The following is a 140,399-nucleotide window of genomic DNA, read 5'->3' on the forward strand; positions in this document are numbered from 1 at the left end:
AAATTACCATTGCCTTTGTATGTTTTTGTAATTACAGCGTACACAAACCCTTTGAACGGGAGAAATATAACCCTCAACCTGCGACACAATCTAGTGCCTTCAAAACATTGAACGTCACCTACTACCTTTTCCCTTTTACAATTTCAACGTCTCCTCTTCTCTAAAAGGCTTGTGATAGTTTCAAAAAGATTTTGCATGAATCTTCCTTTATACAGTTTTATATATTTCAGCGTTTAACACACGTGTCACTATTTTGTTCATCAAACATTTTTAATTTTTAAGTCTAAAATAATATACAATATTTCGAAAACATTCTAACGTTTTTACAAAAATATGAATTGATTGACAAAATAACAACCAATAACTGAATTAATAGTGAAGATAACTGTTAACCCATGACATGAATTACAACATATTGCTGTTCAGGCTAATCTTTCGATGTCCTGTTCTTGGTGGATTCAGACAGATGTGTGCCACATTCTGTCACTAGTCGTAAGCAGGCCACTGCTCAACAATATTCCCCATCTCCTCTCCCCTGGTTATGACTCGCATCGGTCACATACCTTGTGCTTTTTCTCCACTTCACAGGTAAACACAAATCAGGTCAAATTGTGTCTTAGTCTTTCCTGTTGAACAGAAATCGTATAAATGACATCTTCACTACACAATGTAGCCCACTGTAGCCGAGAGAGAGAGAGAGAGAGAGAGAGAGAGAGAGAGAGAGAGAGAGATTGTGTGTACCTTATTGGACTGCATCACCAACCAACTGCTGGGGAGACAAAGAGGAGCGAAACGGGCGGAGGCGGGTGGAGGGAGTAAAGCACCGGAGTGCGAGGTGAGGCGCAGCTCATTCAGTGGGATTTGTTGAGCTGCTGCGGAGCTCCTCGGATTTAACCAGCAGAGAAACCTTATTCCCGCACCCGAACTCTCCCCCGTCCCGTCCGTCTGGTCTGACAAAGCGCCTCTCGTCCTGGACCGCCGTGCGCCCCGCAGCTCCCCGCGGCTGAGCTCCTCTTCTGAAGCGGATACGAAAGGACCGAGACCGAACCAAAAAACTTTTCTACCGTGGTTTTCAACGAAGGTAAGACGATGTTCAGTCTCCAGCTCGCACACAGGGTGAATAAACACGCGGTGTTGGAGGTGATGAGCAGATGGATGGATGCCCCTGATCCTTATTTGCAGCTTCATCTCTTGTTTATTATAACAAGTCACATGTTATTAAATTTATTTAGATCATTTTGGAGGTACGTTTTGTAGGTAGACCAGCAATATAGCTGGTCTACCCTTCCACGTTATAACCATTGTGTGTGTGTGTGTTATTTTTTTGCATCCATAGATGCTCATAAGCTAAGCCATTGACGTGTGAGTGCCGATCGTCAACAAGCTCCTGCTGCACATGGTGCATCCACTCACATCTGTATTCTTTTCTCAAGCTCAAATGTGCATGCATTAAACTAAAGGGGAATTATTTCAATAAAGACACATGATCTAAGTAAACCATTACCCCCTGCTGTTCCACCACAGGGAACAATCCAAATGCGTCTCTGTGCGTTAGACAGCAGACGTGGGCAACGCTTTGATTATCAGTGCCGTACCCAAGGAACCCAAGGAATATGAAGTTGCTTTGAACTTTAATGTGCATTTGATTCTTAGAACACGGCACAGCTAATGCAAACACAACTGTGCCTCTGCTAATAGGATTTTATGAGAAAACAGTCCAAAAAGTTTAGAAAGTGTAATTGCTGCAATGCATTTTCTTAGTTTACTCCAACACAAGTAATATATAGATCCACATATTTATACACCCGCTTGATCTGAGAAAGGAGACCTGTGTGCAATGTGATTTGCTGTAGTTTATGTATTTTCTCCCGCATCCTCCGGGTTCCACAGAGAGATAATTATATCAAGCGTTTTATTTTTGTCCGGAGTGAGCAAACACTCCTCGATGAGGAGAAAAGGAACTTATTTTTACCTTCCCATCTCCACCCACCTTTTGAGCCAATCGTTGAAGCCCTTTCTTCTATCGTATTAAAACGCGAGCACTGCTACTTCGCCCTCGCACGCACGCGCTTTTTTTCCCCAACAGCACCAGCAATGTCGCAATGGAAACCAAGTGTCTTCCCATCCCCAGTTGAGCGTCTTGAGCGGTGTTAGGCTTGGCTTGTCACTCGCGAGCGTGCCTACGGGGGCGTGTGTTTGTGTCACTGCGCGTTGACTCGTCCATCTCCCTCGGTACCCAAGATTACTGTAAATGTCAGATTTTTTTTATTGATGGGTTTGGTCTTTCTAGTCGGCGGCGGTCGCTGGGGGGGGAGGAACTGTCCGTGACCATGCACCTCGGGCATTGTGTGGCAGGGCTGCGATCCGAAGAGGCCTCGGCCTTCTGTGTAATTGCTGGGAGAATCAGTAAAGGAAAGTGTCCATGCAGCTAACGCATTTTGTCCTTCTCCCAGAGGCCACTCTCCAAACTACTGTGCTTTGGCATTTGCTGCCTTACATGAATCAACACAACAGACATTCAAGGCTAACTCAAATGCTGTAAAGCCGGGTGAGTCATTTAATATATAAATGCATTTACTCCCTCTGGGAGGCGGTTTTTCTCTTTTTCTTTTTTTTTAATAAAGGGTATGGGTTTATACATGCTGTTAATGTCGCCATAACAACCATCAATCTAAGTCTGCTTGGACAAATTATGCAGATATTTAGCCGTTTCTCCCGGAGAAGAATGTCATTATAGGGGAATTTTTTTAGAGACTTTCGTGTCTTAGAGCGCTCCATTAATCCTTTCAACCTGCATGTGGCGGGGAAAAAAGAAAACACCCATTCCGTAAGTGTTTATGCTTTTCCGTATGTTTTCCGTACATCAAACCTGTTCTGTTTAATATTCATTTTTCCGTGTCATGTCGTTTTTGGAATAAATTAAAATATTTTTTGATAAAATCCTTTCATTAAGGAAACACCCGTTAAATTGTGACGGAAATCAAATCTATGTTAGTTGTCCGACGTCAATATTTAATTTAGTTTGTTATAGTAACAATTAATGCTACTGTTAACGCTAAAGTTATTTTCAAAAGTTAATGATTGAAAGTCCAGCATGCGATCATGAATGTGTTAACACCTCTGAGCATGAATGCATTCCCGTAGTCCTGCATGCATACACGCACGATGCCTCATAGAGAGGTACACTCCAACCCAAAGACAAAGCCCTATTCCTCAGAACGTCTCATGTTAGCCATCTGTGAAGAGGCTGCCTTAATTAGGCTGGACTGTGCTCTGGGCACACTGGATGTTTGAATGGACATGTGTGTTTGCGTTAAATGTAGGCTGTGAGCTGCAGATACAGGTGGGGTGGGGGGAGGTTCTGGAGATCTGCGAGCCAGGGTGAAATAATTTAGAAAGAAAATAAAAAGTAGCAGCACGAAGGATAAATTACGCCAGCTGATAGCTTCTTCATCGACTGTGCTTTACTGTGGGGATCAAATTGTACCAATCCTTCCTGACAGTTTTGTGGATTGATTAAAGGTACTTGGCTGTGCTTGAGACTCCTTTGGATGTATTTGTTCATAATACTCATCCGTCGCTGGCAGACCAGATGGGAAATGAGCCGTCCCCAGTCAGCATTGAAGAAATAAAAATTCCTGCCGATGCAGAGTAAGCTGAACAAATGATTTAATCATATATATGTTCATATAAAGTGAGTAATATGTGATCATATAGTCAGGTTTATAACGTTTTTATTTGTTTGAGATTAATGGCCAAAGGATGGAGTTATCCAGCTCACCCCAAACCCCCGCACAGACTTTTCTCAGCGCTGAGGACATAAAGGGGGTCACACAAGCAGCTCGAAGATGTAGCATATGTTACCTGTCTGTGGCTAGTAACATATACATCGTCTCCTCTCTCTCTCTCTCTCTCTCTGCTTAAAGGGGGTGAGAAAAGGGAGGCGGGGAACAAGCTGTTAAAAAGTGGAGGAAAGTATGGAAAAGGAATTGAGAAGAACGGTGGAACTGGGGGGGCAAAAAAGAGTGAGGAAGGGAAACAGGTGAAGTAGATATCAGAGTTTGTGTGTGGGGTTGTGGTGCCCCATTCATGGAGCTTCTCTCAGGTCTTGCGGGCAGCCTTTGGCATCTAGTGCTTGAGTAATCCTCCTGGGAACACACAAACACTGCCAAAGTGCCATCCAGCTCCTCTTTTCAGTCCTTCCCACTCTGACGCTCGTCTATCTGTGTCTCTCTCTTTCTATTCACGTTCTCAATACTTGGATTCCGTTCCTTAGCAGCTTCTTTCGTTTCATTTAATTCCTTCCTAATTGCTTTAATGTTTCATTTGTCCCTGCGCTTGATTTTCTCTGTGTTCTTCTTCCCTTCTCATCGCTTTTCAGGTGTTGAAACGTGATTCATCTCCTCCTCGTCACTTACTCCTGATGTGAATATTCCTAACATGTGGGGATTCATGCTCTTTTTCTCTTTTAGCCGTGCCTATAGAATCAGTGTTTGGGGTTCTCAGAGAGCACAACGGAGCGAGGCCTTTCCCATGGGTCGACCGAACAAAGAGCCTGGCTCCCCTTCGCTTCTGTGTGACTGCACAGGAACAGAAACAGAAGTATTCACCAGCGAGTCTTCTGCTGGGCGGCGAAACGATAGATCTCTGCTAGCCGCGGTCAAGGCTTTTCTGACTTTTTTTTGCTCTGAGACGGCAGAGAGATCGTCAAACTGACCGTGAAATCTGTGTTGATGCGTAGGAGATGAATCATAACCTCCCAACAGTGGAGCCATGTGGGTTTGTTGTTTGAATAAAGATAAAGTTTTAGTTTGAGTGAGTTTATTTTATTACAAAGACCTGTCTTGATGAGCTCATAGTGCACAACAGACATGACTACGTTACAAACAACAAACTATATCAAATAAGAGAGTCCAAACCCAAATATACATTTCTTTGCTTGCATCATGTCAAACGTCATGAACGGAGAAGCCCACATTTGTCCTGTTGCCGTACAAAGTTGAACAAATTTTCACCATAACTAAGATAAGACGGGTTGTTTTTTTGGTGAGTATCTCTCACAACTTGATCTGGTTAATAGAAACTGTTTCTTCTCCAAATAATAAAGAAATGATTCGGAATCTATAGATGTCCTCTCCTTTTCTCAAAAAGGACTGAACATAATTAATATCACATTAGCACACTTACATAGTGGCCAGGGCCCCCGGAGGGGGATTGAGTCATTGTTTACGGTGCTACAGTGAAGGCCTCCTCCCTCCCAACCGTTCAGCACTGCCACTGTCCTGCTCCTTAGGGGAAGAAAAGCGCATCCCATCGGCACCTGCTAATTCAGGAATTCAGGTCAGCAGGGGGAGTCACAAAATTGCTTTGATTGTGATTGGTAAGGGGCCAAACAAGTGGGGGGGGAGAGGGGGGGGTCTTGTTTTTTTTCTTGGCACTAAAGACCATGCCAGTGATGACAGTCAGGCCATTGTGCGGCAACAAAAGATTCATAATTAAAGCACATTAAGAGATCCATCAAAACAAATTAATCTGAACAGTTGCCACAAGATGCAATCTGGCAGTTTCACACTGGCTGTCAGATGGAGCTACCTTTGGTTTGTGCCATTGTTCTCTTCACGCTTCAGCACATGACATCTCTACAAGACAAAACAGCAGCGAGATAGTTCACTTTTACTTGAAATTAAGAGTCATGTGCAACTGAAAGTTATTAGATATATAGCTTTTGAAAAAAATGTGATTTGTAGTTGCTCAAGCCGCTTTTCTCCTCATATCCTTCCTTCCTAGACAAAGGCTTTTGTGACAGTTTTATAATGAGGATAATTGGAGGATCAACAAATGGGGAATAAAGACCTGAGGATTATTGGAGGACAAAAGGATTTGATGATGCTTGAAGTTTCCATATGGTGTAAAAGATGTACCTTGATGCCAAAAATCTGATCCGCGTGCCGTTAGCTCTGGTCCGATATGACCAGGGAAGCAGAATAAAAGAAAATGGAAAAGCAATGTCTTCACATCTCCCACTGACCCTCTCTCGTCTCAACCACCTTCCTCTTCCTTCACCCCTTTTTTACAATTCCACAAATCCTCAATTAAGTGGGTAATGGGCCTCTGAGGAAGGTTTGTGTGCTTCTTTGTTCAGCTTCCGCATTAATGTCCCTCTCGAGTATGTAAATAGCCTGAGCTGTGGGAGCGCAGAGCGGAGCTGCCACTTGTCCGCTCATCGCGAAGAGCTCCATCACTTTCCGACATTTTTGGAAGGCCAAACTGGGACACGCATGAGAACTTCGCCCCCCCCCCCCGCCCCGTAAACCCCTTTCCCCTCCCCTTCTCCCCCAAAACGGCCCTCATGTCCTCTTACCCCACAGAACCCCGACCAATCCCCGCCCCGTACGTGGGCCGCTCCCCACTGCTCGGCCTATCCCGTCCCGCCGAGGCCCGATGATAGACTCTACAGTTTAGTTCTGTTTACCTCACTCTCTGTGTCCAGTGGAACACAAAACAATCCCCTTCATTGCATGTTTGTCAGCCCCCTCTTCAGAAATAAAAGAGCGAGAGAGAGAGAGAGAGAGAGAGAGGGGAGGGGAGGCGAGAGGGTGGGGAGTTTACAAAAACAAAAACGGAGGAAACAATTAAATTACCCCTCCTCCTCCCAACGAACCGTACGGTAGCTGTGAACTAACTTGGGGCCTGTAAAGTGCCCCATTATTCTAGTCGGGTTGGCGTGTTCCAAGAGCGGCTTGCCTCAATGGCCGATGAACACAGACACAGAGAGGGTTTTGTTGTAGAATTTGGCTCACCTCGTTATGCACTGGTTAATTAGGAGCTGCTTCTCTCTATCCGTCTATCCGTCAGCACGCTAAAAACATCTTTAATGGTGTCTTTACAGATTCGTAAGCCATGTTTTATTATTGAAGCTTTCATCTGAAAGAGAGAGAACATCAGTTTTACGCGCGCTCTTACTTTGCACTGTACGTCACCCTCTTGTGTCCAGACAGACACCGACATCCATGGGAATCCCGTCTCGTTTTAGTAGTAGAGGATTACGGCGAACCAGGATTTGGGGGAATTACCGTTGTATGTCTGAAATCTTGACTAAAGGCGGTTTACCATCTTCGGAGCAGGATAAGATGAATGTGCTCTGGGGATTTGGCCGGGACTGGGATCAAACAGTGGAGCTGTGTTAAAAATGCTTCTCCTGGATGTTCTGATAATGATTCACTGTGACTATGGGCAGGCTTTAATAATTAGTTGGCGGAAAAAGCCTAAGCGGGTGCTTTCACTCTCAATGACATTCCTGTGCTGCGCTCGATTGAAGAAATATTTACAGTTTGTAATAGTATGCATGAATGGGGACGTAGTGAGCAACTTTCTAAATGTAACAACAGCCAGTAACAGGCAATGGTTAGCTTTTATCTTAAGGGATATGAGAAAATGACCCTTGATTCTTGTGCATGTGATATGTGGTTCTGAAAGAACAGTGTCACTGAAGTGGTACTGAAAGGAGAGCAAGCGTTAGAAGCCTGGTATCACACCCAAACTTATTCAGTCTTAGAAGAATGAAGTTATTGTTTCAAGACAAACCAAACGCATTTCTTTAATCCAAATGATTTCATGCATTATTGGAGGTTTTAAATAAAGTGTCGTTTCCTGCAATAAACAGGTGTCAAGTAACGAAGTACAAATACTTTTGGTATCTATACTTTACTGGAATATTTTATTTTTCAGACAACCTTTTACTTCTACTCTTTACATTTTCACGCAAATGTCTGTACTTTCTACTCCTTACATTTTAAAAACAGCCTCGTTACTTCCGGCTTATCGTAGTTCAAAAACACAAAGACAAAAAAACCCATCTAGATAAATGGTGCTATGCGGACAGAGTGTATTAGATTGGGTTTGGATGAGAAGTATAAACATTTAGCATCCAGACACACGATTGGTTTTCTCCGCGATGCGCCGGCAGATCGGAGCGACACCGGCTGGGAAAAGTGGTCGGTGGAACGTTGGTATTTAGCGCCATGAACCATCTTCTCGAGTAATTGTATTGTCTGGCACAACACAGCGACTTGCAAGTAGTGCAACGTATTAAATAAAGTGATGTGTGTCTTAATGCCGCTTTAGAAATGAACGCACGGGGATTCTGTATTTGCTCATGAAGCCTGAAAATACTGGTTATTTGGCCAATGTTTTGATAACCGACCGCTGCCAGTTCAGTGTTTCCCATCATTATAAACAGGGGGCGCCCCCCCCCCCCCCCATGACGTAGTAAACCTGGGGGAGACACTGCAGTTTACCTCATCAATGCGAACAACGTGTGTGTGACTCGTGTCACTGGAAAATGGGTTGTGGTTTTATCTGTTTAAGTTAATAAAATATACATTTGTTGTTGTTGTTGTTTCCACCATCCCAACGGCAGGTCACGTGATCTGCAGGCACCTTCTGAACACATTGTAACGGACTGACGTGTTGTGTGAGCGAGGTTACACATTAAGAGTTTGTCCGTAATGGAATTTCTTACATTACTTTTACTTTTATACTTCAAGTAGTTTTGAAACCAGTACTTTTTAGTACAGGCCATTTCCCAAAAGCTTTCAAAACTGCAGTTATTAAACCTCTCCTAAAAAAGCAGGGCCTAGATGCCTCTATTATCAACAACTACAGACCAATTTCAAATCTACCTTTCATAAGTAAAATAATTGAGAAAGTTGTCCTACAAAAACTTAATCACTTCCTGGCTTCAACTGGCTGCCACGACAATTTCCAGTCAGGATTTCGACCTCTTCATAGCACAGAGACGGCCCTTATTAAAGTTGTAAATGACATCCATCTTAACACAGACTCTGGCAAAACTTCAATATTAATGCTATTAGACCTCAATGCTGCATTTGATACTGTCGACCACTCAATACTTTTGGACAGGTTGGAAAACTGGGTGGGGCTCTCAGGCACAGTCTTAAGCTGGTTCAGGTCATATCTACAAGACAGGAACTATTTTGTTTCCATTGGTGACTTCGTATCAGAAACAACCGACGTGTGGAATCCCCCAAGGTTCGATCTTAGGGCCGACTTTATTCAACATCTACATGCTCCCACTAGGACAAATCATGCAAAGAAATAAAATTGACCACCATTGCTACGCTGATGACACCCAAATCTATGTAGCGCTATCACCAACGACTATCGAATAGATCTTCTGTGACAGTGCATTGAGCAAATCAAAGACTGGATGTGTCAAAATTTCCTACAACTAAATGAAGACAAAACTGAGATCATTGTATTTGGTGCAAAAAAGAAAGGTTTAAAGTAACCCAATACCTTCACTCTCTGTCCCTGAAAACACCAAATAAAGCCAGAAATCTGGGGGTTATTATGGATTCATATTTACACTTGGAGTGTCACATCAAATCAGTAACAAAATCGGCTACCACCTCAAAAATGTAGCACGACTTAGAGGGCTCATGTCAGCTCAATACTTAGAAACACTTGTACATGCCTTTATGACTAGTAGGCTAGACAATTGTAATGGTCTCCTTGCAGGTCTCCCAAAAAAACCTGTCAGGCAGCTCCAGCTTGTTCAGAACGCTGCTGCTAGAGTTCTAACAAAGACCAAAAAATGTGAGCACATTACACCAATTCTTAAATCCTTACATTGGCTCCCAGTATGTCAGAGAATTAATTTCAAAATCCTACTGCTCACATATAAATCACTACATGGTTTAGGGCCAAAGTATATCACTGATATGCTTCAACTACATAAGCCTTCAAGATCACTAAGATCTTCTGACACCAATCTGTTAGTGATTCCCAGAGTAAATACAAATCATGGGAAAGCATCATTTAGTTACTACGCAGCAAACAGCTGGAATAAACTTCCTGAAGATTTAAGACTTGCCCCAACTCTGACCACGTTTAAAACAAGACTGAAAGCTTTTATGTTCAGCTTCGCCTTCTGCTAAATTTGACCTACATTGCACTTTTAACCTCTGCCTTTAATTAAACAATTTAAATAAGATTTTAATTTATAATTTTATTTGCTGTTTTTAATTGTCTTTTATTTTCTGCATTTTATTTCACTTTATTTTTGTGAAGCACTTTGAGTCTGCCTTGTGTATGAAAAGCGCTATACAAATAAAATTGCCTTGCCTTGCCTTGTCTTCATACTTTTACTTAAGTAAAAAGCTTGAGTCGATACTTCAACTTCTATAGGAGTCTTTTTAAACCCTAGTATCTGTACTTCTACTTGAGTAATGAATGTGAATACTTTTGACACCTCTGGCAATAAAACAGTTGACCCACACTGGGTTTTCACACTCCACAGGTTCTGTTTGCATCCCGTGCGCTTCTGTGCCTAGAAAGAGCAGCAAGGCTTAAAATATGATGACATAGCAAATGAAGGCGCTCTTTTAGTAGACACAGCATGCTGACATGTTGTGTGCCCTGTTACACTTTGCTGCTCTTGTGATACGCTTCCCCATTGTATTCTGGCCATCTTTAATATGATGTATGTTGCTCACTGCAGATACACACACACACAAGCAGCGTTTTAATTAGTAAAAAACACACTGCATACTGGGAGCTTAAAGAAATAAGCAAAGAATAGAATAACAATGCCTGCAGTCTATGACTTCAGTTTTGAGGTCCTCAGCGTGCTTTGATACAGCCAGCAGCACCATATGGCGCACATCCCAAAAGCACAAGCATACTGTATGAAATGAGTTAAGTAACATATGTCTAGAGATGTCTGATGTCAGCATTTGATACAGTTTATGGCTGCGAGATCTACAATTTGCTATATTATATACTATACTCAGTAGTGTTGTCAAAGGTGAACTGTATACATGGTATAGCATAACCATGCATAACACTTTGAACATGATAGCTTGCCATCAGCTGCAAATATATATCACATTTAACGAGCCATGTGCTAGAAATCGTCATGCGTCTTAGCTGGTTGTTGTAATGAGTAGTGTGCATGTGTGTGTGCGTGTGTGTGTGTGCGTGTGTGTGTGTGTGTATGTGTGTGCAAGAATTCCCTTTCTGCCAGCACTGCGGGGTGGTGTGAGGAAAGCGAGGCACGGCCACGGCTGCAGGCTGGGCTCAGTCCCTGCAGAATGCAGTGTTTAATTAGGGAGAGCACATCCTTCCTCCTTAGCCCTCTCATTGGCAAATCCCGGGAGAGACTGTAACCCACCTCGAATACCACGGGACTGGACCGACTAAGATTCATGACCAAAGACAGTGTGTGTGTGTGTGTGTGTGTGTGTCCGTGTGTTTCCACAAGCTTGCGTTTACATGCATTGTACCGACACAAGAGCAAGTGAGAGAGAGAAGGGCTGGACACTGAGGTTTAAGTGCACGCATCGTTTGTGTATTTCTAAACTTGACAGTGTGGCAGGTGAGTGTAGTGATGTATGAAACGTGATTCGTGCACTAATCCCATTTCACGGGTCCAGCTGCCCAAGACAGATGTCAGTTATTTCTCCACAGCTTACCTGAACACACAGAAGCCCTTCATATTGGCTACTGAGAGGTCTTCCCTCTCATTCTACCATTGATTGGTCTGATCTGACCTCCGTCCAACCCTTTTCTCTTTGCCATGATTTTTCAGTTGGCTGTTCCGTTCTTTTGTCTCCATCCTTACCTTTGTCCGCCACGCCTTTCCTTCTACACCCTTCCCCCATACATTGTTACACGTCTATCTGTATCAGGCATTCCTACCATTTCCCCCCTCCCGCCCACCCCTCTGTCTACTATATTCCTCTCTCTCTCATTCCCCTCCACGCAGTGGAGCGGGTATACCATAGCCGTGGTTGTAGTAGGGGGGTGGGGTAGTCCTGCCTTACTGGCAGATTTAATGAGCTCCTGTGGGGATCGGACCCAAGCCGTCAAAAGCTGTGTGCTTGCAGTAAAGCCAGCTCTCTTAAACAGATGCGATAGCTTCGCTTCATGTGCAGGCGGGCATGCGACGCATGAGCAGCAATTGAAGAATGTAAACGAGTACATCCGGAATAGGTGTGCAGCCCTTCAGCGAATGGAGGGGGTTCCAAGTGGGTACAGCGGAAACATCTTCTTTTCCCCGCTGACCTTTCGTATGTGCAGATTTAGGTACACGTTGGGGGCTTGGATAGAGGGCAGTGACGCAATATATTTGTTCGCAGCAAAACAAAATGACAGTTAAGACTCTTTAAACACGATGGAAACACCGAGAATTACACAAGCCGGGACATTTAATATGAACGCCAGAGAGTTTGTGGGTCACACACAGACATTTCGGGATGAGCATTCGTTTGTGGGTGGATTGTATCAATCTGAAGCTCTTGGTGGATTTTATCCAGCTAAATGGGAATCAGACAATTCACCCCTATGATACCCACTCCCCATCATAATAGGCGGTAAGGACATAATTACAGTGGCGCTCTCTAATGACTGCCTCATTATGGACAGAGTTGTGCCAAACAAAGGGAAACCTGAGAGGGTGCTGATGGACAAGGCACACACAGTACTGTTCAAACAGGAGTTGCTGATAGTAAGGATTCCAAAGATACGATGAAAGCAGTTTTGCATGGTGATTCTTTGACAACACTGATAGTTAGGATAACTTTTGATATCTTCAGTGCTGGAATGCCACTAGTAGTGGTAAAGGCAGCTTCTCATGCAGGTCAGATCATCATGGCACTGAATTCCCGCCCTGCTGCCCTCTATATGTTGGGAAAACCAGACATGTCTAAACACAATCAAGGTAACCTGCTCCATTTAATGTTCAGTTTCTTTTCCCCAGTTTCCTTTGACTGTATTCTCACTCAATTGGAAGTAGACTATGAACTGGACGAGAAAGCCATGGCGCTCTTTTGGATTGAATCCACACAAGCTTAGAGGCAGCTTCCCAATAAGAAGTTTTTTTTTCTCCATGGTCCCTCTCTATTCACATGAGATTTTGTCTCTTAGCAAGAATCACTTTTCTTTTTTTGGTTATGCTGCTGAAACACGATGGGCTAAAACCGCCGATGGAATAAACCAGATTAGAGTCCGCACGTCTCTCTACCACTATCTATCACCGAATGAATGCTTTCCCAACAACCATCTAGGGATACATAATTGAGAGGCGCAGAGTGACAAAGCTTTTCTTTCTTCAGAAGGAGGAATTTATCTCCTACTTCCTATGCGCAGCACAACTTGAAGTGTTTGCTCGGAGCTTCCTTTTGGGGGGGTGCTTTTTCACAGCTCCTAGGCAGCCAGTATGTGTGAGCCCATTTCTTCCCACTGCATGGCAAGTGGCTTGGAGGCCCGGATGAAGGGGGAGGGAGGGCACGTATATTCAAAACCTGGCCCAGCTCCAGTTGTCTACCTCGCAGTATCTTTACCCTCCTGTCGTGAGAGTGGGCATCGGGGCATCAAGTAGTGGGAAGCTTACTTTGTATTTCCCTCTATTGTAAAGCATTGATGCCGACCACCTGAATCAGATGAAAAACACAGCCACTCAAACACAACTGCAAGCTTGTTGATTATTACGTAAGCAGATGTTATAAATGGTGGAGTGGCATTGTAGGGCAAATGCCGCTGACAGAAGTGCATTGGGTGTGAGCGATGGACACCAGAGAAGACCTTTTTTGGAAGTTTCTAAACGCATTAAAACGTTTATTACATCACATCTCCTTTGGTGTGGTAAATATATAATGTCTCTATTCATCTGCAAATCTTTCAACCTGAAACACATCGTTATACAGTGTGTGTGTTTGTGTGCGAGTTCCCGTTTCCCGTACATCCCCTTCTCTCGAAGCCGCGGCCTGTTGCTAGGACAACCCCTCGTGGTCCCTGCTGCATCCCAGTGGCCCTCAATGCCAGCACTCATGGAACCTCCTCACACTGGGAAGGCAGCATAAAATCGGGATAATCGTTGTCGATTATGGGGCACAATGGACTGAAGCTTCTGAAAGATTCATTCATCCTGGAAAAAGAGACTGTGGAGGGGGGAGAGGAGAAAGGGGCGCCTTGGTCCCTCCGCCGCTCTCCCACGGTGGGCACAGGCATGACATCAGTGGCCTGAAAGAACTGGCATTCTGGACATGTCCATTGCCCTCCCCTTCGCTTTACCCATGAACCCTCCTACCCGCAACCCCCCCCCCCCTCTCCCATTGCAGCCCCTCCCTTCTTTTCTCACCCCTGCCAGTTTGGATTCAGCGCTTGGCCGGGCAAGTTGGGGCCACTACCACTGTTTGCGTGTGAAACAAAGCCCCTCAGAAGGAGAGAGGAAGCAGAGAGCTTCACATGGTGCAAGCCAAGAGCAGGGACGGTTGCCTCAGCCGTCCCCTCTCAGGCCCCTCTCTTTTGGCTGAGAGGTGCTGGTGTGACCCCAGAACCCCCCCCTGCCTCCCCCTCACCCAGTGTCCCTCTTACCAGCCCTGCATAAACTCCCGTCTTCTCTGTGCTACTCTCTCCCTTCCGTCCCGAAAATACTCTCCCTTCGCCGAGCGCCCTTTCAACGAGTACGACATGTCAAGGCATTTGGGATGAGGGATTTCTCATGACACAACCTTTGCCGACAAGGATGGCATTTCGCTGGTTTTCGTTGTTCAGTTGGTGATTTGCTTAAAGAGGAAATAGCTTACCAACACACGATGAACACACAATACGATGAGGAACCCCATGCTGGTGGGAGACTAGAAGGAAATCAGCCTGACACTATCCTCGCATGAATCACGGTGGTCATTTTGTGCTTTGAAGTTCAGCACTTTCGGGGGTTGCAGTGGGTATGGCTTAGATTACTGTTTGAAGTTGTATTGGAAGCATGTGACGTTCACATACATCAAAAGAGTGACATAACATGTTGGAGCAAGAGCAGCAAACATTTACTCTCGCCTGCTGTCCATCAGGATGAACTCAAAGCTCCCAAACAGCAGCATTATGACATTAACCCTTTCATCGGCCATTCCTTTGTAGTTTATTCCCCTCTCATCCAAAGGGCTACTTACAAAGCACTACTGTACTGGTCCCCCATAGTGCCATTAGCACGCATCATGGTGATCATCTCTAGTCCTATGGAGCTGAATGGCTCTGGAAGCGCACTCTCCGGGGAGATTACAGGGTCCAGGGAATGGAGGGTCCTGGAGGGATTTGACTCTTAAGCTATTGGCTCCTCCCTCTACCTCTTATTTTAAATCATTTATTTCTAGGTTTGTCGGATGTGTGTGTGTGTGTGTGTGTGTGTGTGTGCCTCGGTGCGTAGCTGGCCCCGGGGATGGTGCTGAAATCAAGGGGTGGGGGCTGATGGGGCTTTTGAGGACTTCAGGAGGGGGCAATTCAGGTTGCTGTGGCTGTGACTGAGTCTGTCTTCTTGGCCGTGCTGACTCGTTGCTCTCCGGATGCTTTGGAAGAGCTTGTGGACAGCTGAGAGCGGCTAGCAGTGCTCCGGTTTCTTCAGCCACGGGCTTCAGCCGGGACGTTTACCTGCTGTCATCTGGAAACCTTTTTTTTGAATGGAGCAGTCGTGATCCTACGAAAGATTACTTAAGCTCATTCATGCTTAGATTTCAAAAGGGTTTGATCCCGGTCAATGTATACAGCACATACCTCAACTCCAACAGAAATTAAGTAAGTACAACGCACCTCATTTGCAGTTTAAGGCATAATCTACTCTTATTTTCTCACTTTAATGTTGTTTTGATTTAAATACAAGCAATTTGATATTTGTCTAAGTTAGTGGCAAACCTGATCTGCTCCTATAATTTTAGGAAGCAAGTCAGAATATACAGTATAGTATCAGTAATATAATATAGAAAGAACTCTTCTTGAAACTAAACAACTATTTATTATTTTCAGATTGTGTGTAAATCTGGGTCGAAACCAAGTGTTGATTGGTTAAGGCCATCTTTAATTCTTCATGGCTTCGCGCTCCTGGCTGAAATTAATCTTATTTAGCCCTGGGACAAGATTAACTGGTTTAGAAAATGATCCCTTCAGAGACTGCGCAGAAGAACACTGTTTGGATGTGTGTGTGTTTGTGTGAATTGGTCTTTTATATTATTTCTTTCTTAATTCACTGTTTCTAAAAGCAGCACCGCGGTGTAACTGGATTCTGAATATTCCTCAGTTTAAGATCCATGATTTATTCTTCATGGCAGAGTGACTCCGTCCAGTAAAATAATTCTTAATTTAAGACTTAAAACGCCCACTGACGTGAAATGGCCGTCTTCGATTATTATTTAGTGTACATTTGATTAATCCTGTATACTGAGTCACACAAGCCCACTCTCTCATCTGTTCTACACTTGGGGAGAGAGGAGCTAATGAGAGGATCGTGACAGAATAATATCTGTCCTCTGTGACGTACAACGTCTGCTTTCTATCCATCTTTCTGCTAAAAATAATGAAAGGGGAGAGAAATGGAGAGAATTCAATTAACAGCTCTCATCACTCTTAGGGAATCGAATTACATGGCAATGCCATTTTCTGGGGGTTTCGTTATATCTTTTATTCAGCTGTAATCTAAAGTTTGGCTATGGCTCGCCTGCTGTTTGCATGTAGTTCCTGTAATTCACACTTCGCTTATAAATGAATAAGAGGAGACAGAGGAGACAGAGGAGACGCCGGCGGAGTGTGTGCGTGTCTGTGTGGAATTATTAGTGACTACTCGCACACCAACACTGATACAATAAAGACATTGTGGTTGCAAGGAGATTTTCCAAATGCCTGTTGAGTTGAGCTCACTGACTTGCCTTTGATCAAATTACAGCTTAAGTGTTCTGACTTTTGGACAATGGGGGCGTTTATGAGGAGAAGACTTGATGCGGGTGAGGTGAAAGGCCAAAGACGCATTATTTCTTTGCAAATCATCAGAGAAGACATGCATGCTTATTGGAGATTATTAGGAACACAGACACATTTCTATTATCTCACACACATAAAAGAGCAACCCGATTTGATACATTATTCTAGCGACTTGTTCAGGGGATGATGAATGTAAAGCTCTTGTTGGGGTACTGAACACCTACCTAGCAAGCATATACCCACACCGCTGGATTTCCTTTTGTTAATAAACCCATTCAATCCTCAGCAGAGTTCTACCTGTAAAGAGAAAACACTTTTCATTCAAACTAACCATGAGCCCCCTTTTCCTTCTATTGTATTTGAAATGTTGTGTGCTTCTGAATTTACTGTCAAATAGTCGTAAATGATACAGTGAATGGAGAAGTGAGTTAATACGTTTTAATAGGCAATATGTGCTGATCTGCTGGAATTCATCAAACTTCCGTACCGTCAAGTAGGCATCTGGTTCACTTCTTCGTCACTGTCTTACACTCACAGGAGGTGCTTGTCTCTGCTTTTCTACATGGAACCCCTTTGTTTTATTAAAAATGCTTTGCCGATGACAATGACATGATGTATTATGTTTAGTTGTAAAGCCCACATCATTTAACTGTGCTTAATACTTACGTACTCAGGGTGCAATAATCTTAAGTGTTTGTTCTGTGTATGTACATATAACAGTATGATTTCAGAATGGTAAAAACTTGTGTCAACTTGCATAACGTGGGCTACACATGCCTTCATATTCTTGTCAAACCCTTTTATTTTGTAAAAATGCTAAACCTCTTTACATAAACCACTTTTAATGAACTGACTTCAGATGCTATGTGTCTGAAGTATCGCCCCCAAAGGAATGCAATTGTGCACACAGCAGCTTGTAGTCAGCTTCCATCTGTTGGATGCCAAAGCTATCATGAGCAATGTAGGATTGACAGCTTGGCGATACTCTTGAATCCTTAACATTTTTTATATAGTGCAAGTGTTTTAACCATATCAGAGATATATTTCTAGAGACATCATGCACACCCAAATGATCAAATTTATGTATTATTGGCCTGTCTCTAATTGTAAGATATACACAAAATAAACCATTAATGCATTGTTTTCCTCCCAGTGACCACAAATAAAATAAACAAACTTGATGTATGCTAATTAATAATGCTATTTATCCTCCGATGTGTTGAGCTTGATGCATTTGTTCTTTCTCTCTTCCACAGTGCCAACAGTATGCCTAAACAAGTTGAAGTGAGGATGCACGAGAGTCACCTGGAGCCCATCGAGGCCAGGCCTCAGTCCAAATGTGCCCAAATGTGCTCCAAGCTGTTCAAGAACCTCCTGCTCACGCTCACCGTCCTCGGTAAGTCACGACGCTGCTGGCGCATCAACGTTCTGTTAACTCGGAGCTCGATTGCACAGCTCGCTCGTAAGATGAGGTGGAGATGCCATCTGTGTTATAGTAAGATGACTGGGTGTCCTGACCTTCCCGAGCTCCGTGCCACCTGTTGCTCTCAAAAGCTCCCTGCAGCACTGGACACCCAACAACCTCTGGTGGTGCATGAGCATATAGTAATAATAGCATTTTGCTCCTGGGGCCACATGGGGGGTTTAATGAAAAGAGCACAACAGTAGTAATGCATTCTCGGTTTCTAACCATTGAATCAGATTTGGGTTTGACCTGCAAATATTATTTAAAGATTGCTGTGTTGTATAGCCATGTGGTCCCTTTACAATGGTATGCAGTATATCAATAACTAGCCAGTTACAACTGTGCATAAAAAAGTGCATACATATTTGTACTGTATATTTCATTTAGCATTGTGCTTGTCTGTCTGTCTGTATCCTGCTTGTACGGACGTGTCTTTGTGTGAGCATGTGTATTGTGAACATCTCACCCTGCTTGCTGCACTGTTGCAAAGCGAGTGAGCCAGCGTGATCATTGATCATCTGTCTCTTCTCAGATAAGAGCCTCTATGGGATTTTTAAATGGGCCAAAGAGAAGACAGGAAATCAAGTGCCATCCAAAACCCTCGGGTGCGCAGAACCCAAACGATGCTGTTGGACTGGAGGATAAATCGAAGCACAGACTATTATAATAAATAAAGCAGAGCTTTTCATTCCAGCGCGACTAATTAAACAATGTCTCGGGCCTGTGTGATGTTTGGCAGTGGTGTGGCAGTAGAGGAAGTAGCAGGGTAGGGTGGAGGGTGGGGGTCGGGCGGTAGTGGTGATGTGTTGCGATGGAAAAACACATGCCAACCGCTAAGCTACAGGGAGCTTGGAGCACACAGAGGTCATTTTTACCTCCGGGGGGGCAGAAAAACTGTGTGGGAGGAAACAAATAACTGTTTGTTGGGAGAAGCATGGGGCAAGGGGCAAAATAGGCTTTGTACGTTAGGGGCTGATCTTTAAAGTGACGGTGTTGTCATGTGAATGGAGGCCAGTTTAGGTCAGGCAGCCAAGAACCCACTGGAAGGCAAACATATGCCAATGAGGAATATTCTCAAATAACTCCTTTCCTCATCCTCCTTTTTATTCAATGCCCTTTACTTGCCCTGTCAAGTGAAACAAATCTTGAAAACCTTCTGGGTTCACGGAGATAATGAATGCTTCATCTTACATGCTGCCTCCACCCTACGGCTTCAAAGAGATCTGATCGTAATCCTCCACCAGCATTACTCTCTCTCAGCTCTCTCTCTGCTTCAAGCATGTAGCAGACTCTTGTACTGCACAACCGCATTTATAGTACAACACTACAGTTTAGATTCCATCAAATATTTTAGAACATAATATACCCATGAAAAACTACAAACAGATGTTTGTTTCTGAATCTGGTCTATTTTCCCATCATGCCCTCTTGCAGTTCCACTTACTCACACTCCTCCTTGCTCTTCAGGTGTGATATTGGGAGCAGTATCAGGGATGTTGCTTCGCGTCGCCTCCCCGATCGACCCGAATATTGTCATGGTGATTTCTTTTCCCGGAGACATCCTGATGAGGATGCTGAAGATGTTGATTCTGCCGCTGATCATCTCCAGTTTGATCACAGGTGCAGTATGACAATAATATTTGGTAATTTAGAATTCATTTTTGTAATACAAAAAAAAACACCTGATTCTGAAATCATAATTGACTGTAACTGTAATACATTATGCCATCCATCATGCACATGATTAAATACTATTTGGCCCCTAATGTTCTTTGCATGCAGGCTTCGAAGCCTTACTTCAGCATTTCCATTCAATAAATTAAAGTAACTACCAGTTGAACACTACCTTGCTTATTTTGCATGCAGGTCTGGCTGGTTTGGATGCCAAATCCAGTGGTCGCCTGGGAACCAGAGCTATGGTCTACTACATGAGCACAACTATTATTGCTGCGGTACTGGGAGTCATCCTGGTTTTGGTCATCCATCCCGGCAACCCCAAACTGAAGGAGAATCTGGGCGAGGGAGAGAAAAACGATGAAGTGTCCAGTTTAGACGCTTTCTTTGATCTGATCAGGAACCTGTTCCCAGAGAACTTGGTGCAGGCTTGTTTCCAACAGGTAATTGACAACAAGCTGATAAACACGATGCTGAAGTTTAACAGCAGTCAGTGAAGAGGCTGGATGCTTAGACAGTCTGTGATGTACGATCGTCAAGTGAGTGGCATACTTGATTAGGACTATAATTGGAAATAAGTTTACACAAAGAGTCTCCATGGATGTTCTCTTTATAGCTGAGAGATTATTAACCCTGGATTCTAGAAAAAGCAGAACAGAATTATTAACAGTTGAGTGGCCTCGTGTTGCGGGACACATCGTGTTTGAATCCAGTATTGTTCATCAAACTTAGTGATTCTTTCCTCATTGCACTCAGATCCAGACCGTCACGAAGAAGTTGGAGGTGATTATTGAGGAGGATATCAATGCAACCTCTGTAGAAGGCCTGGTTGCCAACATTACCAAGGAGCCTGAGTTCATCATCAAAAAATCCCTTCAGTTTAAAAGTGGCATGAATGTTCTGGGTATGTAAGACGCTTGCAGTATGTGTGCAAGAGAGATGCTTCTATCAGGCGGTAATTGGGCACAGCTGTGTTTTGAGTTTAAGGCCATTATTGGCATTCTAGCATGTCAACAATGCTAACATGCTGATGTTTAGCAGGTTTAACGTTTTGCATATTCACCATCTTAGTTTAACATGTTGGCTTGCTAACATTTGCTAGGTGACACCAAACATGTCGTGATCCAAATAAGCATGACACCAGTATTGCAAATGTCAAATGTCATGGCAATACATCAAATAGCTGTTGAGATATTTCACTCCAAAAATATTGTGTGAACATAACGGGAACAATCAAGGGGATTAGGATTCCTTCTCAGGGCACAATGAATGTCTCTTCTCATTCTCGTTGATGAGATGATTGGTGAAATGACCAATTGACCGATTTGTGACCCCTAGGGCCACGCTGCCAGCTTGACTAAAAGTCAATGCAATGTTCACAGTATTACATTTGCAGAATTTTGCATTGGCAAATATCTGGACCAATTACTTTGTTTGGCCATTCATGAAAAAAAAAAATCCTAATAATAATGCTCTCATGTGGTAATCATCTCATCCGCCCGTACTGGTATTCAAAGTTTGATACATTTATGATTTTCTGTCCCAGGTATGATTGGTTTCTTTATTGCATTTGGCATCTGCATGGGCAAGATGGGCGAGAAGGCCAGACTAATGCTTGAATTCTTCAACATCCTCAATGAGATTGTGATGAAACTTGTCATCTGTATCATGTGGTTAGTATCACTTAAGAATCTCATTTACTCATTTTGAAACTTTTGAGCCAGAAATAACTGTTATTGCCAAGTTATTTCTAAAGTCATTAAATTTTCAAAATAGCATTAGTATTATATTTAAAAATGATTATAAATTTATAATTTAAATAATAATAATATTATAAAATATTATAGCTATGTCAAAACCTTTTTCTTCTGTATTTAAAGTAAAAACTAACTTTCCTCTTGTTGTCAGGTACTCTCCCTTCGGTATTGCCTGTCTTATTTGTGGTAAGATCATCTCCATCAAGGACCTGGAGGTGGTGGGCAGGCAGCTGGGCATGTACATGGTCACTGTGGTAATTGGCCTCATCATCCACGGTGTGATCTTCCTTCCCAGTATCTACTTTGTTATTGTCAGGAAAAATCCTTTCACTTTCTTCCTGGGAATCTTCCAGGCCTGGATCACTGCCCTGGGGACTGCCTCCAGGTCAGCATCAGAATGAACCCATCGGTTGTTGTTTTGGAATATTTCTGCACTTGTCGCACAGCATAAACTACCTTAATCTGCTTCTTCCTTCCAGTGCTGGTACTCTGCCCGTCACCTTCCGTTGTCTGGAGGAGAACTTGGGTATTGACAAGAGAGTCACTCGTTTCGTCCTCCCAGTCGGTGCCACCATCAACATGGACGGAACTGCCCTGTATGAGGCGGTTGCAGCTATCTTCATTGCCCAAATGAACGGCATCCACCTTGACCCTGGTCAGATTGTCACTGTCAGGTCAGGAGGCACTTCATTTGTTTAATTGATGAATCATTAATTGTCGGTCCTTGCACTTTAAAGATATCATATTGTATCTGTTGAATCAGTATTTTGTCTATGTCTATGTCTAGAACAATTCCTGGAAGCAGGCTTAAATTTTGTAAAATACCATTTTCTCAGTCATAACAATAAGAATTGTAATTCCCATTATTTAAAAAGGGGTCAAATTGAGCCCTGAAACAGCAACATTTGACAAAAGAATGTATAGTTGAGAAATAAACCACCGGGAGAAAGTGGCAGCATGTGCCAGTGCCACTTCTCACGATACATACAGGAAGACTAATACCAATCTATACCAATCTTTTCCAAATGCTCCTCTGGCAATGAAGAATGAGTGGCGGATAGTCAACCTTCAGCTTGACATTCACATAATAACATCTAAAAAAACCTTGAATTAAACACCCCACTCATCACATTTAAACCTCACGTCATACGGGATGAAGGACCCTCCTCTGGTGCACTTCAGCTGCTCCTCTTATCTACGCGCATAATTGCTGTGTTCCCGTTGGCTGGGGTTTGTATGGAGATTGTCGGTCAGGTTTACGGGTTTGGGAAACCGGGCTGACTGCTGCTCTGCCGTGATTCCATCCAGTCTGACAGCCACCTTGGCCAGCGTCGGAGCTGCCAGTATTCCAAGTGCCGGCCTGGTGACAATGCTCTTGATCCTGACGGCAGTAGGCCTGCCGACCCAAGACATCAGTCTGCTGGTTGCTGTGGACTGGCTGCTGTGAGTTTGACAAAGACAAAAACACATGTTGTGGTTACATATTGGTTCTTTCCTTTGCTTCTACTAATGCATCAGCTAGAATATTCCCCCGTTTGATCAATTTGAGTTCCATCTGTCCTCAGCGATCGATTCAGGACCTCCGTAAATGTGGTGGGTGACTCGTACGGTGCAGGCATCGTGTACCACTTGTCCAAGGCTGAGCTCGACGAGCTGGATGCGCACGCGGCCAAATCCGACGACATCGAGATGATGTCGAAGACCCAGTCTTATTACGACGACATGAAGAACCACCACGAAAACAATTCCAACCAGTGCGTTTTAACCACTACTGCTACCACAAGTACTAGTGGCAATGCTAGTGCCACTGCTAACAATTCTGTCGTAGTAGATGAATGCAAGGTACAAATAATGCTTACGGACGTAGAGACTTGTATTTAACCCTATCTGTTGTTGCATGCTCACCCTGCATGTTTTCTTCACTCTGTTATATTATTTGCATTTCGTAAATAATAATCTTAATATACATGTGTAATGCGAGAGAAACAGATGCATGTGGATATCTTTCATTTTTTCTTCAATTGCAGCTTTTGTGTCAAATGAAAATCACAAAATATTAAGCGCTCAAACCAAAAGATTTCAGAAGAAGAAACTATGAAATGATTAAAGTTCAGCGCACAAAAATGAGGTGTAAATCGGCCTCTGCTTCGTCATCGGCCCAATCAAATAGCCGTAACCTGTCGGATGTTGGCTCTAACTCACAAGGCAGATCAAGATAATCCTCATTATGACCCTGAGAAATTATTTAGCAGCCCTCCATCTCTCAGAAGTTCACACTTCATCCTCCTCCAGACCAAAGTCTGGATGGAGTAAAGCTTTCCCTTTTCTGTGATAATTTTAGTTCTAATCATCCTTTAGTTCAGCTTAATTTGGTTGGTTCTGCATTATCTTAAAATTATTTCTAAAGGTTCACACTCCACTATAAAGAAAGCGTGACAGCTAGTTAGTAGTTCATATATTTGCTATATCTACACAAACACATACATACTCACTTCATTCACACCGTCAATGAGTCATTCTCAGCTGGGCTTTAACATTTTGACACCAGCTATTTCCGTCCATCGTTGAAAGCTGCGAAGCAGTTCCGCTAATGTTTAACATAATGCACTTTAAATCTTGTCTTTGAATTTGTTCCAGGCTTTTAGAATAACATATTGAAGTTCAGAGTGCTTGTTCCCTGACACACACACACACACACACACACACACACCTGCACACATGCACACCCAGACACACACAACCTGGCGGAAAAGGTCTACCGATGAGCATATTTATTTATTAAAGGATGATAGGTGTTGCCTAGCAACACTGGCAACCTCTCATACAAGTGATCCGTCCATAATAAAACGTTATGTCCTCCCATCTGAAGTCCTTTACACACATATATCACACAACGGCTTGCTCTTCTACCTAGCCACCATGACTATATTTCTGTTTTGTGTCTAACCCTCTTTTTAAAGATGCAAACTACTCTAGGGTGCTTGCAAAATAGCTAACGCATAACTATGCATTCATTGTGTTGTTAATGTACCTTGTTTTCATAGTGATCTGTCTATTTTGCATTCATTCATTGTGTTTATTTTTGTATTGCCTGTTGAGTTCTGTTAACAGTACGATAAAAATGCTCCACTCTTGATTACTAAAGGCATGATTATCAGAGGCAAAAAAGCTATGATACTCAAGAAGCAGTGTTTTAATGCCAAAGCACATTGGCAACAGCACCCAAAATGACGGAAAAGAATGTCCTAAATGCTGTCCTGACCTTAAAGTTATAGAATGTCAACAGTCATGTGTGTTACCTCAACTGATTGGCTGGACAAATGACACTTAAAAACCTGGACCTGATCTTTTTTGATGGTATAGCAAGCAATAAATGAGATGAATCATGCTTCATCAGCTCAGTAAGCCCGATTGACCAATCGGATTGCTTGGCTGAATCTTGAGTGGCAGTACTGAATCAGAAATGAGCCAAAGTTTTACTGCAAATGAACTGTATATTTTGTCTGTGCCTTGGATCAGCTGGTTAGATGTCCCTGCTAACTGCTTACAGGTAATCTCAGCCACTAACGGCTCTGCTGCGGAATGCACGCTTGTTGAGGAGGGACGATGGAAACATGAATAATGGCAGCGCAGAGATCCCCTGCTCCTGGGCTCCACAAGCTTTCCTATCTGGTGAAAAAAAAAAGAGTGAAGGAAAAAAAGTCACACGAACGGAACTACTAACTGTTTTTTATGTAGTTTGTTTTTATTAGTCCCTTTAAAAGTATTTGTAACTGTCTATGACTGATTTATAATACTAATTCACTTAATTCACGTATAACAGAGGTGTACTAGACCTGTTAGAGCACAATTATGTCCGTGTAGAAGATACTTGCACAACATACTTCAAGGATTGGGAAGGAAAAGATAAGAGAGGAAGGTTATATAGGCCAAGTCTAGGAATATATCCTAGTCTTACATTTATGAGAGATGTTTTAAGATAAGACAGGAAGTTTCATCATTAATTATGACAACAAACGTAATCTTTGGACTGAACTGGCTTGAATTTTCACCCATTGAAAGGTGCGCATGAGGCCACTGACTTTCCCTATTGACTCAGTCTCTGATACGAAAACCTCACTTTTGATTCTCTAACTGTCGGTCTGTCAGCTGACTTTCCAGAAAACAGATGAAAGGGTGGGAGGCACAGGCTGAGACACAACCTGTGACCGTGGAATTTCAAAGCACAAATCATACAGGTGTCGCCATTGTGTTGTATCTCCTTTTGTTTCTCTTTTTTTCTGCTGTAAAGGGGAGAGACATATTTGTCCTCATGTAACCTGTTGAGTGAGGTGTAAATATTGTGAGTGTGTGCGTGTGCGAAACAGGGAGAGATGGAGTTAAGAACATGATCAACTTGAGTATAGGGACCGAACGGGCAAAAAAAAAATCAATCAACAAGGCCATGAATAACTTGCAAAGCAGTGGATATTACCACAGTTCCTGTAGACGTCTCAAAGCTAAGAAAATCACTTCCCTAAAAATAAAACCTCATACCTTCTCTTCCACATGAAAAAGATGTTGTGATGCCAATGAAATTAAAAGGAAATTAGGCGCCAAAGGATTTGTTGTAAAAAAGAAAGAAAAACGACAACGATGAATTATTGACAAATGTGAATTATTTGTTGCACAGAAAAGAGATGACAGAGAGCACAAATGCAGAAAAGTAAAGCCAATGACGATCATTTTCAGTTAGTGGCACATTGTCGTTTCATGTCAACACTGATTGTATTCCGAGTCAAAACTTAGCAAATGTCTTTGTGAGAGACAACATACAGGAAGCACACATACATTTTCCAGCAATTGAATGATCCTCAACCTGCGTACTCTGTGAAAGCACAGTCACTACTACTGACAGAGACCGGGATATTTATAAGGCAGGAAAAGAAGCAAAACAAGAAGTAGTGCACTTTTGGCCGACAGACGGATTCATGGCTTGCACAAACAATGACGCTGATACAACACTTTCCAGGAGGCTTGCCAGCTTTTTGTTTGGCCGGACCCGACGAAAGCCAAACAACAATATCCTTTTATCCACCGGAGCTCAAGACTGTTTCCACAAACCCTAGATGCTGCAGCCGCGTGTCCATATGGGTTCAAAAGCATTTTTAGGACAATGGACGTTTCATTTACATTATACCAGAATGTTGCCAACTATCAGGTATCCAGTATAAACTCATCTCATAGAACACACAGAAACACAGCTGGACTCCTGGCTGTTAATCTTTTTTAGCCTGCAAGAGTGAGAGGTGAGATGTCTGTAATGTGGCCCGTGGATTGATTTGACTTCTTTAGCGATATTACGTCCTTCTTTCACGTCTTGTTTCTTCTCATTTGAGCTAAAAGACAACCTTGCCTTGTTCACGCAAAACAAACAACAAATGCCAATAGGAGTAACACTAACAAAACTGTTAGCACAGCACGATGTCCTTTAGTTTGTGAAAACACACTTTCAGATGATGTCTTTCAACTGTATTTTTCAAGTGTGCTTTGAGACAACAAAGAGTGCGCTTGGTGTTCTGCCGTAACGCGGCACAGACTTACGCTACACATGAAAAACAAGGATGCACACAGAAACACACACAGAGATATGCGCCTTTGTTTTTTAAATGCACACATATAAACAACACATGCAAACACTCCTCGACCTGGAAGGTGACCAGATTTCTAATTGTAATCTGCTGAGGAAAGCACTGATGCCCTGTCAGACCCGTCCGAGCCTGATCCTTCAACCTTGTGATCTTCAGGAAAAAATAAATAAAAACAGAGATAATAGTATCATCGATGGGGATCGAGTGTTGGAAGATTATTATGTTCAAACTCACGGTTTAGAAGCATGAATATAAAATAAAAAAATGATTATTTTTTGCACCACTATCTTAAAAGCATGATATTTTGAAGTGCCTCCTTGGACTTTGTGTATATATTGTAGGTAACAGATGTTTTTTGTTTGTTTGCGTTCTATCCTTTTGATTTCTTTTGACATGGTAAATAGGAATATAGCCGTGACATTTTTTATGTAATCCCATAGAAATAAATATATCATATATGTCCTGAGTAAAATTAGATTAGACAAAATGCATAGAGAGAAAATGGTGTAATAACTTGCTTGTTTTAGCTTGTTTTTCTGTTCTCTTGTAGTTGTTAAAGTACATGTTTTACTTACCTGTCACACACAAATATATATATATATATATTTTTTTTTAATCTAATGTAAGAGTTTGAATGCTTGTTCATGAAGATATAAGCAATGTGCATTAGTTTTCATTTTACATAAATAAATATATAATTGTTCTGTTCAGTGGCGAAATGACAGTGGTCCCGAAGTAAATGCTGTTTGAGAAGGAAACGAGAGCGAGAAAGAGAGAGACGGACAGAGAGCGAGGGGAAGTTCTTGGCTTAACTAAAAGGGGGCCACATGCGATATATTTTGGTCGGTAGTACTCTGATAAAGGTTGCTGTATGTAGGATACAGTGAGGAAAAGAAGCACAGCCCAGCGGTTGGTTCGAGTGAAAGATACAACAACATTTGATGCGGTCAGACGGCTGTCACAGTAGAGAGCAACACTCCTCAGGTAACTCATCTGAACCATTTTGTCTTTTCAACAAAGCAAACTGTCTTCAGTCTAATGGGCATCTGTGTTTACCTGGTGCTTGTGCATTTAAAGCTGCAACATTTACATTCTGCATTAACTTGTCTGACGCCACATCTTCACACACATTCGACGATGTGCCATCAACAGCATTGACATTTTTAGAAATCCCACCTGGTAAACTGCCTTTACTCCACTTTTTTTTTGCTGTCTACAGAAACTATATGCACTAACAAACACCTGGAACTGGGGTTAAATAGCACTGATGAAATGGGATTTGATTGACTACAGTATTTCAAACAAAGAGCTAGTTTATCTTCAATCTTTTCTACAGAAATGTGTCTTTTGGAAGAAACAGAGCTGCTAACCTGTTATACTCCTGCCAACATACTTACTTTTCTAGGCCTTTCCTCTTTGTAAAGCTGTTGCAATTTTGATGTCAAGGCAGAGCGTCTGTTGTGGGGGAGATACACTATCGACAAAAAATGACAAAAAAATACATGAATGCTTTCCTCGGTCTATGCTATACATAATAAACTGTTCCTACATATCAATAAGTGTCGTACCTTTGGTGTACATATACAAATATAACTAATAAATGTTGATTCATAACTAAAGGTTGGTCTTCTGTTTTTGATTTTCTTTTTTTATATCTTGTTTCATAACTGTCACACACACAGTTTTCTGCCTCTGTCATTTGCTCAAGCAATCGCGCATTTACTGATGCATTTCTTAAACATTCTTACATTAATGTGTCGTATTGTAATGTATGTAAAACATTTGCTATTTGACTATTATTAGGCATCTCCACTCCACCTTGTCTTCTATGCTTCATCCCAACAACCAGTGAAGATATAAGTAATTATAGAACATTTTAATGATGTAGAAATATAAGCTTAATACTTTAAAAATGCTTTGATTTCAACCACAAATCACCTAATGTCATTGTATGGTATGCCATGAAATAATTGAGAAAAAGTCATAGTGGAGTATACCAAAAATATCTTTATTATACATTATAAAATGTATTATGGTATAGGATAATTTAGCGTCATTAGAAATGTCACAATATATAGCCAATATTATCGTAAAGTATGCTACAATTAACATTATACAAAGTGAAATATTATTTCAACAAGTACATTTGTACATAAGTAAGTGAGTAAGTAAGCCATAGTACAAGTAAACCAATAAATTGACAGAGTAATGTAATTCTAATGTTAATCCAACCACAAATATCAAAAATGGTCAAAATATTTTATCATGTTATTTTAAATATGTTTATACACCTGAAGGTATCATGGTAGAGTTTGTCATGGAACCTTGACTTTGACCTCGGTTCCCGAGTCGTGCTCTCGATCCTCCGGTTACAATACTTCACAGTTGGAAGACAAGTTCAGAGAAGAGGCAGATCAGGCTGAGCTGCTGGACACAGATGTGGTGTGCAGCATCCTGCCATGGTTGAAGAATAGGTGAATTTAGCTCCTTCGGGTCGCTGGTTTCGTCGTCTGTTTCTTTGCAGCACCTGTACTTTAAACGCGTGAACTCGTTTTCACTGTCTAGAGATGTTTTAGACTTCTGATTCATTCTGGTAGGCTGTTGCCTCAAGACTCACTTTCCTAAGTTGTAATTCACAATTGAACTTTTTCCTCGGTGATCACCAGGAAAGTAGGCGATCGTACGACCTCAAGGTAAAGTCATTGAACCGTATAGTACATAAATTGATTTGACCACCAACCTGCTGACTCTGTATTTGATCATTGTTTTACATTCCACTTTGGTTTTCACCATCTTTTCTAGATCTGGGAACAGATGAGGTGGAGTGCAGGTATCATTTGACAAGAGATACGTCAAAGTATAGTATGACATACAAAGTCTTTGACTATGTTTAACACTTTTTAACAACACTGTTTTAAGGAATGAAATTTATATCTTATATCTGTCTTCATCTCAATCTTGATTAAACATATTCTCACAACACGACCTTGGTGCCATGGAAACCGTGCTCCTCATGTGGGAAAATGTACCCACTCTCATGTCATTCATTCACTCCCTTTTGTCTTAAACATTACAATTAGGGAGCGCACACAAAATCTTTTTGTTTGCACATTTATTTTTGGCAGTCCTATTATAAATCTTTTCAGCGACATCTTTTGTTAATTTGTGATAAAGCCTGCCTAGACAAGTACATTTGCTACTTCTCAAAAGGAATCATGAGAGCAAAAATGAAAAAAAAAAAGTAGTTATTTTTGCTATTGCTGTATGTAAGTCTGCGTGTCCATGCTGAACCAGAAATATTTAGCTGTCCCAAAGGGAATGATATTGATGAGACTTTGATGTGTCTCACCAATGAGGACAGTAAAAAAACTGCATTATTTTTGTTTACATGTGGGAAACGCACAACAACTGGCACATTGGGGCCTCGGCAAGCACACAAGCTTCTTTCGTCACACAATTCCTCACAGAGACAACATTGTCACACCCCTGTTCTCTGTGAAGAAACCTTTATATAGGTATGTGTTAAACTCACAGACATTGTCATAGGCCCCCTGTAGTTTGTCATCTAAAGCAGGGCGGCTATACCTCACTTAATTTTTCCTTAATCAATGTACACATTGTGTATATAGTATGTTTACGTCATATTTATAATGCTACCTTTCCTAACATTTGGGATTTCCGCATTATTCCCAACCCAATACAAATGTATACCATAGTAACTGACTTCAGTGGTGCATCAAGTGCACAGTTTTGGATGCTATACGTCAAGGTGATTGATAAAAAATCTAAACAAATAAATACATTTACAAAATGTACTTTGGAAGTACTGTCTTCTAATTAAATAACCCTCCACAATGACATTCTTTCATTTTAAAAGGGATGAAAAGCCCCTTTCTAGCAACCTACAAACAGCACTGGCAGCTATTGCTAAGGCATTTCCAAAAACATACAGTATACTTTATATACAGAAGCTAAGATAAAAGGGATTCAAAGCTGCACACATTAAGGCAATGACATCCCCAAACGTCTTGAAAATGTAAAACTCCAGTCCACAGGAAATGTCTAAAAACATACACACGGTTACAACAATAAGCAAACAAAACAAAGCGGCCATGTAAAACATGTAAAATAAGGTTGTTTTGCTCGAAATTATGATTTTTTTCTATGCCCAGTATCTCAAACATAATAACCCAGTTCTCATCATTGTCTTATCATCTGTCATTTAGGATAAAACAATTGTAAAGAAGACAATGATTTCATCATCATCAATGTTATTCCCAAATTAGAACCCCATTACCCCTCCCTTGAAAACCCAGCATGATCATCAACGAAGCATACAAGCTGACACGAAACACATTCACGCCCCTTTCGCCACATCAACGCACCGCCCTGCACCACGCCTGATGCCCTTTGACCGCCGTTCGGTCCTGGCTAAGCTGGCATTCCAGACTAACACAATGAAGCACACGTCGGGTTTAAAGACCCTGCAGAACCAGTACAACAAAACCTCGGTCAGACAATCTTTCTCTGGTGCCTGGCCACTAGAGGTGTTTCTCACCGCAGTGTGTTGTTTGGGGCCCCAAACCGTCCGATCTCCTGACCATCTCCTCCCTCTCACCCTGCCTATCCCCACTGACTCTCCTACTACTCGTTTCTCTCACGCCAGCTGTTCTTTCTCTGGCGACTCCTCCAGCGTGATGACGGTAAACTCCTCTGTGTTGCCGTTCTCCTGGATCTTCTCCTTGTTCACGAGGGTCACCATTTCCTGCTCTCTCTCCTGGGTGTGGGAGCCGGAGGCGGATGCCGCGGCCCCATTTCCCTCGCCACCGTTTTTGGATGTGATGTTCAGGATCTGCGTTTTGCTGGAAGAGAACATTCAGACACAGTTAGTTATTACAGTATATATACAGTATGATAATATACTATTAAATACTGTGCACAGGTGACAATGTTTCTGTCAAAACCATTTGACATGATAGCTCAATTAGTGCAGGGTGAAGAAAAATAAAAAACAGCAATCAAATTCATACCTCTTTCTCATGACAATGACTGCACACACGAGAAGAATAACGGCGACGGCCGCGATCACTGCAATGATAAGGAGCCAGTCTAGAAGGAGAAATAACAAGTCGTGAGTTGACAATATTGAAGCTCACTCAGTAAAAAGTTTACTTTTCGCAACATGATCACATTTGACTGCATCACTATAGGCTTCATCGGGGAATGTGGTTACTCACTCGCTGAACTGCCTCCCTGTTGATCCGGTACACCACTCGGAGCCAGGACACGTCCTTTGCCTTTAGGTGGTTGTTGTGGAACTGCATGTCAACAAAACAAATCAAAAGCATTCATAAAGCATTCCTAAACACAAAATATGGAATATTGTGCTTTTGGCTCAATCACAGAGTTGTATTTTCCGTTATATTGCTTTAAAACGAGAGTGCATATTCCTGTCTTTTTGATGGACTGACTGCAGCATCATGGGAGCTACGTTATGACTAAACAATTTGTTTTAAAGTGTATTTTTTGAAGAAATACATATGAAATACAATACAAAAATACATACTCTAGAGCATTTCATGTGTTCGTGAAATGTGCTGACCGATTAATTCTCGCAACATAAAGAAACACAATCAATGAAGCCTGTGTCATGAATCCACTCTACAGCTCAACCTAACACAAGGGGGCGTCATGTGTTCTTCAAGTGACTTCAGTCCACCTACAACCTGTTGCATCTGTTACCGGGATGTGCTCTTCTTCAGAAATGTTTACTGCAGAGCAGCACTAATTCTCTCGTTAGAGTTAATTGTGAACGTTACAAGCACCAAGAGATTTTTAATGCATCTGAACCCAATTTCTAATGCATCTGAACTCACGTGTTGTATTCCCCAAATACTTTGTTGAACTAATTTCGCTTTCATTTTTAAAAGTTATGTGTTGGTTCTGCTCGTGTTTTTCTTACCTATTGTTACGGTTTGTTTCGGTTGATCATTGTCAGTAGGAGTTTGTGTTTCAGCCGGCTCAGGACCCCGCGGAGGGGCTTCCTCCTCCTCAGAGGTGGTAGGCATCGCCCCGGAGCCAGTGGTCTGGTTGTACCACATAGTGAGTGTGAACCCGATACTGCTGTTGTCACTCCCTCCAGAGGGGTTTTCTTTCACTGCCGGGGTCTCCGAGGTCTCCGGGGTCTCTGTGTTTAGACCGACTGTGTACTTTTCATACACATCCACTGGTTCGGCTGCTGAGGTGATTTCTTCCTGGCTTCCTGGCCCTGTTATTGTTAGGTCCTCTGGCTGTGATGAGGGCTCAGCTGATTGGAGAATAAAGAGGTTCATGTATGTTTTTTTCGTCATACACTGTTGATATGTTTTCTATGAACATTAACCATTTCATACCCATGGCGGTGCCAATCTGGACATCTGCCTACAGTGGTAACGTTGTCCTCTAGGATTTCAACTCTTTAAAGTTGCATTTTTCAACTCTTTTTATAACAATATAATAATAATGTAAAGCACATTCACACAAAAGTGTGTGTTGAGTTGAGTTTATCATTGTATTATACTCAGATAATCCCCTGTACAATGTTACAGTATAATACTTATTATACCGTTAAAGCAAAATTACGGAGGAATGTCTCGTCAGACAGTACAATCAGAGAGCAATTAAAGAAAGTGCATTTTGCATTTTTTTCATTATGCATTCACAAATCCCCATCTATAATTCCGATATTGCTCCGTAGGACAACACACAACTTGAGAACCTGCAATGAGGCCTTGTTAATTGCTACGACAGCCATGGTCGTAGTTACTCGCTTTTCAAAAAAGAGGAAGAGGAACCACAGTGTTGTGAAAGCCCTGTTTTAATAAGCATCCTCACCCAGCTGCCTTCCTCTACTTCAGCCAAAGATGATTTAGGTGCATATCCGCCCTCAAGTAACATTTCTAGGAGATAAGAGGTTAGCTGCTGACTTAACCAGAGGGAAATCTGTTCCTGTGGAATTCCCAGGTGGATGCCAAATATAATGCATGCATACATGTTTTGATTTGACATCTTGTACAATAAACGGGGCGACACGTTGGTGTGGTCGTCAGCCCAGAACCTTTCTGGGGGGAGTTTGCATGTATTGTACTAACCTGGTTTTAGTACGAATTCTTTCGTACAGTTCTTCTCTGGCTCAGCTGGAAGATGGGGAACAGGAAGTGGATGTTACCAAAAAGGGTCAGTTTATTGTGAACGGCACATATTAATTGTAACTGTTTCCTGTGGACTTAGTCACCCTGTTCATCGAAGCAGTATGCATCATAGAGGTCTTGTTTTTGTTGTTGAATAAAGAAGCCCGTCTCGTTCTGTGCACAGTTTGCATGGTGTGAGTGTCTGAGTATGGCAATGGTCATATTGTTGGTCCAGCCGTTTCTGAAATAACAGAACAATAGTGTTTTTTATCATTATTAGAAAACATATTTGACACAGTTAGTGACCCATTTTGAGACATTCAATATTGATGAGACATTGTTATTTTTTATTGGCTTTAAAACTCTAGATGAAGCCTCATAATGGAAACTGAGTTCAGGAATCAGGAAACATTTATTACCAAAATATGCCAAACATACAAGGAATTTGTCTTGGTGGTTGGTGCGCGACAGTAGACAGACAAGACAGCACTGCAAAAGTAATAAAATAAAGTAAAATGAAATGCTAATGCAATGGGTTAGTAGAATAAGGCTATGGGTTAGTATAAAACAAGGGAAAAAAGTTAAAAATTTTAAATATTAAAAAAGTTAAAAAGAAAAATATATATAATAATAATAATATAAAGTGCACTAACGAACAAGTAACAAAGTGACGAGTGACGACAAAGTGATGAATTACAGTTAAAGTGTGAAGGGGAGTGACCGGTGGAGTGTTATAGTCAGGCAGTGGGGGACCGGGCTCTGTTGATGAGCCTGACTGCCGACGGGAAGAAACTGTTGGTGTGGCGCGAGGTCGTAGTCCTGATGGACCTCAGCCTCCTGCCAGATGGAAGGGGCACAAACAGGTTTTGTCCGGGGTGAGAGGGGTCGGCCACGATCTTTTTAGCTCGCTTCAGAGACCTGGAAGCGAACAAGTCCTGCAGGGACGGCAGATTGCAGCCGATCACCCTCTCTGCAGAGCGGATGACACGCTGCAGCCTGCCCTTGTCCTTGGCTGTGGCTGCAGCGTACCAGACGGTGATGGAGGAGCAGAGGATGGACTCCATGATGGCCGTGTAGAAGTGGATCATCATCGTCTTTGGCAGGTTGAATTTCTTCAGCTCAACAGGAAGAACAACCTCTGCTGAGCCTTCTTGGTGATGGGGCTGATGTTCAGCTCCCACTTGAGGTCCTGGGTGATGATGGAGCCCAGGAAACGGAAGAAATCCACAATAGTGACGGGGGAGTCACACAGGGTGATGGGGGAGGGTGGGGCTCTGTTCCGCCGGAAATCCACAACCATCTCCACTGTCTTTAGAGCGTTGAGCTCCAAGTTGTTCTGACTGCACCACGACACCAGATGGTCAGACTCCCACCTGTAGGCTGACTCATCCCCACCAGAGATCAGTCAAATGAGGGTGGTGTCATCCGCAAACCTCAGGAGCTTGACGGACTGGTGACTGGAGGTGCAGCTGTTGGTGTACAGGGAGAAGAGCAGAGGGGAAAGAACGCAGCCTTGGGGGGAACTGGTGCTGGTGGTCCGAGAGGCAGAGACATGTTTCCCCAGCTTCACGTGCTGCTTCCTGTCAGACAGGAAGTCTGTGATCCACTTGCAGGTGGAGTTAATTTAAAGTAGTTTATTATGTGTTTAATAAACATGTCTGTTTACGAGAAGGCTTTTCTAAGACTGAACTAAAGGTTTAAATGTTTAAGGGTGTGAGAGAGTTACGTTAATGGCAAGATCTTGAGAATATGGGGGTCCATAAATGCAACATCATCAATATCCTGTAATTCTTTAAGGTGTTACAGCACTTCACAACGTACTTAGTATTCAGCAAGCAGGCTTTCTTGTTTTTACAAGTTGACTCTTAAACAAAGGACTGTGGTTTCACCTGCATGTTTCCATCTTCTTATCATAGGCCTCCTTGACTTGTGCTTCACTCGCCAAGACGCTCTCCAGCTGGACGCACACATTTCGAGCCGCCTCAAAGTTCAGAGAGTGGCGGCTTGCTCCCTGGACCAGAAACACCCTGCCATAGCTGCAGCTGCGGGAATTCACTGCAGTGAAAGAGAAAGGAAAGGCAGCATGTTCAGTGTTGCAGAGTCCGTCATTTCTTGTGTTCTTGTGTTTACTGCAGCACTTGAAATGTTCCGTCCAAAGGATTCCAGCCTGTACCAGTGAACGCCAGACTGAGGACTACAGCCTTGGACGGATTCCAATATTTCATGATGAGATGAGAATTGTACTGGTCAGGCAAGAACAACTAAACACAATTAAAAAAGTTAATTTCTTATTCTCTAGAAAACACATTCACTCGTTTCAACACGAGCAGATGATCATTTGCATTGAAAAGGAGAGCGAGAGAGAGACCGACCACCTGGCAAGAGTCCCACAAGATGGAACGCACACCCCGTAATCTGTAAACATTTTCCTGTGACTCTGACTCGCGATCTTTACATTGTCCCCCCCTTTCCTGGAAAAAACTATTTAGTTCACAAGGATTCCTGTTGAAGTTAACTGAAAGCTATTTAACAGAGCAATTAATCTCCAATATGTACAAACCCCAAAAAAAGTCCTTTGATGTGTTATCAACCCTTGAGAAGGAAACGTATGTGCTGAAAACCGGCACTCAAGAAGATCTTGTGCTACAAGATGCTCAACAAATTCAGTTGGTGGTGCAGAAGAGGAACTTGTACTTTTGAATGCCTCACTATCTTTGGTGATCGTTCAAATGTGCTATTATGTTGACGGATGCACTGGATGTGAAACGCTAAATTACCCAGGAATGAAAAAAACTTGCACAAGAAAATACGCATGTGTTTGTGTAGCAGGTTATAGCAACAAAGCATAATGAATAAGTTAGTAGCGCTCCACTGTTTTCCAATCTGAAGTCTGTCTCACAGTTTGAGGAAAACAGAAAATAAAGATGACAAATGACTTGAAGAAATCATTCAGGGGCACTGAACTAAATTATAGTCAGAAATGTTCTTTCTCTTATAAAAAAAAAATAACGCCTCAGCAAAGAGGAAGGGACACTGTTAAACCACCAACTGATTCGTGGCTACATCCTGAATTGACTACCGCGTTGAAAATAAATTACTCATTAGTTTTAAAAGGTCAATGGAAACTGATCTGGTTTTCCCCTTCAGAGGCTACTTGGAAGTGAAGCTTTTAAAAAATCATTATTTTGTACTGCGGCTGTGTTTTTCCCCCTGAGGAGAAGAAAGCTGACTTCTAAACAGGCCCCTCAACTTTTTACACTTTACACTTGCTGTTATGAGTAAACAGGGCTCCAGCACCAACAGGAAGATAAGCGCTTTGCTTGTTAGTGGCTCTTTCAGTTTCTTCCCTCTCTCTGTTCTCCTGCACACACAAACGCACGCACACACAGAGACACAAACTGAGGCTGCCTCAACACATGCTGCCACATGCCACAGAGCCCCTGGAAGAAAAAGGGTCCGAAACAAGACAACAGCACTACTGGCCCTCCAAACCTGCCCGGAGGGATCAAAGGGAGTCCGGCTCACCATCAGTGAGCTGAAAAGGCGGCTGACATGAATCATAGGCGCGCATTAGTATGCAGAGGGAACTTTATAAATAAAGTTCATAAAGCCTGCTACGCCAAGGCACTGGCGAACCCAAAGGCTCCATTGTCACCTAAAGCAGGCTTGAAACCAAGGATACCGGATTTTCCGCTCTCGCTCCACGTTCTGTTTGTCTTTTCCGTGCCAGCAATAAAGTACAAATCCCCCCCCGCATGCAGATGCTCAAACACACACAGGCATCTTGCAGATGCCCCCTTGCACTTGAACGTTGGCTGATTATTTCCTCAGCAGAGCCCCGGCAAAAGGATGTGGCACGTCGAACACAATGTGGTCAGATAAATTGTCAGCCTTTTACTTGTCTTTCTCTACACGTCGCTGAAAATGTTCTCACTGACATGGCAGATAACATCACGCGGGGATTACATGCTAGGACAAATGGTGTTTTGTGAAGCTGAGATCCCACTACTACTGTAACATCATTTTAGCCGCGGTTCATCAGCATGTTTGGGGCGGGACCATAACTCCCACAATGCCCCACTGTCCTGCATTATCACACTTGAGTGGAGTCGCTCTGTCAGCAGGTATGTGGTTTTTTTTCTCCTCTAATGGTCACAACATAAGTCCAATGGGGCGGAGTGACGGGTGGCACAACAGTTACCAACCAACATCACCTTAAGGTCACAAGAAGGAGTCGCTATCTGATTTTTTTAAATTTTCAAATGTTTCATATCCTTTCACACCCTTTCTCTCCTTCCGCCACTGTCTGCACTTTGAAAGCAGTATCTTATTTCAATAGAACCGGCAGGTTCGCTTATATTCATTTGCTTCCTAGTGGCGTTGGTCATGAAGCTCGCCACTAAACTAAACATACGGTTTGAACGGATCCAAATAGATGATCCGTGATAAGAAACGCGACCCCCAACTTGCTTTTCAGATGGTCATGCTTGAAGATGCGAGCAGCAGCGAGTATGGAAGGAGTTCGGTGTAACTATGGAGAAGGACTTTCGGTCGGCACAAAAGTGCTTTTGGAAGACCATCCGGCACCTCAGGAGGGGGAAACGGGGAACCATCCAAGCTGTGTACAGTAAGGATGGGACCCTGTTGACTGAGACTGAGGAGGTTATCGGGCGGTGGAAGGAACACTTTGAGGAACTCCTGAACCCAACTACTACGCCCTCTTTGGTAGAGGCGGAGCTGGAGGCGGAGGAGGGATCATCGTCAATTAGCCTGGTGGAGGTCACTGAGGTAGTCAAACAACTCCGCAGTGGCAAAGCCCCGGGGATTGATGAGATCCGTCCAGAGATGCTAAAAGCAATGGGTGTTGGGGGGTTGTCTTGGATGACACGCCTCTTCAACATTGCGTGGAAGTCTGGGACAGTGCCAAAAGAGTGGCAGACCGGGGTGGTGGTACCACTCTTCAAAAAGGGGGACCAGAGAGTGTGTGCCTATTACAGGGGTATCACACTACTCAGCCTCCCGGGTAAAGTCTACTCTAAGGTGCTGGAAAGGAGGGTTCGGCCGATAGTCGAACCAAGGATTGAAGAGGAACAATGCGGTTTTCGTCCTGGTCGTGGAACAAGGGACCAGCTCTTCACTCTTTCCAGGATCATAGAGGGGGCTTGGGAGTATGCTCATCCAGACTACATGTGTTTTGTGGACTTGGAGAAGGCGTATGACCGGGTCCCCCGAGAGATACTGTGGGAGGTGCTGCGGGAGAACGGGGTAAGGGGGTCCTTGCTTGGGGCCATCCAATCCTTGTAGGCCCAAAGCGAGAGCTGTGTTCGGGTGCTCGGCAGTAAGTCAAAGGCGTTTCCGGTGGGGGTTGGCCTTCGCCAGGGCTGCGCCTTGTCACCAATCTTGTTTTTGGTTTTCATGGACAGGATATCGAGGCGTAGTCGGGGGGAGGAGGGTCTACAGTTCGGGGGGCTGCGGATCTCATCGCTGCTTTTTGCAGATGATGTGGTCCTGATGGCATCTTCCGTCTGTGACCTCCAACTCTCACTGGAGCGTTTTGCAGTCGAGTGTGAAGCGGTCGGGATGAGGATTAGCACCTCTAAATCTGAGGCCATGGTTCTCAGCAGGAAACCGATGGATTGCCTACTCCAGGTAGGGAATGTGTCCTTACCCCAAGTGAAGGAGTTCAAGTACCTCGGGGTCTTGTTCACGAGTGAGGGGAAGATGGAGTGTGAGTTTGGCCGGAGAATCGGAGCAGCGGGGGCGGTATTGCACTCGCTTTACCGCACCGTTGTGACGAAAAGAGAGCTGAGCCGGAAGGCAAAGCTCTCGATCTACCGGTCAATCTTCGTTCCTACCCTCACCTATGGTCATGAAGGATGGGTCATGACCGAAAAGAACTAGGTCACGGGTACAAGCGGCCGAAATGGGTTTCCTCAGGAGAGTGGCTGGCGTCTCCCTTAGGGATAGGGTGAGAAGCTCAGCCATTCGCGAGGAGCTCGGAGTAGAGCCGCTGCTCCTTTGCGTCGAAAGGAGCCAGTTGAGGTGGTTTGGGCATCTGGTGAGGATGCCCCCCTGGGCGCCTCCCTAGGGAGGTGTTTCAGGCACGGCCAGCTGGGAAGAGTCCCCGGGGAAGACCCAGGACTAGGTGGAGAGATTATATCTCTGCACTGGCCTGGGAACGCCTTGGGATCCCCCAATCAGAGCTGGTAGATGTGGCCCGGAAAAGGGAAGTTTGGGGTCCCCTGCTGGAGCTGTTGCCCCCGCGACCCGACCCCGGATAAGAGGTTGAAAATGGATGGATGGATGGATGGATGCTTGAAGATAAAGACGCCTTTAACCGGACGTAGTAAAACACCCTTTTGAAAAAATTTTGTTAGCACTATCATGTGTGAACATACTATTTTTGTTATAGTGAAGATCCAACATCTGTCAAAATTTCAGTTTCATTCTCAGTGAGTATAGGAATTGACATGATGGTTTTAAAAATGAATTAAAAGGATTAACAACATTCAGACTGATGGACAAAAACTGGAATTCAAGACCAGTTCAGTAAGTGTCAAAATAACTGGGTAATGAAATCTGAAATTAAAGCGGTTATATAAGACATCGGTGAAGGGCCATTCGGCTTCAGGGTGGTTTATTTGCCAAGAAGGGTACATTGCGAGAGAAGGCAAACACATGCCTGAGAGTTTCAGGTGGCAGGATATGGCGCTCAGACCTGCACAAGCACAAGCCCTCTTTGTCAGGGCCCGGTCCATGTGCACAGGTCCCCTGGCCGCCCCCTCACCTTGAAACATGACGCGTGCTCATGCAGGATTGGTCGCGACGCCAACGAGGCAAATACAGCCACATTTGTCCAGGTTTGCCTTAATGCATGCACATGAGTTTCTGCGTGTGCTTGTACGGTTGTGTGTGTGTGTGTGTGTGTGTGTGTCTGTGTGTGAATATTCAAAGACAGAGTGATTGACTGCATGAGGAAGCAGGGCTGTTATCAGCTCAAAAGACACGAGAGAGCACTAAGCGCACACGTCAGATAAAATTTTGGTAAAGTGTATAGAAGATACTGGCGCCAACAAACTAACATTTCTGAGTTAGATGGAGTTGTTTTTAAGCAATGCACTTTGAATATACAATATCTTCAAATGGGCTTTACAGGCTCTTTATTAAACTCAACACATGGAACGCACACCGTACTGGTGAAAAATGGCTCATAACATCATTAAGCAGATCTGTTGTAATCTTGAAAAGTTCTAAATACAGCATCTTATTTAAAGAAATCTGGCCAAGCAACCTTTGGCCGATTTTTTATTGGATTAAGTAATACATTTAAACCATCCTAAATTGTGTTTTAATCACACTCCTGACGCACTCATGATGAGGTCATACAGTTATGTATGAATTTCAATGGATAAAATGAATTTTAATCAACCACTGTGAAACCGTCTACATTCAAATTCAATTTCTTTCTGCAAAACTTGAATCACGGCTGCTCAAAGCTACTGTAAGTGAGCAGACAGGTGACATCATAAATAACTCATCTTGGTTACATGCCAGCCACGAGTCCATGAGCCTCTTCTCTTAATTCTGCGATTTGGACAAAGGTTCGAGGTTCGAGGTAAAATGTCTGCAGCAGGACGGCCACCGCCGGGCCCCTCTAGCACAAACACCAACTACTCTCAACATTTTCATTTGGACACCACACACACACACACACAAGTACACAAACAAAAACAAAAGCTTTTAGCTCCACTGGAAGAAGTGGAAGCTTCCCCATTCTCCCCCTCTCCTCATCCCACACACTGTGCACCGACAGGATGTTTGGGCGGTCTCTTATTTGCCTTTATATACTGGTCAAATATACAGCTGGATGCTGATTGTTCTTTGGCGCAGTGCCACGGGGAGTCTTTGTGAACACCTCCTCCTCCACAGCCGCCTCCTCAGGGAAGGAGCCAGACGATCCTCGACCTGTTAGATTCACCACCAGTTTACTCTCCATAGATATATTGCTTTGAGCAACAAATCCAATCCAAACCTTTCGCAGAAAACGCACGAGTGAGACACAAAGAGAACCGAGGGAGACTTAGGGATGGGGGGTGGGGATCTGGAGCAATTGCTGAACATCCTTTGTGTCAGACGATGAGGCATTTAAGCGTGGCGGCAGATTTCAGCAAAGAATAGGAACAAAAAAAAATTGAAAAGCCCCCATTTCTGCTTTTACTTAAAAAGATTGTGAAAAATAAACATTAATCAACCAAAATCCTGACGGTTTCCCCGGCATGTGTGTGAGCGACCCGGAGCGCCTGTCTCCTTTGTGTCAGTCAGGATTCTCAGACTGCCAGACGTAAGCCCGTCTGTGCCGCCGCAGCACCGAGCTCTCTAGCCGGCGTCCACTCATCTGCTCAGCGGCAGAGCACAGTCTCTGTCTCTGTCAATGTCTCCTCTCCACACGATCGTTCCCTCATCCTCCATCCACAAGGACGAAGATGGAGTAACACACAAAGAAGTACCAGCCGGCCAGCAGGGCAAAATTTAAACACAATAAAAAAAAATGATATACATATATATCTCAATTTAAATATCCTTAAACAAAGAGCCATCCATTGAGGAAAAAGCACAGTCCCCTCACCTGGAAGATCTTCCGACCCGGAGGAGGCCAATAATCCAAAGGTGACCCCCAAGACAAGCGTCCACATCCTGGTCAAAGGGTCTGTTGGTGGCCGGGTGAGTCACTGGTTAGTGAAGGTGTGCAACAATTCTCCTGTGGTCCTGTCTTCCTTCTGCTAGCGGTGACGGGTGGTGGTTGTGGTGTGTGTTTTTTTTGTGTGTGTGTGTGTGTGTGTGTGTGTGTGAGAGACTAGACAGACTAGTGGCACACGCGCAGAAGGGCAAGAGCGGCTCATGTGAGCACACACACTTCTGTCTCTTCCGCACTCGCCCCACCTCCCCTCCCTGTTCCCGCCTCAGCCCCGCCAGCTCGCTCTCTTCCTGTCCCCTACATTTATTAATGGCTGAGAAGAAGTTGATCTCCCTCTCTCTCTCTCTCTGGCTGCTTATCCTCCCCGCCCTCTCCTCCTCTTTTTATCTCCCTGACTGTTTCTGAGAGCCCATCTGGTCTTTTGTTCACTTCTCACTCCGTTTTCAATTTTTTTTTTCTTCTTGTCACTGCTCCCTTCGCGCTCTCGCCATCTTTGTCCCGCGTGTCAGTGGGATCCCGTCCCCACGACTGAAAGACGTCACGTGCGTTTCATAGAGAAAAACCTGTTCGTCTGAGGTTTCTTAGAACAATCTGTCTAACATTCGTTTGACAATCCACTGCCGGTGAGGGGCTGGAGTTGTTCAGGTCTTTGAACACGTCTCCCCCCGATGACATCACAGAGCACCAGTCAAACGTTTGGACACAACTGACCGGTACTGCATCTGTACACAGAATATGCGACTCCTTGTCCTTCATTTTTTGACTTCCATGACAACCATCCATCCCCAATTATTACACAGAGCAACCTTATGGCACTTAAGTCACATCATTTACAGCTCAATAGCCTATATGAGGAAAAATACAGCTGTTTGGCATAATGGGACAAACAGAATATCCAAAATTTACAGAGATGGCCGATACTCCAAGATTTCTTTAGGTGAGTTACAAAAAAGGAGACTCTACATCATGCTACCAGCTGCGTGAGGCCGAACGTAGGCAATATCGCGCTTTATGCTAAATGCTAATTCCAAGATTCAAACAAGCTCAAAACATTTTCATTTTCAGCTTGTGTGTGTTAGAAAATTGCCATCTCGGCTTGTTGAAATCACAAAGCTATGATTTCAAACACAGATAGACACATGTTCCTTTCTGATGACAGGCGTAACCCACGCAGACTGATCAACACTTTCTACCACAAAGATATAAGTCATTTCCTCTTTTAGCTGTTGCCATGGTGAAACTTGTTTATAGTTCATCTAAACACAATAAAGAAACAAGCAGGCTTACAACATAAGAAAGCTAATGTAAGGTACGTATATCTGAATTAAAAGGGTTTTAAAAGGGTTGAAGTGAAATCCTGACACATAGAATGATGAAAAATAGAGCAATCAAGACAGAGACAGAAACAGAGTGTGACACAGAGAGCGTGAAGTAACAAATGATTACCCGGGCTGACATCATTTCCATCTCAGAACAATGTCCGTCCTAGTTTCTGTCTCTAGAGAGACAACTTTGAATCACACTGCAAAGATGAACCGCTCTTGAGTGAATATCTAACATGTTCTGTAATAGATAAATGTCGTTACAGAAAGAAGATCATGAACACTGTCCAGTCTGATCTAGACTGAATCAATAAGAAAAAGCAGAACGGCCCACACTTAAGCGCGTAGGAAGGCCCCTTTCAATCAGTCTTATTTAAACAGATTCTGTGTCATCCCTGACAGTCTGTAGAGGTGAAATACACTTCACATTCACCTCATCGTGTTTGAGGGTTTGTACAAAGATGACTAAGCTGAGTCTCATTTAAGTGGGGTGTGGCTTTGAAAGAAGTAAAAACTACAAAAAAAAATCCAACAACAACAACCAGTTAACCAAGGTTCCAGGCACAAAAAAGACAGTTACACATCTGCAAACTGGGCACGACTGAAGCCTAAATTAAGCATCTGACTGCTGCTTAGTCAGCCGATACAAATCCAGCAATGGAAAAAAAACTCCATGATATTTATTAAGTGAGGGCTGACACACGGTCTCACCAGACGCTCCTACGGTTGGGAATCCTTGTGGTGAAGGCCGACTAATAGCCCCTCCTCTGCATTCCTGTTACCTAACGTGTCCTTTTTCCCAAACATCCCAACCACGGCAGTCACTTGCGACCAGAAAAAAACGCCAGATTCCCATATACGTACAAAGCATTTACTTTCCAAACATCCAGTTAAACATGAGGGTTTTCACAGATGTTGAGACATAATGAGAATAAGTACATGGTGCTCAGTTCTCTTTCTATTTCAATCTGATCTTTTGAAAGAAAAAAAAGAAACATGCAATGGCTTGGTACATATTAGTCATGTGTTTCTTACAACTTCCCATTTCTACTTTCTGTAAACGGTACCGAAGGCAAGTCTGCTGCACGCGTATGTAGGGCTCTCTGGGGGGGGAGGGGTGGGGTGTCAGGAGTGTGTCCTGGTCATGTATCACACCCCAGCTGTGTCTGAGGCTGAGTGAGCTGCAGGAGCATAACAGGAGATTCGCTGGGCCGCTTCAAAAGGCCGAACTTTGCACAACAACAACAAAGAAAAAGGCCCTGCTTGCGTTTGGGTGCTGGGACGGCAGCGCCGGCGTGTTTGCACAGTGAGTATTGGAGAGGACCGTACAGCCATCCGGAATGTCTTGCGCCGTTGCCCAGCCGGGTTCGCTCCTCTCGCTCAACACCAGGTCGACCTGTTTGTGGGAACCACACTTCTGGTTTACTTACATGTGGTTCCTTTAATACCACTTAAAAGGGGACGCCCTAAGTTAAGTGGAAAAAGGGGCCTTACTAAGAAACAACAATAAGGGCTAAATGTAATATTACTCAAGAAGGAGGATGTGAAAGTATGTGGTGGTCATTCTACAGCAGCCGTTGGTCCCTAGTGACGAATGAATAGAGAAGTGCTGGTAGTGGAGGAAAATGGGGAGACTAGAGGAAATCCTGTCAACAATGGTTGAACAAACTTGAGCGTGAGATAATGTGGACGAGAGCAAGCCTCTCATCAACCCTGATGATCATTCACAAAGCCTGTTCACAGAGGGAAATATGTGTGTGTGCGTCAGCCAATTCCATCATTTCAGAATAAAAGCCTCAATGAGCTGTACCTTAACCATTATGTTTAATTTCTGTATTTACAGCAATTTTTGGAAATATTCATTATTACTCATTTCGGTATTCCCAGTCATTTTATTTTTTCTTCATTTCTGTATTGTCTATACTTTCTGTCTGTGTTAGCTATTTTTTTAAATTCATTTCAGCTTTTAGAATTTCTGCAATTTCAGCATTTATTACTTTTTTCTGTTTTAAGCTTTCAGCATTCCAACACTGACCTACACACCAGCGCTATCTTCAAGACCCTGCACACAGTTAATCAAAACCTCTGTGGGACCTAATCTGATTCCTTCTGTTTGGTGGCTCTCTTATCCAGCTGTTACAAGATTGGGGGAAGATTGGTGGGAAACCGTAGGAGGAGTGAATGTCAGACAGCAGCAAGTAAGCCGATGAAATGCTACCATCTGTTTTGGGGGAAGATATGGGAAGAGAATTTCATAGGTGCTTTACTAAACAACCCGAATAGAACAGATTATTAGATTATTTCACCATAAAAAAAGTACCCTGGGAATTTTCGAACAGAAAATAAGGATATGGCATCAACAGCAAGAATAGTCCACTTCATCCCAAATATTAGGCCTTAGGGAACTACATACGAATGACACAAGGAGGCTTTGTTCCAACACAATCCTCTCATGACACTAGGCGGAATGATAGCACAAGACCACGAGACGACTAATCACCATTTCTACAGACAAATTACACGTGGTCATCAGCTAGCTGCAGGCAATGTATGACTGTTTTCCTGTTAGCTCGTTGTTGGGGTAACAGCCAGGCATCTTTTGAGTGTGATAAAAAATAGAACCTCACACAGTGCACCCTGCACTTATTTCTTATGTGCTCACATATGTGCTTGTGGGGCAGCTTACAGTTTCAATTTCTGCTTTTCACCTGATCTCAAGTTGATCTGTGAAGTTATTTTGTCTCTTTCCAGCAGCTGGTTGTGAAGTTGTGAACACAAATAAATACTCACTAGAATTCTGCGGATTATGAGCATGGCTGACCAAGTAGTAACACATGTATTTTCAAAGAAGAGATAAATGGAAGATAGCGGTTAGCCTTTAGGCTGAGCGGAGACGTTTGAGTGTATTGTGCGACAGAACTAAAAGAAAAACCCGCCTGTGCACATGAATGACTCTTCTCCACATTGTTATGTGGTGATTACACCACTCTCATGAGCTTTCTTTGTGCTGGTGTGTTCAAAAACCCTTTAAGCTTGGACAAACAACTTTGTGATTTGTTGAGTCATAATAAAGTGGTTTAAGTAAAGTGGTTCAACTCGTGTTAGGTCACTAATATGTAGAGAATATCATCCTTTGAATAATAAGCCGGAGAAAAGCCATTAACTCAGAGGTGTTTTAAGAGCAAGGTCTTGCCTGCTCAAACTGCTCAAACGCCGCTTCATTGAAATTGTGTAATCTCTTTAGACTCTAATGACACACACATACATTTTAATGACGCTCATTGACATTTCATGGTTGAAAAATGTGTTTTATTGGCATATAAGGAAAACAAAACTGACATGATTCCATTTATTTTGTATACACATGGATTTAAGAGATTAGTTGTCAGGGATGACACAGGATCTGTTTAAATAAGTTAACGTGTATTAACAGTTGAGGAGCTGAACAACAGTAAATGGTTTACCTGGTTGACCCTTGTTGGAAACAGCACCGCTACTGATCTTCAGTGATAAATAGCTTCTTTTTTACAGTGCCACTGCCACATGTATTAATAGTGACATAGACTAGATACACTGGGACTGGAAATTATAAATGGAAGTGAAATAGTCACTTCATATGGGGTGTGAACGCCACTATTAAATGATGTGAGACGCATTCTGCCACAAAACTTCCACTCGTCTTCCTCTCGAGCACAAGCCCAGTTTAACTGCTCCATCACAAATGGTGATTATCCATCAGAGGCAAGCCACAAAAACAAGTTCATACTATGCGCCAGTCTACTTGTGTAAGCCTTAATCGAAAAACGCAAATGGGAATCCACTTTGTAAGAGCTCTCTGCTTGCAAAAGGACGATAGAGGCAGAGACATGTAGGCGTTTGTACCTCGTTTAGCTTCTCACGCGAGCACCATGCGTTGCGGGTGTTCTAGGTTGCCGCGGAATTTAGCGAGAAACCGCGAGGCCAATTCGTCATCCACCAGCCGTCCGTCACTGGACAGCGTGACCGTCATCAGCTGCTGGGTGCTCAACGTCTGGTCGTCCTCGCAAAGCCGCAGTTCAGACCGGGAGGTCCCAATGGCCAGGATGCAGGCCTGGGGAGGGTTGATCACGGCGCTGAAGCCACTGATGCCGAACACCCCCATGTTTGAAATACTGCCCAGTAGAGAAAAGGAGAAAGGCGTGAGAAAAAGGGGCGGGGCCAAAGAGGAAGCAATGCACATGTTAACAGCACCAATCAAAAAAATCAGAAACCCCTTTAATGTCTAAATGACACCATTAGGTCTGATGAGTTGAAAATCCCCCCACCCCCCTCCCCCTTTCAATGGGTCACAATTGATGGTACTGTAACTGATGCTATTTGTCACCCTGAGACCACATTCAGTTGAAGCCCAAATGAAATGTAGAATATGCATAATATATTATTAGAAACTGTATCAATCATACTAGGGGAAATTTATGATGGCTATCGCACCTGCTGATCTACAACGGAAATTGTGAGATATCAATAAAAAGCGCCTCTGTTTGCATAAAACAAAATGTCAGCTTATTGTGTGTGTGTACATAGTTATATATATATTACACACACACACACACACACAATACAATAACAATTTTCTTTCCTTAACCCTCTTCTTTCACTAAGATACTGTTTGTTTTGGGGTTACCCGAATGAGCCTCCCTGGTACTCCTCAGGTAGCAGTTTCCCATCTCGAGCCTTCTGGGCGAGTGCCTATTGAAACCTTACACATCAGTCACAACACTTTGGGCTTTGGGTCAGAGAATAAAATGATATGCAAGATACATATACTGATAAATTAAAGCACTCGGCATGACATAGAAGAGAATCCATGTGCCCATTGGGAACAACTAAGGCTACCGTTGTGTCCATGTGAATAAAGACAACTACACTCAAAGGTTTGTCTAGATGCCAAAGGAAAAGTCAGGGGGATCACAAGTTAATTAAAATTCTTCCTCTGGAGACCATGAATGTATGTGCAGTATTATGCAGTATCGAATTGTTGTTGAGATACACAAACACACTGTTTTGCTCGCACTTTCAGTTATGCAATCAGTGTGCTTCAGTGTTTGTCCAGACAAACGGCCCTTGGGATGAAGCAATCACACCTCTTGCAAGATCAGTTTTGCATGGATGTATGCAACACAGCAAATGGTGGAATCTGATTAACTCGCTGATCAAAACATAACTACTCATCCCATCCCGTGATCAGCTACCTTTGTTTCAGATAGAATTTGTTTTACAACCAGATTGGGCTGCGGTCAAGTCTCAACTCCCTTATAGATTTCCAACAGCAACACTGTGTATTCGTGTGAAGTGCTTTTAATGAAGACAAAACTACACCACACTGTTGAAAGACGGCTTTGGGAGGTAAACTCTCGCCCCGAGGTGGCTCACAACATCATATGATAAAACGGTTTCTAATATTTCGTTCCACCTTAACATTGGCCGAGATCTCCTGGACTCCTTTGTCAACAGCATCCTTGATGATGGGGGTTATGAGGCCTTTGTTCGTTGCCACTGCAACTGAAATGTGGATTGAAACAAGTGCACGGGGTCCATCGCCAGACCAGGTCACATTAACTTCTGGCATCTCCTAGGATAGAAAGTCAGAGGTCAGCGCAGGTTTTGACAGATGATTACAATAACAATTAAGACCTTTCTGCTTTGGTTCACTGTGCTGGTCACTAAGGTCGTGATGACAGTAAATAAACAAAACACTCTGTTATAGTAAATCCAAGATCATCATCGATTTGGTGGGGAACGTATCAACTCCCTATTTAGGCCAGCAAATTAATGATAATAATATCTGAATGAGCTTGATCTTAATTCATCTGCTGCGTTAGAGCCTCAATAACAAAAACACATTTGTTGAATTTTTCTGAACACCAAAAAGTTTTATCTGCTTACAGAAAACACATCCAAGTGCACACCAGTTAATTAGAAACATTTACTGTAAATACCTGCTTATTACAGCAGCGATTCATACACAAATTACTTTCACTGTGTCATTTGTGGCCGGATGTGTTAATGCTTCTGGCCACAAATTCACTAAAGCAGACACAGTATTTTATTATATAACTAAATTACGAATAACTAAATTATTAAGACTGCATATTTTGTCCAACAAAATGATCATGAATCTCTGAAGTAAACATTTAGTCTCGTCTTACGATGGTTTGGCTACGAGTTGATTCACCATCTGAATCATTTAGCAATGAGCACAACAAAGGGACCTTTGTAAAGAAAAAATATGAATTTGGCACCAAAGGTTGAAATCAATTGATGTACGACCTTCAGACTGTTGCGTGTGCCCAGACTGTGTTAGGCTCCAAAAGACGAGATGCTTACGGATATAAAAGTTGAAATAACCTTGCGCACTGTAAATATACGTCATGGCAGGAAATTACATTAAGATTGATAGGTTAACTATACTTACTTTAAGTGTAACAGCAGCTGCTTTGATAATAAAATCATTAACTGACACCTTGATCTGTTCTGTAAAGACAAAGACAAAAAAAGAGTTTGTGAGCCAAAGCAACATAACGTCATATACTTTGCACAGGACCTGTGAAATGTGACACTATTCTGTGTGCACATTCGTTACTGCACATTTTAGCTCACAGAAAAGAAGCAGATCGGAGACAATGAACCCGTCCCGATGACTCAGTCGGTGGCATCTGCTGCGCTTGCTGCTCCGTGCGGGACACCGGTGAGCAGGGGGGGGAGGTGGGAGGGTGAGGAGGGGCTCGGCCTGGCATCAGTGCCAACTTGTGCTGGAGTCCATTAGCGGAGTACCAGACAGTTCTGAATGCAGCGAGCGGGATGATTAACAAGCAAACCGTGAAAATCGCTCTGCTCCCGAACAATGAGGGTCCGCAAAAACAGCCGTGGAGCGAATCCCTAAGTACACACACCACCTAGCTAATAGCTGTGGAATGGCCCGACCCGCTTCCTCCAGCACAGAGACGGGACACACAGAGATTTGCCGTTTGTTTGAAAGCTCAGCATAGCTGAGCTAAATAAAACGGATTACGTGAGAGTTTAAAAATAGGGAATTGACTGATAACTCAGAAAACATTCCAAAGTAAGCACAGATTACATTCCAGGGGTCCAGTTATGGATAAATACAGTACCAGTCAAAAGTTTGGACAAACTTTCTCATTGAATCGAATGAGACAATGTGTCCAAACTTTTGACTGGTACTGTATGTTTTGGGCTGAACGTAGTTAAACGTTGAAGAGTGACTGTAGAGGCAAGTTTCCCTCTCTCTGGTTGTGGTGTAAACCTCACTTCACCTCAGAATACACACACACCCTGGTAGCTGTTGCCCAAGCAGCTGCAGCTTAGCTCAACAGCAGTTTCTAGGGAAGTCTTTGAGGTTGAGAAAGCGGCAACCACATGGGCAGGATACTACTCACTGCTGCTAGGGTTTGATTCATTCTCCAAATACTCCACACAGTGCCGAGCTTACTGATACTGTATGGATGAACCAAGTGCTCTCCCACCCATTTACATTTCATTTTGCCACTGCAAAACACAAGATGCACCAAACACAGAAGAAGAAGAAGCAATTGGAAACAGTGATTACTGTGAAAGAGTATCACACTCTTTAAAGCAGAAAGGAACAACTATATCAATGCAAACAGCTTCCGTTCTTACCCAGTTATTTTTTTAGTGGGCGAGGAGGATTAGTGCGAACCAGATGACAACATGTACCAGAGATTTTTTTACATGCAAAAGAGCGAGTTCATTTGTCATGGGAGCGGTCATGCGAAAACCCTGAAATCGACACGGCTGCAGGGCAATAGACTAATATGAGCATGAACAGAACATTGCTAATGCGTACAACCCCCCACCCCCCTCTCAGTTGTGGCATTTCACCTTGGGCCAAGTCTTTGCGGAGGTGCATGACGGCGGCCATGTCACATTCCACTGAGGCATACGCATGGGGGATGGTGGTCTTCGATTGTGTCAGTCTTTGAGCAATCACACGGCGAACATTCAAGGCTGGGATCTCTGTGAAAGTGCCCTACAGAGGATACATGGAGGGGAAGGGGTGGGCGGGGATTAATTGAACAGGTTGTTTCGGGAAAGAAACGGGGGAATGAAAGGGGACAAGAGTGATTGTCAGACATTTATCAGTTGCAATCAATCAAAAAAAGGGGATGGGATGTCACTGAAAAGCTTGTTGGGATTTAACGGCTGGAAAGGTGTCGGTGACAGAGAGGGACGGACAGACGGAAGTGCTCACCGGTGCTTCTGGTTTCCCTGGTACGGAGAGAGGAGGTATGTTGGGTCTGCTGCCCTAGGGCGGAGGCGTAGACGCCGGGGAGGGGACTGGCCTCGGGGCGGCCGCGGCTCGAGTCGGTTTTAGGACAGGAGATTTCTTCAGGAGGTTCAACGCATCTCTGGTAAAGTAAAAACAAAAACACATGTGTAAAGACCCATTAACCTGTTTATTTTACATGCAACATAACCCTAACCCGGCCTTTTCCAAAATATGTTTCCTACTAAAATAGTGTTTTTGTGTCAATATTATTTGTCGGGAGAATAACTTACAAACAGACAGACCCCATAATGATGGGCGAGGCAGGACTGGGTGTCAGTTGCAGCTGAGGACATTGTTATTCCAAACCGTGGCTTTATTATCTTTACCGCAGTGAACATCACTACTCTTTCAACAGCATCTTTACCGAGGGACGGCTGTCCGATTAAAAGACACATTTTACAGCTCACATGAGGGGGGATTTTACACTTTGATATCATCCCAAAGGCTTTTAAAATGATTTCTACCTTACGGTTGAAATTTTTTTTTTTAATTATAATAATGAACTAGCCTGTTTAATGTGATATTGAGCATTTTATTCTTGGACAGCACCATTTTACACATACAGCATATTTCTAGTAAGTCTATTCAAAGCGGTTTACTACATATAGTAGAGGAAGTGAGATTTTGACGTCGACAGGGAAAACAGAAAAATAAAAAAAGGGAAGGAATCAAAACATACTGAACGATCTGCCCTGGATATTCTTACCTCCTTCATTTTGTTCTTAGCAGCAAAAGAGGAGGGAGGGGCAGGTATGAGGTGCACAAGCTAGAAGCGCTCTGGTTCCAGTTCTGTGCCCTGGGGTCCACCTACCCGCACACATCCAGTCCTTTGTCTGGACCACCTGCGTCTGACCTCAGGAACCGTCTGGGCCCCACAACTGCGTCCCTTGCTCGGCTGCATCTTATGATTTCCTCTGGCCCCCCAACTCCTCCCTCCCTCCCTCTCTCTCACTGATTTGTTTGCAGAAGGACTGAGGCAACATGGAAATACCCCAGCTAACCGGAATTCTTTTTTCAATCATGTTTCTTTTTTTTAAGTAGTGGGAGGTAATCAAAGCGCAGCATAAAAGGCCAACGAAGGGCATTGACTTAAACGTGTATGTCTGTATAAAAATTGCATACATTTATATATATACATATACATACACACATATATGGTAGTGTTTTGCCTGTGTTGTAGGTTGGAAATGCTACACGTTAGTTATTATTAACCCCCCCCCCCACCCCCCCCTTTTTTCCTTGTTAATAAATGATGCACTCTTTAAGACGTTATATTAAGATATTATATGATCACGTCAGTAGAGGGCGCTGTGGTGCTGCTGTGGAGACATTGGAGAGAACGTAGCTACAGGCTCCGCTCATGCGCAGCTCAGAATAAAACTAGCTCTGGCTTGAGCATGACGCTAACGTGTGTCCTCTCTCCATATTAATCCACAGGCTACACAGTGCTTCCTAGGCTGTGTAACCTTTGCTGCCGGTCCAGATTACCCCTAGGTCTGGTGCCGGTAACAATTGGGGGCTCGTCCGGGATCAACTAGCGTCCTTACCAGGTGAAGTGGGTGCTAAAACAACGTGAACCGGTGACAAAAGCTTCAGGGAAGGCTGCAATATCGTGCGTCATCCAGAGAGCAGAGTCCACCGTGGTAGCGTTAAAAATGGCCACTGTCACCCTGCGACGGACGCTGGTCTTCCAGCTTCAGAAGAGACTGTCCGACTTGAGTGTAAGTCAACTCCTGAGAGTTGCGAGTTCAATTGATGATGGTGGTACAATTGGCAACATTGAGGATCTGAGCGAACCAGAACTGTATGACCTGATTGTCGACTACATCAGAAGTAAGAAACTGTCAGTCCTAGAGGATGGAGTGATGTCCCAACTTCTCCTCCTCAAAGACATGCTGAGTGACCTGCTAGCTGTGGTGGAAATTTGTGGATTTAGCCCATGTGAGAAATCAAAAGTATCTTGAGCTTTCTTGTGATTAAGTATTTATTACTAACTAGAATATAGAAAAAAGATAAAGAATACAGAAATCATCAGCACAAGTCGTAAGCACAGAAAGAAGTCAAATGACTACAATTCAGCTGAAAAGGGACAGATGTTCCTTCCCCCAAAAGGAGCAGGAAGATCTGACAAAGTTGAAGAGGAGAACAGGAGCTTAAATACACTTCAGGGAGGTTTGTGCTGCCTCAGGACAGGACAGCCCACCCCTCAAAGAGGAGTGTTGGAAAAGTACCAGATGATGTAGGGGTGACCCTGTGACCCTCCCTTTATGGACCCAGACAATCAACAACATCTAAAAGGTCAGTCAGGGCACGTATGTTTTCATCTGTGTCTTATCTCACCCTGGACTGCCTTAAGTCACCGGCTCACATCAAAGGTAACATTCCTGAGAGCCTCACCCCACGCAGGCTCAACAATTTTCCCCCAACACTAGCCACAGACACTGAAGGGGTAGAAGCTAACCAGGCTGCGACATTCGAGAGAGGAGATATAGCAGTCGACCAGCCGGGAGGCCACACTCCACCTCATCCGGACTACAACCATCCAGGCAGACGTCCAACTTCACCAACCACAGACATTCCCACACAACCAGCCGGGAGCTCCACCACTCCAGCATCGACCAAGTCATTCACAGCAGGTGTTCAGGGTGCTCACCATGGGAGGGTGAGTCTGTCTTCCAGTATGGGAGAACAGGTACTGAGGTTTAATGATGTGGCTGCTTTGCTCCCACGCAGAGAGTTTAAGTTACATGGTGGACAAATCTCTGATGTTGGTTCTGACATGTCATACAGCAGTCTTTGTAAACAGATAGATGAAGGTTTACGAGAAGGTTTTACTGAGTCAGAAGTAACTCGCATTGTGATTAAGATCATACAACCTGGTTCATTCAGAGAGATGCTAACTAACAAAGATGACTTAACTGTTAATGAGCTAAAGCGCTTTCTCCGTGCACACATCAGGGATAAAAATACGACTGAGCTTTTTCAAGAGTTAAGTAATGCTAAACAACAAGACAAAGAGAGCCCACAGCAGTTTTTGTACAAAACCATGGGTTTAAAGCAGCGAGTTTTATTTGAGTCTCAACAGCCTGGTGCGGAGTTCAGCTATGACAAAAGGCTAGTTCAAGGTACATTTCTCCACACACTTTACCAAGGGTTAAATGAAAAAAACAACCATGTTCGACATGATTTAAAACCCTTCCTCAAAGACCTCCAGGTAACTGATGATTTTCTCTTAGATCAAATCACGAAGTCGACTAGTGAGGAAGCAGAAAGACTAAAACGCCTTGGCACTGTAGCTAAAACCCGACCAGTGACGATAAGCACAGTTCAGCTTGACGAGGGTGACTCAAGTAAGCAAGCTAAAGTCGACATCGAGTTACAGGCTAATCGTGCTGCTATTACAGAACTGACCGCACAAGTGTCATCACTGACCCAACATCTGGCCCAGATGGGTAAACCTACTGACAGTTCGACACCAAAGGACACCTGCCCATCAGCAGTCCGATCTCCGGCACCAACAAGAGAGACTAGGGGCCGATGCAATGACTGTGTACAACAGGGAAAAATTAGCTGCCCTCACTGCTTCGTTTGTGGACAAGCAGGACATCGCGCCATAGGGTGTCTGAAAAAAATGTCGGGAAACGGGCTGAGGTCACTGGAGCGGGGCAGCCAGTGATCATGACAGCTGAAGAGGCCTCAACACCAGTCAGGTCTGTAAAAGCAGACACACAGCATCAACCACCACCAAGGAAGTGTATAGCACAGCTCATAGGAAAGCGATGCATGGTTTCATGTGCTATAAACGGAGTTCCTCTACAAATGCTGCTCGACTCAGGGGCTCAAGTGACTATGGTAGGGAGAGCATGGATGAAAAAAACACTTCCCAATGTCCAAATCCAGCCACTCCAATCCCTCCTTTTTGACCAGCCCTTGGAGATTTTGGCAGCTAATGGTACAGATGTTCCTTTTGAGGGATGGGCCAAATGGGTCAAAATTCTGGACATGTCACTATACAAGTACCAGTATTGATCAGCAAGAATGTTCTTAACTCTCCTCTGTTAGGCAGTAACGTTATAGCTGAGATGATCAAAACAAACCAGGAACAAAGAGGGGAGGCTGATATTTATGCTTTACTTAAAGAAGTTTTAAGTGTCAGTGACAGTGCAGTGGAGGCCCTGGTTGCTACTCTCCAGCTTTCAACCCCTGAGGAAACTGCTTCCGAGCTTGAGTGTAGTGTGAGGACAGGAAGGAGAGGAGTAACAATTCCTGCAGGGGAGATTTGTGAGGTGAGGTGTAGAGTTAGAGAGTGGCCAAGGGGCGGGACAATGCTGTTTCAACCCAACCTAGTGAGTAACTGTCCTGAAGGGTTGGAGCTGTTTCCGGCTTTAGTAGAGGTTCCAAGTGGGTAAACAAAAATAGTCAAAATTCCTATTCAGAACCCCACTAAGCACGATATCTATCTCACAAAGAGAACGGTTCTGGGCACGTTGGAGGAAGCGATGGAAGTAAAACCAATTAACTGTTTTCCAGCTGGGTCAGAGCCACTATCCCATCCCACTGCGAACGCATACTCCGCTCAGCTAAACACAAATCAGCAGAGAGAAACAAGTGATAGACATGAGATGAAAGGCATGTCAGAGCAGAGCTGGCACCCCCCTGTTGACGTGTCACACCTGAAAGAGGAAGAACAAAAGATAGTCAGAGACATGTTGTACGAAGAGTCCGATGTATTTGCCAGGGAGGATTCTGACATTGGGTGCATCCCAACCTTGCAGCTGCAAATCCTCCTAAAGGACAAAACACCAGTCCACACGTCCTACAATTCGGTTCCCAAGCCCTTGTACAAAGAGGTAAAGGAATATGTCCAGAACCTGCTTGACCACGGGTGGATCAGGAAATCCACCTCACCCTACTCGTCTCCAGTGGTCTGTGTCAGAAAAAAAGACAAGAGCCTACGCTTGTGTGTTGACTTTCGAGGCTTGAACCGAAAAACTGTCCCTGACCGTCACCCTCTTCCACGTATCCAAGATCTGCTGGATAATCTCGGGGTATACTCATGGTTCTCCATACTCGATCAAGGAGGTGCGTACCACCAGGGTTTTGTCGATGAGAGTTCCAGACACCTGACTGCCTTTAGCACGCCATGGGGTCTCTACGAGTGGATTCGACTACCATTTGGCCTGACCAATGCTCCAGCAGCATTTCAAAGATGCATGGAGGGAGTTCTTGATGGTCTAAGGGATGAGTGCTGCTCTCCATATTTAGATGACGTGCTCTGCTTCTCCAAGACTTTCCAGGAACATGTCGACTACCTGAGGAAGGTCTTTGGCTGCCTTCGAGAAAACGGTATCAAGTTACGGCCAAAAAAATTTGAGCTTTTTAAAAGTCAGGTCAGATATCTAGGGCGCTTAGTGACCAGCAAAGGCATCCAGATAGACCCTCAAGACCTTGAGGCCATTCAGCACCTCAAGGATAGAAAGCCAAAGAACGTAGGAGAGGTCAGGGTTCTCTTAGGGTTTCTAGGTTATTATAGAACCTTCATACAGGACTTTTCTCGGATAGCCAGGCCTCTGTTTCAGCTAATTGGAAGTCCTAGAGACGTTAACCACAAAACCAACCCAGCTAAATCCCACAAGACCAAGGCAAGGGACGCAAATAGTGGTCAGCTTTCATCTAAAGTACCTGTCCAATGGACACCACAACACAGTGCGGTGGTGGCTCACCTTGTTGACATGCTATGCAGTCCTCCCGTCCTGGCCTACCCAGACTTTGATTTGCCATTTGTCCTTCACACAGACGCATCGAATGAAGGTCTGGGGGCAGTTCTCTATCAACAGCAGGGAAACGAACTCCGTGTTGTCGCTTATGGTTCGAAGACACTCTCACCAGCTGAGAAGAACTATCATCTCCATTCTGGGAAGCTGGAGTTCCTGGCCTTAAAGTGGGCAGTCTGTGATAAATTTAGAGATTACCTCTATTATGCGCCCACTTTCAGCGTGTACACGGATAATAACCCCCTTACTTATGTTCTGAGTACGGCCAAGTTGAATGCAGTTGGACATCGTTGGGTGGGTGAGTTAGCAGACTTCCATTTCACCATCAGATATCGGCCAGGCAAGTCAAATGCAGACGCTGACACCCTGTCACGATATTCAGTACCACTTCGCAACCATCTAAAAGAGTACACAGAAACAATGCCGCCAGATGTTGTCTCTGCCATCTGGCAGGGGGACAACGCTATGAGGGACGGTGATGTGCCATGCGTGGCTGCACTACAGCTGCATCATGATGCTGAAGACGCACTTTGTGAAGGCATTCCGGTTATCACTCCAGAAAGTGTTAGAGCGGCTCAGAAGGAGGATGCTCCCATCTGTGAGGTGATAAACCTAAAAAAAAGAGGATGGAATCCTAATGATAAAGACAAAAGACAAATGGGACGAGAGACACGCAGAATCATACATGAATGGAACAGACTCACACTGGATAAAGGAATACTGTACAGGCAGACAGGACAGCGGAAACAGTTGGTCCTGCCCAGCAAACTGAAGTTGACTGTACTAAAACACTTGCATGATGATATGGGGCATGTTGGCGCAGACAAAGTGATCCACCTGGTGAGAGAGAGGTTTTTTTGGCCCTTCATGCAACGGGAAATTGAAGACTACGTAATTCGTCAGTGCCAGTGTGTTAAACAAAAAAAGCCAAATATTCCAGAGAGAGCACGGGTACAATAACAACCAGTGCCCCTTTTGAACTCATCTCCATTGACTATCTCCATCTTGAACGGAGTAAAGGTGGCTATGAGTACATTTTAGTTCTGATAGATCACTTCACTCGCTTCGCTCAAGCCTACCCAACGAAGAACAAGTCAGGCAGAACAGCAGCTGAGAAAATCTTCTATGACTTTATTCCACGCTTCGGATACCCTGAAAAGTTGCATCACGATCAGGGCCGGGAGTTCGAGAATGGTCTTTTCCAGAGACTGCAGCAGCTTGCAGGAATCGCCCACTCTCGAACCACCCCCTATCACCCGCAGGGCAATCCAGTTGAGCGTCTGAACAGGACACTTCTACAGATGCTCCGCACTCTGCAAGAGGAAAAAAAAGCTGAGTGGAAGGATCACTTACCCCACATAGTACACGCGTATAACTGCACGAGACATGAGGGAACAGGCTATTCACCGTTCTTTCTCCTGTATGGAAGAGCGCCACGGTTGCCTGTTGACTTACTCTTTGACCTGAAACCTCAACAGGAACCAACGTCCAAACAAGAGTATGCGCAGAAATGGGCTTCTCGCATGCACGAGGCATACAAAATTGCCTCAGATAACAGTGGGAAGTGCTCTGCAAAGGGGAAGAAATCCTATGATCGACATGTGAAAGGCAGGGTATTGCAGCCTGGAGACCGGGTGCTCGTCAGAAACTTGTCAGAGAGGGGTGGGCCGGGTAAACTTCGTGCTTATTGGGAGAAGAGAATTCATTGCGTGATCGAAAAGATTGGAGATGGACCTGTGTACAGAGTTCAGCCAGAAAAGGGAGATCAAACCTTACGTGTCCTGCACCGTAACCTGCTGCTTCCAGTAAATGATTTGCCCTTGGAGCAGGATGAGCAGAGACAGCCTGCACTCAAGAAAAACCAAAAACAGAGGGACAATCAGATAAAGAACAGTGACACAACAGTGGATCAGGAGTCTGAACATTCCGAGGATGAAGAACAATACACGTATTGTCTCAGGACCATACCAGTGTATGAAAGGATGGGGGTCAGACCCCCAAGGCCTCCGAGTGAACTCAGTGCTGTAGCCCAAGAGTTCCAGCCAAGGGGACAAGCAACAGAGACCACTTAAATATGGCAGCCAACTGAACGTGAGCCAGTTGCGGAGCCAGATTCAGTTCAGCTGCCGGGACCGGCTGCTACACCATCAGCTGAGGAACTACCACATCAACCAGCAAGGGAGGACAATATGGACAATGCAGATTCAGAAGAGCAAGCAGACAATAGTGAACCTGAACCAAGGCTATTAGATGAGGAAGCGCCACCGGTGAGAAGGTCAACTCGAGCAATAAAACCTACTGAAATGCTCACATATAACCAACTTGGACAACCTTCATTTCAGCCCTGGAAGTTTGGAGCAAATTGTATGTTGGCCTGTGTCCCCTATCCCATGCCATTTTACCCGGCTGTTCCTGAATTCTGTTACTACCCGACGCCAGTATGGACATGTTAAATGACGTACACCATGACGGAGAAGAAAAAAATTCACTGTGGACTGTACTTTGGCTGTTGGGCTTGGGGGAGACTCTTGACCTAAACTTACTGGCGATAGTTAGGTTTCGGATGTCCGGAGACATCTCTTGAAGCAGGGGAGAGTGTTGTAGGTTGGAAATGCTACACGTTAGTTGTTATTAAAACACCCCCCCCCCCTTTTTTCCTTGTTAATAAATGATGCACTCTTTAAGACGTTATATTAAGATATTATATGATCACGTCAGTAGAGGGCGCTGTGGTGCTGCTGTGGAGACATTGGAGAGAACGTAGCTACAGGCTCCGCTCATGCGCAGCTCAGAATAAAACTAGCTCTGGCTTGAGCATGACGCTAACGTGTGTCCTCTCTCCATATTAATCCACAGGCTACACAGTGCTTCCTAGGCTGTGTAACCTTTGCTGCCGGTCCAGATTACCCCTAGGTCTGGTGCCGGTAACACCTGCATTTACACTGGTTACAGTCATTGTAGGAAAATCTACACATTAGTGAGGTAAAAGTCATTGAGGCCATCATCCATAACTAACCTCTTCGATACGATCTATTTTTAGTGAAAGACAAGGGGAGAAAAAAGTGGGAATAGAAATGTCTTTCTCTGAAGCCCAATCCGTCTTTAAACCTTGCTACGGATTATGTAACATGCTATGAAGATTGCTATTCATGCCCCCTATAGGGGGGCCTTACTAGAGCCCAAGTTAGAATGGGAGGGGCGCTGCTCCCTCGTTTCAGCCTTATCTCATCTGCCAAAGGACAAAAGAAGGGAAATCAGGTCTATTCTGCCCTCTCTAGAAGGAGTTGAGCTGAATGTGAAACTATTCTTGACAAGGAGATTGGATTTCCAACAAGAACAGAACTGTTTAGTCTCACCATATGTGTAGCTGGTCCTCAGGTTCAGCTAACCTGACGCTTCAAATTGAACACATCTAAGAGATATTGCTTAAAAGGCAACGGCTCGATCACACATATACAGAAAAGGTTGGCATCGATTAACTTCCTAACATGTGCCAAATACATTCTTCTTTCAAGCCCTGCTCAACATCCTTTCATGCCAGCCATTTATCTTCTTTTCCCAAGGTCTGCTTGATCATAGTTGTCACTGGCTAACTTGATGTCATGAAAACCAACTGGCCAATTGATTTCCAACCTTTTGAACAAGCAGCTATATGAGAGAATAGTAAACATCACAACTTATCCTAGATTTTATTGTGGTTTTATTTTTGAAAGTTGAAGTTGAAATTTTAAAGGATGTTTTATTGTTGTTGTTATATTGGATACCCTGAATATCACTGATGTATTTGCAGGTTTTCTCAACTAATAAACATTTGTATTTGTCACTTTCCATTCCTGAAGTAAAGTATTGAACAACCCAAAAATGCACTCCTCAAAAGGAAAAGCCAGAAGCAACAACACACTTTCATTTCCAAACTAGGAAACGCCTAAAAGTGAAGCTCTTTATAGTTCTCGGCATGGCATGCAAACTATTTCGAACCGCACATCATGCATCATTCAATTTCATCACACTCTTACTTTTTAGATGGACCTATTAGATGTCCATCTAAGCCCAGGTGTCAGTGAGGAATTTGACAAACAATACATTCCAATCTTGAGATGAACAAATGGTTTAAGGAGAGGTAACTGAGCCATTGTGCAACATCTAATGATTGGGATAGAATTAAAAGTGCAGTACTAATTAAACAGTTTAAACTTGAACAATCAAGTAAACACACAGAGCATGCATTAATTAACCTGGATAATTACATCTTTAGAGTTCTTGAATAAGGGCATGTAAGACTGTAAAGATGTTAAATTCACTTCTAATTGGAATTTAAAAAATTGATGTTTGCAAATAAGATTTTTGCTACATATGTGTGCATTAAAAGAAAAGGCATTGCTGAATTTTATGTTAATCTTTTCAGTGTCTAGTTTGAAAAGCTTCATATCTCTGTGGCTGCCTCTGAACACACACGGCCCGTGTTTCTATGGTCACCAGCCGGTCCTGGAGACTGAGTTGCCATGGCGATCAAAGTTGCTTAATGAGATTCCCCAGCTGGGTGTTAGATGGGTAACAAGAGTATTCAATCAGGTCCCTATTGACAGCAGGTCAGCATTAGAGCTGTGTGTGTGTGTACAGATTTCTGGAGTGTGAATTTGCCACACAACAAGATTAAAGTACCTGAAATCTTAATCCTTGCTCCAACTGACATCTCTTTTACGCAGATATTTTGGGCCATACATTGGACACGAGGGAACCCTTCCAATCTGTTCCCTGAGACCTGTGACTAAACCGTCACCTCCTGCTGCCAAATCACCAATACAGCCAACCCAGTCGTTCATACTCACTCCTTGGTGATAAGTCCTCTTCGCCCAGTGGGTGTGGCTAATTTTGCGTCAACTCCATGGGTGTCGAGGATATGTCTTGCTGCTGGACTCAGACGTAACCTGGATGAGGAAGGCAGCACATTTACCGTATAGTTTTGTATTTAGGATCACAATTAAACCAGATTATTTCAATTGCAGAGACATTTCAGATACTGTCCTTTTTATGAACTGTTATAGAAAAAAAAAACACAAGCCATGCATTTTCATCCTTGTTACGTCTTTTCTGAGCTTTGCAGTCCCATCAAACAACAATGTTTGTGACATTGATATCTACCTTTAAAAACATAAAAACATAATCAATCTTATTCATAGATAGAATTATACTGATCATGGCTCCCCAGAAGCTCTGACCCTCTATTATGGTCAGATTAGCCAGAGAAGTGAATGCAGTGACCGTGGTTTAATGAATTAAAAAAGCTAAAATATGGAAGGCAACACTTACAGTCCTGACACGACTTTTGGCGGACGGGCTGGAGAGGGAGGAGCAGGGGGCACAACTGCATCCGTCGAAGGTGGACCTGCAGCATCTAGATGGGGGATCTCAACGTGCTTCCAGTCCTGCCCTTCCTCCACCATGAGGGCAATGAGAGTACCCAGGCGCACATTCTGACTTCCCTCCTCCATCTATGAAGAGTGTGAGAGACATACTTAAAAGAAGGTCACAGATATTGTATGTATCACTTTCCCTTCTTCCATTTGCTCCCCTGTTTAACTGACAATTCATGAAAAACCAAGCTGTGCAGGAATAAGTTCTTGGCAGATTGATTCACATGGTAATCCGCTTCAAGCCTCTTGCTACTCTTCCCAAACTGGGCGAGGTGTTGCTCCTCAGTCAATATTAATTAGTTTAAATTAAAGGCCAGACCCAATGTATAGGGTTGGGCTGACACACCAACCCGGTTTCCAAAGGTATTCCTCTGGCAGTGAGCTGCCTTGTGATGGTGTGGCTCGATATTACAAGAGAAAGGCAGGGGGAAGAAGAAAGAACAGCCAGAAATGGCTTAATTAACCCTGAGGTTGTAATTGAAAAATAAGAATTTATCAGCCAAAACATAATAAACTTGAAATGTCTAATTCAACAAAAATAAAATGATTACAAATTGTTATTTCATATAATAGGTGCAAATTGAATTGAATTAGTAAATTACCATTGACCCTATTCCTCTCGCTGGATTACTAAATCAAAATCAGAGAGCTGCACTTCAAAACTCATTCTGTTGCAGGACGTTGTCACTGTAAATCACTGTCATATTTGGGTAATAGTATTCAACATTTGTTTATCGACAAAAATATACAAAAAAGGTAGTATGTATATTTTTCTAATTGGTGGCACCACAGATATGTTGTTGTGACAGAAATTAATGGGAGAACACTCCCCTAACGACACCAAAAGCCAGATCCGTGACAACAAATACCAACTAACTGCTAACCCTAACAAAAAGCATGGAGCTGCACTTTGTAAGGCAAATTACAGTTACAGGGTCCACAAGCATTGGATTTCCATAACTTCAAACTAAATTTCCATGACTAAGTATTTTGTTAAATCTTGACATATACATAAAAAAGTGAGAAAATGTAGTATTTAAACCAACAATAAGAATTCCAAGGCATCCACAGTGTTTCCTATACCATTCAATTAGGCCGCAAGAAAGTCTGTTTTTTTTATTTTTAGAATTATTCACTATAGAGGAGTATTGTTTTTCCTGATACCGGTGCTAAAAAAATACTTATGAAACATATCGTATTGACGTCATGATTGCAGCGGGTGCCACACAGAAGAGCTGCATGAGGCACAAGAGCATATCGTTCATCTACCGTGTGACAGAATGCATTAATTGTATTTTAAGTTGATGCTTTGCTGTGTAAAATGAAGACAAAACAAAAATAATCAAAAAGATCTCCTGTCATTCAGTCGCGTAAGAAAATGAAGTCACGTGTCTGCGTGACTTGACAATGACAAAAAACACCGAAAGAACGCCGCTGCGCCCTCGGTTTTTAACTTGTAACTGCCGCTGTAGTAGCTTCGCTACAGTGGCCCTGTTATGTGGTTCCTGTAGTAGCTTCGCTACAGTGGCCCTGTTATGTGGTTCCTGTAGTAGCTTCACTACAGTCGCCCTGTTATGTGGTTCCTGTAGTAGCTTTGCCACAGTGGCCCTGTTATGTGGTTCCTGTAGTAGCTTCGCTACAGTCGCCCTGTTATGTGGTTCCTGTAGTAGCTTTGCTACAGTCGCCCTGTTATGTGGTTCTTGTAGTAGCTTCGCTACAGTCGCCCTGTTATGTGGTTCCTGTAGTAGCTTTGCTACAGTCGCCCTGTAATGTGGTTCCTGTAGTAGCTTTGCTACAGTCGCCCTGTTATGTTGTTCCTGTAGTAGCTTCGCTACAGTGGCCCCGTTATTGGGTTCCTGTAGTAGCTTTGCTACAGTCGCCCTGTTATGTGGTTCCGAAAGGAGCTTCGCTACAGTCGCCCCGTTATGTTGTTCCTATAGTAGCTTTGCTACAGTCGCCCTGTTATGTGGTTCCTGTAGTAGATTTGCTACAGTCTCCCTGTTATGTGGTTCCTGTAGTAGATTTGCTACAGTCGTCCTGTTATGTGGTTCCTGTAGTAGCTTCGCTACAGTCGCCCTGTTATGTGGTTCCAGTAGTAGCTTCGCTACAGTGGCCCTGTTATGTGGTTCCTGTAGTAGTTTTGCTACAGTCGCCCTGTAATGTGGTTCCTGTAGTAGCTTTGCTACAGTCGCCCTGTTATGTTGTTCCTGTAGTAGCTTCGCTACAGTGGCCCCGTTATTGGGTTCCTGTAGTAGCTTTGCTACAGTCGCCCTATTATGTGGTTCCGAAAGGAGCTTCGCTACAGTCGCCCCGTTATGTTGTTCCTATAGTAGCTTTGCTACAGTCGCCCTGTTATGTGGTTCCTGTAGTAGATTTGCTACAGTCTCCCTGTTATGTGGTTCCTGTAGTAGCTTTGCTACAGTCGCCCTGTTATGTGGTTCCTGTAGTAGCTTCGCTACAGTCGCCCTGTTATGTGGTTCCAGTAGTAGCTTCGCTACAGTGGCCCAGTTATGTGGTTCCTGTAGTAGCTTCACTACAATCGCCCTGTTATGTGGTTCCTGTAGTAGCTTTGCTACAGTGGCCCTGTTACGTGGTTCCTGTAGTAGCTTTGCTACAGTCGCCCTGTTATGTGGTTCCTGTAGTAGCTTTGCTACAGTCGCCCTGTTATGTGGTTCCGAGAGGACCTTCGCTACAGTCGCCCCGTTATATTGTTCCTGTAGTAGCTTTGCTACAGTCGCCCTGTTATGTGGTTCCTGTAGTAGATTTGCTACAGTCGCCCTGTTATGTGGTTCCTGTAGTAGCTTTGCTACAGTCTCCCCTTTATGTTGTTCCTGTAGTAGCTTTGCTACAGTCGCCCTGTTATGTGGTTCCTGTAGTAGATTTGCTACAGTCGCCCTGTTATGTGGTTCCTGTAGTAGCTTTGCTACAGTCGCCCTGTTATGTGGTTCCTGTAGTAGCTTTGCTACAGTCGCCCTGTTATGTTGTTCCTGTAGTAGCTTCGCTACAGTCGCCCCGTTATGGGGTTTCTGTAGTAGATTTGCTACAGTCGCCCTGTTATGTGGTTCCGAAAGGAGCTTTGCTACATTAGCCCTGTTATGTTTTTCCTGTAGTAGCTTCGCTACAGTCGCCCCGTTATGTGGTTCCTGTAGTAGCTTAGCTACAGTTGCCCTGTTATGTGGTTCCTGTAGTAGCTTCGCTACAGTCGCCCCGTTATGTGGTTCCTGTAGTAGCTTCGCTACTGTCGCCCTGTTATGTGGTTCCTGTAGTAGCTTTGCTACAGTGGCCCTGTTATGTGGTTTCTTTAGTAGCTTCGTTACAGTCGCCCTGTTATGTGGTTCCTGTAGTAGCTTTGCTACAGTCGCCCTATTATGTGGTTCCGAAAGGAGCTTCGCTACAGTCGCCCCGTTATGTTGTTCCTATAGTAGCTTTGCTACAGTCGCCCTGTTATGTGGTTCCTGTAGTAGATTTGCTACAGTCTCCCTGTTATGTGGTTCCTGTAGTAGCTTTGCTACAGTCGCCCTGTTATGTGGTTCCTGTAGTAGCTTCGCTACAGTCGCCCTGTTATGTGGTTCCAGTAGTAGCTTCGCTACAGTGGCCCAGTTATGTGGTTCCTGTAGTAGCTTCACTACAGTCGCCCTGTTATGTGGTTCCTGTAGTAGCTTTGCTACAGTGGCCCTGTTACGTGGTTCCTGTAGTAGCTTTGCTACAGTCGCCCTGTTATGTGGTTCCTGTAGTAGCTTTGCTACAGTCGCCCTGTTATGTGGTTCCGAGAGGACCTTCGCTACAGTCGCCCCGTTATATTGTTCCTGTAGTAGCTTTGCTACAGTCGCCCTGTTATGTGGTTCCTGTAGTAGATTTGCTACAGTCGCCCTGTTATGTGGTTCCTGTAGTAGCTTTGCTACAGTCTCCCCTTTATGTTGTTCCTGTAGTAGCTTTGCTACAGTCGCCCTGTTATGTGGTTCCTGTAGTAGATTTGCTACAGTCGCCCTGTTATGTGGTTCCTGTAGTAGCTTTGCTACAGTCGCCCTGTTATGTGGTTCCTGTAGTAGCTTTGCTACAGTCGCCCTGTTATGTTGTTCCTGTAGTAGCTTCGCTACAGTCGCCCCGTTATGGGGTTTCTGTAGTAGATTTGCTACAGTCGCCCTGTTATGTGGTTCCGAAAGGAGCTTTGCTACATTAGCCCTGTTATGTTTTTCCTGTAGTAGCTTCGCTACAGTCGCCCCGTTATGTGGTTCCTGTAGTAGCTTAGCTACAGTTGCCCTGTTATGTGGTTCCTGTAGTAGCTTCGCTACAGTCGCCCCGTTATGTGGTTCCTGTAGTAGCTTCGCTACTGTCGCCCTGTTATGTGGTTCCTGTAGTAGCTTTGCTACAGTGGCCCTGTTATGTGGTTTCTTTAGTAGCTTCGTTACAGTCGCCCTGTTATGTGGTTCCTGTAGTAGCTTCGCTACAGTCGCCCTGTTATGTGGTTCCTGTAGTAGCTTTGCTATAGTCGCCCCGTTATGTGGTTCCTGTAGTAGCTTTGCTACAGTCGCCCCGTTATCTGGTTCCTGTAGTAGCTTTGCTACAGTCGCCCTGTTATGTGGTTCCTGTAGTAGCTTTGCTACAGTTGCCCTGTTATGTGGTTCCGAAATGAGCTTCGCTACAGTCGCCCTGTTATGTGGTTCCTGTAGTAGCTTTGCTACAGTCGCCCTGTTATGTGGTTCCTGTAGTAGCTTTGCTACAGTCGCCCCTTCATGTTGTTCCTGTAGTAGCTTTGCTACAGTCGCCCTGTTATGTGGTTCCTGTAGTAGATTTGCTACAGTCGCCCTGTTATGTGGTTACTGTAGTAGCTTTGCTACAGTCGCCCTGTTATGTGGTTCCTGTAGTAGATTTGCTACAGTCTCCCTGTTATGTGGTTCCTGTAGTAGCTTTGCTACAGTCGCCCTGTTATGTGGTTCCTGTAGTAGCTTCGCTACAGTCGCCCTGGTATATGGTTCCAGTAGTAGCTTCGCTACAGTGGCCCAGTTATGTGGTTCCTGTAGTAGCTTTGCTACAGTCGCCCTGTTATGTGGTTCCTGTAGTAGCTTTGCTACAGTAGCCTTGTTGTGTGGTTCCGAAATGAGCTTCGCTACAGTCGCCCCGTTATGGGGTTTCTGTAGTAGATTTGCTACAGTCGCCCTGTTATGTGGTTCCTGTAGTAGCTTTGCTACAGTCGCCCTGTTATGTTGTTCCTGTAGTAGCTTCGCTACAGTCGCCCCGTTATGGGGTTTCTGTAGTAGATTTGCTACAGTCGCCCTGTTATGTGGTTCCGAAAGGAGCTTTGCTACAGTAGCCCTGTTATGTTTTTCCTGTAGTAGCTTCGCTACAGTCACCCCGTTATGTGGTTCCTGTAGTAGCTTAGCTACAGTCGCCCTGTTATGTGGTTCCTGTAGTAGCTTCGCTACAGTCGCCCCGTTATGTGGTTCCTGTAGTAGCTTCGCTACTGTCGCCCTGTTATGTGGTTCCTGTAGTAGCTTTGCTACAGTGGCCCTGTTATGTGGTTTCTTTAGTAGCTTCGTTACAGTCGCCCTGTTATGTGGTTCCTGTAGTAGCTTCGCTACAGTCGCCCTGTTATGTGGTTCATGTAGTAGCTTTGCTATAGTCGCCCCGTTATGTGGTTCCTGTAGTAGCTTTGCTACAGTCGCCCCGTTATCTGGTTCCTGTAGTAGCTTTGCTACAGTCGCCCTGTTATGTGGTTCCTGTAGTAGCTTTGCTACAGTTGCCCTGTTATGTGGTTCCGAAATGAGCTTCGCTACAGTCGCCCTGTTATGTGGTTCCTGTAGTAGCTTTGCTACAGTCGCCCTGTTATGTGGTTCCTGTAGTAGCTTTGCTACAGTCGCCCCTTTATGTTGTTCCTGTAGTAGCTTTGCTACAGTCGCCCTGTTATGTGGTTCCTGTAGTAGATTTGCTACAGTCGCCCTGTTATGTGGTTACTGTAGTAGCTTTGCTACAGTCGCCCTGTTATGTGGTTCCTGTAGTAGATTTGCTACAGTCTCCCTGTTATGTGGTTCCTGTAGTAGCTTTGCTACAGTCGCCCTGTTATGTGGTTCCTGTAGTAGCTTCGCTACAGTCGCCCTGTTATATGGTTCCTGTAGTAGCTTCGCTACAGTGGCCCAGTTATGTGGTTCCTGTAGTAGCTTTGCTACAGTCGCCCTGTTATGTGGTTCCTGTAGTAGCTTTGCTACAGTTGCCCTGTTGTGTGGTTCCGAAATGAGCTTCGCTACAGTCGCCCCGTTATGGGGTTTCTGTAGTAGATTTGCTACAGTCGCCCTGTTATGTGGTTCCTGTAGTAGCTTTGCTACAGTCGCCCTGTTATGTGGTTCCTGTAGTAGCTTTGCTACAGTCGCCCTGTTATGTTGTTCCTGTAGTAGCTTTGCTACAGTCGCCCTGTTATGTGGTTCCTGTAGTAGATTTGCTACAGTCGCCCTGTTATGTGGTTCCTGTAGTAGCTTTGCTACAGTCGCCCCTTTATGTTGTTCCTGTAGTAGCTTTGCTACAGTCGCCCTGTTATGTGGTTCCTGTAGTAGATTTGCTACAGTCGCCCTGTTATGTGGTTCCTGTAGTAGCTTTGCTACAGTCGCCCCTTTATGTTGTTCCTGTAGTAGCTTTGCTACAGTCGCCCTTTTATGTGGTTCCTGTAGTAGCTTCGCTACAGTGGCCCAGTTATGTGATTCCTGTAGTAGCTTTGCTACAGTCACCCTGTTATCTGGTTCCTGTAGTAGCTTTGCTACAGTCGCCCTGTTATGTGGTTCCGAAAGGACCTTCGCTACAGTAGCCCTGTTATGTGGTTCCTGTAGTAGCTTCGCTACAGTCGCCCTGTTATGTGGTTCCTGTAGTAGCTTTGCTATAGTCGCCCCGTTATGTGGTTCCTGTAGTAGCTTTGCTACAGTCGCCCCGTTATCTGGTTCCTGTAGTAGCTTTGCTACAGTCGCCCTGTTATGTGGTTCCTGTAGTAGCTTTGCTACAGTTGCCCTGTTATGTGGTTCCGAAATGAGCTTCGCTACAGTCGCCCCGTTATGGGGTTTCTGTAGTAGATTTGCTACAGTCGCCCTGTTATGTGGTTCCTGTAGTAGCTTTGCTACAGTCGCCCTGTTATGTGGTTCCTGTAGTAGCTTTGCTACAGTCGCCCCTTTATGTTGTTCCTGTAGTAGCTTTGCTACAGTCGCCCTGTTATGTGGTTCCTGTAGTAGATTTGCTACAGTCGCCCTGTTATGTGGTTACTGTAGTAGCTTTGCTACAGTCGCCCTGTTATGTGGTTACTGTAGTAGATTTGCTACAGTCTCCCTGTTATGTGGTTCCTGTAGTAGCTTTGCTACAGTCGCCCTGTTATGTGGTTCCTGTAGTAGCTTCGCTACAGTCGCCCTGTTATATGGTTCCTGTAGTAGCTTCGCTACAGTGGCCCAGTTATGTGGTTCCTGTAGTAGCTTTGCTACAGTCGCCCTGTTATGTGGTTCCTGTAGTAGCTTTGCTACAGTTGCCCTGTTGTGTGGTTCCGAAATGAGCTTCGCTACAGTCGCCCCGTTATGGGGTTTCTGTAGTAGATTTGCTACAGTCGCCCTGTTATGTGGTTCCTGTAGTAGCTTTGCTACAGTCGCCCTGTTATGTGGTTCCTGTAGTAGCTTTGCTACAGTCGCCCTGTTATGTTGTTCCTGTAGTAGCTTTGCTACAGTCGCCCTGTTATGTGGTTCCTGTAGTAGATTTGCTACAGTCGCCCTGTTATGTGGTTCCTGTAGTAGCTTTGCTACAGTCGCCCCTTTATGTTGTTCCTGTAGTAGCTTTGCTACAGTCGCCCTGTTATGTGGTTCCTGTAGTAGATTTGCTACAGTCGCCCTGTTATGTGGTTCCTGTAGTAGCTTTGCTACAGTCGCCCCTTCATGTCTTTCCTGTAGTAGCTTTGCTACAGTCGCCCTTTTATGTGGTTCCTGTAGTAGCTTCGCTACAGTGGCCCAGTTATGTGGTTCCTGTAGTAGCTTCGCTACAGTCACCCTGTTATCTGGTTCCTGTAGTAGCTTTGCTACAGTCGCCCTGTTATGTGGTTCCGAAAGGACCTTCGCTACAGTAGCCCTGTTATGTGGTTCCTGTAGTAGCTTCGCTACAGTCGCCCTGTTATGTGGTTCCTGTAGTAGCTTTGCTATAGTCGCCCCGTTATGTGGTTCCTGTAGTAGCTTTGCTACAGTCGCCCCGTTATCTGGTTCCTGTAGTAGCTTTGCTACAGTCGCCCTGTTATGTGGTTCCTGTAGTAGCTTTGCTACAGTTGCCCTGTTATGTGGTTCCGAAATGAGCTTCGCTACAGTCGCCCCGTTATGGGGTTTCTGTAGTAGATTTGCTACAGTCGCCCTGTTATGTGGTTCCTGTAGTAGCTTTGCTACAGTCGCCCTGTTATGTTGTTCCTGTAGTAGCTTCGCTACAGTCGCCCCGTTATGGGGTTTCTGTAGTAGATTTGCTACAGTCGCCCTGTTATGTGGTTCCGAAAGAAGCTTTGCTACAGTAGCCCTGTTATGTTTTTCCTGTAGTAGCTTCGCTACAGTCGCCCCGTTATGTGGTTCCTGTAGTAGCTTAGCTACAGTCGCCCTGTTATGTGGTTCCTGTAGTAGCTTCGCTACAGTCGCCCCGTTATGTGGTTCCTGTAGTAGCTTCGCTACTGTCGCCCTGTTATGTGGTTCCTGTAGTGGCTTTGCTACAGTGGCCCTGTTATGTGGTTTCTATAGTAGCTTTGCTATAGTCGCCCCGTTATGTGGTTCCTGCAGTAGCTTTGCTACAGTCGCCCCGTTATCTGGTTCCTGTAGTAGCTTTGCTACAGTCGCCCTGTTATGTGGTTCCTGTAGTAGCTTTGCTACAGTTGCCCTGTTGTGTGGTTCCGAAATGAGCTTCGCTACAGTCGCCCCGTTATGGGGTTTCTGTAGTAGATTTGCTACAGTCGCCCTGTTATGTGGTTCTTGTAGTAGCGTTGCTACAGTCGCCCTGTTATGTTGTTCCTGTAGTAGCTTTGCTACAGTCTCCCTGTTATGTGGTTCCTGTAGTAGCTTTGCTACAGTCGCCCTGTTATGTGGTTCCGAAAGGAGCTTCGCTACAGTCGCCCCTTTATGTTGTTCCTGTAGTAGCTTTGCTACAGTCGCCCTGTTATGTGGTTCCTGTAGTAGCGTTGCTACAGTCGCCCTGTTATGTTGTTCCTGTAGTAGCTTTGCTACAGTCTCCCTGTTATGTGGTTCCTGTAGTAGCTTTGCTACAGTCGCCCTGTTATGTGGTTCCGAAAGGAGCTTCGCTACAGTCGCCCCTTTATGTTGTTCCTGTAGTAGCTTTGCTACAGTCGCCCTGTTATGTGGTTCCTGTAGTAGATTTGCTACAGTCGCCCTGTTATGTGGTTCCTGTAGTAGCTTTGCTACAGTCGCCCCTTCATGTTGTTCCTGTAGTAGCTTTGCTACAGTCGCCCTGTTATGTGGTTCCTGTAGTAGCTTTGCTACAGTCGCCCTGTTATGTTGTTCCTGTAGTAGCTTCGCTACAGTCGCCCCGTTATGGGGTTTCTGTAGTAGATTTGCTACAGTCGCCCTGTTATGTGGTTCCGAAAGGAGCTTTGCTACAGTAGCCCTGTTATGTTTTTCCTGTAGTAGCTTCGCTACAGTCGCCCCGTTATGTGGTTCCTGTAGTAGCTTAGCTACAGTCGCCCTGTTATGTGGTTCCTGTAGTAGCTTCGCTACAGTCGCCCCGTTATGTGGTTCCTGTAGTAGCTTCGCTACTGTCGCCCTGTTATGTGGTTCCTGTAGTGGCTTTGCTACAGTGGCCCTGTTATGTGGTTTCTATAGTAGCTTTGCTATAGTCGCCCCGTTATGTGGTTCCTGCAGTAGCTTTGCTACAGTCGCCCCGTTATCTGGTTCCTGTAGTAGCTTTGCTACAGTCGCCCTGTTATGTGGTTCCTGTAGTAGCTTTGCTACAGTTGCCCTGTTGTGTGGTTCCGAAATGAGCTTCGCTACAGTCGCCCCGTTATGGGGTTTCTGTAGTAGATTTGCTACAGTCGCCCTGTTATGTGGTTCTTGTAGTAGCGTTGCTACAGTCGCCCTGTTATGTTGTTCCTGTAGTAGCTTTGCTACAGTCTCCCTGTTATGTGGTTCCTGTAGTAGCTTTGCTACAGTCGCCCTGTTATGTGGTTCCGAAAGGAGCTTCGCTACAGTCGCCCCTTTATGTTGTTCCTGTAGTAGCTTTGCTACAGTCGCCCTGTTATGTGGTTCCTGTAGTAGCGTTGCTACAGTCGCCCTGTTATGTTGTTCCTGTAGTAGCTTTGCTACAGTCTCCCTGTTATGTGGTTCCTGTAGTAGCTTTGCTACAGTCGCCCTGTTATGTGGTTCCGAAAGGAGCTTCGCTACAGTCGCCCCTTTATGTTGTTCCTGTAGTAGCTTTGCTACAGTCGCCCTGTTATGTGGTTCCTGTAGTAGATTTGCTACAGTCGCCCTGTTATGTGGTTCCTGTAGTAGCTTTGCTACAGTCGCCCCTTCATGTTGTTCCTGTAGTAGCTTTGCTACAGTCGCCCTGTTATGTGGTTCCTGTAGTAGCTTTGCTACAGTCGCCCTGTTATGTTGTTCCTGTAGTAGCTTCGCTACAGTCGCCCCGTTATGGGGTTTCTGTAGTAGATTTGCTACAGTCGCCCTGTTATGTGGTTCCGAAAGGAGCTTTGCTACAGTAGCCCTGTTATGTTTTTCCTGTAGTAGCTTCGCTACAGTCGCCCCGTTATGTGGTTCCTGTAGTAGCTTAGCTACAGTCGCCCTGTTATGTGGTTCCTGTAGTAGCTTCGCTACAGTCGCCCCGTTATGTGGTTCCTGTAGTAGCTTCGCTACTGTCGCCCTGTTATGTGGTTCCTGTAGTAGCTTTGCTACAGTGGCCCTGTTATGTGGTTTCTTTAGTAGCTTCGTTACAGTCGCCCTGTTATGTGGTTCCTGTAGTAGCTTCGCTACAGTCGCCCTGTTATGTGGTTCCTGTAGTAGCTTTGCTATAGTCGCCCCGTTATGTGGTTCCTGTAGTAGCTTTGCTACAGTCGCCCCGTTATCTGGTTCCTGTAGTAGCTTTGCTACAGTCGCCCTGTTATGTGGTTCCTGTAGTAGCTTTGCTACAGTTGCCCTGTTATGTGGTTCCGAAATGAGCTTCGCTACAGTCGCCCTGTTATGTGGTTCCTGTAGTAGCTTTGCTACAGTCGCCCTGTTATGTGGTTCCTGTAGTAGCTTTGCTACAGTCGCCCCTTTATGTTGTTCCTGTAGTAGCTTTGCTACAGTCGCCCTGTTATGTGGTTCCTGTAGTAGATTTGCTACAGTCGCCCTGTTATGTGGTTACTGTAGTAGCTTTGCTACAGTCGCCCTGTTATGTGGTTCCTGTAGTAGATTTGCTACAGTCTCCCTGTTATGTGGTTCCTGTAGTAGCTTTGCTACAGTCGCCCTGTTATCTGGTTCCTGTAGTAGCTTTGCTACAGTCGCCCTGTTATGTGGTTCCGAAAGGACCTTCGCTACAGTAGCCCTGTTATGTGGTTCCTGTAGTAGCTTCGCTACAGTCGCCCTGTTATGTGGTTCCTGTAGTAGCTTTGCTATAGTCGCCCCGTTATGTGGTTCCTGTAGTAGCTTTGCTACAGTCGCCCCGTTATCTGGTTCCTGTAGTAGCTTTGCTACAGTCGCCCTGTTATGTGGTTCCTGTAGTAGCTTTGCTACAGTTGCCCTGTTATATGGTTCCGAAATGAGCTTCGCTACAGTCGCCCCGTTATGGGGTTTCTGTAGTAGATTTGCTACAGTCGCCCTGTTATGTGGTTCCTGTAGTAGCTTTGCTACAGTCGCCCTGTTATGTTGTTCCTGTAGTAGCTTCGCTACAGTCGCCCCGTTATGGGGTTTCTGTAGTAGATTTGCTACAGTCGCCCTGTTATGTGGTTCCGAAAGAAGCTTTGCTACAGTAGCCCTGTTATGTTTTTCCTGTAGTAGCTTCGCTACAGTCGCCCCGTTATGTGGTTCCTGTAGTAGCTTAGCTACAGTCGCCCTGTTATGTGGTTCCTGTAGTAGCTTCGCTACAGTCGCCCCGTTATGTGGTTCCTGTAGTAGCTTCGCTACTGTCGCCCTGTTATGTGGTTCCTGTAGTGGCTTTGCTACAGTGGCCCTGTTATGTGGTTTCTATAGTAGCTTTGCTATAGTCGCCCCGTTATGTGGTTTCTGTAGTAGCTTTGCTACAGTCGCCCCGTTATCTGGTTCCTGTAGTAGCTTTGCTACAGTCGCCCTGTTATGTGGTTCCTGTAGTAGCTTTGCTACAGTTGCCCTGTTGTGTGGTTCCGAAATGAGCTTCGCTACAGTCGCCCCGTTATGGGGTTTCTGTAGTAGATTTGCTACAGTCGCCCTGTTATGTGGTTCCTGTAGTAGCTTTGCTACAGTCGCCCTGTTATGTTGTTCCTGTAGTAGCTTTGCTACAGTCGCCCTGTTATGTGGTTCCTGTAGTAGATTTGCTACAGTCGCCCTGTTATGTGGTTCCTGTAGTAGCTTTGCTACAGTCGCCCCTTTATGTTGTTCCTGTAGTAGCTTTGCTACAGTCGCCCTGTTATGTGGTTCCTGTAGTAGATTTGCTACAGTCGCCCTGTTATGTGGTTCCTGTAGTAGCTTTGCTACAGTCGCCCCTTCATGTTGTTCCTGTAGTAGCTTTGCTACAGTCGCCCTGTTATGTGGTTCCTGTAGTAGCTTTGCTACAGTCGCCCTGTTATGTTGTTCCTGTAGTAGCTTCGCTACAGTCGCCCCGTTATGGGGTTTCTGTAGTAGATTTGCTACAGTCGCCCTGTTATGTGGTTCCGAAAGGAGCTTTGCTACAGTAGCCCTGTTATGTTTTTCCTGTAGTAGCTTCGCTACAGTCGCCCCGTTATGTGGTTCCTGTAGTAGCTTAGCTACAGTCGCCGTGTTATGTGGTTCCTGTAGTAGCTTCGCTACAGTCGCCCCGTTATGTGGTTCCTGTAGTAGCTTCGCTACTGTCGCCCTGTTATGTGGTTCCTGTAGTAGCTTTGCTACAGTGGCCCTGTTATGTGGTTTCTTTAGTAGCTTCGTTACAGTCGCCCTGTTATGTGGTTCCTGTAGTAGCTTCGCTACAGTCGCCCTGTTATGTGGTTCCTGTAGTAGCTTTGCTATAGTCGCCCCGTTATGTGGTTCCTGTAGTAGCTTTGCTACAGTCGCCCCGTTATCTGGTTCCTGTAGTAGCTTTGCTACAGTCGCCCTGTTATGTGGTTCCTGTAGTAGCTTTGCTACAGTTGCCCTGTTATGTGGTTCCGAAATGAGCTTCGCTACAGTGGCCCTGTTATGTGGTTACTGTAGTAGCTTTGCTACAGTCGCCCTGTTATGTGGTTCCTGTAGTAGATTTGCTACAGTCTCCCTGTTATGTGGTTCCTGTAGTAGCTTTGCTACAGTCGCCCTGTTATGTGGTTCCTGTAGTAGCTTCGCTACAGTCGCCCTGTTATATGATTCCTGTAGTAGCTTCGCTACAGTGGCCCAGTTATGTGGTTCCTGTAGTAGCTTTGCTACAGTAGCCCTGTTATGTTTTTCCTGTAGTAGCTTCGCTACAGTCGCCCCGTTATGTGGTTCCTGTAGTAGCTTAGCTACAGTCGCCCTGTTATGTGGTTCCTGTAGTAGCTTCGCTACAGTCGCCCCGTTATGTGGTTCCTGTAGTAGCTTTGCTACAGTCGCCCTGTTATGTGGTTCCTGTAGTAGCTTTGCTACAGTCGCCCTGTTATGTTGTTCCTGTAGTAGCTTTGCTACAGTCGCCCTGTTATGTGGTTCCTGTAGTAGATTTGCTACAGTCGCCCTGTTATGTGGTTCCTGTAGTAGCTTTGCTACAGTCGCCCCTTTATGTTGTTCCTGTAGTAGCTTTGCTACAGTCGCCCTGTTATGTGGTTCCTGTAGTAGATTTGCTACAGTCGCCCTGTTATGTGGTTCCTGTAGTAGCTTTGCTACAGTCGCCCCTTTATGTTGTTCCTGTAGTAGCTTTGCTACAGTCGCCCTTTTATGTGGTTCCTGTAGTAGCTTCGCTACAGTGGCCCAGTTATGTGATTCCTGTAGTAGCTTTGCTACAGTCACCCTGTTATCTGGTTCCTGTAGTAGCTTTGCTACAGTCGCCCTGTTATGTGGTTCCGAAAGGACCTTCGCTACAGTAGCCCTGTTATGTGGTTCCTGTAGTAGCTTCGCTACAGTCGCCCTGTTATGTGGTTCCTGTAGTAGCTTTGCTATAGTCGCCCCGTTATGTGGTTCCTGTAGTAGCTTTGCTACAGTCGCCCCGTTATCTGGTTCCTGTAGTAGCTTTGCTACAGTCGCCCTGTTATGTGGTTCCTGTAGTAGCTTTGCTACAGTTGCCCTGTTATGTGGTTCCGAAATGAGCTTCGCTACAGTCGCCCCGTTATGGGGTTTCTGTAGTAGATTTGCTACAGTCGCCCTGTTATGTGGTTCCTGTAGTAGCTTTGCTACAGTCGCCCTGTTATGTGGTTCCTGTAGTAGCTTTCCTACAGTCGCCCTGTTATGTTGTTCCTGTAGTAGATTCGCTACAGTCGCCCCGTTATCTGGTTCCTGTAGTAGCTTTGCTACAGTCGCCCTGTTATGTGGTTCCTGTAGTAGCTTTGCTACAGTCGCCCCGTTATGTGGTTCCTGTAGTAGCTTAGCTACAGTCGCCCTGTTATGTGGTTCCTGTAGTAGCTTCGCTACAGTCGCCCCGTTATGTGGTTCCTGTAGTAGCTTCGCTACTGTCGCCCAGTTATGTGGTTCCTGTAGTGGCTTTGCTACAGTGGCCCTGTTATGTGGTTTCTATAGTAGCTTTGCTATAGTCGCCCCGTTATGTGGTTTCTGTAGTAGCTTTGCTACAGTCGCCCCGTTATCTGGTTCCTGTAGTAGCTTTGCTACAGTCGCCCTGTTATGTGGTTCCTGTAGTAGCTTTGCTACAGTTGCCCTGTTGTGTGGTTCCGAAATGAGCTTCGCTACAGTCGCCCCGTTATGGGGTTTCTGTAGTAGATTTGCTACAGTCGCCCTGTTATGTGGTTCCTGTAGTAGCTTTGCTACAGTCGCCCTGTTATGTTGTTCCTGTAGTAGCTTTGCTACAGTCGCCCTGTTATGTGGTTCCTGTAGTAGATTTGCTACAGTCGCCCTGTTATGTGGTTCCTGTAGTAGCTTTGCTACAGTCGCCCTGTTATGTGGTTCCTGTAGTAGCTTCGCTACAGTCGCCCTGTTATATGATTCCTGTAGTAGCTTCGCTACAGTGGCCCAGTTATGTGGTTCCTGTAGTAGCTTTGCTACAGTAGCCCTGTTATGTTTTTCCTGTAGTAGCTTCGCTACAGTCGCCCCGTTATGTGGTTCCTGTAGTAGCTTAGCTACAGTCGCCCTGTTATGTGGTTCCTGTAGTAGCTTCGCTACAGTCGCCCCGTTATGTGGTTCCTGTAGTAGCTTTGCTACAGTCGCCCTGTTATGTGGTTCCTGTAGTAGCTTTGCTACAGTCGCCCTGTTATGTTGTTCCTGTAGTAGCTTTGCTACAGTCGCCCTGTTATGTGGTTCCTGTAGTAGATTTGCTACAGTCGCCCTGTTATGTGGTTCCTGTAGTAGCTTTGCTACAGTCGCCCCTTTATGTTGTTCCTGTAGTAGCTTTGCTACAGTCGCCCTGTTATGTGGTTCCTGTAGTAGATTTGCTACAGTCGCCCTGTTATGTGGTTCCTGTAGTAGCTTTGCTACAGTCGCCCCTTTATGTTGTTCCTGTAGTAGCTTTGCTACAGTCGCCCTTTTATGTGGTTCCTGTAGTAGCTTCGCTACAGTGGCCCAGTTATGTGATTCCTGTAGTAGCTTTGCTACAGTCACCCTGTTATCTGGTTCCTGTAGTAGCTTTGCTACAGTCGCCCTGTTATGTGGTTCCGAAAGGACCTTCGCTACAGTAGCCCTGTTATGTGGTTCCTGTAGTAGCTTCGCTACAGTCGCCCTGTTATGTGGTTCCTGTAGTAGCTTTGCTATAGTCGCCCCGTTATGTGGTTCCTGTAGTAGCTTTGCTACAGTCGCCCCGTTATCTGGTTCCTGTAGTAGCTTTGCTACAGTCGCCCTGTTATGTGGTTCCTGTAGTAGCTTTGCTACAGTTGCCCTGTTATGTGGTTCCGAAATGAGCTTCGCTACAGTCGCCCCGTTATGGGGTTTCTGTAGTAGATTTGCTACAGTCGCCCTGTTATGTGGTTCCTGTAGTAGCTTTGCTACAGTCGCCCTGTTATGTGGTTCCTGTAGTAGCTTTCCTACAGTCGCCCTGTTATGTTGTTCCTGTAGTAGATTCGCTACAGTCGCCCCGTTATCTGGTTCCTGTAGTAGCTTTGCTACAGTCGCCCTGTTATGTGGTTCCTGTAGTAGCTTTGCTACAGTCGCCCCGTTATGTGGTTCCTGTAGTAGCTTAGCTACAGTCGCCCTGTTATGTGGTTCCTGTAGTAGCTTCGCTACAGTCGCCCCGTTATGTGGTTCCTGTAGTAGCTTCGCTACTGTCGCCCAGTTATGTGGTTCCTGTAGTGGCTTTGCTACAGTGGCCCTGTTATGTGGTTTCTATAGTAGCTTTGCTATAGTCGCCCCGTTATGTGGTTTCTGTAGTAGCTTTGCTACAGTCGCCCCGTTATCTGGTTCCTGTAGTAGCTTTGCTACAGTCGCCCTGTTATGTGGTTCCTGTAGTAGCTTTGCTACAGTTGCCCTGTTGTGTGGTTCCGAAATGAGCTTCGCTACAGTCGCCCCGTTATGGGGTTTCTGTAGTAGATTTGCTACAGTCGCCCTGTTATGTGGTTCCTGTAGTAGCTTTGCTACAGTCGCCCTGTTATGTTGTTCCTGTAGTAGCTTTGCTACAGTCGCCCTGTTATGTGGTTCCTGTAGTAGATTTGCTACAGTCGCCCTGTTATGTGGTTCCTGTAGTAGCTTTGCTACAGTTGCCCTGTTGTGTGGTTCCGAAATGAGCTTCGCTACAGTCGCCCCGTTATGGGGTTTCTGTAGTAGATTTGCTACAGTCGCCCTGTTATGTGGTTCCTGTAGTAGCTTTGCTACAGTCGCCCTGTTATGTTGTTCCTGTAGTAGCTTTGCTACAGTCGCCCTGTTATGTGGTTCCTGTAGTAGATTTGCTACAGTCGCCCTGTTATGTGGTTCCTGTAGTAGCTTTGCTACAGTCGCCCCTTTATGTTGTTCCTGTAGTAGCTTTGCTACAGTCGCCCTGTTATGTGGTTCCTGTAGTAGATTTGCTACAGTCGCCCTGTTATGTGGTTCCTGTAGTAGCTTTGCTACAGTCGCCCCTTCATGTTGTTCCTGTAGTAGCTTTGCTACAGTCGCCCTGTTATGTGGTTCCTGTAGTAGCTTTGCTACAGTCGCCCTGTTATGTTGTTCCTGTAGTAGCTTCGCTACAGTCGCCCCGTTATGGGGTTTCTGTAGTAGATTTGCTACAGTCGCCCTGTTATGTGGTTCCGAAAGGAGCTTTGCTACAGTAGCCCTGTTATGTTTTTCCTGTAGTAGCTTTGCTACAGTCGCCCCGTTATGTGGTTCCTGTAGTAGCTTAGCTACAGTCGCCCTGTTATGTGGTTCCTGTAGTAGCTTCGCTACAGTCGCCCCGTTATGTGGTTCCTGTAGTAGCTTCGCTACTGTCGCCCTGTTATGTGGTTCCTGTAGTAGCTTTGCTACAGTGGCCCTGTTATGTGGTTTCTTTAGTAGCTTCGTTACAGTCGCCCTGTTATGTGGTTCCTGTAGTAGCTTCGCTACAGTCGCCCTGTTATGTGGTTCCTGTAGTAGCTTTGCTATAGTCGCCCTGTTATGTGGTTCCGAAAGGACCTTCGCTACAGTAGCCCTGTTATGTGGTTCCTGTAGTAGCTTCGCTACAGTCGCCCTGTTATGTGGTTCCTGTAGTAGCTTTGCTATAGTCGCCCCGTTATGTGGTTCCTGTAGTAGCTTTGCTACAGTCGCCCCGTTATCTGGTTCCTGTAGTAGCTTTGCTACAGTCGCCCTGTTATGTGGTTCCTGTAGTAGCTTTGCTACAGTTGCCCTGTTATGTGGTTCCGAAATGAGCTTCGCTACAGTCGCCCCGTTATGGGGTTTCTGTAGTAGATTTGCTACAGTCGCCCTGTTATGTGGTTCCTGTAGTAGCTTTGCTACAGTCGCCCTGTTATGTGGTTCCTGTAGTAGCTTTCCTACAGTCGCCCTGTTATGTTGTTCCTGTAGTAGATTCGCTACAGTCGCCCCGTTATCTGGTTCCTGTAGTAGCTTTGCTACAGTCGCCCTGTTATGTGGTTCCTGTAGTAGCTTTGCTACAGTCGCCCCGTTATGTGGTTCCTGTAGTAGCTTAGCTACAGTCGCCCTGTTATGTGGTTCCTGTAGTAGCTTCGCTACAGTCGCCCCGTTATGTGGTTCCTGTAGTAGCTTCGCTACTGTCGCCCAGTTATGTGGTTCCTGTAGTGGCTTTGCTACAGTGGCCCTGTTATGTGGTTTCTATAGTAGCTTTGCTATAGTCGCCCCGTTATGTGGTTTCTGTAGTAGCTTTGCTACAGTCGCCCCGTTATCTGGTTCCTGTAGTAGCTTTGCTACAGTCGCCCTGTTATGTGGTTCCTGTAGTAGCTTTGCTACAGTTGCCCTGTTGTGTGGTTCCGAAATGAGCTTCGCTACAGTCGCCCCGTTATGGGGTTTCTGTAGTAGATTTGCTACAGTCGCCCTGTTATGTGGTTCCTGTAGTAGCTTTGCTACAGTCGCCCTGTTATGTTGTTCCTGTAGTAGCTTTGCTACAGTCGCCCTGTTATGTGGTTCCTGTAGTAGATTTGCTACAGTCGCCCTGTTATGTGGTTCCTGTAGTAGCTTTGCTACAGTTGCCCTGTTGTGTGGTTCCGAAATGAGCTTCGCTACAGTCGCCCCGTTATGGGGTTTCTGTAGTAGATTTGCTACAGTCGCCCTGTTATGTGGTTCCTGTAGTAGCTTTGCTACAGTCGCCCTGTTATGTTGTTCCTGTAGTAGCTTTGCTACAGTCGCCCTGTTATGTGGTTCCTGTAGTAGATTTGCTACAGTCGCCCTGTTATGTGGTTCCTGTAGTAGCTTTGCTACAGTCGCCCCTTTATGTTGTTCCTGTAGTAGCTTTGCTACAGTCGCCCTGTTATGTGGTTCCTGTAGTAGATTTGCTACAGTCGCCCTGTTATGTGGTTCCTGTAGTAGCTTTGCTACAGTCGCCCCTTCATGTTGTTCCTGTAGTAGCTTTGCTACAGTCGCCCTGTTATGTGGTTCCTGTAGTAGCTTTGCTACAGTCGCCCTGTTATGTTGTTCCTGTAGTAGCTTCGCTACAGTCGCCCCGTTATGGGGTTTCTGTAGTAGATTTGCTACAGTCGCCCTGTTATGTGGTTCCGAAAGGAGCTTTGCTACAGTAGCCCTGTTATGTTTTTCCTGTAGTAGCTTTGCTACAGTCGCCCCGTTATGTGGTTCCTGTAGTAGCTTAGCTACAGTCGCCCTGTTATGTGGTTCCTGTAGTAGCTTCGCTACAGTCGCCCCGTTATGTGGTTCCTGTAGTAGCTTCGCTACTGTCGCCCTGTTATGTGGTTCCTGTAGTAGCTTTGCTACAGTGGCCCTGTTATGTGGTTTCTTTAGTAGCTTCGTTACAGTCGCCCTGTTATGTGGTTCCTGTAGTAGCTTCGCTACAGTCGCCCTGTTATGTGGTTCCTGTAGTAGCTTTGCTATAGTCGCCCCGTTATGTGGTTCCTGTAGTAGCTTTGCTACAGTCGCCCCGTTATCTGGTTCCTGTAGTAGCTTTGCTACAGTCGCCCTGTTATGTGGTTCCTGTAGTAGCTTTGCTACAGTTGCCCTGTTATGTGGTTCCGAAATGAGCTTCGCTACAGTGGCCCTGTTATGTGGTTACTGTAGTAGCTTTGCTACAGTCGCCCTGTTATGTGGTTCCTGTAGTAGATTTGCTACAGTCTCCCTGTTATGTGGTTCCTGTAGTAGCTTTGCTACAGTCGCCCTGTTATGTGGTTCCTGTAGTAGCTTCGCTACAGTCGCCCTGTTATATGGTTCCTGTAGTAGCTTCGCTACAGTGGCCCAGTTATGTGGTTCCTGTAGTAGCTTTGCTACAGTAGCCCTGTTATGTTTTTCCTGTAGTAGCTTCGCTACAGTCGCCCCGTTATGTGGTTCCTGTAGTAGCTTAGCTACAGTCGCCCTGTTATGTGGTTCCTGTAGTAGCTTCGCTACAGTCGCCCCGTTATGTGGTTCCTGTAGTAGCTTTGCTACAGTCGCCCTGTTATGTGGTTCCTGTAGTAGCTTTGCTACAGTCCCCCTTTTATGTTGTTCCTGTAGTAGCTTTGCTACAGTCGCCCTGTTATGTGGTTCCTGTAGTAGATTTGCTACAGTCGCCCTGTTATGTGGTTCCTGTAGTAGCTTTGCTACAGTCGCCCCTTTATGTTGTTCCTGTAGTAGCTTTGCTACAGTCGCCCTGTTATGTGGTTCCTGTAGTAGATTTGCTACAGTCGCCCTGTTATGTGGTTCCTGTAGTAGCTTTGCTACAGTCGCCCCTTTATGTTGTTCCTGTAGTAGCTTTGCTACAGTCGCCCTTTTATGTGGTTCCTGTAGTAGCTTCGCTACAGTGGCCCAGTTATGTGATTCCTGTAGTAGCTTTGCTACAGTCACCCTGTTATCTGGTTCCTGTAGTAGCTTTGCTACAGTCGCCCTGTTATGTGGTTCCGAAAGGACCTTCGCTACAGTAGCCCTGTTATGTGGTTCCTGTAGTAGCTTCGCTACAGTCGCCCTGTTATGTGGTTCCTGTAGTAGCTTTGCTATAGTCGCCCCGTTATGTGGTTCCTGTAGTAGCTTTGCTACAGTCGCCCCGTTATCTGGTTCCTGTAGTAGCTTTGCTACAGTCGCCCTGTTATGTGGTTCCTGTAGTAGCTTTGCTACAGTTGCCCTGTTATGTGGTTCCGAAATGAGCTTCGCTACAGTCGCCCCGTTATGGGGTTTCTGTAGTAGATTTGCTACAGTCGCCCTGTTATGTGGTTCCTGTAGTAGCTTTGCTACAGTCGCCCTGTTATGTGGTTCCTGTAGTAGCTTTCCTACAGTCGCCCTGTTATGTTGTTCCTGTAGTAGATTCGCTACAGTCGCCCCGTTATGGGGTTTCTGTAGTAGATTTGCTACAGTCGCCCTGTTATGTGGTTCCGAAAGAAGCTTTGCTACAGTAGCCCTGTTATGTTTTTCCTGTAGTAGCTTCGCTACAGTCGCCCCGTTATGTGGTTCCTGTAGTAGCTTAGCTACAGTCGCCCTGTTATGTGGTTCCTGTAGTAGCTTCGCTACAGTCGCCCCGTTATGTGGTTCCTGTAGTAGCTTCGCTACTGTCGCCCTGTTATGTGGTTCCTGTAGTGGCTTTGCTACAGTGGCCCTGTTATGTGGTTTCTGTAGTAGCTTCGTTACAGTCGCCCTGTTATGTGGTTCCTGTAGTAGCTTCGCTACAGTCGCCCTGTTATGTGGTTCCTGTAGTAGCTTTGCTATAGTCGCCCCGTTATCTGGTTCCTGTAGTAGCTTTGCTACAGTCGCCCTGTTATGTGGTTCCTGTAGTAGCTTTGCTACAGTTGCCCTGTTATGTGGTTCCGAAATGAGCTTCGCTACAGTCGCCCTATTATGTGGTTCCTGTAGTAGCTTTGCTACAGTCGCCCTGTTATGTGGTTCCTGTAGTAGCTTTGCTACAGTCGCCCCTTTATGTTGTTCCTGTAGTAGCTTTGCTACAGTCGCCCTGTTATGTGGTTCCTGTAGTAGCTTTGCTACAGTCGCCCTGTTATGTTGTTCCTGTAGTAGCTTTGCTACAGTCGCCCTGTTATGTGGTTCCTGTAGTAGCTTTGCTACAGTCGCCCTGTTATGTGGTTCCTGTAGTAGCTTTGCTACAGTTGCCCTGTTATGTGGTTCCGAAATGAGCTTCGCTACAGTCGCCCTGTTATGTGGTTCCTGTAGTAGCTTTGCTACAGTCGCCCTGTTATGTGGTTCCTGTAGTAGCTTTGCTACAGTCGCCCTGTTATGTGGTTACTGTAGTAGATTTGCTACAGTCTCCCTGTTATGTGGTTCCTGTAGTAGCTTTGCTACAGTCGCCCTGTTATGTGGTTCCTGTAGTAGCTTCGCTACAGTCGCCCTGTTATATGGTTCCTGTAGTAGCTTCGCTACAGTGGCCCAGTTATGTGGTTCCTGTAGTAGCTTTGCTACAGTCGCCCTGTTATGTGGTTCCTGTAGTAGCTTTGCTACAGTTGCCCTGTTGTGTGGTTCCGAAATGAGCTTCGCTACAGTCGCCCCGTTATGGGGTTTCTGTAGTAGATTTGCTACAGTCGCCCTGTTATGTGGTTCCTGTAGTAGCTTTGCTACAGTCGCCCTGTTATGTGGTTCCTGTAGTAGCTTTGCTACAGTCGCCCTGTTATGTTGTTCCTGTAGTAGCTTTGCTACAGTCGCCCTGTTATGTGGTTCCTGTAGTAGATTTGCTACAGTCGCCCTGTTATGTGGTTCCTGTAGTAGCTTTGCTACAGTCGCCCCTTTATGTTGTTCCTGTAGTAGCTTTGCTACAGTCGCCCTTTTATGTGGTTCCTGTAGTAGCTTCGCTACAGTGGCCCAGTTATGTGGTTCCTGTAGTAGCTTCGCTACAGTCACCCTGTTATCTGGTTCCTGTAGTAGCTTTGCTACAGTCGCCCTGTTATGTGGTTCCGAAAGGACCTTCGCTACAGTAGCCCTGTTATGTGGTTCCTGTAGTAGCTTCGCTACAGTCGCCCTGTTATGTGGTTCCTGTAGTAGCTTTGCTATAGTCGCCCCGTTATGTGGTTCCTGTAGTAGCTTTGCTACAGTCGCCCCGTTATCTGGTTCCTGTAGTAGCTTTGCTACAGTCGCCCTGTTATGTGGTTCCTGTAGTAGCTTTGCTACAGTTGCCCTGTTATGTGTTTCCTAAATGAGCTTCGCTACAGTCGCCCCGTTATGGGGTTTCTGTAGTAGATTTGCTACAGTCGCCCTGTTATGTGGTTCCTGTAGTAGCTTTGCTACAGTCGCCCTGTTATGTTGTTCCTGTAGTAGCTTCGCTACAGTCGCCCCATTATGGGGTTTCTGTAGTAGATTTGCTACAGTCGCCCTGTTATGTGGTTCCGAAAGAAGCTTTGCTACAGTAGCCCTGTTATGTTTTTCCTGTAGTAGCTTCGCTACAGTCGCCCCGTTATGTGGTTCCTGTAGTAGCTTCGCTACAGTCGCCCCGTTATGTGGTTCCTGTAGTAGCTTCGCTACTGTCGCCCTGTTATGTGGTTCCTGTAGTGGCTTTGCTACAGTGGCCCTGTTATGTGGTTTCTATAGTAGCTTTGCTATAGTCGCCCCGTTATGTGGTTCCTGTAGTAGCTTTGCTACAGTCGCCCCGTTATCTGGTTCCTGTAGTAGCTTTGCTACAGTCGCCCTGTTATGTGGTTCCTGTAGTAGCTTTGCTACAGTTGCCCTGTTGTGTGGTTCCGAAATGAGCTTTGCTACAGTCGCCCCGTTATGGGGTTTCTGTAGTAGATTTGCTACAGTCGCCCTGTTATGTGGTTCCTGTAGTAGCTTTGCTACAGTCGCCCTGTTATGTTGTTCCTGTAGTAGCTTTGCTACAGTCGCCCTGTTATGTGGTTCCTGTAGTAGATTTGCTACAGTCGCCCCTTCATGTTGTTCCTGTAGTAGCTTTGCTACAGTCGCCCTGTTATGTGGTTCCTGTAGTAGATTTGCTACAGTCGCCCTGTTATGTGGTTCCTGTAGTAGCTTTGCTACAGTCGCCCCTTCATGTTGTTCCTGTAGTAGCTTTGCTACAGTCGCCCTTTTATGTGGTTCCTGTAGTAGCTTCGCTACAGTGGCCCAGTTATGTGGTTCCTGTAGTAGCTTCGCTACAGTCACCCTGTTATCTGGTTCCTGTAGTAGCTTTGCTACAGTCGCCCTGTTATGTGGTTCCGAAAGGACCTTCGCTACAGTAGCCCTGTTATGTGGTTCCTGTAGTAGCTTCGCTACAGTCGCCCTGTTATGTGGTTCCTGTAGTAGCTTTGCTATAGTCGCCCCGTTATGTGGTTCCTGTAGTAGCTTTGCTACAGTCGCCCCGTTATGTGGTTCCTGTAGTAGCTTTGCTACAGTCGCCCTGTTATGTGGTTCCTGTAGTAGCTTTGCTACAGTTGCCCTGTTATGTGGTTCCGAAATGAGCTTCGCTACAGTCGCCCCGTTATGGGGTTTCTGTAGTAGATTTGCTACAGTCGCCCTGTTATGTGGTTCCTGTAGTAGCTTTGCTACAGTCGCCCTGTTATGTTGTTCCTGTAGTAGCTTCGCTACAGTCGCCCCGTTATGGGGTTTCTGTAGTAGATTTGCTACAGTCGCCCTGTTATGTGGTTCCGAAAGAAGCTTTGCTACAGTAGCCCTGTTATGTTTTTCCTGTAGTAGCTTCGCTACAGTCGCCCCGTTATGTGGTTCCTGTAGTAGCTTAGCTACAGTCGCCCTGTTATGTGGTTCCTGTAGTAGCTTCGCTACAGTCGCCCCGTTATGTGGTTCCTGTAGTAGCTTCGCTACTGTCGCCCTGTTATGTGGTTCCTGTAGTGGCTTTGCTACAGTGGCCCTGTTATGTGGTTTCTATAGTAGCTTTGCTATAGTCGCCCCGTTATGTGGTTCCTGTAGTAGCTTTGCTACAGTCGCCCCGTTATCTGGTTCCTGTAGTAGCTTTGCTACAGTCGCCCTGTTATGTGGTTCCTGTAGTAGCTTTGCTACAGTTGCCCTGTTATGTGGTTCCGAAATGAGCTTCGCTACAGTCGCCCTGTTATGTGGTTCCTGTAGTAGCTTTGCTACAGTCGCCCTGTTATGTGGTTCCTGTAGTAGCTTTGCTACAGTCGCCCCTTCATGTTGTTCCTGTAGTAGCTTTGCTACAGTCGCCCTGTTATGTGGTTCCTGTAGTAGATTTGCTACAGTCGCCCTGTTATATGGTTACTGTAGTAGCTTTGCTACAGTCGCCCTGTTATGTGGTCCCTGTAGTAGATTTGCTACAGTCTCCCTGTTATGTGGTTCCTGTAGTAGCTTTGCTACAGTCGCCCTGTTATGTGGTTCCTGTAGTAGCTTTGCTACAGTCGCCCTGTTATGTGGTTCCTGTAGTAGATTTGCTACAGTCGCCCTGTTATGTGGTTCCTGTAGTAGCTTTGCTACAGTCGCCCCTTTATGTTGTTCCTGTAGTAGCTTTGCTACAGTCGCCCTTTTATGTGGTTCCTGTAGTAGCTTCGCTACAGTGGCCCAGTTATGTGGTTCCTGTAGTAGCTTCGCTACAGTCACCCTGTTATCTGGTTCCTGTAGTAGCTTTGCTACAGTCGCCCTGTTATGTGGTTCCGAAAGGACCTTCGCTACAGTAGCCCTGTTATGTGGTTCCTGTAGTAGCTTCGCTACAGTCGCCCTGTTATGTGGTTCCTGTAGTAGCTTTGCTATAGTCGCCCCGTTATGTGGTTCCTGTAGTAGCTTTGCTACAGTCGCCCCGTTATCTGGTTCCTGTAGTAGCTTTGCTACAGTCGCCCTGTTATGTGGTTCCTGTAGTAGCTTTGCTACAGTTGCCCTGTTATGTGGTTCCGAAATGAGCTTCGCTACAGTCGCCCCGTTATGGGGTTTCTGTAGTAGATTTGCTACAGTCGCCCTGTTATGTGGTTCCTGTAGTAGCTTTGCTACAGTCGCCCTGTTATGTGGTTCCTGTAGTAGCTTTGCTACAGTCGCCCTGTTATGTTGTTCCTGTAGTAGCTTCGCTACAGTCGCCCCGTTATGGGGTTTCTGTAGTAGATTTGCTACAGTCGCCCTGTTATGTGGTTCCGAAAGAAGCTTTGCTACAGTCGCCCTGTTATGTGGTTCCTGTAGTAGCTTTGCTACAGTGGCCCTGTTATGTTGTTCCTGTAGTAGCTTTGCTACAGTCGCCCTGTTATGTGGTTCCTGTAGTAGCTTTGCTACAGTCGCCCTGTTATGTGGTTCCTGTAGTAGCTTCGCTACAGTCGCCCTGTTATGTGGTTCCTGTAGTAGCTTTGCTATAGTCGCCCCGTTATGTGGTTCCTGTAGTAGCTTTGCTACAGTCGCCCCGTTATCTGGTTCCTGTAGTAGCTTTGCTACAGTCGCCCTGTTATGTGGTTCCTGTAGTAGCTTTGCTACAGTTGCCCTGTTATGTGGTTCCGAAATGAGCTTCGCTACAGTCGCCCCGTTATGGGGTTTCTGTAGTAGATTTGCTACAGTCGCCCTGTTATGTGGTTCCTGTAGTAGCTTTGCTACAGTCGTCCTGTTATGTGGTTCCTGTAGTAGCTTCGCTACTGTCGCCCTGTTATGTGGTTCCTGTAGTAGCTTTGCTACAGTGGCCCTGTTATTTGGTTTCTGTAGTAGCTTCGTTACAGTCGCCCTGTTATGTGGTTCCTGTAGTAGCTTTGCTACAGTAGCCCTGTTAAGTGGTTCCTGTGGTAGCTTTGCTACAGTCGCCCTGTTATGTGGTTCCTGTAGTAGCTTTGCTACAGTAGCCCTGTTATGTCGCCCTGTTATGTGGTTCCTGTAGTAGCTTTGCTACAGTCGCCCTGTTATGTGGTTCCTGTAGTAGCTTTGCTATAGTCGCCCCGTTATGTGGTTCCTGTAGTAGCTTTGCTACAGTCGCCCCGTTATCTGGTTCCTGTAGTAGCTTTGCTACAGTCGCCCTGTTATGTGGTTCCTGTAGTAGCTTTGCTACAGTTGCCCTGTTATGTGGTTCCGAAATGAGCTTCGCTACAGTCGCCCCGTTATGGGGTTTCTGTAGTAGATTTGCTACAGTCGCCATGTTATGTGGTTCCTTTAGTAGCTTTGCTACAGTCGCCCTGTTATGTGGTTCCTGTAGTAGCTTTGCTACAGTCGCCCCGTTATGTGGTTCCTGTAGTAGCTTTGCTACAGTCGCCCCGTTATCTGGTTCCTGTAGTAGCTTTGCTACAGTCGCCCTGTTATGTGGTTCCTGTAGTAGCTTTGCTACAGTTGCCCTGTTATGCGGTTCCGAAAGGAGCTTCGCTACAGTCGCCCCGTTATATTGTTAATGTAGTAGCTTTGCTACAGTCGCCCTGTTATGTGGTTCCTGTAGTAGATTTGCTACAGTCGCCCTGTTATGTGGTTCCTGTAGTAGCTTTGCTACAGTCGCCCTGTTATGTGGTTCCTGTAGTAGCTTTGCTACAGTCGCCCTGTTATTTGGTTCCTGTAGTAGCTTTGCTACAGTCGTCCTGTTATGTTGTTCCTGTAGTAGCTTCGCTACAGTGGCCCCGTTATGGGGTTTCTGTAGTAGATTTGCTACAGTCGCCCTGTTATGTGGTTCCTGTAGTAGCTTTGCTACAGTTGCCCTGTTATGTGGTTCCGAAATGAGCTTCGCTACAGTCGCCCCGTTATGGGGTTTCTGTAGTAGATTTGCTACAGTCGCCATGTTATGTGGTTCCTGTAGTAGCTTTGCTACAGTCGCCCTGTTATGTGGTTCCTGTAGTAGCTTTGCTACAGTCGCCCCGTTATGTAGTTCCTGTAGTAGCTTTGCTACAGTCGCCCCGTTATCTGGTTCCTGTAGTAGCTTTGCTACAGTCGCCCTGTTATGTGGTTCCTGTAGTAGCTTTGCTACAGTTGCCCTGTTATGCGGTTCCGAAAGGAGCTTCGCTACAGTCGCCCCGTTATATTGTTAATGTAGTAGCTTTGCTACAGTCGCCCTGTTATGTGGTTCCTGTAGTAGATTTGCTACAGTCGCCCTGTTATGTGGTTCCTGTAGTAGCTTTGCTACAGTCGCCCTGTTATGTGGTTCCTGTAGTAGCTTTGCTACAGTCGCCCTGTTATTTGGTTCCTGTAGTAGCTTTGCTACAGTCGTCCTGTTATGTTGTTCCTGTAGTAGCTTCGCTACAGTGGCCCCGTTATGGGGTTTCTGTAGTAGATTTGCTACAGTCGCCCCGTTATGTGGTTCCGAAAGGAGCTTCGCTACAGTCGCCCTGTTATGTGGTTCCTGTAGTAGCTTCGCTACAGTCGCCCCGTTATGTGGTTCCTGTAGTAGCTTCGCTACTGTCGCCCTGTTATGTGGTTCCTGTAGTAGCTTTGCTACAGTCGCCCTGTTATGTGGTTCCTGTAGTAGCTTTGCTACAGTCGCCCTGTTATGTCGCCCTGTTATGTGGTTCCTGTAGTAGCTTTGCTACAGTCGCCCTGTTATGTGGTTCCTGTAGTAGCTTTGCTATAGTCGCCCCGTTATGTGGTTCCTGTAGTAGCTTTGCTACAGTCGCCCCGTTATCTGGTTCCTGTAGTAGCTTTGCTACAGTCGCCCTGTTATGTGGTTCCTGTAGTAGCTTTGCTACAGTTGCCCTGTTATGTGGTTCCGAAATGAGCTTCGCTACAGTCGCCCCGTTATGGGGTTTCTGTAGTAGATTTGCTACAGTCGCCATGTTATGTGGTTCCTGTAGTAGCTTTGCTACAGTCGCCCTGTTATGTGGTTCCTGTAGTAGCTTTGCTACAGTCGCCCCGTTATGTGGTTCCTGTAGTAGCTTTGCTACAGTCGCCCCGTTATCTGGTTCCTGTAGTAGCTTTGCTACAGTCGCCCTGTTATGTGGTTCCTGTAGTAGCTTTGCTACAGTTGCCCTGTTATGCGGTTCCGAAAGGAGCTTCGCTACAGTCGCCCCGTTATATTGTTAATGTAGTAGCTTTGCTACAGTCGCCCTGTTATGTGGTTCCTGTAGTAGATTTGCTACAGTCGCCCTGTTATATGGTTCCTGTAGTAGCTTTGCTACAGTCGCCCTGTTATGTGGTTCCTGTAGTAGCTTTGCTACAGTCGCCCTGTTATTTGGTTCCTGTAGTAGCTTTGCTACAGTCGTCCTGTTATGTTGTTCCTGTAGTAGCTTCGCTACAGTGGCCCCGTTATGGGGTTTCTGTAGTAGATTTGCTACAGTCGCCCTGTTATGTGGTTCCGAAAGGAGCTTCGCTACAGTCGCCCTGTTATGTGGTTCCTGTAGTAGCTTCGCTACAGTCGCCCCGTTATGTGGTTCCTGTAGTAGCTTCGCTACTGTCGCCCTGTTATGTGGTTCCTGTAGTAGCTTTGCTACAGTGGCCCTGTTATGGGGTTTCTGTAGTAGATTTGCTACAGTCGCCCTGTTATGTGGTTCCTGTAGTAGCTTTGCTACAGTCGCCCTGTTATGTTGTTCCTTTAGTAGCTTTGCTACAGTCGCCCTGTTATGTGGTTCCTGTAGTAGATTTGCTACAGTCGCCCTGTTATGTGGTTCCTGTAGTAGCTTTGCTACAGTCGCCCCTTTATGTTGTTCCTGTAGTAGCTTTGCTACAGTCGCCCTGTTATGTGGTTCCTGTAGTAGATTTGCTACAGTCGCCCTGTTATGTGGTTCCTGTAGTAGCTTTGCTACAGTCGCCCCTTCATGTTGTTCCTGTAGTAGCTTTGCTACAGTCGCCCTTTTATGTGGTTCCTGTAGTAGCTTCGCTACAGTGGCCCAGTTATGTGGTTCCTGTAGTAGCTTCGCTACAGTCACCCTGTTATCTGGTTCCTGTAGTAGCTTTGCTACAGTCGCCCTGTTATGTGGTTCCGAAAGGACCTTCGCTACAGTAGCCCTGTTATGTTTTTCCTGTAGTAGCTTCGCTACAGTCGCCCCGTTATGTGGTTCCTGTAGTAGCTTAGCTACAGTCGCCCTGTTATGTGGTTCCTGTAGTAGCTTCGCTACAGTCGCCCCGTTATGTGGTTCCTGTAGTAGCTTCGCTACTGTCGCCCTGTTATGTGGTTCCTGTAGTGGCTTTGCTACAGTGGCCCTGTTATGTGGTTTCTGTAGTAGCTTTGCTATAGTCGCCCCGTTATGTGGTTCCTGTAGTAGCTTTGCTACAGTCGCCCCGTTATCTGGTTCCTGTAGTAGCTTTGCTACAGTCGCCCTGTTATGTGGTTCCTGTAGTAGCTTTGCTACAGTTGCCCTGTTATGTGGTTCCGAAATGAGCTTCGCTACAGTCGCCCTGTTATGTGGTTCCTGTAGTAGCTTTGCTACAGTCGCCCTGTTATGTGGTTCCTGTAGTAGCTTTGCTACAGTCGCCCCTTCATGTTGTTCCTGTAGTAGCTTTGCTACAGTCGCCCTGTTATGTGGTTCCTGTAGTAGATTTGCTACAGTCGCCCTGTTATGTGGTTACTGTAGTAGCTTTGCTACAGTCGCCCTGTTATGTGGTCCCTGTAGTAGCTTTGCTACAGTCGCCCTGTTATGTGGTCCCTGTAGTAGATTTGCTACAGTCTCCCTGTTATGTGGTTCCTGTAGTAGCTTTGCTACAGTCGCCCTGTTATGTGGTTCCTGTAGTAGATTTGCTACAGTCGCCCTGTTATGTGGTTCCTGTAGTAGCTTTGCTACAGTCGCCCCTTTATGTTGTTCCTGTAGTAGCTTTGCTACAGTCGCCCTTTTATGTGGTTCCTGTAGTAGCTTCGCTACAGTGGCCCAGTTATGTGGTTCCTGTAGTAGCTTCGCTACAGTCACCCTGTTATCTGGTTCCTGTAGTAGCTTTGCTACAGTCGCCCTGTTATGTGGTTCCGAAAGGACCTTCGCTACAGTAGCCCTGTTATGTGGTTCCTGTAGTAGCTTCGCTACAGTCGCCCTGTTATGTGGTTCCTGTAGTAGCTTTGCTATAGTCGCCCCGTTATGTGGTTCCTGTAGTAGCTTTGCTACAGTCGCCCCGTTATCTGGTTCCTGTAGTAGCTTTGCTACAGTCGCCCTGTTATGTGGTTCCTGTAGTAGCTTTGCTACAGTTGCCCTGTTATGTGGTTCCGAAATGAGCTTCGCTACAGTCGCCCCGTTATGGGGTTTCTGTAGTAGATTTGATAAGGTCGCCCTGTTATGTGGTTCCTGTAGTAGCTTTGCTACAGTCGCCCTGTTATGTGGTTCCTGTAGTAGCTTTGCTACAGTCGCCCTGTTATGTTGTTCCTGTAGTAGCTTCGCTACAGTCGCCTCGTTATGGGGTTTCTGTAGTAGATTTGCTACAGTCGCCCTGTTATGTGGTTCCGAAAGAAGCTTTGCTACAGTCGCCCTGTTATGTGGTTCCTGTAGTAGCTTTGCTACAGTGGCCCTGTTATGTTGTTCCTGTAGTAGCTTTGCTACAGTCGCCCTGTTATGTGGTTCCTGTAGTAGCTTTGCTACAGTCGCCCTGTTATGTGGTTCCTGTAGTAGCTTCGCTACAGTCGCCCTGTTATGTGGTTCCTGTAGTAGCTTTGCTATAGTCGCCCCGTTATGTGGTTCCTGTAGTAGCTTTGCTACAGTCGCCCCGTTATCTGGTTCCTGTAGTAGCTTTGCTACAGTCGCCCTGTTATGTGGTTCCTGTAGTAGCTTTGCTACAGTTGCCCTGTTATGTGGTTCCGAAATGAGCTTCGCTACAGTCGCCCCGTTATGGGGTTTCTGTAGTAGATTTGCTACAGTCGCCCTGTTATGTGGTTCCTGTAGTAGCTTTGCTACAGTCGTCCTGTTATGTGGTTCCTGTAGTAGCTTCGCTACTGTCGCCCTGTTATGTGGTTCCTGTAGTAGCTTTGCTACAGTGGCCCTGTTATTTGGTTTCTGTAGTAGCTTCGTTACAGTCGCCCTGTTATGTGGTTCCTGTAGTAGCTTTGCTACAGTTGCCCTGTTATGTGGTTCCTGTGGTAGCTTTGCTACAGTCGCCCTGTTATGTGGTTCCTGTAGTAGCTTTGCTACAGTCGCCCTGTTATGTCGCCCTGTTATGTGGTTCCTGTAGTAGCTTTGCTACAGTCGCCCTGTTATGTGGTTCCTGTAGTAGCTTTGCTATAGTCGCCCCGTTATGTGGTTCCTGTAGTAGCTTTGCTACAGTCGCCCCGTTATCTGGTTCCTGTAGTAGCTTTGCTACAGTCGCCCTGTTATGTGGTTCCTGTAGTAGCTTTGCTACAGTTGCCCTGTTATGTGGTTCCGAAATGAGCTTCGCTACAGTCGCCCCGTTATGGGGTTTCTGTAGTAGATTTGCTACAGTCGCCATGTTATGTGGTTCCTGTAGTAGCTTTGCTACAGTCGCCCTGTTATGTGGTTCCTGTAGTAGCTTTGCTACAGTCTCCCCGTTATGTGGTTCCTGTAGTAGCTTTGCTACAGTCGCCCCGTTATCTGGTTCCTGTAGTAGCTTTGCTACAGTCGCCCTGTTATGTGGTTCCTGTAGTAGCTTTGCTACAGTTGCCCTGTTATGCGGTTCCGAAAGGAGCTTCGCTACAGTCGCCCCGTTATATTGTTAATGTAGTAGCTTTGCTACAGTCGCCCTGTTATGTGGTTCCTGTAGTAGATTTGCTACAGTCGCCCTGTTATGTGGTTCCTGTAGTAGCTTCGCTACAGTCGCCCCGTTATATTGTTAATGTAGTAGCTTTGCTACAGTCGCCCTGTTATGTGGTTCCTGTAGTAGCTTCGCTACAGTCGCCTCGTTATGGGGTTTCTGTAGTAGATTTGCTACAGTCGCCCTGTTATGTGGTTCCGAAAGAAGCTTTGCTACAGTCGCCCTGTTATGTGGTTCCTGTAGTAGCTTTGCTACAGTGGCCCTGTTATGTTGTTCCTGTAGTAGCTTTGCTACAGTCGCCCTGTTATGTGGTTCCTGTAGTAGCTTTGCTACAGTCGCCCTGTTATGTGGTTCCTGTAGTAGCTTCGCTACAGTCGCCCTGTTATGTGGTTCCTGTAGTAGCTTTGCTATAGTCGCCCCGTTATGTGGTTCCTGTAGTAGCTTTGCTACAGTCGCCCCGTTATCTGGTTCCTGTAGTAGCTTTGCTACAGTCGCCCTGTTATGTGGTTCCTGTAGTAGCTTTGCTACAGTTGCCCTGTTATGTGGTTCCGAAATGAGCTTCGCTACAGTCGCCCCGTTATGGGGTTTCTGTAGTAGATTTGCTACAGTCGCCCTGTTATGTGGTTCCTGTAGTAGCTTTGCTACAGTCGTCCTGTTATGTGGTTCCTGTAGTAGCTTCGCTACTGTCGCCCTGTTATGTGGTTCCTGTAGTAGCTTTGCTACAGTGGCCCTGTTATTTGGTTTCTGTAGTAGCTTCGTTACAGTCGCCCTGTTATGTGGTTCCTGTAGTAGCTTTGCTACAGTTGCCCTGTTATGTGGTTCCTGTGGTAGCTTTGCTACAGTCGCCCTGTTATGTGGTTCCTGTAGTAGCTTTGCTACAGTCGCCCTGTTATGTCGCCCTGTTATGTGGTTCCTGTAGTAGCTTTGCTACAGTCGCCCTGTTATGTGGTTCCTGTAGTAGCTTTGCTATAGTCGCCCCGTTATGTGGTTCCTGTAGTAGCTTTGCTACAGTCGCCCCGTTATCTGGTTCCTGTAGTAGCTTTGCTACAGTCGCCCTGTTATGTGGTTCCTGTAGTAGCTTTGCTACAGTTGCCCTGTTATGTGGTTCCGAAATGAGCTTCGCTACAGTCGCCCCGTTATGGGGTTTCTGTAGTAGATTTGCTACAGTCGCCATGTTATGTGGTTCCTGTAGTAGCTTTGCTACAGTCGCCCTGTTATGTGGTTCCTGTAGTAGCTTTGCTACAGTCTCCCCGTTATGTGGTTCCTGTAGTAGCTTTGCTACAGTCGCCCCGTTATCTGGTTCCTGTAGTAGCTTTGCTACAGTCGCCCTGTTATGTGGTTCCTGTAGTAGCTTTGCTACAGTTGCCCTGTTATGCGGTTCCGAAAGGAGCTTCGCTACAGTCGCCCCGTTATATTGTTAATGTAGTAGCTTTGCTACAGTCGCCCTGTTATGTGGTTCCTGTAGTAGATTTGCTACAGTCGCCCTGTTATGTGGTTCCTGTAGTAGCTTCGCTACAGTCGCCCCGTTATATTGTTAATGTAGTAGCTTTGCTACAGTCGCCCTGTTATGTGGTTCCTGTAGTAGATTTGCTACAGTCGCCCTGTTATGTGGTTCCTGTAGTAGCTTTGCTACAGTCGCCCTGTTATGTGGTTCCTGTAGTAGATTTGCTACAGTCGCCCTGTTATGTGGTTCCTGTAGTAGCTTTGCTACAGTCGCCCCTTCATGTTGTTCCTGTAGTAGCTTTGCTACAGTCGCCCTTTTATGTGGTTCCTGTAGTAGCTTCGCTACAGTGGCCCAGTTATGTGGTTCCTGTAGTAGCTTCGCTACAGTCACCCTGTTATCTGGTTCCTGTAGTAGCTTTGCTACAGTCGCCCTGTTATGTGGTTCCGAAAGGACCTTCGCTACAGTAGCCCTGTTATGTTTTTCCTGTAGTAGCTTCGCTACAGTCGCCCCGTTATGTGGTTCCTGTAGTAGCTTAGCTACAGTCGCCCTGTTATGTGGTTCCTGTAGTAGCTTCGCTACAGTCGCCCCGTTATGTGGTTCCTGTAGTAGCTTCGCTACTGTCGCCCTGTTATGTGGTTCCTGTAGTGGCTTTGCTACAGTGGCCCTGTTATGTGGTTTCTGTAGTAGCTTTGCTATAGTCGCCCCGTTATGTGGTTCCTGTAGTAGCTTTGCTACAGTCGCCCCGTTATCTGGTTCCTGTAGTAGCTTTGCTACAGTTGCCCTGTTATGTGGTTCCTGTAGTAGCTTTGCTACAGTTGCCCTGTTATGTGGTTCCGAAATGAGCTTCGCTACAGTCGCCCTGTTATGTGGTTCCTGTAGTAGCTTTGCTACAGTCGCCCTGTTATGTGGTTCCTGTAGTAGCTTTGCTACAGTCGCCCCTTCATGTTGTTCCTGTAGTAGCTTTGCTACAGTCGCCCTGTTATGTGGTTCCTGTAGTAGATTTGCTACAGTCGCCCTGTTATGTGGTTACTGTAGTAGCTTTGCTACAGTCGCCCTGTTATGTGGTCCCTGTAGTAGCTTTGCTACAGTCGCCCTGTTATGTGGTCCCTGTAGTAGATTTGCTACAGTCTCCCTGTTATGTGGTTCCTGTAGTAGCTTTGCTACAGTCGCCCTGTTATGTGGTTCCTGTAGTAGATTTGCTACAGTCGCCCTGTTATGTGGTTCCTGTAGTAGCTTTGCTACAGTCGCCCCTTTATGTTGTTCCTGTAGTAGCTTTGCTACAGTCGCCCTTTTATGTGGTTCCTGTAGTAGCTTCGCTACAGTGGCCCAGTTATGTGGTTCCTGTAGTAGCTTCGCTACAGTCACCCTGTTATCTGGTTCCTGTAGTAGCTTTGCTACAGTCGCCCTGTTATGTGGTTCCGAAAGGACCTTCGCTACAGTAGCCCTGTTATGTGGTTCCTGTAGTAGCTTCGCTACAGTCGCCCTGTTATGTGGTTCCTGTAGTAGCTTTGCTATAGTCGCCCCGTTATGTGGTTCCTGTAGTAGCTTTGCTACAGTCGCCCTGTTATGTGGTTCCTGTATTAGCTTTGCTACAGTTGCCCTGTTATGTGGTTCCGAAATGAGCTTCGCTACAGTCGCCCAGTTATGGGGTTTCTGTAGTAGATTTGCTACAGTCGCCCTGTTATGTGGTTCCTGTAGTAGCTTTGCTACAGTCGCCCTGTTATGTGGTTCCTGTAGTAGCTTTGCTACAGTCGCCCTGTTATGTTGTTCCTGTAGTAGCTTCGCTACAGTCGCCTCGTTATGGGGTTTCTGTAGTAGATTTGCTACAGTCGCCCTGTTATGTGGTTCCGAAAGAAGCTTTGCTACAGTCGCCCTGTTATGTGGTTCCTGTAGTAGCTTTGCTACAGTGGCCCTGTTATGTTGTTCCTGTAGTAGCTTTGCTACAGTCGCCCTGTTATGTGGTTCCTGTAGTAGCTTTGCTACAGTCGCCCTGTTATGTGGTTCCTGTAGTAGCTTCGCTACAGTCGCCCTGTTATGTGGTTCCTGTAGTAGCTTTGCTATAGTCGCCCCGTTATGTGGTTCCTGTAGTAGCTTTGCTACAGTCGCCCCGTTATCTGGTTCCTGTAGTAGCTTTGCTACAGTCGCCCTGTTATGTGGTTCCTGTAGTAGCTTTGCTACAGTTGCCCTGTTATGTGGTTCCGAAATGAGCTTCGCTACAGTCGCCCCGTTATGGGGTTTCTGTAGTAGATTTGCTACAGTCGCCCTGTTATGTGGTTCCTGTAGTAGCTTTGCTACAGTCGTCCTGTTATGTGGTTCCTGTAGTAGCTTCGCTACTGTCGCCCTGTTATGTGGTTCCTGTAGTAGCTTTGCTACAGTGGCCCTGTTATTTGGTTTCTGTAGTAGCTTCGTTACAGTCGCCCTGTTATGTGGTTCCTGTAGTAGCTTTGCTACAGTTGCCCTGTTATGTGGTTCCTGTGGTAGCTTTGCTACAGTCGCCCTGTTATGTGGTTCCTGTAGTAGCTTTGCTACAGTCGCCCTGTTATGTCGCCCTGTTATCTGGTTCCTGTAGTAGCTTTGCTACAGTCGCCCTGTTATGTGGTTCCTGTAGTAGCTTTGCTATAGTCGCCCCGTTATGTGGTTCCTGTAGTAGCTTTGCTACAGTCGCCCCGTTATCTGGTTCCTGTAGTAGCTTTGCTACAGTCGCCCTGTTATGTGGTTCCTGTAGTAGCTTTGCTACAGTTGCCCTGTTATGTGGTTCCGAAATGAGCTTCGCTACAGTCGCCCCGTTATGGGGTTTCTGTAGTAGATTTGCTACAGTCGCCATGTTATGTGGTTCCTGTAGTAGCTTTGCTACAGTCGCCCTGTTATGTGGTTCCTGTAGTAGCTTTGCTACAGTCGCCCCGTTATGTGGTTCCTGTAGTAGCTTTGCTACAGTCGCCCCGTTATCTGGTTCCTGTAGTAGCTTTGCTACAGTCGCCCTCTTATGTGGTTCCTGTAGTAGCTTTGCTACAGTTGCCCTGTTATGCGGTTCCGAAAGGAGCTTCGCTACAGTCGCCCCGTTATATTGTTAATGTAGTAGCTTTGCTACAGTCGCCCTGTTATGTGGTTCCTGTAGTAGATTTGCTACAGTCGCCCTGTTATGTGGTTCCTGTAGTAGCTTCGCTACAGTCGCCCCGTTATATTGTTAATGTAGTAGCTTTGCTACAGTCGCCCTGTTATGTGGTTCCTGTAGTAGATTTGCTACAGTCGCCCTGTTATGTGGTTCCTGTAGTAGCTTTGCTACAGTCGCCCTGTTATGTGGTTCCTGTAGTAGCTTTGCTACAGTCGCCCTGTTATTTGGTTCCTGTAGTAGCTTTGCTACAGTCGTCCTGTTATGTTGTTCCTGTAGTAGCTTCGCTACAGTGGCCCCGTTATGGGGTTTCTGTAGTAGATTTGCTACAGTCGCCCTGTTATGTGGTTCCGAAAGGAGCTTCGCTACAGTCGCCCTGTTATGTGGTTCCTGTAGTAGCTTCGCTACAGTCGCCCCGTTATGTGGTTCCTGTAGTAGCTTCGCTACTGTCGCCCTGTTATGTGGTTCCTGTAGTAGCTTTGCTACAGTGGCCCTGTTATGGGGTTTCTGTAGTAGATTTGCTACAGTCGCCCTGTTATGTGGTTCCTGTAGTAGCTTTGCTACAGTCGCCCTGTTATGTTGTTCCTGTAGTAGCTTTGCTACAGTCGCCCTGTTATGTGGTTCCTGTAGTAGCTTTGCTACAGTCGCCCTGTTATGTGGTTCCTGTAGTAGCTTTGCTACAGTCGCCCCTTTATGTTGTTCCTGTAGTAGCTTTGCTACAGTCGCCCTGTTATGTGGTTCCTGTAGTAGATTTGCTACAGTCGCCCTGTTATGTGATTCCTGTAGTAGCTTTGCTACAGTCGCCCCTTCATGTTGTTCCTGTAGTAGCTTTGCTACAGTCGCCCTGTTATGTGGTTCCTGTAGTAGCTTTGCTACAGTCGCCCTGTTATGTTGTTCCTGTAGTAGCTTTGCTACAGTCGCCCTGTTATGTGGTTCCTGTAGTAGCTTTGCTACAGTCGCCCTGTTATGTGGTTCCTGTAGTAGCTTTGCTACAGTTGCCCTGTTATGTGGTTCCTGTAGTAGCTTTGCTACAGTCGCCCTGTTATGTGGTTCCTGTAGTAGCTTCGCTACAGTCGCCCTGTTATGTGGTTCCTGTAGTAGCTTTGCTATAGTCGCCCCGTTATGTGTTTCCTGTAGTAGCTTTGCTACAGTCGCCCTGTTATGTCGCCCTGTTATGTGGTTCCTGTAGTAGCTTTGCTACAGTTGCCCTGTTATGTGGTTCCTGTGGTAGCTTTGCTACAGTTGCCCTGTTATGTGGTTCCGAAATGAGCTTCGCTACAGTCGCCCCGTTATGGGGTTTCTGTAGTAGATTTGCTACAGTCGCCATGTTATGTGGTTCCTGTAGTAGCTTTGCTACAGTCGCCCTGTTATGTGGTTCCTGTAGTAGCTTTGCTACAGTCGCCCCGTTATGTGGTTCCTGTAGTAGCTTTGCTACAGTCGCCCCGTTATCTGGTTGCTGTAGTAGCTTTGCTACAGTCGCCCTGTTATGTGGTTCCTGTAGTAGCTTTGCTACAGTTGCCCTGTTATGCGGTTCCGAAAGGAGCTTCGCTACAGTCGCCCCGTTATATTGTTAATGTAGTAGCTTTGCTACAGTCGCCCTGTTATGTGGTTCCTGTAGTAGATTTGCTACAGTCGCCCTGTTATGTGGTTCCTGTAGTAGCTTTGCTACAGTCGCCCTGTTATGTGGTTCCTGTAGTAGCTTTGCTACAGTCGCCCTGTTATGTGGTTCCTGTAGTAGCTTTGCTACAGTCGTCCTGTTATGTTGTTCCTGTAGTAGCTTCGCTACAGTGGCCCCGTTATGGGGTTTCTGTAGTAGATTTGCTACAGTCGCCCTGTTATGTGGTTCCTGTAGTAGCTTTGCTACAGTCGCCCTGTTATGTGGTTCCTGTAGTAGCTTTGCTACAGTCGCCCCTTCATGTTGTTCCTGTAGTAGCTTTGCTACAGTCGCCCTGTTATGTGGTTCCTGTAGTAGATTTGCTACAGTCGCCCTGTTATGTGGTTACTGTAGTAGCTTTGCTACAGTCGCCCTGTTATGTGGTCCCTGTAGTAGCTTTGCTACAGTCGCCCTGTTATGTGGTCCCTGTAGTAGATTTGCTACAGTCTCCCTGTTATGTGGTTCCTGTAGTAGCTTTGCTACAGTCGCCCTGTTATGTGGTTCCTGTAGTAGATTTGCTACAGTCGCCCTGTTATGTGGTTCCTGTAGTAGCTTTGCTACAGTCGCCCCTTTATGTTGTTCCTGTAGTAGCTTTGCTACAGTCGCCCTTTTATGTGGTTCCTGTAGTAGCTTCGCTACAGTGGCCCAGTTATGTGGTTCCTGTAGTAGCTTCGCTACAGTCACCCTGTTATCTGGTTCCTGTAGTAGCTTTGCTACAGTCGCCCTGTTATGTGGTTCCGAAAGGACCTTCGCTACAGTAGCCCTGTTATGTGGTTCCTGTAGTAGCTTCGCTACAGTCGCCCTGTTATGTGGTTCCTGTAGTAGCTTTGCTATAGTCGCCCCGTTATGTGGTTCCTGTAGTAGCTTTGCTACAGTCGCCCCGTTATCTGGTTCCTGTAGTAGCTTTGCTACAGTCGCCCTGTTATGTGGTTCCTGTAGTAGCTTTGCTACAGTTGCCCTGTTATGTGGTTCCGAAATGAGCTTCGCTACAGTCGCCCCGTTATGGGGTTTCTGTAGTAGATTTGCTACAGTCGCCCTGTTATGTGGTTCCTGTAGTAGCTTTGCTACAGTCGCCCTGTTATGTGGTTCCTGTAGTAGCTTTGCTACAGTCGCCCTGTTATGTTGTTCCTGTAGTAGCTTCGCTACAGTCGCCTCGTTATGGGGTTTCTGTAGTAGATTTGCTACAGTCGCCCTGTTATGTGGTTCCGAAAGAAGCTTTGCTACAGTCGCCCTGTTATGTGGTTCCTGTAGTAGCTTTGATACAGTGGCCCTGTTATGTTGTTCCTGTAGTAGCGTTGCTACAGTCGCCCTGTTATGTGGTTCCTGTAGTAGCTTTGCTACAGTCGCCCTGTTATGTGGTTCCTGTAGTAGCTTCGCTACAGTCGCCCTGTTATGTGGTTCCTGTAGTAGCTTTGCTATAGTCGCCCCGTTATGTGGTTCCTGTAGTAGCTTTGCTACAGTCGTCCCGTTATCTGGTTCCTGTAGTAGCTTTGCTACAGTCGCCCTGTTATGTGGTTCCTGTAGTAGCTTTGCTACAGTTGCCCTGTTATGTGGTTCCGAAATGAGCTTCGCTACAGTCGCCCCGTTATGGGGTTTCTGTAGTAGATTTGCTACAGTCGCCCTGTTATGTGGTTCCTGTAGTAGCTTTGCTACAGTCGTCCTGTTATGTGGTTCCTGTAGTAGCTTCGCTACTGTCGCCCTGTTATGTGGTTCCTGTAGTAGCTTTGCTACAGTGGCCCTGTTATTTGGTTTCTGTAGTAGCTTCGTTACAGTCGCCCTGTTATGTGGTTCCTGTAGTAGCTTTGCTACAGTTGCCCTGTTATGTGGTACCTGTGGTAGCTTTGCTACAGTCGCCCTGTTATGTGGTTCCTGTAGTAGCTTTGCTATAGTCGCCCCGTTATGTGGTTCCTGTAGTAGCTTTGCTACAGTCGCCCCGTTATCTGGTTCCTGTAGTAGCTTTGCTACAGTCGCCCTGTTATGTGGTTCCTGTAGTAGCTTTGCTACAGTTGCCCTGTTATGTGGTTCCGAAATGAGCTTCGCTACAGTCGCCCCGTTATGGGGTTTCTGTAGTAGATTTGCTACAGTCGCCATGTTATGTGGTTCCTGTAGTAGCTTTGCTACAGTCGCCCTGTTATGTGGTTCCTGTAGTAGCTTTGCTACAGTCGCCCCGTTATGTGGTTCCTGTAGTAGCTTTGCTACAGTCGCCCCGTTATCTGGTTCCTGTAGTAGCTTTGCTACAGTCGCCCTGTTATGTGGTTCCTGTAGTAGCTTTGCTACAGTTGCCCTGTTATGCGGTTCCGAAAGGAGCTTCGCTACAGTCGCCCCGTTATATTGTTAATGTAGTAGCTTTGCTACAGTCGCCCTGTTATGTGGTTCCTGTAGTAGATTTGCTACAGTCGCCCTGTTATGTGGTTCCTGTAGTAGCTTCGCTACAGTCGCCCCGTTATATTGTTAATGTAGTAGCTTTGCTACAGTCGCCTTGTTATGTGGTTCCTGTAGTAGATTTGCTACAGTCGCCCTGTTATGTGGTTCCTGTAGTAGCTTTGCTACAGTCGCCCTGTTATGTGGTTCCTGTAGTAGCTTTGCTACAGTCGCCCTGTTATTTGGTTCCTGTAGTAGCTTTGCTACAGTCGTCCTGTTATGTTGTTCCTGTAGTAGCTTCGCTACAGTGGCCCCGTTATGGGGTTTCTGTAGTAGATTTGTTACAGTCGCCCTGTTATGTGGTTCCGAAAGGAGCTTCGCTACAGTCGCCCTGTTATGTGGTTCCTGTAGTAGCTTCGCTACAGTCGCCCCGTTATGTGGTTCCTGTAGTAGCTTCGCTACTGTCGCCCTGTTATGTGGTTCCTGTAGTAGCTTTGCTACAGTGGCCCTGTTATGGGGTTTCTGTAGTAGATTTGCTACAGTCGCCCTGTTATGTGGTTCCTGTAGTAGCTTTGCTACAGTCGCCCTGTTATGTTGTTCCTGTAGTAGCTTTGCTACAGTCGCCCTGTTATGTGGTTCCTGTAGTAGATTTGCTACAGTCGCCCTGTTATGTGGTTCCTGTAGTAGCTTTGCTACAGTCGCCCCTTTATGTTGTTCCTGTAGTAGCTTTGCTACAGTCGCCCTGTTATGTGGTTCCTGTAGTAGATTTGCTACAGTCGCCCTGTTATGTGGTTCCTGTAGTAGCTTTGCTACAGTCGCCCCTTCATGTTGTTCCTGTAGTAGCTTTGCTACAGTCGCCCTGTTATGTGGTTCCTGTAGTAGCTTTGCAACAGTCGCCCTGTTATGTTGTTCCTGTAGTAGCTTTGCTACAGTCGCCCTGTTATGTGGTTCCTGTAGTAGCTTTGCTACAGTCGCCCTGTTATGTGGTTCCTGTAGTAGCTTTGCTACAGTTGCCCTGTTATGTGGTTCCTGTAGTAGCTTTGCTACAGTCGCCCTGTTATGTGGTTCCTGTAGTAGCTTCGCTACAGTCGCCCTGTTATGTGGTTCCTGTAGTAGCTTTGCTATAGTCGCCCCGTTATGTGTTTCCTGTAGTAGCTTTGCTACAGTCGCCCTGTTATGTCGCCCTGTTATGTGGTTCCTGTAGTAGCTTTGCTACAGTTGCCCTGTTATGTGGTTCCTGTGGTAGCTTTGCTACAGTTGCCCTGTTATGTGGTTCCGAAATGAGCTTCGCTACAGTAGCCCCGTTATGGGGTTTCTGTAGTAGATTTGCTACAGTCGCCATGTTATGTGGTTCCTGTAGTAGCTTTGCTACAGTCGCCCTGTTATGTGGTTCCTGTAGTAGCTTTGCTACAGTCGCCCCGTTATGTGGTTCCTGTAGTAGCTTTGCTACAGTCGCCCCGTTATCTGGTTGCTGTAGTAGCTTTGCTACAGTCGCCCTGTTATGTGGTTCCTGTAGTAGCTTTGCTACAGTTGCCCTGTTATGCGGTTCCGAAAGGAGCTTCGCTACAGTCGCCCCGTTATATTGTTAATGTAGTAGCTTTGCTACAGTCGCCCTGTTATGTGGTTCCTGTAGTAGATTTGCTACAGTCGCCCTGTTATGTGGTTCCTGTAGTAGCTTTGCTACAGTCGCCCTGTTATGTGGTTCCTGTAGTAGCTTTGCTACAGTCGCCCTGTTATGTGGTTCCTGTAGTAGCTTTGCTACAGTCGTCCTGTTATGTTGTTCCTGTAGTAGCTTCGCTACAGTGGCCCCGTTATGGGGTTTCTGTAGTAGATTTGCTACAGTCGCCCTGTTATGTGGTTCCGAAAGGAGCTTCGCTACAGTAGCCCTGTTATGTTTTTCCTGTAGTAGCTTTGCTACAGTCGCCCTGTTATGTGGTTACTGTAGTAGCTTTGCTACAGTCGCCCCGTTATCTGGTTGCTGTAGTAGCTTTGCTACAGTCGCCCTGTTATGTGGTTCCTGTAGTAGCTTTGCTACAGTTGCCCTGTTATGCGGTTCCGAAAGGAGCTTCGCTACAGTCGCCCCGTTATATTGTTAATGTAGTAGCTTTGCTACAGTCGCCCTGTTATGTGGTTCCTGTAGTAGCTTTGCTACAGTCGCCCTGTTATGTGGTTCCTGTAGTAGCTTTGCTACAGTCGCCCTGTTATGTGGTTCCTGTAGTAGCTTTGCTACAGTCATCCTGTTATGTTGTTCCTGTAGTAGCTTCGCTACAGTGGCCCCGTTATGGGGTTTCTGTAGTAGATTTGCTACAGTCGCCCTGTTATGTGGTTCCTGTAGTAGCTTTGCTACAGTCATCCTGTTATGTTGTTCCTGTAGTAGCTTCGCTACAGTCACCCTGTTATCTGGTTCCTGTAGTAGCTTTGCTACAGTCGCCCTGTTATGTGGTTCCGAAAGGACCTTCGCTACAGTAGCCCTGTTATGTGGTTCCTGTAGTAGCTTCGCTACAGTCGCCCTGTTATGTGGTTCCTGTAGTAGCTTTGCTATAGTCGCCCCGTTATGTGGTTCCTGTAGTAGCTTTGCTACAGTCGCCCCGTTATCTGGTTCCTGTAGTAGCTTTGCTACAGTCGCCCTGTTATGTGGTTCCTGTAGTAGCTTTGCTACAGTTGCCCTGTTATGTGGTTCCGAAATGAGCTTCGCTACAGTCGCCCCGTTATGGGGTTTCTGTAGTAGATTTGCTACAGTCGCCCTGTTATGTGGTTCCTGTAGTAGCTTTGCTACAGTCGCCCTGTTATGTGGTTCCTGTAGTAGCTTTGCTACAGTCGCCCTGTTATGTTGTTCCTGTAGTAGCTTCGCTACAGTCGCCTCGTTATGGGGTTTCTGTAGTAGATTTGCTACAGTCGCCCTGTTATGTGGTTCCGAAAGAAGCTTTGCTACAGTCGCCCTGTTATGTGGTTCCTGTAGTAGCTTTGCTACAGTGGCCCTGTTATGTTGTTCCTGTAGTAGCTTTGCTACAGTCGCCCTGTTATGTGGTTCCTGTAGTAGCTTTGCTACAGTCGCCCTGTTATGTGGTTCCTGTAGTAGCTTCGCTACAGTCGCCCTGTTATGTGGTTCCTGTAGTAGCTTTGCTATAGTCGCCCCGTTATGTGGTTCCTGTAGTAGCTTTGCTACAGTCGCCCCGTTATCTGGTTCCTGTAGTAGCTTTGCTACAGTCGCCCTGTTATGTGGTTCCTGTAGTAGCTTTGCTACAGTTGCCCTGTTATGTGGTTCCGAAATGAGCTTCGCTACAGTCGCCCCGTTATGGGGTTTCTGTAGTAGATTTGCTACAGTCGCCCTGTTATGTGGTTCCTGTAGTAGCTTTGCTACAGTCGTCCTGTTATGTGGTTCCTGTAGTAGCTTCGCTACTGTCGCCCTGTTATGTGGTTCCTGTAGTAGCTTTGCTACAGTGGCCCTGTTATTTGGTTTCTGTAGTAGCTTCGTTACAGTCGCCCTGTTATGTGGTTCCTGTAGTAGCTTTGCTACAGTTGCCCTGTTATGTGGTTCCTGTGGTAGCTTTGCTACAGTCGCCCTGTTATGTGGTTCCTGTAGTAGCTTTGCTACAGTCGCCCTGTTATGTCGCCCTGTTATGTGGTTCCTGTAGTAGCTTTGCTACAGTCGCCCTGCTATGTGGTTCCTGTAGTAGCTTTGCTATAGTCGCCCCGTTATGTGGTTCCTGTAGTAGCTTTGCTACAGTCGCCCCGTTATCTGGTTCCTGTAGTAGCTTTGCTACAGTCGCCCTGTTATGTGGTTCCTGTAGTAGCTTTGCTACAGTTGCCCTGTTATGTGGTTCCGAAATGAGCTTCGCTACAGTCGCCCCGTTATGGGGTTTCTGTAGTAGATTTGCTACAGTCGCCATGTTATGTGGTTCCTGTAGTAGCTTTGCTACAGTCGCCCTGTTATGTGGTTCCTGTAGTAGCTTTGCTACAGTCGCCCCGTTATGTGGTTCCTGTAGTAGCTTTGCTACAGTCGCCCCGTTATCTGGTTCCTGTAGTAGCTTTGCTACAGTCGCCCTGTTATGTGGTTCCTGTAGTAGCTTTGCTACAGTTGCCCTGTTATGCGGTTCCGAAAGGAGCTTCGCTACAGTCGCCCCGTTATATTGTTAATGTAGTAGCTTTGCTACAGTCGCCCTGTTATGTGGTTCCTGTAGTAGATTTGCTACAGTCGCCCTGTTATGTGGTTCCTGTAGTAGCTTCGCTACAGTCGCCCCGTTATATTGTTAATGTAGTAGCTTTGCTACAGTCACCCTGTTATCTGGTTCCTGTAGTAGCTTTGCTACAGTCGCCCTGTTATGTGGTTCCGAAAGGACCTTCGCTACAGTAGCCCTGTTATGTGGTTCCTGTAGTAGCTTCGCTACAGTCGCCCTGTTATGTGGTTCCTGTAGTAGCTTTGCTATAGTCGCCCCGTTATGTGGTTCCTGTAGTAGCTTTGCTACAGTCGCCCCGTTATCTGGTTCCTGTAGTAGCTTTGCTACAGTCGCCCTGTTATGTGGTTCCTGTAGTAGCTTTGCTACAGTTGCCCTGTTATGTGGTTCCGAAATGAGCTTCGCTACAGTCGCCCCGTTATGGGGTTTCTGTAGTAGATTTGCTACAGTCGCCCTGTTATGTGGTTCCTGTAGTAGCTTTGCTACAGTCGCCCTGTTATGTGGTTCCTGTAGTAGCTTTGCTACAGTCGCCCTGTTATGTTGTTCCTGTAGTAGCTTCGCTACAGTCGCCTCGTTATGGGGTTTCTGTAGTAGATTTGCTACAGTCGCCCTGTTATGTGGTTCCGAAAGAAGCTTTGCTACAGTCGCCCTGTTATGTGGTTCCTGTAGTAGCTTTGATACAGTGGCCCTGTTATGTTGTTCCTGTAGTAGCTTTGCTACAGTCGCCCTGTTATGTGGTTCCTGTAGTAGCTTTGCTACAGTCGCCCTGTTATGTGGTTCCTGTAGTAGCTTCGCTACAGTCGCCCTGTTATGTGGTTCCTGTAGTAGCTTTGCTATAGTCGCCCCGTTATGTGGTTCCTGTAGTAGCTTTGCTACAGTCGTCCCGTTATCTGGTTCCTGTAGTAGCTTTGCTACAGTCGCCCTGTTATGTGGTTCCTGTAGTAGCTTTGCTACAGTTGCCCTGTTATGTGGTTCCGAAATGAGCTTCGCTACAGTCGCCCCGTTATGGGGTTTCTGTAGTAGATTTGCTACAGTCGCCCTGTTATGTGGTTCCTGTAGTAGCTTTGCTACAGTCGTCCTGTTATGTGGTTCCTGTAGTAGCTTCGCTACTGTCGCCCTGTTATGTGGTTCCTGTAGTAGCTTTGCTACAGTGGCCCTGTTATTTGGTTTCTGTAGTAGCTTCGTTACAGTCGCCCTGTTATGTGGTTCCTGTAGTAGCTTTGCTACAGTTGCCCTGTTATGTGGTTCCTGTGGTAGCTTTGCTACAGTCGCCCTGTTATGTGGTTCCTGTAGTAGCTTTGCTACAGTCGCCCTGTTATGTCGCCCTGTTATGTGGTTCCTGTAGTAGCTTTGCTACAGTCGCCCTGTTATGTGGTACCTGTAGTAGCTTTGCTATAGTCGCCCCGTTATGTGGTTCCTGTAGTAGCTTTGCTACAGTCGCCCCGTTATCTGGTTCCTGTAGTAGCTTTGCTACAGTCGCCCTGTTATGTGGTTCCTGTAGTAGCTTTGCTACAGTTGCCCTGTTATGTGGTTCCGAAATGAGCTTCGCTACAGTCGCCCCGTTATGGGGTTTCTGTAGTAGATTTGCTACAGTCGCCATGTTATGTGGTTCCTGTAGTAGCTTTGCTACAGTCGCCCTGTTATGTGGTTCCTGTAGTAGCTTTGCTACAGTCGCCCCGTTATGTGGTTCCTGTAGTAGCTTTGCTACAGTCGCCCCGTTATCTGGTTCCTGTAGTAGCTTTGCTACAGTCGCCCTGTTATGTGGTTCCTGTAGTAGCTTTGCTACAGTTGCCCTGTTATGCGGTTCCGAAAGGAGCTTCGCTACAGTCGCCCCGTTATATTGTTAATGTAGTAGCTTTGCTACAGTCGCCCTGTTATGTGGTTCCTGTAGTAGATTTGCTACAGTCGCCCTGTTATGTGGTTCCTGTAGTAGCTTCGCTACAGTCGCCCCGTTATATTGTTAATGTAGTAGCTTTGCTACAGTCGCCTTGTTATGTGGTTCCTGTAGTAGATTTGCTACAGTCGCCCTGTTATGTGGTTCCTGTAGTAGCTTTGCTACAGTCGCCCTGTTATGTGGTTCCTGTAGTAGCTTTGCTACAGTCGCCCTGTTATTTGGTTCCTGTAGTAGCTTTGCTACAGTCGTCCTGTTATGTTGTTCCTGTAGTAGCTTCGCTACAGTGGCCCCGTTATGGGGTTTCTGTAGTAGATTTGTTACAGTCGCCCTGTTATGTGGTTCCGAAAGGAGCTTCGCTACAGTCGCCCTGTTATGTGGTTCCTGTAGTAGCTTCGCTACAGTCGCCCCGTTATGTGGTTCCTGTAGTAGCTTCGCTACTGTCGCCCTGTTATGTGGTTCCTGTAGTAGCTTTGCTACAGTGGCCCTGTTATGGGGTTTCTGTAGTAGATTTGCTACAGTCGCCCTGTTATGTGGTTCCTGTAGTAGCTTTGCTACAGTCGCCCTGTTATGTTGTTCCTGTAGTAGCTTTGCTACAGTCGCCCTGTTATGTGGTTCCTGTAGTAGATTTGCTACAGTCGCCCTGTTATGTGGTTCCTGTAGTAGCTTTGCTACAGTCGCCCCTTTATGTTGTTCCTGTAGTAGCTTTGCTACAGTCGCCCTGTTATGTGGTTCCTGTAGTAGATTTGCTACAGTCGCCCTGTTATGTGGTTCCTGTAGTAGCTTTGCTACAGTCGCCCCTTCATGTTGTTCCTGTAGTAGCTTTGCTACAGTCGCCCTGTTATGTGGTTCCTGTAGTAGCTTTGCAACAGTCGCCCTGTTATGTTGTTCCTGTAGTAGCTTTGCTACAGTCGCCCTGTTATGTGGTTCCTGTAGTAGCTTTGCTACAGTCGCCCTGTTATGTGGTTCCTGTAGTAGCTTTGCTACAGTTGCCCTGTTATGTGGTTCCTGTAGTAGCTTTGCTACAGTCGCCCTGTTATGTGGTTCCTGTAGTAGCTTCGCTACAGTCGCCCTGTTATGTGGTTCCTGTAGTAGCTTTGCTATAGTCGCCCCGTTATGTGTTTCCTGTAGTAGCTTTGCTACAGTCGCCCTGTTATGTCGCCCTGTTATGTGGTTCCTGTAGTAGCTTTGCTACAGTTGCCCTGTTATGTGGTTCCTGTGGTAGCTTTGCTACAGTTGCCCTGTTATGTGGTTCCGAAATGAGCTTCGCTACAGTCGCCCCGTTATGGGGTTTCTGTAGTAGATTTGCTACAGTCGCCATGTTATGTGGTTCCTGTAGTAGCTTTGCTACAGTCGCCCTGTTATGTGGTTCCTGTAGTAGCTTTGCTACAGTCGCCCCGTTATGTGGTTCCTGTAGTAGCTTTGCTACAGTCGCCCCGTTATCTGGTTGCTGTAGTAGCTTTGCTACAGTCGCCCTGTTATGTGGTTCCTGTAGTAGCTTTGCTACAGTTGCCCTGTTATGCGGTTCCGAAAGGAGCTTCGCTACAGTCGCCCCGTTATATTGTTAATGTAGTAGCTTTGCTACAGTCGCCCTGTTATGTGGTTCCTGTAGTAGATTTGCTACAGTCGCCCTGTTATGTGGTTCCTGTAGTAGCTTTGCTACAGTCGCCCTGTTATGTGGTTCCTGTAGTAGCTTTGCTACAGTCGCCCTGTTATGTGGTTCCTGTAGTAGCTTTGCTACAGTCGTCCTGTTATGTTGTTCCTGTAGTAGCTTCGCTACAGTGGCCCCGTTATGGGGTTTCTGTAGTAGATTTGCTACAGTCGCCCTGTTATGTGGTTCCGAAAGGAGCTTCGCTACAGTAGCCCTGTTATGTTTTTCCTGTAGTAGCTTTGCTACAGTCGCCCTGTTATGTGGTTACTGTAGTAGCTTTGCTACAGTCGCCCCGTTATCTGGTTGCTGTAGTAGCTTTGCTACAGTCGCCCTGTTATGTGGTTCCTGTAGTAGCTTTGCTACAGTTGCCCTGTTATGCGGTTCCGAAAGGAGCTTCGCTACAGTCGCCCCGTTATATTGTTAATGTAGTAGCTTTGCTACAGTCGCCCTGTTATGTGGTTCCTGTAGTAGCTTTGCTACAGTCGCCCTGTTATGTGGTTCCTGTAGTAGCTTTGCTACAGTCGCCCTGTTATGTGGTTCCTGTAGTAGCTTTGCTACAGTCATCCTGTTATGTTGTTCCTGTAGTAGCTTCGCTACAGTGGCCCCGTTATGGGGTTTCTGTAGTAGATTTGCTACAGTCGCCCTGTTATGTGGTTCCTGTAGTAGCTTTGCTACAGTCGCCCCTTTATGTTGTTCCTGTAGTAGCTTTGCTACAGTCGCCCTTTTATGTGGTTCCTGTAGTAGCTTCGCTACAGTGGCCCAGTTATGTGGTTCCTGTAGTAGCTTCGCTACAGTCACCCTGTTATCTGGTTCCTGTAGTAGCTTTGCTACAGTCGCCCTGTTATGTGGTTCCGAAAGGACCTTCGCTACAGTAGCCCTGTTATGTGGTTCCTGTAGTAGCTTCGCTACAGTCGCCCTGTTATGTGGTTCCTGTAGTAGCTTTGCTATAGTCGCCCCGTTATGTGGTTCCTGTAGTAGCTTTGCTACAGTCGCCCCGTTATCTGGTTCCTGTAGTAGCTTTGCTACAGTCGCCCTGTTATGTGGTTCCTGTAGTAGCTTTGCTACAGTTGCCCTGTTATGTGGTTCCGAAATGAGCTTCGCTACAGTCGCCCCGTTATGGGGTTTCTGTAGTAGATTTGCTACAGTCGCCCTGTTATGTGGTTCCTGTAGTAGCTTTGCTACAGTCGCCCTGTTATGTGGTTCCTGTAGTAGCTTTGCTACAGTCGCCCTGTTATGTTGTTCCTGTAGTAGCTTCGCTACAGTCGCCTCGTTATGGGGTTTCTGTAGTAGATTTGCTACAGTCGCCCTGTTATGTGGTTCCGAAAGAAGCTTTGCTACAGTCGCCCTGTTATGTGGTTCCTGTAGTAGCTTTGCTACAGTGGCCCTGTTATGTTGTTCCTGTAGTAGCTTTGCTACAGTCGCCCTGTTATGTGGTTCCTGTAGTAGCTTTGCTACAGTCGCCCTGTTATGTGGTTCCTGTAGTAGCTTCGCTACAGTCGCCCTGTTATGTGGTTCCTGTAGTAGCTTTGCTATAGTCGCCCCGTTATGTGGTTCCTGTAGTAGCTTTGCTACAGTCGCCCCGTTATCTGGTTCCTGTAGTAGCTTTGCTACAGTCGCCCTGTTATGTGGTTCCTGTAGTAGCTTTGCTACAGTTGCCCTGTTATGTGGTTCCGAAATGAGCTTCGCTACAGTCGCCCCGTTATGGGGTTTCTGTAGTAGATTTGCTACAGTCGCCCTGTTATGTGGTTCCTGTAGTAGCTTTGCTACAGTCGTCCTGTTATGTGGTTCCTGTAGTAGCTTCGCTACTGTCGCCCTGTTATGTGGTTCCTGTAGTAGCTTTGCTACAGTGGCCCTGTTATTTGGTTTCTGTAGTAGCTTCGTTACAGTCGCCCTGTTATGTGGTTCCTGTAGTAGCTTTGCTACAGTTGCCCTGTTATGTGGTTCCTGTGGTAGCTTTGCTACAGTCGCCCTGTTATGTGGTTCCTGTAGTAGCTTTGCTACAGTCGCCCTGTTATGTCGCCCTGTTATGTGGTTCCTGTAGTAGCTTTGCTACAGTCGCCCTGTTATGTGGTTCCTGTAGTAGCTTTGCTATAGTCGCCCCGTTATGTGGTTCCTGTAGTAGCTTTGCTACAGTCGCCCCGTTATCTGGTTCCTGTAGTAGCTTTGCTACAGTCGCCCTGTTATGTGGTTCCTGTAGTAGCTTTGCTACAGTTGCCCTGTTATGTGGTTCCGAAATGAGCTTCGCTACAGTCGCCCCGTTATGGGGTTTCTGTAGTAGATTTGCTACAGTCGCCATGTTATGTGGTTCCTGTAGTAGCTTTGCTACAGTCGCCCTGTTATGTGGTTCCTGTAGTAGCTTTGCTACAGTCGCCCCGTTATGTGGTTCCTGTAGTAGCTTTGCTACAGTCGCCCCGTTATCTGGTTCCTGTAGTAGCTTTGCTACAGTCGCCCTGTTATGTGGTTCCTGTAGTAGCTTTGCTACAGTTGCCCTGTTATTCGGTTCCGAAAGGAGCTTCGCTACAGTCGCCCCGTTATATTGTTAATGTAGTAGCTTTGCTACAGTCGCCCTGTTATGTGGTTCCTGTAGTAGATTTGCTACAGTCGCCCTGTTATGTGGTTCCTGTAGTAGCTTCGCTACAGTCGCCCCGTTATATTGTTAATGTAGTAGCTTTGCTACAGTCGCCTTGTTATGTGGTTCCTGTAGTAGATTTGCTACAGTCGCCCTGTTATGTGGTTCCTGTAGTAGCTTTGCTACAGTCGCCCTGTTATGTGGTTCCTGTAGTAGCTTTGCTACAGTCGCCCTGTTATTTGGTTCCTGTAGTAGCTTTGCTACAGTCGTCCTGTTATGTTGTTCCTGTAGTAGCTTCGCTACAGTGGCCCCGTTATGGGGTTTCTGTAGTAGATTTGTTACAGTCGCCCTGTTATGTGGTTCCGAAAGGAGCTTCGCTACAGTCGCCCTGTTATGTGGTTCCTGTAGTAGCTTCGCTACAGTCGCCCCGTTATGTGGTTCCTGTAGTAGCTTCGCTACTGTCGCCCTGTTATGTGGTTCCTGTAGTAGCTTTGCTACAGTGGCCCTGTTATGGGGTTTCTGTAGTAGATTTGCTACAGTCGCCCTGTTATGTGGTTCCTGTAGTAGCTTTGCTACAGTCGCCCTGTTATGTTGTTCCTGTAGTAGCTTTGCTACAGTCGCCCTGTTATGTGGTTCCTGTAGTAGATTTGCTACAGTCGCCCTGTTATGTGGTTCCTGTAGTAGCTTTGCTACAGTCGCCCCTTTATGTTGTTCCTGTAGTAGCTTTGCTACAGTCGCCCTGTTATGTGGTTCCTGTAGTAGATTTGCTACAGTCGCCCTGTTATGTGGTTCCTGTAGTAGCTTTGCTACAGTCGCCCCTTCATGTTGTTCCTGTAGTAGCTTTGCTACAGTCGCCCTGTTATGTGGTTCCTGTAGTAGCTTTGCAACAGTCGCCCTGTTATGTTGTTCCTGTAGTAGCTTTGCTACAGTCGCCCTGTTATGTGGTTCCTGTAGTAGCTTTGCTACAGTCGCCCTGTTATGTGGTTCCTGTAGTAGCTTTGCTACAGTTGCCCTGTTATGTGGTTCCTGTAGTAGCTTTGCTACAGTCGCCCTGTTATGTGGTTCCTGTAGTAGCTTCGCTACAGTCGCCCTGTTATGTGGTTCCTGTAGTAGCTTTGCTATAGTCGCCCCGTTATGTGTTTCCTGTAGTAGCTTTGCTACAGTCGCCCTGTTATGTCGCCCTGTTATGTGGTTCCTGTAGTAGCTTTGCTACAGTTGCCCTGTTATGTGGTTCCTGTGGTAGCTTTGCTACAGTTGCCCTGTTATGTGGTTCCGAAATGAGCTTCGCTACAGTCGCCCCGTTATGGGGTTTCTGTAGTAGATTTGCTACAGTCGCCATGTTATGTGGTTCCTGTAGTAGCTTTGCTACAGTCGCCCTGTTATGTGGTTCCTGTAGTAGCTTTGCTACAGTCGCCCCGTTATGTGGTTCCTGTAGTAGCTTTGCTACAGTCGCCCCGTTATCTGGTTGCTGTAGTAGCTTTGCTACAGTCGCCCTGTTATGTGGTTCCTGTAGTAGCTTTGCTACAGTTGCCCTGTTATGCGGTTCCGAAAGGAGCTTCGCTACAGTCGCCCCGTTATATTGTTAATGTAGTAGCTTTGCTACAGTCGCCCTGTTATGTGGTTCCTGTAGTAGATTTGCTACAGTCGCCCTGTTATGTGGTTCCTGTAGTAGCTTTGCTACAGTCGCCCTGTTATGTGGTTCCTGTAGTAGCTTTGCTACAGTCGCCCTGTTATGTGGTTCCTGTAGTAGCTTTGCTACAGTCGTCCTGTTATGTTGTTCCTGTAGTAGCTTCGCTACAGTGGCCCCGTTATGGGGTTTCTGTAGTAGATTTGCTACAGTCGCCCTGTTATGTGGTTCCGAAAGGAGCTTCGCTACAGTAGCCCTGTTATGTTTTTCCTGTAGTAGCTTTGCTACAGTCGCCCTGTTATGTGGTTACTGTAGTAGCTTTGCTACAGTCGCCCCGTTATCTGGTTGCTGTAGTAGCTTTGCTACAGTCGCCCTGTTATGTGGTTCCTGTAGTAGCTTTGCTACAGTTGCCCTGTTATGCGGTTCCGAAAGGAGCTTCGCTACAGTCGCCCCGTTATATTGTTAATGTAGTAGCTTTGCTACAGTCGCCCTGTTATGTGGTTCCTGTAGTAGCTTTGCTACAGTCGCCCTGTTATGTGGTTCCTGTAGTAGCTTTGCTACAGTCGCCCTGTTATGTGGTTCCTGTAGTAGCTTTGCTACAGTCATCCTGTTATGTTGTTCCTGTAGTAGCTTCGCTACAGTGGCCCCGTTATGGGGTTTCTGTAGTAGATTTGCTACAGTCGCCCTGTTATGTGGTTCCTGTAGTAGCTTTGCTACAGTCGCCCCTTTATGTTGTTCCTGTAGTAGCTTTGCTACAGTCGCCCTTTTATGTGGTTCCTGTAGTAGCTTCGCTACAGTGGCCCAGTTATGTGGTTCCTGTAGTAGCTTCGCTACAGTCACCCTGTTATCTGGTTCCTGTAGTAGCTTTGCTACAGTCGCCCTGTTATGTGGTTCCGAAAGGACCTTCGCTACAGTAGCCCTGTTATGTGGTTCCTGTAGTAGCTTCGCTACAGTCGCCCTGTTATGTGGTTCCTGTAGTAGCTTTGCTATAGTCGCCCCGTTATGTGGTTCCTGTAGTAGCTTTGCTACAGTCGCCCCGTTATCTGGTTCCTGTAGTAGCTTTGCTACAGTCGCCCTGTTATGTGGTTCCTGTAGTAGCTTTGCTACAGTTGCCCTGTTATGTGGTTCCGAAATGAGCTTCGCTACAGTCGCCCCGTTATGGGGTTTCTGTAGTAGATTTGCTACAGTCGCCCTGTTATGTGGTTCCTGTAGTAGCTTTGCTACAGTCGCCCTGTTATGTGGTTCCTGTAGTAGCTTTGCTACAGTCGCCCTGTTATGTTGTTCCTGTAGTAGCTTCGCTACAGTCGCCCTGTTATGTGGTTCCGAAAGGACCTTCGCTACAGTAGCCCTGTTATGTGGTTCCTGTAGTAGCTTCGCTACAGTCGCCCTGTTATGTGGTTCCTGTAGTAGCTTTGCTATAGTCGCCCCGTTATGTGGTTCCTGTAGTAGCTTTGCTACAGTCGCCCCGTTATCTGGTTCCTGTAGTAGCTTTGCTACAGTCGCCCTGTTATGTGGTTCCTGTAGTAGCTTTGCTACAGTTGCCCTGTTATGTGGTTCCGAAATGAGCTTCGCTACAGTCGCCCCGTTATGGGGTTTCTGTAGTAGATTTGCTACAGTCGCCCTGTTATGTGGTTCCTGTAGTAGCTTTGCTACAGTCGCCCTGTTATGTGGTTCCTGTAGTAGCTTTGCTACAGTCGCCCTGTTATGTTGTTCCTGTAGTAGCTTCGCTACAGTCGCCTCGTTATGGGGTTTCTGTAGTAGATTTGCTACAGTCGCCCTGTTATGTGGTTCCGAAAGAAGCTTTGCTACAGTCGCCCTGTTATGTGGTTCCTGTAGTAGCTTTGCTACAGTGGCCCTGTTATGTTGTTCCTGTAGTAGCTTTGCTACAGTCGCCCTGTTATGTGGTTCCTGTAGTAGCTTTGCTACAGTCGCCCTGTTATGTGGTTCCTGTAGTAGCTTCGCTACAGTCGCCCTGTTATGTGGTTCCTGTAGTAGCTTTGCTATAGTCGCCCCGTTATGTGGTTCCTGTAGTAGCTTTGCTACAGTCGCCCCGTTATCTGGTTCCTGTAGTAGCTTTGCTACAGTCGCCCTGTTATGTGGTTCCTGTAGTAGCTTTGCTACAGTTGCCCTGTTATGTGGTTCCGAAATGAGCTTCGCTACAGTCGCCCCGTTATGGGGTTTCTGTAGTAGATTTGCTACAGTCGCCCTGTTATGTGGTTCCTGTAGTAGCTTTGCTACAGTCGTCCTGTTATGTGGTTCCTGTAATAGCTTCGCTACTGTCGCCCTGTTATGTGGTTCCTGTAGTAGCTTTGCTACAGTGGCCCTGTTATTTGGTTTCTGTAGTAGCTTCGTTACAGTCGCCCTGTTATGTGGTTCCTGTAGTAGCTTTGCTACAGTTGCCCTGTTATGTGGTTCCTGTGGTAGCTTTGCTACAGTCGCCCTGTTATGTGGTTCCTGTAGTAGCTTTGCTACAGTCGCCCTGTTATGTCGCCCTGTTATGTGGTTCCTGTAGTAGCTTTGCTACAGTCGCCCTGTTATGTGGTTCCTGTAGTAGCTTTGCTATAGTCGCCCCGTTATGTGGTTCCTGTAGTAGCTTTGCTACAGTCGCCCCGTTATCTGGTTCCTGTAGTAGCTTTGCTACAGTCGCCCTGTTATGTGGTTCCTGTAGTAGCTTTGCTACAGTTGCCCTGTTATGTGGTTCCGAAATGAGCTTCGCTACAGTCGCCCCGTTATGGGGTTTCTGTAGTAGATTTGCTACAGTCGCCATGTTATGTGGTTCCTGTAGTAGCTTTGCTACAGTCGCCCTGTTATGTGGTTCCTGTAGTAGCTTTGCTACAGTCGCCCCGTTATGTGGTTCCTGTAGTAGCTTTGCTACAGTCGCCCCGTTATCTGGTTCCTGTAGTAGCTTTGCTACAGTCGCCCTGTTATGTGGTTCCTGTAGTAGCTTTGCTACAGTTGCCCTGTTATGCGGTTCCGAAAGGAGCTTCGCTACAGTCGCCCCGTTATATTGTTAATGTAGTAGCTTTGCTACAGTCGCCCTGTTATGTGGTTCCTGTAGTAGATTTGCTACAGTCGCCCTGTTATGTGGTTCCTGTAGTAGCTTCGCTACAGTCGCCCCGTTATATTGTTAATGTAGTAGCTTTGCTACAGTCGCCTTGTTATGTGGTTCCTGTAGTAGATTTGCTACAGTCGCCCTGTTATGTGGTTCCTGTAGTAGCTTTGCTACAGTCACCCTGTTATGTGGTTCCTGTAGTAGCTTTGCTACAGTCGCCCTGTTATTTGGTTCCTGTAGTAGCTTTGCTACAGTCGTCCTGTTATGTTGTTCCTGTAGTAGCTTCGCTACAGTGGCCCCGTTATGGGGTTTCTGTAGTAGATTTGCTACAGTCGCCCTGTTATGTGGTTCCGAAAGGAGCTTCGCTACAGTCGCCCTGTTATGTGGTTCCTGTAGTAGCTTCGCTACAGTCGCCCCGTTATGTGGTTCCTGTAGTAGCTTCGCTACTGTCGCCCTGTTATGTGGTTCCTGTAGTAGCTTTGCTACAGTGGCCCTGTTATGGGGTTTCTGTAGTAGATTTGCTACAGTCGCCCTGTTATGTGGTTCCTCTAGTAGCTTTGCTACAGTCGCCCTGTTATGGGGTTTCTGTAGTAGATTTGCTACAGTCGCCCTGTTATGTGGTTCCTGTAGTAGCTTTGCTACAGTCGCCCCTTCATGTTGTTCCTGTAGTAGCTTTGCTACAGTCGCCCTGTTATGTGGTTCCTGTAGTAGCTTTGCTACAGTCGCCCTGTTATGTTGTTCCTGTAGTAGCTTTGCTACAGTCGCCCTGTTATGGGGTTTCTGTAGTAGATTTGCTACAGTCGCCCTGTTATGTGGTTCCTGTAGTAGCTTTGCTACAGTCGCCCTGTTATGTTGTTCCTGTAGTAGCTTTGCTACAGTCGCCCTGTTATGTGGTTCCTGTAGTAGATTTGCTACAGTCGCCCTGTTATGTGGTTCCTGTAGTAGCTTTGCTACAGTCGCCCCTTTATGTTGTTCCTGTAGTAGCTTTGCTACAGTCGCCCTGTTATGTGGTTCCTGTAGTAGATTTGCTACAGTCGCCCTGTTATGTGGTTCCTGTAGTAGCTTTGCTACAGTCGCCCCTTCATGTTGTTCCTGTAGTAGCTTTGCTACAGTCGCCCTGTTATGTGGTTCCTGTAGTAGCTTTGCTACAGTCGCCCTGTTATGTTGTTCCTGTAGTAGCTTTGCTACAGTCGCCCTGTTATGTGGTTCCTGTAGTAGCTTTGCTACAGTCGCCCTGTTATGTGGTTCCTGTAGTAGCTTTGCTACAGTTGCCCTGTTATGTGGTTCCTGTAGTAGCTTTGCTACAGTCGCCCTGTTATGTGGTTCCTGTAGTAGCTTCGCTACAGTCGCCCTGTTATGTGGTTCCTGTAGTAGCTTTGCTATAGTCGCCCCGTTATGTGTTTCCTGTAGTAGCTTTGCTACAGTCGCCCTGTTATGTCGCCCTGTTATGTGGTTCCTGTAGTAGCTTTGCTACAGTTGCCCTGTTATGTGGTTCCTGTGGTAGCTTTGCTACAGTTGCCCTGTTATGTGGTTCCGAAATGAGCTTCGCTACAGTCGCCCCGTTATGGGGTTTCTGTAGTAGATTTGCTACAGTCGCCATGTTATGTGGTTCCTGTAGTAGCTTTGCTACAGTCGCCCTGTTATGTGGTTCCTGTAGTAGCTTTGCTACAGTCGCCCCGTTATGTGGTTCCTGTAGTAGCTTTGCTACAGTCGCCCCGTTATCTGGTTGCTGTAGTAGCTTTGCTACAGTCGCCCTGTTATGTGGTTCCTGTAGTAGCTTTGCTACAGTTGCCCTGTTATGCGGTTCCGAAAGGAGCTTCGCTACAGTCGCCCCGTTATATTGTTAATGTAGTAGCTTTGCTACAGTCGCCCTGTTATGTGGTTCCTGTAGTAGATTTGCTACAGTCGCCCTGTTATGTGGTTCCTGTAGTAGCTTTGCTACAGTCGCCCTGTTATGTGGTTCCTGTAGTAGCTTTGCTACAGTCGCCCTGTTATGTGGTTCCTGTAGTAGCTTTGCTACAGTCGTCCTGTTATGTTGTTCCTGTAGTAGCTTCGCTACAGTGGCCCCGTTATGGGGTTTCTGTAGTAGATTTGCTACAGTCGCCCTGTTATGTGGTTCCGAAAGGAGCTTCGCTACAGTCGCCCTGTTATGTGGTTCCTGTAGTAGTTTCGCTACAGTCGCCCCGTTATGTGGTTCCTGTAGTAGCTTCGCTACTGTCGCCCTGTTATGTGGTTCCTGTAGTAGCTTTGCTACAGTGGCCCTGTTATGTGGTTTCTGTAGTAGCTTTGCTACAGTCGCCCTGTGATGTGGTTCCTGTAGTAGCTTTGCTACAGTCGCCCTGTTATGTTGTTCCTGTAGTAGCTTTGCTACAGTCGCCCTGTTATGTGGTTCCTGTAGTAGCTTTGCTACAGTGGCCCCGTTATGGGGTTTCTGTAGTAGATTTGCTACAGTCGCCCTGTTATGTGGTTCCGAAAGGAGCTTCGCTACAGTAGCCCTGTTATGTTTTTCCTGTAGTAGCTTTGCTACAGTCGCCCTGTTATGTGGTTACTGTAGTAGATTTGCTACAGTCGCCCTGTTATGTGGTTCCTGTAGTAGCTTTGCTACAGTCGCCCTGTTATGTGGTTCCTGTAGTAGCTTTGCTACAGTCGCCCTGTTATGTGGTTCCTGTAGTAGCTTTGCTACAGTCGTCCTGTTATGTTGTTCCTGTAGTAGCTTCGCTACAGTGGCCCCGTTATGGGGTTTCTGTAGTAGATTTGCTACAGTCGCCCTGTTATGTGGTTCCGAAAGGAGCTTCGCTACAGTCGCCCTGTTATGTGGTTCCTGTAGTAGCTTCGCTACAGTCGCCCCGTTATGTGGTTCCTGTAGTAGCTTCGCTACTGTCGCCCTGTTATGTGGTTCCTGTAGTAGCTTCGCTACTGTCGCCCTGTTATGTGGTTCCTGTAGTAGCTTTGCTACAGTCGCCCTGTTATGTTGTTCCTGTAGTAGCTTTGCTACAGTCGCCCTGTTATGTGGTTCCTGTAGTAGCTTTGCTACAGTGGCCCCGTTATGGGGTTTCTGTAGTAGATTTGCTACAGTCGCCCTGTTATGTGGTTCCGAAAGGAGCTTCGCTACAGTAGCCCTGTTATGTTTTTCCTGTAGTAGCTTTGCTACAGTCGCCCTGTTATGTGGTTACTGTAGTAGATTTGCTACAGTCGCCCTGTTATGTGGTTCCTGTAGTAGCTTTGCTACAGTCGCCCTGTTATGTGGTTCCTGTAGTAGCTTTGCTACAGTCGCCCTGTTATGTGGTTCCTGTAGTAGCTTTGCTACAGTCGTCCTGTTATGTTGTTCCTGTAGTAGCTTCGCTACAGTGGCCCCGTTATGGGGTTTCTGTAGTAGATTTGCTACAGTCGCCCTGTTATGTGGTTCCGAAAGGAGCTTCGCTAAAGTCGCCCTGTTATGTGGTTCCTGTAGTAGCTTCGCTACAGTGGCCCCGTTATGGGGTTTCTGTAGTAGATTTGCTACAGTCGCCCTGTTATGTGGTTCCTGTAGTAGCTTTGCTACAGTCGCCCTGTTATGTGGTTCCTGTAGTAGCTTTGCTACAGTCGCCCTGTTATGTGGTTCCTGTAGTAGCTTTGCTACAGTCGTCCTGTTATGTTGTTCCTGTAGTAGCTTCGCTACAGTGGCCCCGTTATGGGGTTCCTGTAGTAGATTTGCTACAGTCGCCCTGTTATGTGGTTCCGAAAGGAGCTTCGCTACAGTCGCCCTGTTATGTGGTTCCTGTAGTAGTTTCGCTACAGTCGCCCCGTTATGTGGTTCCTGTAGTAGCTTCGCTACTGTCGCCCTGTTATGTGGTTCCTGTAGTAGCTTTGCTACAGTGGCCCTGTTATGTGGTTTCTGTAGTAGCTTTGCTACAGTCGCCCTGTGATGTGGTTCCTGTAGTAGCTTTGCTACAGTCGCCCTGTTATGTTGTTCCTGTAGTAGCTTTGCTACAGTCGCCCTGTTATGTGGTTCCTGTAGTAGCTTTGCTACAGTGGCCCCGTTATGGGGTTTCTGTAGTAGATTTGCTACAGTCGCCCTGTTATGTGGTTCCGAAAGGAGCTTCGCTACAGTAGCCCTGTTATGTTTTTCCTGTAGTAGCTTTGCTACAGTCGCCCTGTTATGTGGTTACTGTAGTAGATTTGCTACAGTCGCCCTGTTATGTGGTTCCTGTAGTAGCTTTGCTACAGTCGCCCTGTTATGTGGTTCCTGTAGTAGCTTTGCTACAGTCGCCCTGTTATGTGGTTCCTGTAGTAGCTTTGCTACAGTCGTCCTGTTATGTTGTTCCTGTAGTAGCTTCGCTACAGTGGCCCCGTTATGGGGTTTCTGTAGTAGATTTGCTACAGTCGCCCTGTTATGTGGTTCCTGTAGTAGCTTTGCTACAGTTGCCCTGTTATGCGGTTCCGAAAGGAGCTTCGCTACAGTCGCCCCGTTATATTGTTAATGTAGTAGCTTTGCTACAGTCGCCCTGTTATGTGGTTCCTGTAGTAGATTTGCTACAGTCGCCCTGTTATGTGGTTCCTGTAGTAGCTTTGCTACAGTCGCCCTGTTATGTGGTTCCTGTAGTAGCTTTGCTACAGTCGCCCTGTTATGTGGTTCCTGTAGTAGCTTTGCTACAGTCGTCCTGTTATGTTGTTCCTGTAGTAGCTTCGCTACAGTGGCCCCGTTATGGGGTTTCTGTAGTAGATTTGCTACAGTCGCCCTGTTATGTGGTTCCGAAAGGAGCTTCGCTACAGTCGCCCTGTTATGTGGTTCCTGTAGTAGCTTTGCTACAGTGGCCCTGTTATGTTGTTCCTGTAGTAGCTTTGCTACAGTCGCCCTGTTATGTGGTTCCTGTAGTAGCTTTGCTACAGTCGCCCTGTTATGTGTTTCCTGTAGTAGCTTTGCTACAGTCGCCCTGTTATGTCGCCCTGTTATGTGGTTCCTGTAGTAGCTTTGCTACAGTCGCCCTGTTATGTGGTTCCTGTAGTAGCTTTGCTACAGTCGCCCCGTTATCTGGTTCCTGTAGTAGCTTTGCTACAGTCGCCCTGTTATGTGGTTCCTGTAGTAGCTTTGCTACAGTTGCCCTGTTATGTGGTTCCGAAATGAGCTTCGCTACAGTCGCCCCGTTATGGGGTTTCTGTAGTAGATTTGCTACAGTCGCCATGTTATGTGGTTCCTGTAGTAGCTTTGCTACAGTTGCCCTGTTATGCGGTTCCGAAAGGAGCTTCGCTACAGTCGCCCCGTTATATTGTTAATGTAGTAGCTTTGCTACAGTCGCCCTGTTATGTGGTTCCTGTAGTAGATTTGCTAAAGTCGCCCTATTATGTGGTTCCTGTAGTAGCTTTGCTACAGTCGCCCTGTTATGTGGTTCCTGTAGTAGCTTTGCTACAGTCGCCCTGTTATGTGGTTCCTGTAGTAGCTTTGCTACAGTCGTCCTGTTATGTTGTTCCTGTAGTAGCTTCGCTACAGTGGCCCCGTTATGGGGTTTCTGTAGTAGATTTGCTACAGTCGCCCTGTTATGTGGTTCCAAAAGGAGCTTCGCTACAGTCGCCCTGTTATGTGGTTCCTGTAGTAGTTTCGCTACAGTCGCCCCGTTATGTGGTTCCTGTAGTAGCTTCGCTACTGTCGCCCTGTTATGTGGTTCCTGTAGTAGCTTTGCTACAGTGGCCCTGTTATGTGGTTTCTGTAGTAGCTTTGCTACAGTCGCCCTGTGATGTGGTTCCTGTAGTAGCTTTGCTACAGTCGCCCTGTTATGTTGTTCCTGTAGTAGCTTTGCTACAGTCGCCCTGTTATGTGGTTCCTGTAGTAGCTTTGCTACAGTGGCCCCGTTATGGGGTTTCTGTAGTAGATTTGCTACAGTCGCCCTGTTATGTGGTTCCGAAAGGAGCTTCGCTACAGTAGCCCTGTTATGTTTTTCCTGTAGTAGCTTTGCTACAGTCACCCTGTTATGTGGTTAATGTAGTAGATTTGCTACAGTCGCCCTGTTATGTGGTTCCTGTAGTAGCTTTGCTACAGTCGCCCTGTTATGTGGTTCCTGTAGTAGCTTTGCTACAGTCGCCCTGTTATGTGGTTCCTGTAGTAGCTTTGCTACAGTCGTCCTGTTATGTTGTTCCTGTAGTAGCTTCGCTACAGTGGCCCCGTTATGGGGTTTCTGTAGTAGATTTGCTACAGTCGCCCTGTTATGTGGTTCCGAAAGGAGCTTCGCTACAGTCGCCCTGTTATGTGGTTCCTGTAGTAGCTTTGCTACAGTCGCCCCTTTATGTGGTTCCTGTAGTAGCTTCGCTACTGTCGCCCTGTTATGTGGTTCCTGTAGTAGCTTCGCTACTGTCGCCCTGTTATGTGGTTCCTGTAGTAGCTTTGCTACAGTGGCCCTGTTATGTGGTTTCTGTAGTAGCTTTGCTACAGTCGCCCTGTGATGTGGTTCCTGTAGTAGCTTTGCTACAGTCGCCCTGTTATGTTGTTCCTGTAGTAGCTTTGCTACAGTCGCCCTGTTATGTGGTTCCTGTAGTAGCTTTGCTACAGTGGCCCCGTTATGGGGTTTCTGTAGTAGATTTGCTACAGTCGCCCTGTTATGTGGTTCCGAAAGGAGCTTCGCTACAGTAGCCCTGTTATGTTTTTCCTGTAGTAGCTTTGCTACAGTCGCCCTGTTATGTGGTTACTGTAGTAGATTTGCTACAGTCGCCCTGTTATGTGGTTCCTGTAGTAGCTTTGCTACAGTCGCCCTGTTATGTGGTTCCTGTAGTAGCTTTGCTACAGTCGCCCTGTTATGTGGTTCCTGTAGTAGCTTTGCTACAGTCGTCCTGTTATGTTGTTCCTGTAGTAGCTTCGCTACAGTGGCCCCGTTATGGGGTTTCTGTAGTAGATTTGCTACAGTCGCCCTGTTATGTGGTTCCGAAAGGAGCTTCGCTACAGTCGCCCTGTTATGTGGTTCCTGTAGTAGCTTCGCTACAGTGGCCCCGTTATGGGGTTTCTGTAGTAGATTTGCTACAGTCGCCCTGTTATGTTTTTCCTGTAGTAGCTTTGCTACAGTCGCCCTGTTATGTGGTTCCTGTAGTAGCTTTGCTACAGTCGCCCTGTTTGGTGGTTCCTGTAGTAGCTTCGCTACAGTCGCCCTGTTATGTGGTTCCTGTAGTAGCTTTGCTATAGTCGCCCCGTTATGTGTTTCCTGTAGTAGCTTTGCTACAGTCGCCCCGTTATCTGGTTCCTGTAGTAGCTTTGCTACAGTCGCCCTGTTATGTGGTTCCTGTAGTAGCTTTGCTACAGTTGCCCTGTTATGTGGTTCCGAAATGAGCTTCGCTACAGTCGCCCTGTTATGGGGTTTCTGTAGTAGATTTGCTACAGTCGCCCTGTTATGTGGTTCCTGTAGTAGCTTTGCTACAGTCGCCCTGTTATGTGGTTCCTGTAATAGCTTTGCTACAGTCGCCCTGTTATGTTGTTCCTGTAGTAGCTTCGCTACAGTCGCCCCGTTATGGGGTTTCTGTAGTAGATTTGCTACAGTCGCCCTGTTATGTGGTTCCGAAAGAAGCTTTGCTACAGTCGCCCTGTTATGTGGTTCCTGTAGTAGCTTTGCTACAGTGGCCCTGTTATGTTGTTCCTGTAGTAGCTTTGCTACAGTCGCCCTGTTATGTGGTTCCTGTAGTAGCTTTGCTACAGTCGCCCTGTTATGTGGTTCCTGTAGTAGCTTCGCTACAGTCGCCCTGTTATGTGGTTCCTGTAGTAGCTTTGCTATAGTCGCCCCGTTATGTGTTTCCTGTAGTAGCTTTGCTACAGTCGCCCCGTTATCTGGTTCCTGTAGTAGCTTTGCTACAGTCGCCCTGTTATGTGGTTCCTGTAGTAGCTTTGCTACAGTTGCCCTGTTATGTGGTTCCGAAATGAGCTTCGCTACAGTCGCCCCGTTATGGGGTTTCTGTAGTAGATTTGCTACAGTCGCCCTGTTATGTGGTTCCTGTAGTAGCTTTGCTACAGTCGCCCTGTTATGTGGTTCCTGTAATAGCTTTGCTACAGTCGCCCTGTTATGTTGTTCCTGTAGTAGCTTCGCTACAGTCGCCCCGTTATGGGGTTTCTGTAGTAGATTTGCTACAGTCGCCCTGTTATGTGGTTCCGAAAGAAGCTTTGCTACAGTCGCCCTGTTATGTGGTTCCTGTAGTAGCTTTGCTACAGTGGCCCTGTTATGTTGTTCCTGTAGTAGCTTTGCTACAGTCGCCCTGTTATGTGGTTCCTGTAGTAGCTTTGCTACAGTCGCCCTGTTATGTGGTTCCTGTAGTAGCTTCGCTACAGTCGCCCTGTTATGTGGTTCCTGTAGTAGCTTTGCTATAGTCGCCCCGTTATGTGGTTCCTGTAGTAGCTTTGCTACAGTGGCCCCGTTATCTGGTTCCTGTAGTAGCTTTGCTACAGTCGCCCTGTTATGTGGTTCCTGTAGTAGCTTTGCTACAGTTGCCCTGTTATGTGGTTCCGAAATGAGCTTCGCTACAGTCGCCCCGTTATGGGGTTTCTGTAGTAGATTTGCTACAGTCGCCCTGTTATGTGGTTCCTGTAGTAGCTTTGCTACAGTCGTCCTGTTATGTGGTTCCTGTAGTAGCTTCGCTACTGTCGCCCTGTTATGTGGTTCCTGTAGTAGCTTTGCTACAGTGGCCCTGTTATTTGGTTTCTGTAGTAGCTTCGTTACAGTCGCCCTGTTATGTGGTTCCTGTAGTAGCTTTGCTACAGTTGCCCTGTTATGTGGTTCCTGTGGTAGCTTTGCTACAGTCGCCCTGTTATGTGTTTCCTGTAGTAGCTTTGCTACAGTCGCCCTGTTATGTCGCCCTGTTATGTGGTTCCTGTAGTAGCTTTGCTACAGTCGCCCTGTTATGTGGTTCCTGTAGTAGCTTTGCTACAGTCGCCCCGTTATCTGGTTCCTGTAGTAGCTTTGCTACAGTCGCCCTGTTATGTGGTTCCTGTAGTAGCTTTGCTACAGTTGCCCTGTTATGTGGTTCCGAAATGAGCTTCGCTACAGTCGCCCCGTTATGGGGTTTCTGTAGTAGATTTGCTACAGTCGCCATGTTATGTGGTTCCTGTAGTAGCTTTGCTACAGTCGCCCTGTTATGTGGTTCCTGTAGTAGCTTTGCTACAGTCGCCCTGTTATGTGGTTCCTGTAGTAGCTTTGCTACAGTTGCCCTGTTATGCGGTTCCGAAAGGAGCTTCGCTACAGTCGCCCCGTTATATTGTTAATGTAGTAGCTTTGCTACAGTCGCCCTGTTATGTGGTTCCTGTAGTAGATTTGCTACAGTCGCCCTGTTATGTGGTTCCTGTAGTAGCTTTGCTACAGTCGCCCTGTTATGTGGTTCCTGTAGTAGCTTTGCTACAGTCGCCCTGTTATGTGGTTCCTGTAGTAGCTTTGCTACAGTCGTCCTGTTATGTTGTTCCTGTAGTAGCTTCGCTACAGTGGCCACGTTATGGGGTTTCTGTAGTAGATTTGCTACAGTCGCCCTGTTATGTGGTTCCGAAAACGAGCTTCGCTACAGTCGCCCTGTTATGTGGTTCCTGTAGTAGTTTCGCTACAGTCGCCCCGTTATGTGGTTCCTGTAGTAGCTTCGCTACTGTCGCCCTGTTATGTGGTTCCTGTAGTAGTTTCGCTACAGTCGCCCCGTTATGTGGTTCCTGTAGTAGCTTCGCTACTGTCGCCCTGTTATGTGGTTCCTGTAGTAGCTTTGCTACAGTGGCCCTGTTATGTGGTTTCTGTAGTAGCTTTGCTACAGTCGCCCTGTGATGTGGTTCCTGTAGTAGCTTTGCTACAGTCGCCCTGTTATGTTGTTCCTGTAGTAGCTTTGCTACAGTTGCCCTGTTATGTGGTTCCGAAATGAGCTTCGCTACAGTCGCCCCGTTATGGGGTTTCTGTAGTAGATTTGCTACAGTCGCCATGTTATGTGGTTCCTGTAGTAGCTTTGCTACAGTCGCCCTGTTATGTGGTTCCTGTAGTAGCTTTGCTACAGTCGCCCTGTTATGTGGTTCCTGTAGTAGCTTTGCTACAGTTGCCCTGTTATGCGGTTCCGAAAGGAGCTTCGCTACAGTCGCCCCGTTATATTGTTAATGTAGTAGCTTTGCTACAGTCGCCCTGTTATGTGGTTCCTGTAGTAGATTTGCTACAGTCGCCCTGTTATGTGGTTCCTGTAGTAGCTTTGCTACAGTCGCCCTGTTATGTGGTTCCTGTAGTAGCTTTGCTACAGTCGCCCTGTTATGTGGTTCCTGTAGTAGCTTTGCTACAGTCGTCCTGTTATGTTGTTCCTGTAGTAGCTTCGCTACAGTGGCCCCGTTATGGGGTTTCTGTAGTAGATTTGCTACAGTCGCCCTGTTATGTGGTTCCGAAAGGAGCTTCGCTACAGTCGCCCTGTTATGTGGTTCCTGTAGTAGTTTCGCTACAGTCGCCCCGTTATGTGGTTCCTGTAGTAGCTTCGCTACTGTCGCCCTGTTATGTGGTTCCTGTAGTAGCTTTGCTACAGTGGCCCTGTTATGTGGTTTCTGTAGTAGCTTTGCTACAGTCGCCCTGTTATGTGGTTCCGAAAGGAGCTTCGCTACAGTCGCCCTGTTATGTGGTTCCTGTAGTAGTTTCGCTACAGTCGCCCCGTTATGTGGTTCCTGTAGTAGCTTCGCTACTGTCGCCCTGTTATGTGGTTCCTGTAGTAGCTTTGCTACAGTGGCCCTGTTATGTGGTTTCTGTAGTAGCTTTGCTACAGTCGCCCTGTGATGTGGTTCCTGTAGTAGCTTTGCTACAGTCGCCCTGTTATGTTGTTCCTGTAGTAGCTTTGCTACAGTCGCCCTGTTATGTGGTTCCTGTAGTAGCTTTGCTACAGTGGCCCCGTTATGGGGTTTCTGTAGTAGATTTGCTACAGTCGCCCTGTTATGTGGTTCCGAAAGGAGCTTCGCTACAGTAGCCCTGTTATGTTTTTCCTGTAGTAGCTTTGCTACAGTCACCCTGTTATGTGGTTAATGTAGTAGATTTGCTACAGTCGCCCTGTTATGTGGTTCCTGTAGTAGCTTTGCTACAGTCGCCCTGTTATGTGGTTCCTGTAGTAGCTTTGCTACAGTCGCCCTGTTATGTGGTTCCTGTAGTAGCTTTGCTACAGTCGTCCTGTTATCTTGTTCCTGTAGTAGCTTCGCTACAGTGGCCCCGTTATGGGGTTTCTGTAGTAGATTTGCTACAGTCGCCCTGTTATGTGGTTCCGAAAGGAGCTTCGCTACAGTCGCCCTGTTATGTGGTTCCTGTAGTAGCTTCGCTACAGTCGCCCCGTTATGTGGTTCCTGTAGTAGCTTCGCTACTGTCGCCCTGTTATGTGGTTCCTGTAGTAGCTTCGCTACTGTCGCCCTGTTATGTGGTTCCTGTAGTAGCTTTGCTACAGTGGCCCTGTTATGTGGTTTCTGTAGTAGCTTTGCTACAGTCGCCCTGTGATGTGGTTCCTGTAGTAGCTTTGCTACAGTCGCCCTGTTATGTTGTTCCTGTAGTAGCTTTGCTACAGTCGCCCTGTTATGTGGTTCCTGTAGTAGCTTTGCTACAGTGGCCCCGTTATGGGGTTTCTGTAGTAGATTTGCTACAGTCGCCCTGTTATGTGGTTCCGAAAGGAGCTTTGCTACAGTAGCCCTGTTATGTTTTTCCTGTAGTAGCATTGCTACAGTCGCCCTGTTATGTGGTTCCTGTAGTAGCTTTGCTACAGTCGCCCTGTTATGTGGTTCCTGTAGTAGCTTTGCTACAGTCGCCCTGTTATGTGGTTCCTGTAGTAGCTTTGCTACAGTCGTCCTGTTATGTTGTTCCTGTAGTAGCTTCGCTACAGTGGCCCCGTTATGGGGTTTCTGTAGTAGATTTGCTACAGTCGCCCTGTTATGTGTTTCCTGTAGTAGCTTTGCTACAGTCGCCCTGTTATGTGGTTCCTGTAGTAGCTTTGCTACAGTCGCCCTGTTATGTGGTTCCTGTAGTAGCTTCGCTACAGTCGCCCTGTTATGTGGTTCCTGTAGTAGCTTTGCTATAGTCGCCCCGTTATGTGTTTCCTGTAGTAGCTTTGCTACAGTCGCCCCGTTATCTGGTTCCTGTAGTAGCTTTTCTACAGTCGCCCTGTTATGTGGTTCCTGTAGTAGCTTTGCTACAGTTGCCCTGTTATGTGGTTCCGAAATGAGCTTCGCTACAGTCGCCCCGTTATGGGGTTTCTGTAGTAGATTTGCTACAGTCGCCCTGTTATGTGGTTCCTGTAGTAGCTTTGCTACAGTCGCCCTGTTATGTGGTTCCTGTATTAGCTTTGCTACAGTCGCCCTGTTATGTTGTTCCTGTAGTAGCTTCGCTACAGTCGCCCCGTTATGGGGTTTCTGTAGTAGATTTGCTACAGTCGCCCTGTTATGTGGTTCCGAAAGAAGCTTTGCTACAGTCGCCCTGTTATGTGGTTCCTGTAGTAGCTTTGCTACAGTGGCCCTGTTATGTTGTTCCTGTAGTAGCTTTGCTACAGTCGCCCTGTTATGTGGTTCCTGTAGTAGCTTTGCTACAGTCGCCCTGTTATGTGGTTCCTGTAGTAGCTTCGCTACAGTCGCCCTGTTATGTGGTTCCTGTAGTAGCTTTGCTATAGTCGCCCCGTTATGTGGTTCCTGTAGTAGCTTTGCTACAGTGGCCCCGTTATCTGGTTCCTGTAGTAGCTTTGCTACAGTCGCCCTGTTATGTGGTTCCTGTAGTAGCTTTGCTACAGTTGCCCTGTTATGTGGTTCCGAAATGAGCTTCGCTACAGTCGCCCCGTTATGGGGTTTCTGTGGTAGATTTGCTACAGTCGCCCTGTTATGTGGTTCCTGTAGTAGCTTTGCTACAGTCGTCCTGTTATGTGGTTCCTGTAGTAGCTTCGCTACTGTCGCCCTGTTATGTGGTTCCTGTAGTAGCTTTGCTACAGTGGCCCTGTTATTTGGTTTCTGTAGTAGCTTCGTTACAGTCGCCCTGTTATGTGGTTCCTGTAGTAGCTTTGCTACAGTTGCCCTGTTATGTGGTTCCTGTGGTAGCTTTGCTACGGTCGCCCTGTTATGTGTTTCCTGTAGTAGCTTTGCTACAGTCGCCCTGTTATGTCGCCCTGTTATGTGGTTCCTGTAGTAGCTTTGCTACAGTCGCCCTGTTATGTGGTTCCTGTAGTAGCTTTGCTACAGTCGCCCCGTTATCTGGTTCCTGTAGTAGCTTTGCCACAGTCGCCCTGTTATGTGGTTCCTGTAGTAGCTTTGCTACAGTTGCCCTGTTATGTGGTTCCGAAATGAGCTTCGCTACAGTCGCCCCGTTATGGGGTTTCTGTAGTAGATTTGCTACAGTCGCCATGTTATGTGGTTCCTGTAGTAGCTTTGCTACAGTCGCCCTGTTATGTGGTTCCTGTAGTAGCTTTGCTACAGTCGCCCTGTTATGTGGTTCCTGTAGTAGCTTTGCTACAGTCGCCCTGTTATGTGGTTCCTGTAGTAGCTTTGCTACAGTCGCCCTGTTATGTGGTTCCTGTAGTAGCTTTGCTACAGTCGTCCTGTTATGTTGTTCCTGTAGTAGCTTCGCTACAGTGGCCCCGTTATGGGGTTTCTGTAGTAGATTTGCTACAGTCGCCCTGTTATGTGGTTCCGAAAACGAGCTTCGCTACAGTCGCCCTGTTATGTGGTTCCTGTAGTAGTTTCGCTACAGTCGCCCCGTTATGTGGTTCCTGTAGTAGCTTCGCTACTGTCGCCCTGTTATGTGGTTCCTGTAGTAGCTTTGCTACAGTGGCCCTGTTATGTGGTTTCTGTAGTAGCTTTGCTACAGTCGCCCTGTGATGTGGTTCCTGTAGTAGCTTTGCTACAGTCGCCCTGTTATGTTGTTCCTGTAGTAGCTTTGCTACAGTTGCCCTGTTATGTGGTTCCGAAATGAGCTTCGCTACAGTCGCCCCGTTATGGGGTTTCTGTAGTAGATTTGCTACAGTCGCCATGTTATGTGGTTCCTGTAGTAGCTTTGCTACAGTCGCCCTGTTATGTGGTTCCTGTAGTAGCTTTGCTACAGTCGCCCTGTTATGTGGTTCCTGTAGTAGCTTTGCTACAGTTGCCCTGTTATGCGGTTCCGAAAGGAGCTTCGCTACAGTCGCCCCGTTATATTGTTAATGTAGTAGCTTTGCTACAGTCGCCCTGTTATGTGGTTCCTGTAGTAGATTTGCTACAGTCGCCCTGTTATGTGGTTCCTGTAGTAGCTTTGCTACAGTCGCCCTGTTATGTGGTTCCTGTAGTAGCTTTGCTACAGTCGCCCTGTTATGTGGTTCCTGTAGTAGCTTTGCTACAGTCGTCCTGTTATGTTGTTCCTGTAGTAGCTTCGCTACAGTGGCCCCGTTATGGGGTTTCTGTAGTAGATTTGCTACAGTCGCCCTGTTATGTGGTTCCGAAAGGAGCTTCGCTACAGTCGCCCTGTTATGTGGTTCCTGTAGTAGTTTCGCTACAGTCGCCCCGTTATGTGGTTCCTGTAGTAGCTTCGCTACTGTCGCCCTGTTATGTGGTTCCTGTAGTAGCTTTGCTACAGTGGCCCTGTTATGTGGTTTCTGTAGTAGCTTTGCTACAGTCGCCCTGTGATGTGGTTCCTGTAGTAGCTTTGCTACAGTCGCCCTGTTATGTTGTTCCTGTAGTAGCTTTGCTACAGTCGCCCTGTTATGTGGTTCCTGTAGTAGCTTCGCTACAGTGGCCCCGTTATGGGGTTCTGTAGTAGATTTGCTACAGTCGCCCTGTTATGTTTTTCCTGTAGTAGCTTTGCTACAGTCGCCCTGTTATGTGGTTCCTGTAGTAGCTTTGCTACAGTCGCCCTGTTATGTGGTTCCTGTAGTAGCTTCGCTACAGTCGCCCTGTTATGTGGTTCCTGTAGTAGCTTTGCTATAGTCGCCCCGTTATGTGTTTCCTGTAGTAGCTTTGCTACAGTCGCCCCGTTATCTGGTTCCTGTAGTAGCTTTGCTACAGTCGCCCTGTTATGTGGTTCCTGTAGTAGCTTTGCTACAGTTGCCCTGTTATGTGGTTCCGAAATGAGCTTCGCTACAGTCGCCCCGTTATGGGGTTTCTGTAGTAGATTTGCTACAGTCGCCCTGTTATGTGGTTCCTGTAGTAGCTTTGCTACAGTCGCCCTGTTATGTTGTTCCTGTAGTAGCTTTGCTACAGTCGCCCTGTTATGTGGTTCCTTTAGTAGCTTCGCTACAGTGGCCCCGTTATGGGGTTTCTGTAGTAGATTTGCTACAGTCGCCCTGTTATGTTTTTCCTGTAGTAGCTTTGCTACAGTCGCCCTGTTATGTGGTTCCTGTAGTAGCTTTGCTACAGTCGCCCTGTTATGTGGTTCCTGTAGTAGCTTCGCTACAGTCGCCCTGTTATGTGGTTCCTGTAGTAGCTTTGCTATAGTCGCCCCGTTATGTGTTTCCTGTAGTAGCTTTGCTACAGTCGCCCCGTTATCTGGTTCCTGTAGTAGCTTTGCTACAGTCGCCCTGTTATGTGGTTCCTGTAGTAGCTTTGCTACAGTTGCCCTGTTATGTGGTTCCGAAATGAGCTTCGCTACAGTCGCCCCGTTATGGGGTTTCTGTAGTAGATTTGCTACAGTCGCCCTGTTATGTGGTTCCTGTAGTAGCTTTGCTACAGTCGCCCTGTTATGTGGTTCCTGTAATAGCTTTGCTACAGTCGCCCTGTTATGTTGTTCCTGTAGTAGCTTCGCTACAGTCGCCCCGTTATGGGGTTTCTGTAGTAGATTTGCTACAGTCGCCCTGTTATGTGGTTCCGAAAGAAGCTTTGCTACAGTCGCCCTGTTATGTGGTTCCTGTAGTAGCTTTGCTACAGTGGCCCTGTTATGTTGTTCCTGTAGTAGCTTTGCTACAGTCGCCCTGTTATGTGGTTCCTGTAGTAGCTTTGCTACAGTCACCCTGTTATGTGGTTCCTGTAGTAGCTTCGCTACAGTCGCCCTGTTATGTTGTTCCTGTAGTAGCTTTGCTACAGTGGCCCCGTTATCTGGTTCCTGTAGTAGCTTTGCTACAGTCGCCCTGTTATGTGGTTCCTGTAGTAGCTTTGCTACAGTTGCCCTGTTATGTGGTTCCGAAATGAGCTTCGCTACAGTCGCCCCGTTATGGGGTTTCTGTAGTAGATTTGCTACAGTCGCCCTGTTATGTGGTTCCTGTAGTAGCTTTGCTACAGTCGTCCTGTTATGTGGTTCCTGTAGTAGCTTCGCTACTGTCGCCCTGTTATGTGGTTCCTGTAGTAGCTTTGCTACAGTGGCCCTGTTATTTGGTTTCTGTAGTAGCTTCGTTACAGTCGCCCTGTTATGTGGTTCCTGTAGTAGCTTTGCTACAGTTGCCCTGTTATGTGGTTCCTGTGGTAGCTTTGCTACAGTCGCCCTGTTATGTGTTTCCTGTAGTAGCTTTGCTACAGTCGCCCTGTTATGTCGCCCTGTTATGTGGTTCCTGTAGTAGCTTTGCTACAGTCGCCCTGTTATGTGGTTCCTGTAGTAGCTTTGCTACAGTCGCCCCGTTATCTGGTTCCTGTAGTAGCTTTGCTACAGTCGCCCTGTTATGTGGTTCCTGTAGTAGCTTTGCTACAGTTGCCCTGTTATGTGGTTCCGAAATGAGCTTCGCTACAGTCGCCCCGTTATGGGGTTTCTGTAGTAGATTTGCTACAGTCGCCATGTTATGTGGTTCCTGTAGTAGCTTTGCTACAGTCGCCCTGTTATGTGGTTCCTGTAGTAGCTTTGCTACAGTCGCCCTGTTATGTGGTTCCTGTAGTAGCTTTGCTACAGTTGCCCTGTTATGCGGTTCCGAAAGGAGCTTCGCTACAGTCGCCCCGTTATATTGTTAATGTAGTAGCTTTGCTACAGTCGCCCTGTTATGTGGTTCCTGTAGTAGATTTGCTACAGTCGCCCTGTTATGTGGTTCCTGTAGTAGCTTTGCTACAGTCGCCCTGTTATGTGGTTCCTGTAGTAGCTTTGCTACAGTCGCCCTGTTATGTGGTTCCTGTAGTAGCTTTGCTACAGTCGCCCCGTTATGTGGTTCCTGTAGTAGCTTTGCTACAGTCGCCCCGTTATCTGGTTCCTGTAGTAGCTTTGCTACAGTCGCCCTGTTATGTGGTTCCTGTAGTAGCTTTGCTACAGTTGCCCTGTTATGTGGTTCCGAAAGGAGCTTCGCTACAGTCGCCCCGTTATATTGTTAATGTAGTAGCTTTGCTACAGTCGCCCTGTTATGTGGTTCCTGTAGTAGATTTGCTACAGTCGCCCTGTTATGTGGTTCCTGTAGTAGCTTTGCTACAGTCGCCCTGTTATGTGGTTCCTGTAGTAGCTTTGCTACAGTCGCCCTGTTATGTGGTTCCTGTAGTAGCTTTGCTACAGTCGTCCTGTTATGTTGTTCCTGTAGTAGCTTCGCTACAGTGGCCCCGTTATTGGGTTCCTGTAGTAGATTTGTTACAGTCGCTCTGTTATGTGGTTCCGAAAGGAGCTTCGCTACAGTAGCCCTGTTATGTTTTTCCTGTAGTAGCTTCGCTACAGTTGCCCCGTTATGTGGTTCCTGTAGTAGCTTCGCTACAGTGGCCCCGTTATGGGGTTCCTGTAGTAGATTTGCTACAGTCGCCCTGTTATGTGGTTCCGAAAGGAGCTTCGCTACAGTAGCCCTGTTATGTTTTTCCTGTAGTAGCTTCGCTACAGTCGCCCCGTTATGTGGTTCCTGTAGTAGCTTCGCTACAGTCGCCCTGTTTTGTGGTTCCTACAGTAGCCCTGTTATGTGGTTCCTGTAGTAGCTTCGCTACAGTCGCCCCGTTATGTGGTTCCTGTAGTAGCTTCGCTACTGTCGCCCTGTTATGTGGTTCCTGTAGTAGCTTTGCTACAGTGGCCCTGTTATGTGGTTTCTGTAGTAGCTTCGCTGCAGTCGTCCTGTTATGTGGTTCCTGTAGTAGCTTTGCTACAGTGGCCCTGTTATGTGGTTCCTGTTGTAACTTTGCTACAGTCGCCCTGTTATGTGGTTCCTGTAGTAGCTTTGCTACAGTGGCCCTGTTATGTTGTTCCTGTAGTAGCTTTGCTACAGTCGCCCTGTTATGTTGTTCCTGTAGTAGCGTTGCTACAGTCTCCCTGTTATGTGGTTCCTGTAGTAGCTTTGCTACAGTCGCCCTATTATGTGGATCCGAAAGGAGCTTTGCTACAGTCGCCCCGTTATATTGTTCGTGTAGTAGCTTTGCTACAGTCGCCCTGTTATGTGGTTACTGTAGTAGCTTTGCTACAGTCGCCCTGTTATGTGGTTCCTGTAGTAGATTTGCTACAGTCTCCCTGTTATGTGGTTCCTGTAGTAGCTTTGCTACAGTCGCCCTGTTATCTGGTTCCTGTAGTAGCTTTGCTACAGTCGCCCTGTTATGTGGTTCCGAAAGGACCTTCGCTACAGTAGCCCTGTTATGTGGTTCCTGTAGTAGCTTCGCTACAGTCGCCCTGTTATGTGGTTCCTGTAGTAGCTTTGCTATAGTCGCCCCGTTATGTGGTTCCTGTAGTAGCTTTGCTACAGTCGCCCCGTTATCTGGTTCCTGTAGTAGCTTTGCTACAGTCGCCCTGTTATGTGGTTCCTGTAGTAGCTTTGCTACAGTTGCCCTGTTATATGGTTCCGAAATGAGCTTCGCTACAGTCGCCCCGTTATGGGGTTTCTGTAGTAGATTTGCTACAGTCGCCCTGTTATGTGGTTCCTGTAGTAGCTTTGCTACAGTCGCCCTGTTATGTTGTTCCTGTAGTAGCTTCGCTACAGTCGCCCCGTTATGGGGTTTCTGTAGTAGATTTGCTACAGTCGCCCTGTTATGTGGTTCCGAAAGAAGCTTTGCTACAGTAGCCCTGTTATGTTTTTCCTGTAGTAGCTTCGCTACAGTCGCCCCGTTATGTGGTTCCTGTAGTAGCTTAGCTACAGTCGCCCTGTTATGTGGTTCCTGTAGTAGCTTCGCTACAGTCGCCCCGTTATGTGGTTCCTGTAGTAGCTTCGCTACTGTCGCCCTGTTATGTGGTTCCTGTAGTGGCTTTGCTACAGTGGCCCTGTTATGTGGTTTCTATAGTAGCTTTGCTATAGTCGCCCCGTTATGTGGTTTCTGTAGTAGCTTTGCTACAGTCGCCCCGTTATCTGGTTCCTGTAGTAGCTTTGCTACAGTCGCCCTGTTATGTGGTTCCTGTAGTAGCTTTGCTACAGTTGCCCTGTTGTGTGGTTCCGAAATGAGCTTCGCTACAGTCGCCCCGTTATGGGGTTTCTGTAGTAGATTTGCTACAGTCGCCCTGTTATGTGGTTCCTGTAGTAGCTTTGCTACAGTCGCCCTGTTATGTTGTTCCTGTAGTAGCTTTGCTACAGTCGCCCTGTTATGTGGTTCCTGTAGTAGATTTGCTACAGTCGCCCTGTTATGTGGTTCCTGTAGTAGCTTTGCTACAGTCGCCCCTTTATGTTGTTCCTGTAGTAGCTTTGCTACAGTCGCCCTGTTATGTGGTTCCTGTAGTAGATTTGCTACAGTCGCCCTGTTATGTGGTTCCTGTAGTAGCTTTGCTACAGTCGCCCCTTCATGTTGTTCCTGTAGTAGCTTTGCTACAGTCGCCCTGTTATGTGGTTCCTGTAGTAGCTTTGCTACAGTCGCCCTGTTATGTTGTTCCTGTAGTAGCTTCGCTACAGTCGCCCCGTTATGGGGTTTCTGTAGTAGATTTGCTACAGTCGCCCTGTTATGTGGTTCCGAAAGGAGCTTTGCTACAGTAGCCCTGTTATGTTTTTCCTGTAGTAGCTTCGCTACAGTCGCCCTGTTATGTGGTTCCTGTAGTAGCTTAGCTACAGTCGCCGTGTTATGTGGTTCCTGTAGTAGCTTCGCTACAGTCGCCCCGTTATGTGGTTCCTGTAGTAGCTTCGCTACTGTCGCCCTGTTATGTGGTTCCTGTAGTAGCTTTGCTACAGTGGCCCTGTTATGTGGTTTCTTTAGTAGCTTCGTTACAGTCGCCCTGTTATGTGGTTCCTGTAGTAGCTTCGCTACAGTCGCCCTGTTATGTGGTTCCTGTAGTAGCTTTGCTATAGTCGCCCCGTTATGTGGTTCCTGTAGTAGCTTTGCTACAGTCGCCCCGTTATCTGGTTCCTGTAGTAGCTTTGCTACAGTCGCCCTGTTATGTGGTTCCTGTAGTAGCTTTGCTACAGTTGCCCTGTTATGTGGTTCCGAAATGAGCTTCGCTACAGTGGCCCTGTTATGTGGTTACTGTAGTAGCTTTGCTACAGTCGCCCTGTTATGTGGTTCCTGTAGTAGATTTGCTACAGTCTCCCTGTTATGTGGTTCCTGTAGTAGCTTTGCTACAGTCGCCCTGTTATGTGGTTCCTGTAGTAGCTTCGCTACAGTCGCCCTGTTATATGATTCCTGTAGTAGCTTCGCTACAGTGGCCCAGTTATGTGGTTCCTGTAGTAGCTTTGCTACAGTAGCCCTGTTATGTTTTTCCTGTAGTAGCTTCGCTACAGTCGCCCCGTTATGTGGTTCCTGTAGTAGCTTAGCTACAGTCGCCCTGTTATGTGGTTCCTGTAGTAGCTTCGCTACAGTCGCCCCGTTATGTGGTTCCTGTAGTAGCTTTGCTACAGTCGCCCTGTTATGTGGTTCCTGTAGTAGCTTTGCTACAGTCGCCCTGTTATGTTGTTCCTGTAGTAGCTTT

General features: G+C 46.2%; 2 protein-coding genes and 1 long non-coding RNA gene across 9 annotated transcripts; 1 reads left to right on the forward strand and 2 right to left on the reverse strand.

The window, feature by feature from the left end:
- Positions 1-774: 774 nt before the first annotated feature.
- Positions 775-28,912, forward strand: LOC120812252 (excitatory amino acid transporter 2-like). Of its 7 annotated transcripts, none has more exons than XM_078097856.1 (12): positions 780-1,081; positions 2,454-2,548; positions 18,024-18,163; positions 19,700-19,852; positions 20,099-20,349; positions 20,663-20,810; positions 21,453-21,579; positions 21,815-22,048; positions 22,143-22,337; positions 22,972-23,106; positions 23,229-23,505; positions 25,214-28,912. In XM_078097856.1, exons 3-12 carry the CDS (start codon positions 18,034-18,036, stop codon positions 25,283-25,285), a joined length of 1,722 nt encoding a protein of 573 aa, XP_077953982.1. In that variant the 5' UTR covers positions 780-1,081; positions 2,454-2,548; positions 18,024-18,033; the 3' UTR covers positions 25,286-28,912. The 7 variants fall into 7 exon arrangements, with proteins under 7 accessions (XP_040024015.2, XP_077953983.1, XP_077953982.1 ...); XM_078097858.1 differs by having other exon boundaries at positions 23,229-23,417; XM_040168081.2 differs by lacking the exon at positions 2,454-2,548 and having other exon boundaries at positions 775-1,081.
- Positions 28,913-29,280: 368 nt separating this feature from the next.
- LOC120812258 (uncharacterized) lies at positions 29,281-43,727 on the reverse strand. The gene is made up of 8 exons (XM_040168090.2): positions 43,089-43,727; positions 36,352-36,517; positions 34,567-34,703; positions 34,424-34,468; positions 33,256-33,600; positions 32,531-32,611; positions 32,324-32,402; positions 29,281-32,155 (listed from the first exon to the last, which is right to left on the reverse strand). Exons 1-8 carry the CDS (start codon positions 43,153-43,155, stop codon positions 31,951-31,953), a joined length of 1,125 nt encoding a protein of 374 aa, XP_040024024.2. The 5' UTR covers positions 43,156-43,727; the 3' UTR covers positions 29,281-31,950.
- Positions 43,728-47,766: 4,039 nt separating this feature from the next.
- LOC120812259 (uncharacterized) lies at positions 47,767-53,702 on the reverse strand. Its single transcript, XR_013455246.1, has 6 exons — positions 53,533-53,702; positions 52,749-52,905; positions 52,379-52,526; positions 50,934-50,992; positions 49,932-50,090; positions 47,767-48,630 (listed from the first exon to the last, which is right to left on the reverse strand). It is a non-coding gene; the product is annotated as an uncharacterized LOC120812259 (long non-coding RNA).
- Positions 53,703-140,399: the final 86,697 nt, after the last annotated feature.

The sequence above is a fragment of the Gasterosteus aculeatus genome, chromosome Y (genome assembly GCF_964276395.1).
Source record: "Gasterosteus aculeatus chromosome Y, fGasAcu3.hap1.1, whole genome shotgun sequence".
NCBI classification, from domain to species: domain Eukaryota; kingdom Metazoa; phylum Chordata; class Actinopteri; order Perciformes; family Gasterosteidae; genus Gasterosteus; species Gasterosteus aculeatus.

Bases quoted from the DNA above. Each gene is read 5' to 3' on its own strand.
- LOC120812252 (XM_040168080.2), top strand. From the start codon at position 15,554: ATGTATACAGCACATACCTCAACTCCAACAGAAATTAA. The intron at 20,350-20,662 runs GTAATTGACAAC...CATTGCACTCAG, and splicing joins TGCAGGCTTGTTTCCAACAG to ATCCAGACCGTCACGAAGAA. The intron at 20,811-21,452 runs GTATGTAAGACG...TTTCTGTCCCAG, and splicing joins AAGTGGCATGAATGTTCTGG to GTATGATTGGTTTCTTTATT.
- LOC120812258 (XM_040168090.2), bottom strand. From the start codon at position 43,155: ATGTGGACGCTTGTCTTGGGGGTCACCTTTGGATTATTGGCCTCCTCC. The intron at 36,518-43,088 runs GTGAGGGGACTG...CTTTCACTGCAG, and splicing joins CGGGTCGGAAGATCTTCCAG to TGAATTCCCGCAGCTGCAGC. The intron at 34,469-34,566 runs GTGACTAAGTCC...CCCATCTTCCAG, and splicing joins ATACTGCTTCGATGAACAGG to CTGAGCCAGAGAAGAACTGT.